General features: G+C 38.6%; 1 protein-coding gene and 1 long non-coding RNA gene across 2 annotated transcripts; both read right to left on the reverse strand.

The window, feature by feature from the left end:
- Positions 1–34,260: 34,260 nt before the first annotated feature.
- Positions 34,261–49,936, reverse strand: tmem161b (transmembrane protein 161B). Its single transcript, XM_087794660.1, has 12 exons — positions 49,750–49,936; positions 44,796–44,899; positions 43,217–43,297; positions 41,516–41,613; positions 41,278–41,434; positions 39,992–40,143; positions 39,856–39,916; positions 39,638–39,778; positions 38,395–38,508; positions 37,443–37,617; positions 36,185–36,281; positions 34,261–36,123 (listed from the first exon to the last, which is right to left on the reverse strand). The coding sequence occupies exons 1-12, from the start codon at positions 49,750–49,752 to the stop codon at positions 35,840–35,842; spliced, it is 1,467 nt and encodes a 488-aa protein (XP_087650786.1). The 5' UTR covers positions 49,753–49,936; the 3' UTR covers positions 34,261–35,839.
- A 20,242-nt stretch (positions 49,937–70,178) lies between these two features.
- On the reverse strand, positions 70,179–108,532 carry LOC148088110 (uncharacterized). Its single transcript, XR_015711596.1, has 5 exons — positions 108,261–108,532; positions 97,649–97,738; positions 86,253–86,357; positions 74,001–74,068; positions 70,179–70,942 (listed from the first exon to the last, which is right to left on the reverse strand). It is a non-coding gene; the product is annotated as an uncharacterized LOC148088110 (long non-coding RNA).
- Positions 108,533–110,194: the final 1,662 nt, after the last annotated feature.

Raw genomic sequence — 110,194 nt, forward strand, 5'->3', positions numbered from 1 at the left:
TTTTTTTTTTTCATAGGAGTGTCCCAGGTTTGTCCCTGCATGCACCTCTCACTCACTGTATGTCGCAGGAAGGGAAGGCAGGAGGACGAGTGGAGGAAGGGGTTGAGGAGTCATAGCTGGGCAGGACGGTTGGCTGCAGATGAAAGTTGGCAAACTGGGGAGAAGGGGGCCTGTGGTTTAATCTTTGGCTCTGGCTAAAAAAGAGTTCGGATCTAAGCTGGTACCTGCCAGGAAACACTCAGAGGTAAATCTGGACTCAGCGTCAAGTCAACAGCAGGCAGGTGGAGGAATCAAAGCTTCTTAATTAAAGTGTCACAGTCAGGCAGCTAAATTAATAAAGTTTAGTATTTCTCATACATTATATTTGCAATATGAACATATTCAAGATGTATTACATGTTTCAACACCTTATCTTCCAATTCTCTTCTGTTTTTTTCCCTTTCAAGTTTAGCCAAATTGTCACTAACCACTGGCCAATTGACCCATTTGACTCCCGTTATCCATCAACCATTGGGACTTGTCGCCTGATTTATTCTTCCACTGATCTAAAGGGCTCCCTTTTCGAAGGGCCCCGTGCCTTGTTGACCTCATTTAACCCTTGACTTTCACTGCTGACCGATGGGGCTTCTTAATCCGCTATATCCCCGACGCTCTTCAAACATGCAGGAACATTTATTACGATGAAAACATTACAATTTAAAAGGGCACTGACAGAAATATACATTTATGTACTGATAATGTACCATTGTTTTGTTGCTGTGCTTGTTTTAATATTAGTCCAAATTAATATAAAATTAATTCATGCTCTCATATGCAAGTCGTATGATTACATATTTATATTATTTTCTCAAGTATTTTGGCATTTAATATATTTAACATTATACATTTTTATTATAGTAGTATGAATGGTTATAGTTAGTGTATATAGTATAGTTAGTGTATATCACTTTCCTACTTATTATTATTATTATTATTAATATTATTATTATCAGGAACCTGTCATCTATGTGATGTTAAAAGCACAATAAATTACTAAAATTGGTTTGTTTCCAAAGTAAACTAATAAAACATATTACGATTTCATATGTTTTTTTAGTTAGTAAGTTAATTGTCAACTGGTGTTGCTTTCATGCTAAAGTCAAAGACCAGAATGGTCGGCACTCGCCATCGCTCTCCACCTTTGGGCTTTCAATGCTGGCTGAAAGGTGTTATTTGTGAGAGCGATCCTCATGTAAAGTGCTCATAAATGATCTCAAGCAGATTTATGATCATGGAGGTTACAAGGAGACGCGGGACAATGCAGCTTTAGAACTCACATAAACAGGTTTGAAGGTGCCTGTAAGCCTGTGATGGTGTCGCTGATGATGTTGTGAAGAGATGAAGGGCTGGAGGGAAGATTGTAGGTCTTAACAAGACGACTGGTGGTTACAGTTCACTTGGACGGATCAACTTTATTGGGGCAGATTCAAACTAGAGATAGGCTTCATTTATCAGTGGCCTATTTTTTAGAGCTCAGTCGGTGGCGCTTTTATTTTAAAATGGTCAGCCAAGTGGTCCAAAGGCAAGTCAACTGGACTGTTTCGAGTTCTAGGAAGACGTTCTCATCTCATTTCAACTGAGCTGGGGTTTAGTAGCCAGTATATGGGAATGAGAAACTTTACGGCACTTTAGAAATAACCATTCCTTACTTACTTACAGATGAAAATGGTCAGGTTTCAATTAAATAGTCTTTCAAAGCAGTTTGTCATAGAGCAATCTGGTGGACTCTGATATGAAGGACACTGCTTCATGAATCTTTATGAACTTATCACAAATTAAAGCCAAAAAAGGTTCTAAATACCAAGTATATGATTTCCTCCCTAATACATAATAATTCCATGTTGCTTTCCGACACACTGTAGTAGGTTTTACTCCCTCACTGAATGTAGCCGAATTGAATGATTGAGAAAGTTGATTTGTATACAAAGCTGTTAATAGTAATTTAACATGAGCGACGACAAGTATGGTAAATAAATGTGTGTTTGATTCAACTGCAAAACTCAAAAGAGGTTTCAAACCTTTAATTATTGCCCCTTTTCCACCGGCTTTCCACCAATACTCTACTCGACTCCTCTGGTTTGTGATGTACGTCGAAACAGATACAATTTTTAGCACCTGCTCCGCTGTGGATCCAAGTGAGCCGAGCCAAAGTCAACAGTGTAAATCCTAACACAACAAAGCTGCCATTTTAAATATACAGTACCAGATTGAGTAAGTTATGGCGATCTGAAAAGTGGTTGCCTGGTCTGTAGTTCAATACTTTTTTTGTGTCTGTTGCCTCAGAGTTTCGTGGCGCTATATTATAAAGGCCCTGTCCACCTTGAGCTGGGAGCAGGGCCATTGTAAACAAGACATAACAGACTGTCCAGCCAGGTAAGGCCAGAACTGTTCTGTGGAAAAGCGTGAATTTAGGCCAAATTCTAGCAAAAAGAAAGCTTTACTTGAAATATGGTTTGAACAGGCCTAATTTTGAATTCAGTAAACCAACACACTTTATTCAGACTCTCCCATGAAAGCACTCCAGAGATGAGTAGCTTATAACTCATCCACATGCCTGACAATATTTAATATTATAATAATATAATGCATGGAGTCCTGCCATTGTAAGAAAAGTTGATAGCTAAGAAGAGGGGAGGGAAAAGGAACATATGGCAGTTGAGTCACCATATCACAATGCAATCAAGAGTCTGTTCAAAACTTTTTTAATGTAGTTTCTAGAGCTTTTAATCAATGTGATTGGGAAAAACTACTACACCTTTAAAAGTACTACTTATAAGAACAGCTTTAGATCATAAACATATCAACCTCCTCCGTTAGACTTCAACTCGGATGCAAGATTTTCAAGATCAGATTGATCAGGTAGCAGCTCCTCACGCGTCCACAGCAATTTCACCCCACACTATTCCAGCCCTGAGCCGTTAATGATGTCCGCTAACCAGCGCAAGGAGTCCATCAGCGAGCACCCCTGGGAATGAGGTCACATTGTGTGGTGCACGACCCCTGACCCCCGGTGACCACAGTGGTCTGACCTGAACAAGTGCCGTTGTAGCTTCGGTGGTCGTTGTCTGTGGGCCTTGAGCAAACAGATTAGGGCCATTGTTTGTAAATAGGATGACCAGCTGCCTGACTGCCCATGACCACAATTACTGGACTGGAGGACAGAACCGACACAATGGGCATTTTATTAAGTGTTAATTGTGGGCACTCATTTATTGCGCAAGAACAAAAGTATGTCTTAGGTAACTCAAGCTTATATAGTTTGACATTTTTAAAGGTTAATTACAAAACTAAGTGGTGTGCCTTCTTGCATTTTTAATCAGGTATGCAAATCTTTAATCAATCGGGATGTCTTGAGGTTAAGTTTCTTACACCAGTCGTCACCCGTTTTTTAAATGGTTCCCAACAATGCCCCTCTCAATAATCGCCCACTAACTGCGTCCATCAAACCCCTGACCCCTCACTTAACATGTTCTTGTTTGACCCTTGTGCGGACAGAGACACTCGGGGTGAAGGGGGGGTGCATGGGGGGTTCAAAGGTTAAATGACCAGGACTGTTTACAAGGTGGTGAGGAGGCTCTTGACCAGTCTTTTGTCTACGGTCATTAAGGGAGTCCATTAAACACTTCTTTATCCCAAAACATTTATGGTAGTGTAAATCTGAATATTGTTTTTTAATCCATCGCGTTAGAGGTAGTTGGATTTCTACACCTTTGATTCTCACCGACACCCAGGTTATGAATCTAATTAACACGCAGTATGCTTTTGTTTGGACACCCTGTGTTTACATAAAGCGGCCCGGTGGGACCAGGTTTGGGGGTCAGGGGGTCTAACCTCACTTGTCAGAGAGCCTGGTGACATTTCTTTCCCACGTTTCCAGCCTCCTATTGTCCACAGTGAGGAGCCCCCGTTAACGTTTGGCCCTAGGAGATGGTGTGGCGTGAGAGGGAGGCCTTGGGGCATTGGACCCACAGCGGGTCCCTGGGAAACAGGCGTAACCAGGCGGGGCAGAAGGGAGCAGGGACAGCATGGGGTCATTTTCCGGCTTGCTGCCCCTCTAAAGGGCTTTGGAGCAGAGTATTGGCCCCTGGAGGAGTGCCGGTGTGAAAGATGATACAAAGGGCTTTGTCTATGGCTTTGTGAGTGTGTGTGTGTGTGTGTGTGTGTGTTTGTGTGGGTGAGTGAGTGAGTGAGAGAGAGCTGGAGGGAGAGTGAGGGAGATATTTATGAAGACACCTGAAAGTTTTACTCAGAGATTTCAAAAATTGACTCATTTTGTGGTTTTCAGCTAGCCATAAGCTAGCATAGCAACAGTAAATCCATAACTTGTTGATGCAACATGAATCCGATTTAACGATATTGATGCGAGTCTTACATATTACTCAAGCATTTTCTCACACTAGCTGTTTAAAAAAAAAAGTCACTGTAACCATCCTTCTTCCCTTAACTAATACATAATAGATGATTATAATTCCATTAAATTGACAAAATCACTTACCCTCAATACTGACATCCAAGAGAATCATTTAACATCCTGTAAAAACAGCTTTAATTCTCCTTTTTTTTTTCCCCGTGCATGACATCATTTAATACAGATGTTTATTTATAAGCCGGTGTGATCTGCAGTATCAACATGCATGTTCCGCTTTCCCCTCACTAAGTACACCTACATTTACATTTTGCCAATCCGAGTCCTCAGATGTCATTTGAAGCTAACATGCCGAGCTATTGAATAATAAATACACATCAGCAAAAAAAATGAATAAATAAAACATATCGAGCCGCCATTATCACCCCTTTCTCTGTCTACACGCCAGAAAAAATATAACCCATATTCCTACTTATAATAAGGTCATCCTTTTTTAATGCGGGCCCGCTCGTATCTTCTGGCTCTCTGACAGCTTTCCAGGGTTCTGGTTTGGTAGAATCGGCATGTACAGTAATGTGCGACTGCAGCCCCGTTGATCAGGGAGGATGCATGCTAGCTAGCTTGAGGGATGGAGGTAGACGGAATATATTCTCTTGGAATGAGTCGCATACTTTTTTTTACTTTCATTTCACACACTTGACCAGCCAGAAAATGTAGCTACTGTGTGGTACTGGTAAACCAAAATGTGCCTTTTTTGGTTTAATTTACAATTAAATGTAACATATATATCCTTGTAGTTACGATGCTTTTACAATAAAATTCAGGTTTAAACACAATGTTAGTATTAACTATTGTGTTATCTCATAAATACATATGGAGTGTTGGAGGTTCATCTTGACCCAGAGACAACACAAGGGATACCTCAAACACATTTGTTTTTGAGCCTTTGGGTCACATTGACCCTGAGATAACAAGGGTTAAGAAAAGAAAAATAAGATGTGTAGTGAATAACAAAGATGGATGCTCACAGGATGTCATAAATGGTAAAAATAAGTATGCATATATATATATATATATATATATATATATATATATATGACGGAGTAAAGGATCTCATAAATAACCATGTTAACTGAAAAAAATATATATATAAATAAATAAACAAAAATAAAAAAAATAAAGTAAAATAGTATAGGGTTGTGTTAAGCAGTCACAATAATTCAAAATAAGTATACCAGTGAGAGTGCAATGTTTGTTTTGCCTGACTTTCTTAGACTTGCTTTATTACTTGTCCAATTGAGCCTACTTTATCTTAAATAGTAAAAAAAAAAGGTATCTACTTATGAATATAAAACCAATATAGGGCAAAATAATTTAATATAAATTGCAACATTCGATGTTTCCTGAAAGTTGTTTTGTTAAGCCTGATCTTGGTGTGTCCCATTACTATACAGTACTTTGAAATAGCCAAGATCTAATATTTACATTTCGAACCTCGAATTATGATCTGAATACGATAATAGTTTAGGTTTTTATTCTCACATTATATACCCATAATGTGGTTATAAGCACAATTGTATTTTGGTATTTGTTTAGATAACACCGGATCTGCTTTGAAGTGCCTTTATGCGAGACTGATATCAGACCGGACATTGAAAGCAATGTGTAAAGTGGTCATTTATGAGGGAGTCCTGCTACCCTGCATAGAAAAGATCTGCTGCTTTCAGTCAAAAAAATGGTCTGTAAAAACTACCAAAAAAATCTAAAAAAAAAACATTTAGTTCTCAAGTGTATCAAGGGTTAGCTTTAGCTTTAGACATCCCATAGTACCGTGGAAATAGAAGTGAACCGTCAGTTCCTTTACCAGTTAAAATAAGCATTAGAAAATTAAAAGGGTAAATAAATTATACATTTCCAAAATGTATGTGTTTTTAAACAAATTGATTTGCAGAAAAAACACTGGGAGTACCTACAAATGTATAATATGTCTATTTATTTCAAGCACTAAATTATGTCTAAGTAATAATCACTGTCTCTTATGTTGATCTAAATCTTAGCTCTCAACATTGCGGATATATTTCGAGAAATACCTAGTAAAACATGAATTCAAGAGCAGTATAAATTTAAGTAATAATTGTGAAGAATGTATTTTAGTTTACAATACATGTTGTTGAGGGCATTTCGCCATCATCAAATGTTTTATTATCTTTGTAATTAATCATTTTCTTTTCCACTTTAAGCACATTTTATCATTTTGTAAACTTTTTTACATATAAAAAAAATGAAATCTTCACTGTGCAAAGTTATTTTTTTTAACATTTGTGACACTAACCAGACTACAATGTAAAACTTTGGGTATGAAATCAGGTTTGGGGAAAGCATAAAATTGAGCAGTATATGCTTTTGTTTGTGTCCAATAGAGCAGTGCAGATTCTGCTTGCAATGTAGAGAAAACTTTCAATGAAAAGTCTATTCAATTCATTCCAAGTTTACCTGAGCTGAACATATTACCAGTAGCATATGGGCCCCAAGAACTAGCCTGATGGAATCTATCCACTCTTCCAAATCGCAGACCAAACATTGCAATCTAGCGGCTGATTGCTGCTATTTTCTAGCTTCTCTCTTTAGCGGAATTGTTTCCTGGCCCTCCTGAATTGAGTTTATCAGGTGTTGAACAGCGGAATAGGGCCGGTTTATCAGCTGTTAAACAACAGAATAGAATATTGCGGGGAAAAAAGGTCGCAACTCTTTTTTTTTTTTGGGCTCCAGGAAACTTTGCTTCAATTTCATTGTTGGATGAGGGCACGGAACCTTTCGTTGCGGGGTTGGAAGATGGTTTTTGAATGCGTCGCGGTATCTCCGCGCATTCCCTGGCGCAAGTCAAAATTGATGTGTAGGTGGATGCCATTTTCGTTTTCAGATGTATTTATTCATGGATGTGACATTTTAAGACACCTCCGTGTATGCGCGGAACAACAAAGACGGCTAATTTTCCCATCATATTCCACAAGTTTGGAGGCTCTATCGCATTCTCCTCGTAGGCCGTTTGGATCTGAGGAATATTCACTCCTGCAACCCGCAGAGCCTGAACCTGAACTTTAGGAGGCTGGGATTTATATGCATGCCCCTCCTTTGATGACTGGGTAAATATTCACACAGAGAGCCAAGGTGCCCCCGTCATTACCCGTGTTTGCCCACCAGTTAAATTCTTAGGGGGGATTGTTTGGCGAGATGAAGGCGGCCAAAGTGCTGAAGGACGTGCCGAAGTACTGCAAACACAACTTCCCCTGATTGGCTCGGCAGCAACTCGGTCCAGTGGGCACAACGTTTTCTTTTTTTTTTTTTCTGCAGCGAGGAGGTGAGACGGAAAAAGCGGGTGAAGGGGAGGAGCAGGATTTTTTGCCTGTCAATTAAAGCGACGGTGAATACCTGGGAGGAGGTAGAGAGCGCCGAGCTGTACTCGCCATCACTCCCGTCCTATTGGATCTATGGAGATAGCTTCACCTCAGATAGGAAAACCCCCCCCCCCCGTCAATATTCATCTATTTAATAACCTGAATGTGCTGCTCACACTGCCTTTTGAAGACTGTGGGGTCTGCGTTTCCCTTTGATGTCCCGTCATTGTCACACTCTCTATCTGAAATCTTCCAAGATGGAATTGGTGACATTTACTCTATTTTTTTTTCATTCATTCCGATCCAACCTCAAAGGTTTCTGGCAGTATTTCTCTACTCACAGATGCTTTGTTGTATAGAGGGAGGTTATTCAAGTTGGCTGTGGTTCCACACTATGATTTCTATCACCGGGAAATGGAACACCGGGAGATTTAGGAGAGGATGTTCCTGACAAGATATATATTTCTTCATGTTGCCTGCCAACTTTGGTGAGCAGATTGCTCCAATTTACTTCTTATTCCGGGGGAGCGGGAACACAAAGACGTGTCGTCTCACATTTGCAAACACGGACGTGAGCATGTTCTTTTGATTTCAAATCGCAAAGTGATTGTTGGAAGTTGACGCAGCAATTGGATTAGGATTGTGATGCAATTGTAGATTTACTTTGCTGGATTTGTTCTGAAATATCAACGTTTGCGGTCAATTCTTAGGTGATCCTTTGCTGACAAAAACTGGTACAGTTGAGGAAAGTATTTGATCTGTCGCCGTTTTTGTAATTTTGACCAAGAAATACAAGTTAAACGATAGGTCTGTTTGATCAGTAAGATACATGAAATGTAAACGAAAGAGATAAAAATTATATTGACGTTTTTATGTTATGTATTATTTTGTATTTGACCAGGTGAAAAAATAACTTGATCCCCTATCAAAACATTACTTAGTACTTGGTGGAGAAATCCTTGTTGGCAAGATTAATTAAAAACAGTAAAGCAATAAAATAGAGGAGAATTTAAAAAAAAGATATAAGATAAAAAAGTGTCACCATACTAATAGCTATTAAAAGACATCCTAAAAAAGTAGGTCCTGGTCAGAGATAAGACGCATCTCTACAGGGAGTTTATTCCAGAGCCTCGGAGTAACAACAGCAAAAAGGCTCGATCGCCCCAGTGTTTATATCTTGACCAGGGCACGTCCAGCAACAGTTGGTTGTTTGACCTCAGAGCTCTTCACGGATCACAAACAGTTAAAAGCACAGATGACTATGATGGGGCAAGATGGTGAAGAACTTTAAAAGCAAACATCACAAGTCTAAATTCTACTCTAAAAGAGACTGGAAGCCCATGAAGAGTGAGGAACAGGGATGATTGACCCTTTTCTACATGTGTCAGTTAAAAGACAAAGCGTTTTGCACAAGTTGAAGGTGAGGGAAGTCTGGGAGATGCCAACCCAAAGTGCATTGCAGTAGTCTAGTCTAGAGCTGATTAGCGCATGGATGGCTTTAAGGTCATGGTGGCTGAAAAACGTTTTGAATTTCGCAAGCAAAAAACTGGAAAAAACTAGTACTAACATTGTTTATATGATTGTCAAACCTCAGATGTCTATCAAAGATTCACACTCCCAGATTTTTGATGTTTTGAATTTTAAAGACAAGATACTAAAGCCATCAGTATCCCAGAACACCATGCATTCAGTTTTCTCATCGTTTAAGACAATTCTGGGCCAACCACTGCTTAATGTCAACAAGGCAACTAAACAAGGGCCATTGTGTGCAGTTGCTGTTACACTGCCTGGTAGATTTGTAAATCATGTGCATAGAAATGAAAAGAATAGGCTGTGTCTGGCTATAGTTGACCCAAGTGGCAACATATACAAGTCAAGCCAAATATCTTCTTAGCTTTTCTTTGCAATCTTTGTGAGCTAGAAGACAGATAACTTATCTTAACGCAATGATTTTGATCAGAGAAGCAGCTATTTATTTTAGATGAAATAACTTAACTAGGACAAGGAGATCTTTGTTGTTGTGCTGATTGTACAAGGTCATCAAGAGTGTAAGAAAACTAAAACAACTGTTCATTAAAAACGTGAGTTTGTAGCATAAAGAATAAGCACAGAACTCTTGTTGCTTTCAAGTTATTACATTTTTCTTTTTATTAATTCACCAAAAAGTTTACCTCCTTGGCAGAGGTAATCACAATGTCTATTGCAGGAGATGTTTAGCAAAATAAAACAAACAAAATGTGTCCCAAAGTATACAACAAAAACAACATTATCATGATGATTAAATGAGAGAGAAAAAAAGAAAGATAAAGGGATGTGTCATAAGTTATGATACAAAAGAGAGAGTTAGAGCAAAAGATTAACATGGGGAACTAGGTCTAAGTTTTAAGAAAGAAACTCGCAGTAAAAAAAGAACAGCTAACAATAATACAAATTTAAGCTGGATTTACGGCATATTGAATTGTAAAAGAATCTTAGCAGAAGATAACTTTACTACGCCACAAGATGTTTGTGCAGTTTGTTGTTATCCTTCACTTAAATAAGAGTATTTCTCCGCAAGGAAACCAAACTGACCAAGCTAACGGGAGAGCATTCACCTCTTCCAGGTAATGAACCACAGTTCCACTATTTTTTATTCATCCCTGTTTTCTCACGTCCAGTATTTGGTTTCCACTCATTCCAACCTTTGACTCCGTGCATCAATGTCCCGCCGTTCTCGCCGGCAAATCTAATATATTTATGTCATACCAACGCAAGTAGAGTCGCGGTGAAATGAAGAGCGTGGACTTGGCCTCAGTGTAAAGTATCTTTCAAGGTCTGTCTGGAGGAGAACATAATAGAGCCGGCTCTCCAGAGCGCACAGCTGTAATGTCTAACAACTTCCTCCATTCCTCCCTCTCATATTCAGCTAATTTGAGTCTTCCCGCTTCTCTGTGCTTGCCGTGTGCTCCATACATCTTCACCCGCCATTCCCTCACATTTTCACTCTCACTCTGGAGGACCTATACAGTGGCAGATAAGAGGAAATGAAGTCTCGTCGGCACAATTTGAAACGTCGCTTTGAAGCTGAATATGAAATAGCAGCGCGGCTCCTCTCCGGCTGGTAAAATAAGGGCCCTTTCGTTAAAAGCACTTTACCTGTGCTCCCTCTACGGATCATTGCACTCATTAAACAGATTTGGGGTTACATTCAAATTACAATTACTCCCAGCTCCAACTGTTAATGGGCACAAGGGTTGAAAGAGTAAGAGAAACGCTTCTGACATTCCGTTTTATATCTCTCTCTCCGAGCCAGAATGAGAATGCATGGGAAAGTGAAAAGGGGAAGCATAAACCAACCTAAATCTGTATAGGGGTGGATTTCAAAGAACATATCGAGCGGTATGAGATCACACGGCCATCTTTTCAAGGATTGATTCTAAAGTTATACGCTCCGGGAGAAGTTGTTCAAATAATAATTATAATATTATAGCTAAAGCAGGGTTAGTCACATAATCTGGTCTCTTAGATCACTTGTGTCAAACTAGTCATTTTATTTTGGTCTGTATGGTTGACTCAAAATGAAAGAAGAGTCATGTTAAAGTGATAGTTCTCTCAAAATACTATTTTCTACAGGTAAGGGTTGAGATTATTTTCAGAGTAATCCGTTTTAGACTAAATTATTTTTTAGTTTTAATGTAGCAACTGATGGTTCAATGGTCTTCATCAAAAAAGATTTTCAAATACCTCAATACTGATTGTCTGTAATGTCCCTCTTGTATTTAGGCCTCAACATGAGGAATTTTCACAGAAAATTGAAGTCTGTATTTTAAGCTTGTATTTAATAATAATAATAATAATAATAATATATTAGTTTTCTATAGCAGTTTAAGCTACGGCAGGACGCTTTACATGTGGAACCCAAACACAAGTGAGGAGAAAGATCTCAAGTAGACAAAGGAACAGAAGAATATAATGAATTTATTACTAATCAGTCCAACACAAAATATTCAAAGTACACAATCCAATAAATAATAAACAACAAGTCCACCGCACAGGAAAGAAATAACATGGAATACACTTGAAACTCTTCTATCTGACACACTGGTCAGTGGCCATGTACCATTAGGCAGGTTCATGTGGGAGGAAAGGGAGAAAACAGGATGTAACTATACAAATTAAAAGCACACTAAAAGAAGCATGGCATAGACAGTAGACAAGATGGACTTTACAGACGAGCAGTATAGATATATTTGGATGTTTTTAAGTGTCTTTTTGAACAAAGATGAAGACAAAGACAATTGAGATGCAGTCGCTACATTCAAATGAACATAATTATTTTTCTATAACTCTAGAAAGGAACGGATTACTCTGAAAATAATGCCAACCCTTAGTCGACATGAGTAGAAAATGAGTTTGATTTTTGGGTGAACTAGTACTTTAAGGTGGTTGACCTATAACTATGCTAGTGTTTAAGATATATAACATAGATTATCAATTTAAACCAAAGTACAGAGTTCCAATCAGCTGATGTTGAAGTAAAGGTAGTTCATTAAAATAGAAAGAAAATAAGGAACTTTTCATAAAAAGACAACAACACCTAAGACCACCATCACTGCAACATCATCTGCATTTTCTTGTGGTTTTGATGCTTTTTTTTCACTTTATTGCGAGATTTCTGGCTTGAAGGACGAGCTTCTAAGTGACGTGCTCATGAAGCTTCATGAAAAAGGTTAATATTCTATGACACTTAACAACAGAACTAAATTAACTACAATTGCTTTTGTACCCAATATGAATGAAATATGAGAAAAGGCATATTCATAAATAAAAAAAACATCACTTCAAAAATGATTTTGCCAAAAAATAGACGCTCAAGATTAAGGACGAATGAACAAAATAGTTGGCTATCAGACGCTTGTCTGGTTAAACGTTCTTGACCTCTTGAGGGCCGCGGGACTACAGTCAAAGGGGCCCAGGTTCTAGTCTAGATCTATAGTGGGACAGAATTTGAATGCAAACATCGTGGCAATTTTCTTTTTCGTAATGTTCTCAAAAAGTACATTTTGAGACCCTCCTTAAGAATCCTGCCATTCCATTTGGAGCCCTGATCAAGTTCTTAAAACTGGTACGTGTGAAGCTTCTGTCACCACAGATTAAGGACCAACTGACCGAGAAGCATGCGTGACACCTGAATGCGTGTTTGGAAGCAACTGAGAACCGACTCAGGTCGTCTCAGCATCTGTCGAGCTGCTAAAATTTAGTAACCTGTTGTGTTGCCGTGTGTGGACCTAAATCCAACATACAGTCAGGTGATATCTGTATATTTTATTCTCCCCCTTCCACCTTTTTTTGCACTGCAACCGTTAGTGTGGGTGGGTCTTTATATGTGTGTGTGTGTGCGGCCTTTCCCGGTGTCTGCCCGAGGCGAAAACACTGGATGTAATCCCATGTATGCCTGCAGTCTCTTAGCTGCCTGCGCAGATGAGGAGGAACGTTTTAGCCCCTGCAGTGTGCTGTAGGGCACATGTGCTCTCCCTAACAGACGCCAGTCGCTGCTCCACACTCCGTTTGTCTTCCCCTCTGCTGTTCCCTCTCTGGGTGGCACAGTTCAATCCTCGGCAATGAGAGACGTCTTAAGGAAGGGATTTGACTTTTTGACAGTCATTACCTTAAAATAAGCACACTCGTTCAAATTGGCATCCGTGTCGGAAGGGGTGGAGGGAAGTCGACTACTTTTCCCTGAACCGGTGGCACCAACCGAGCGATTATTGGGGTGTGATCACTTTAATAGAAGGATTTCTTAAACATTTTTTTATGACTATGTGAACTTGAGGTGATGTTAGTGCTGCAGTGATGCATTATGTTTAACCTTGTCGTTGAACCAAAGCAGCTTCATACTGGATCTACAGATCTTAGAGAAAAAGGAAAATGGTGGTGGTTTGAACGAACTAAAATACACAAACCTGCACTAAAAACTATACAGCGGGGCCAATAAATCAAATGTAAAGATGATTTAGTTTGTTTCTGTAACAGCTGCAGACAAGTTGACTGTGTTTTCTAATGATAATGTGATCACATTCTTTTATCTGTTAGAGAAGACTGTTGCCTGTTATCATAAATCTAAATGAAAACTATCAACTGACCATTTTAAATACTGTATATTTTTCAGTAAATCATTTCCCCATTTCATTTTATTTATTTTCATGTTGAACAATATATAAATGTCATTATTTTATCAAGTACTGCTGGACAGGACGCCAGTCTGTCGCAGGGGAAACAAAGACACAGTCATTCACAGATACATTCATACCTATAGACAATTTCCCCAAGTTCTCAATCAACCTCTGTATGTTTTTGCACTGTGGGAGAAAACCAGAGTGCCCGGAGTAAACACACAATATAGGGAGAACATACAAACTCCACACAGCAACCTGTGGCAATCGCTCCAAGTACTGCTCTACTATGCGCCCGTAAAAAATAGTATTAAAAGAACAGAGATATATTTTGTTGTTATATGCATTTTTTGTGTGGTTTCACTGTGAATTTGCGCCGTTTCTTTCTTTAAATCTAAAGGGTTATTTTACTCTAGAAATGTTTTCTATCTACTATGTCAACATCATATACTGTAAATGATAACATTTGATGTGATGATCTTTATTCTTTTACCATCTGACATTAAATAAAGTTTGAGTCCCCTGTTCTGCCTGCACACATGAAAAAATGTAGACAATAAATGGTGGGCCGTATAATGTCCAGTCACAGGCTGAAATGACCCACGGGCCACAAGTTCGAGACCTCTTAATCAAGACCGATATATCCTATGAAGCAAAGTTTCATCTTTTGCTTAAAATGAAAGTTTTCACATATTTAGTTGAGAATCTTTAAATATAATGAATATAAAATGAGGTAATGTATTTAAAAAACATTTCTAATGTCTTTCGACTTACTTTCCCCCCGTCGTACGGCAGACCATGTATATCCCCCTTAGAATATTCTATTGCCCGACCCTGCTCAAAAGTACCTCTAGTCTAGCAATAAACATCAAAATAACCAAACTTGTCCGTCGATTTGAAAGGTCACAGCTTTATTGTAAAAAATAACAATCGTTGATTTAATTCTTCTACACTTTTAAATGGGTGATTTAACATTTTCCAGGATTCCTGACTTCTTTCCTTAGCAATGAATCTAGTTTGATCAATACTATTTTTTAGTAGGCAGCAATAATAATATTAAATCTAGAGATCAGCTCGTCCTTCCTACTAAAATGTTTCTATATAGCATACTTTTGTAATGATATTACTTCTGCAACTAAGACAGATGGGTATTTTTTTTTAAGTATACACATGTCGAAATAAATTTTCAACAGTCAAGTGTTGATTTCACCATAAAAATCAAAGAAATATATATCGATAACTGTGTGATTGATACATCTTTCACCCGTTATTTGAAGTAGAACAACTGAATCACTGTGATCCGGTCATGATTGCGTCTGCTCTGGTCTCGGCCCCTCCTGTGTCGTTTTGTGGGGAGCTCAGTTCATCAGGACCGGCTCGATGATAACTATCTCATGTCTGATGCTCGACGTGGCGGCAGAACACAGCGGAGGGCGGATCAATACGTGTCATAATCAATAGGTCAGGTGGGGAAATCAATGAAAGGTCAGCCAAGATCGATTCCCACATTATTGCACTTCAACCTCCACCGCTACGTGTCGCCCGCTAACTAGCAGAACCTGCTGGACTCCGGCGCCCCCGCCTGCTTATCGTAACGTCCCCTAATCCTAATTATTAGCTCTGCTCAGGCTGGAGGAGCTGATGAGAACATTCCCTTCGTCTGTGTCTGATGATTTATATTACATTATCTGCCGGCCCCCCGACACCTCTGACCCCTCTCGGTGTGTCCGCTCCTTGTTAAGAGAAAGCTAGTGTACCCCCCGCTGCAGAGAGCCGCCATCACACAACCATCATTACGGAGTGACAGTGGTCGATACAGCTGCCTCGCCGTGAGGGTCTTGAAGCTGCATTTGTGAGCTCTGGGTGGTTCTGCAGAAACTGTATGAGGTCCAAGTCACAGATGGTACCGACGCCACGCTCGGGTCGCCTGACGCGAGGTGTTCTTCTGAGGAGATCTTCATGGAAAGTTTCTTAGAAGGACCTTTATTTCTCTCTCAAACTTGAGAATAATACTTCAACTATCGACAATAATAATAATCCTGAAGTAGTATTAGTGTTGGTAATGAAAGAAGAAGATTAACAAATAAAACAAAAAAACTATAAAAGCACTGAGACATTGTGTGCGTCTGCCAAGGAGGCGCATACAACTAATTAAATAAAAACAACTTCCAGGATCGAAGAAACATGTCATTCACGTCTTTAACTGATGACTAAGAAATGCATAAATATAAATAAATAAAACACATTTACAGAAATTAACTAAAATTAAAGATTGTGTTTAAGTGACTAATAATGAAAATATATCTTGTATAAGAATCTCTTAAAATTACTTACGTATAAATGAATGTTAAATAAACATTTTTAAACAAAACTTAATTTGAAAACATTAATATTTATGAAAATCCATTCTTAACCTTTTTAGTTAAACTGTCTTAACTTAATTTATACGTAATCCTGAAGTAGTACTCATGTTGTTAATAAAGGAAATAGCTTAACAAATAAAAAATAAAAAACTAGAAAGGAACTAAGATATCGCATGCATCTGCCAAGGAGAAGCTTTTCAAGTCAACCAATTCAATAAATATCAATAAAACAACTTCCACGATGAATGTGTCAGTCCAAGAAACTTCTCAATGAAAAAAAGTTTCCGATTCCTGCAGATTTCACTTCTTTCCACTCTCAACTCTTGAAGTAAAACGAACAAATGTCACTCCTTGGCAGAGGTATTAAGATATACTGTAATTAATCTGGAGGTAGTAGTAGTGTAGTAAATGAGGGATAACGGAAACAACAAACTACTAAAAACCGGAAAATGCAGGTGTTTTAGTGGTTAACCATATGCTTTCACAAAAAGAGGGTTGGAGGTTCACTTCCCGCCTGCATGGGTTTATGCCAGGCACCTTAAATAAAGAAACGAGTGTTGGAATGAAATAATTATTTAAGAAAACAACGAATATCCGTAGTTTTAACTGGTGCACAACAGGCTTAAATAACACGATAAGATGTTACTTTTAACAAAAAGGAGAATTCCCCGTGAATTCTCCTCTCAGGCTAGTGGGTAAGCGCAGCTATACGGCTGTAATAAAATCAAGTGAAAACTTCAAATATAATGACACACATGCAGAGGCGTAGGAATCTATCAGACCTCTTAACATTGCCGAGCTGCTACATGCTTCTCTTTGACCCTCCAAACTGGTTTTGTCCGGCAGTGCTTCCCTGAAACGGCATTAGCATAAATCTCCAGCCCATCGAGGTAATGATGGCATGAAATTATAGCCGAGGCTGGCGCCCCTCTCTGCTCTGCCTCCCTCTGGGTCCAAGGCCTCAGCCTTCAACAGAGAGTGTCTGCCATGCCTTCTTTCTCTCCATCCTCACCCTCTCGTCTCTGCCTCCTTGTTCCATTCAAAGGGAATGTGTAACTGAATTTGAAATTGAGTGCCCTTCTTTCAAGGACCGCAACTAATGAGACATTTTTCCTTGAAATCCTGGCTGAATGCGGGAAGACCCTGATGGGCGAGGCCTGGAGATGATAGCCATCCCCGTGCACCAGGTGTAGGGCTGTCTGCCTCTGCTGCGAAAGCCGAAAGGTGGGCCCTCTTTAGCAGGGAGGAATAAGGATTTTTAACTACCTGCCTTCCCTTTGGTCACCTTCGGCTTCCATCCCGAATCCAAACTTAAATTGGACGCCCCTGTGATCTGAATCCATGTACAGAGAGGAGACCAGCGAGACCCTCTGCTTTTGCATACATGTTTCACCCAGAGAGATTTTTCGGAATACGATGTAGTAATAAGATGTAGAAGAAAGGCGACTCAGATAGAGAAGCTAATCTTGGTTGGTGGTTCAAGCATTACCAGAAAAGGTGCTACACAGGTGCAGTGATGAAAGGAATGGATAGATTTGTATCCTGGGGGGTTCACGCTCTTCAATCACGGGACCCGGAGTAGAGACCCTCAGAGCTGATGGGCCCCTGGCTGCTGCTAGTCACTGTCATGCTAATAAAAGAGGCTCAAGGGTGTGAAGAGCGGAGCTAGCTTATTACCAGTCTGCTAATTAAAGGGAACATTTACTCATTTTCCATTCACCCTCATGGCGACTAAAGGTGGGGATTATTTTCAGAGTAATCCGTTCCTTTTTAGAGTTATAGACGAAAATGTATGTTCATTTTAATGTAGCGACTGCAGGTGTCGTCTTCATTTTCGTCCAAAAAGACACTTAAATACTTCCAAACCTCCATACTGCTAATCTGTGATGTCCATGGATTGTATTGAAGCATTGTGATTCTGAAGGTTTATACATTTTTTTTTTAAAGTCTAGATTTTTTTTAACTTTTTTAGCAGGAAACCCAACAGCGTAAATCTTGCACACTTGCAATGTGTTTTAATGAGAAAAGACTTTGAGCAGGAGCTGAGAGACTAAGATCTTTCGCTACAAATCAACTTAAAATATATAGATTTGTTTACGTTTTTCGGAAAAATGTCTCATGTCGAGGCTTCAATACAAGATGGACGTTACATAGACAAGCAGTATGGAGGTATTTCGATGTTTTTAAGTTTATTTTCGGAAGAAGATATCGAAGATGACAACTAAGCTCCAGTCGCTACATTAAAATGAAAAGACATTTGTTTATAACAGATTACTCTGAAAATAATCCAACCCTTAGCCAACATGAGGTGTGTAGAAAACTAGTGGAATTTGCGTGAACTATCACTTTAATGCATGAAGGGGGCGCTAGTTATGATCGCTTTCATATGTGAGGAGAAGGGTGGATTGTCTTTGACACACACACACACACCTAGTCACACACCTACGTGACCACATAAGTAGAGAAACTAGGATCATAGCTAAAGCTAAATTGGCTTCTGAAAACATGTTGAAGAATGAGGTTCTGTAAACTCTAAAGCTCCCAAGTCATCACGAGAGGATCTCTGCAGAAGATGGAGTGTCTGCCATTTGGATGTTTTTTTTAGGCGAACCAATAGCTGCTTAAATGACAGCCCGATACATTTAGCCTGTCAACAACAGCCAAATCGCTCAATACAAATCAATAATAAGGACGTGGTTAGCATTTGTTTCCAACATTTTTATGTAAAGTGAAGGAACAGTGACTGATACTGAATATTTATCCGGCTTTTTTTTTCTCTCTTTGTGTTGACTTCAAGTTGTGAATAAACATACAGCCGTCATTTATCTCCCGAGAATGACTGGTTAACCTACATTAAGGACAGAAGAAGAGAGGCTTTCAGTTCTAAAGTGTCGTGGATCTTTATTTATCGGTTCATTCAAACAAAGGTGTGCCTCATGAGTTTGTGATATTTTATGGGTGCTCAGAAATGTAAAAATGTGTTGAAAAAATGTGAGTTAAAGTGTTTCAATATTAATTTAAATCTACTTGAAAATAAATACACTTGAAAAACATTATTTTTACATCATTTCCTAACTTCCTACGACATACTGTGATGCCCTTGATGCAATATTACAAGTTTTTTTAGAAGATGTATTATTTTTATTTTTAATTTTGTATTCCCATCCCACAGTTTAAGACACCACGTAACTCTTTCATGTTCTAGCTATGACAAAGACACTGATTCTTTAAGCGACATCACAAAGAAGAAACCCTGAGGGATCCAAGGTCTCAAGCAGGGAAGTTCCCACATGATATGCTGTCTTTTTCAACTCTATATTTGAAATGTATTTTGAGTCTGATCATCTTTATATTAACACATATTGCTTGAATCTGTTTCATAATGACTTTTTCAAACTAATGATAGTAAACTGTCCTGGAAGACTTTCTGAAGATTTTCCTCTTGGGGGATCACTCTACGAAACAGGCTCCATTTATGAGCTTTTAGGAATGTGTCAAATCTACTTAAAATGAGCAAAATTGTTAAAAGAAGTGTTGCATTTTTTATGGTTAAATGACTCAACAAAAGGGGAATATTTGGACACTGATTTATTCAACACACATTCAAACACTTATCTGCTTTCCTGTCTTACATTCATATATGTAACCTAATGAATTGTTAATCACTATTAACACCCAGTAACACCAAACAGATAAACAGCTTATTTTTCAACTGTAATGTTAAATCAAGGACGGTTTAAACTTATGGTAAAACTGCTGATAAAAGTTCCATTCATGTCTGAGTTGAAAGAATATTTTTTTTAACAATATATTTGCGACAATGTATCTTAAAACTTGTTTTGTTACAGTAATGATGGGTCTTCTCATCTCGATCGTCTACTCTTGTCTCGAGTCTCAAACCATAAGAAAGTCTATCTCAAGACATCAGTGTTAGGAATGTGTTTGAAGCAGAGCAATTGTCAAGTCTGTCTCTTTGTCGTTGATCATAATAATAAATATATATCTTTTCACCATAATAAACATTGTTTCGGTTTGCATAAATCTAGCCAATCACGGAAGACCTGACAATATTGACCAATCAGAAGCAACAAAGCGAGGTCTATCCATCATTACGGCACCACTTGTTTAACGGCATCGCTTGGGATTCTTCACCCTTGAGCCAAACTTAAATCTTCTAAAGAGTTCTGGCTTAACTTTACTGTAAATTACCCAAACGCCAATTAATAGGAAGAAATATATGCTCGGCTTTAAAATTAAGAGCATTGAATCAGTTCCTTGTAATCCTGAACCATCACGGTCATACTGTTTAAATCAACGTTTGCTAATCCTTTTTTAATTATTTATTAGTTCCTTCATCCTTTTCTATATCCATTGATTGTTTAAAACTAATTTAGATTTTCAGCCAATTGAAAGGCCTTAGATCATTAAATATGGCAGGTTAAAGATGTTGAATACATAACTCTAAATAATTGATAACTAAAACATAATATTTCAGCTATGACTCTTATGATAACGTCAAAGATGACAGGTTTCTGAAGCTATAAATCAATATTCATCCACAATCGATGACTGCCATAGATCTAGAGGATGTAGACTAATATCCCACAACATATCACAACAATTCAATATAGACTTGTTGAGAAATTACTTATTAAATTATACATTTTATAAACTTCATATGTGTGTGAAAGGTGCTGATGAGATATGAAATAACCAGTAGCCAATTAAATAAGCTTCCCTTTTGGGTTTATATGCTTGTAAATCTGACGCTAAAGGAGTCAATGCCTCACCAACCATGAACCTCAGCCCACGTCAGTGATCTCAAGTTTGTCCAAAGCGCCACAAACAGTGATTTTTTTGGTACTCTGGATTCACAACTGCAAGGGCAAGATCCAGGCTCTTTAAGATTTAATAGGAACTGGAAATGTATTAACCTTCACAGTTTTGACAAGCTAATATTCTGTTAACAAACACCTGCTCATATACACAAGCTCATTTTGTCATCAACGACCTGGAGTACCTTCGGCGTTCGAGACACAATTGTGTCTGATTTACTTTCTCACCCATTAACTCCGCTGTCTACCAGAACTCTTGTCTCGGACCAACAGGCCAGACTACGGCAAACAAATCACACACAAAAAAAAGGTCCTCCGTCCAGACAACCTTCTCCGTCTGCATCCTGTTCCCACGGAGAGATGAATGAGGGTCTCGTGGCCGGCTTTTTGCCGCGACATATGGCCTCAAAGTCGCTGCTATTGTTGGAGCTGTTTGACTTAGACGGAGACTGAACTGCATTATTGCACGTGTCATCCAGACAAAACACAAGAGGGTGGGTTTAGGGGGGTGTTGGGGGGGGCGTGTGTCAGAGCAAAAGACGGAACCGTCCGGGTCGGATCTCTTAATTCCTCCCGCAACACAAACGTCTGAGTCAGCCACGTTCTGCAATTTCTGAACTCTCCTAACCTCATTGGTGCCGACAAGAGGCATGTTTGTGACAATTCGATGTGACTGAAGAAGAAGAGGATTCACAGGAAGACGTGTGCGCCACTGACACGCCGCAAAACTGCAGCACAGGCTGTGATAAATTAGGTTAAATGCTCTGAGGTTATGGGCTGCGAGAGAATTACTGCGGCGCCTGAAAACGTGAAATTGTCATCTTTGAAGAATTAAAATTATCAACATGGATCCCTCCAGAGGATGTGACCTAGTACAGACGTGATGCACTAATGAAATGTGCTCCACTTTTCCTCCATCCATCATCTCACACACTACGTTGAGGAGTCACTACAGACGCCGTTTCAGACCATATATTATCAAAGGAAAGCAGCAACACAAATACCGTCTTGTTTACTTGGGCCCCCGAGTTGATTTATACCACGACAGGTGCAAATATATCAGCGCTCGCTTTCATTAAAAATATACCTGCTTTTATTGGACTTAGCAGAAGAGCTGCAGTTCACAGAGTGTCCACTTGAGGCTGGCTGCAGAAAGACTGGAAGAAACCTCAGAAAAAAAGACTTTTATGGCCTTAAAAACGTATTTGCGGTCAGGATCGACTCCTGCGTCTTAAATGCTACTCTCACTGATTTTGATTAAACTATTTACCTAAGATTTGAACTATTATTTAATTTAAAGAAATTTCTGGTTGAATGACAAGAAAAAGGGGCATAACGTAGGGACAGATTTGTATTATCTGCTTTCCTGTCTTACATTAAACTACCTTCTTTCTGTTCTTGCCCTTGTTCACATTTATATATATTTTTTCTGGTTAAAAACAGCCTAAAGTACTGATTTGACTTGGGGTGGGAAAATGTCTTGAAGGCCAACCACAGATGTGAAGCACCTTGTAAACCATGTAAAATTATTTTAATCAAAGGGTTTAAAACGGCTCTCCAGTCGCACAAGGGACTTCATCTTTAAGTTCAACTAATGTGTTGATTTAGGTGTTTCTTAAATAGATCTTGGACTTTATTTTACTCATCAGTACGTGTCTGTTTGTACAAAACTCTCTTTTCATTGAAATATTTACATTAGAATATGATTACATAGTAAAGATAGAAAATATATTATTTAAAACATAAAAAGGAAAAATCAAAAAGACGTTTCTTCGTGTGAACTTGGGGGGAAAAAGAAGCAGAGCTGAAGGAGATGATAAGAGAGAATTAAAAAGCAGGATTATTTACAGGGGATTAACACGCACTTCAATCCAACGTAGTGAATTTGTCAAATATATGCATGCCATTAATGGACTTCATGGGGGCTCAACACATTAAGGGTCTGTGCATTTTGTTTCACCAGAGGTCTCACATTCCCAGCCTAGCCCCCCCACCGCCCCCCCAACCATGTTCGCCCTTTAAAGTGCCATTATAAAAATGTCGAGGGGTCCCTCTCTGCTGTCCTGCCTGTCAAAGTCATGTGCCATTATGCAAATCACCGTGTGAACACACTATGCCAGATTTACACTCGGGCTGTGGACGCCACGGGCAGATGTGGACTTGCATGATTACAGGATTAATCCTATAGATATATATATGTATCACCTATGAGCACATTTATTAAAATTAGAGCAAAGCTTCGCATTCATCCCGCAGGTTGAAACAGGATTATTATGCATGTATGACGCTCGGCGTGGACTTTTGTTTTCATCTGCATTCATTCGTGTACTGACGAGGTTCTCGGGGCGTTAAAAAAAAAAAGAAAAAAAAAGGCAACGTTGTAATTCTTTTACGAGTCATATTAATCCAGAATAGATGAGTACTAGATAGAAACTATCATTAACCTTTGAAGTTTCAGTCAAACGTTTGTAAGTACAAGTCGGTTAGACTCACAGGTTTGGATCTAATTTAAGAGAGCGTCTCCTTGATAATTTAAATGTATCAGAAGACGCTTTGATTTCAATAGTGTCGTTGGAAAGACTGAAAACGTAGACTTGGAATGAGGTTATTTTCATTCAGCCATTTTGTGTTTTAGAACCTCAGATTTAGTTAATGACTGCTCGTTCTTATTATTTCTATTTTTTATACTAATTCTTTTTTAGGGTAGATTATATTGATGTCTTAAAATAAACATGGCAAATTGTACCTACGAGATTACATTTTTTTTTAGGAATGTCAATTTCTATTATTCTATAAATACTGTATATGAAATAGTAGGTTTATGTTGGTGTGTTTTTCTCTTTTCTTGATATCCTATAGAAGCCCATGTTTATTTCCATTTAGACCAAGTGATAGATTTTGGGATGGTGGGTGGCAACTTTGTTAGGTCTAGGAAAGGGGCGCAAGAGGTGCATTCACCCCCTGTTTAAAATGTAAATAAGTCCAATTTTAATTTAATTTCACCATATGTATAATATACCAAGTAAGACATATTTACAGAATTTAAGATCACTTTTTGTTCAATGTGAGGGGGCAGGAGACCCCCATGAAAATTCAAATAGGTCCAATTGTCGATGACATTCATAGCTTATTTAGTTTATATTAAATAAAGATGATTTCTATAACTTCAGCTTCTTTGGGAAAGTGAAGATTACATAATGAAACCTAAAATATTCTCTTTGCTCCTTCTGTTCTATCTTCCGTGTTTCAGGGGCTATTTGCTTTTTTAAAATTTGTTTTTAAATATCTTTTATCTATTTAACCCTATGTTATCTCAGAGTACAGGTGACCCGAACGACTTACCTGGCTTCCATAAATACATATGCAGTGGTGAAGGTCGTTCAACTTGACCCAGAGACAACACAAGGGATACAAAAAAAACATTTGCTTTCAGGCCTTTGGGTCACTTAGTTAACACAAGGGTTAAATAAATTCTATTTTTCCTCTTAGTAATAAAAAGACCTGACTTAACTGGGCCGGGTGTTTTGTTTTTAATGACAATGGAAATAAAGTGTGTCAAAAGAACGGACATAATGTTAGAGAAATATCATGATATGAGATGTGTCACCTGTCCAACCGTTTGACGAGTCAACTTGAAAAACTATTACATCTGCGTGCAACACTCTTTTGTTAGCGATGGTATCTATCGAGTTTCTCAAAGAAAAAAACTGTCTTACTAATAAAGATTGAAATGGAGGCAATTTATACTCAAACATTGTCATCTGATCTCATGATGACTTTCATTGATTAAAATACTTCTTGCATGCATATGTAATTGTAGCCACTTATATATTATTAAGTGCTCGCTTTAGTTGCCAACGCCGTGTTCGATTTAAAGACGGCGTGACGCACATAAGGGGGCGATTTATGACTTTCTTTTCAGCGTAAATGTACCTATAGTGGAGGTCAACCCTGTAATGTAGCCATTTGAAGAGACGGCCATTAAAGACATTTACTAGCTCGTGCTTCTTAAGTAGCGACACCAGTCCTTCCATCAAAGAGCCGAATCGCCGTATGATGTAGGACGTTGGATTACGAGCGATCAAGAGCGGACAGACAAGTTTCACCCCGTGACACATCGTGGTATCCATTAGCCTCAAAAACACTGCCGGATAGAAGGGAAAAAAAAAAAAGATTGGGTCTTTTGTTTTGACAGCCTTGAACCGGAATATTGCTTCATTGTTTGTTTCCCAGAGCAGAGGAGAAGTCATGGATGGGGTTTGAGTGGCAGCGAGGCCGATGTACGCTGACACGTCGAGCTGCTACACATTTCCTCTAATTGCTCCGCCGTGCCTGAGCTATGCCGACATATAGAGGTTGTTTTCTTCCCCTGGAAACATAAGTTGCTATGATTTGGCATACAAAAGAGGACAATTAGAGGAGGGAAGAGCAGCGGATGTGGATGGAGAAGTGCTGCAGCAAAACTTTATTCAACTTTTACTTGAAAAATCCTCAGTAAAATTAGCTCGAATTTAAACATTCGCTATCGTGGAGCGACCAGGAAGTGCTGCCTTTCCTTTGGGTCACCTTGACCCGGAGATAACACAAGGCTTAACATAAGGGCCCTTTGTTGATTTGATGCATCTACAAAAGCAATTCCAGAATTGTCTTAATTTGGATCTTAACTCTCCTTATGTGGTTCTGCTACTTTGTTAGGGGATTCTGAATTAAGAACAACTAACAACTGAAACATGACAGAATAAGATGTTTTCTGGCCCTCAAAAATATGCATTAATTAAATCTCTAAGGTTTATTTTTCGTAGGGTTGTTGAAGTCTAACTCAAAGGCCGATCATGTTAAACACAATCCGAGGTGGGGTCCAAACAAACGGATGTATTGAAGAGTTCATAAGAGGACTTACATTTCAGTCACCACTTTAAATGACTGGAGGTTTTTTTTTTTTAAGTATAATCGTAAGTAAGTAAGTCATTTTAACTTAAATAGAATTTTTTTTTAAATGTTTGTGTTATCTCAGGGTCAAGGTGACCCGGAGGCCCGAAAACAAATGTGTTTTAGGTACCCCTTGTGTTGTCTCTTGGTCAAGGTTGGTCAAGATGGACCCGAGAAACACCAAACTTTTGTCAAATTAGCCATTCAGTAGATTCATGTTCATGTTGATATGGTGACCTATATAGAGGGAAGTGTATAAGATAAGGGACGGGGCTAGGAATAGGAATAAAACTGATGTAAAGGGAAAGGTATTGGAGGGTTTGGTGAAGGTGTAACAAACAGAGGTAATTACGGTAAATTGAGTCTAAAATAATTAAAATATTATATCACAATCAGCCTCATACTTCCTGTTAGATAAATACACAACAAAAATACATTTTGCATATAGATTTTTACGGACCTTCGACTGCTTAAGGTTTTCTGTCCTATTTATTGTGTGTGTCGAGTTTGAAACCCGTTTTTCAGTTCATGATGTCATAGCAAAGATTTAGGTTCACTTCAACTGGTAACTGGTGTGACGTCCGATCACACCAGCTCTAATGTGACAAATGGTAAGAGTTGGATTTTGCCCCAGGGCCTTGAAAATATATAAGAAAGGGTTAGCATGGATAAGAAAGAAAATAAAATCATATGGTTTAGGCTATTTCATCATTCACTTTCCTTCCTTGTTTTCTTGTACTGGGTCACGATTCCTCTAGGGGACACTCTGGAAGGGACACATGCAGACAGACAACCACAGACACACAATGATGATGATTGGCTGTATCCACTAAAACATGTAAATCATCATCATTTTTCCACAAATCATTTCGCTTTAACTACCTTTCAAAGCGTAAAAATGTGACAGAAAAAGAAACAGAAATTATCTGTATCCATATGTGGAACAGAAATTAACTATTTTAATGGAAAAATATGTTTAAATGTGACATTGAAGTTTAATTAAAGAGACCCAATCAGGTGTAAGTGTTTAAACGCACAAACAAAAGCAGACGCACAACAGGCTGACAGACGTAGTTTGGATTCGTGGTGAGAAGATCAGAGATTGGAGGAAATCCTTTCAAGGGAGGGAGGGAGGAAAAAAAAAAAAAAAAAAGCTTCCATCGTTGCTGATGCTATTTTAATTAAATAGTTGCTAGGTTACATGGTGCAGAACGACAGGGGTGGGTGGAGTGGCACCGGCGCCCAGGCAGAATGTGTGTGTGTGTGTGTGTGTGTGTGAGAAAGAAAAAGAGATGTTCCTGAACAATAAAACTACATGTTCCAAAATCTTGATCACCAGCTGGACTTGAGCCACTACAGCACGAGCGGCTTTTTTAAAAATCGGTAACTTGACTCGTACAAACTGAACGCTCTTGGACGGCAGAGGATGCCACAGGCCCCGGCGTGGCCCCGGCAACTCTACACCTTTAAAAAAGTCTGACCACAAAGTCGGATCATTGATGGAAGAGCAGAGAGTAAATCTTTTCTACTCCGCAATCACTTCCTGTGGCTCCAGGCGAATGTATATATTTGTTCTTCCATACAGAGATAATGTCATCATTTAAAGCAGCTATGCATTGTGGAAGATGAATGATAGTTTTTTTTTTTTTTGCTTCACACGCATATAATGGTCTTTTTATAGGGAGAATAAAAGGAATACTTTTTTTTTTTTTAAAGGAATTGAGGCTTTTTATTTGCGACATTCTCACGCTAATGTGCTAAAAATGATGTATAATTCTGTCACGCCAAGTAAAATTGATAATGATGAAAGTCTAGAGATGATCCGCTTTTGTATTCCTGGGTGAAATATTGCACGGCGTATAGAAAAGATAAGTGTGCGTTCTAAACAGAGTGCTAGTTTAATAACGCACACAGTTTTCGGGAAAAAGATGAAAAAAAGTCTCATAAAACTTTTTAATGCTTCCACAGAAAAAAGTGGGATCAGACTGATGGCACGTGCAGAGAGCAGCTGGGACCCCGATGTCCAATGACCCGGCACCCCCCCCTCCTCCCCTCGGGACCGCTATAAGTGACCGTGGCCGCCTTCCTCTGAGGTCGACGTGTGCTCCCGCCTGTTGCAGCGAGGGGTCAGAGGTCACAGAGAGCAACAGGATGTCAATCGTTGACCTCGGACAAAAGATTTTTTATGACCGTTCAGGGAATTCCGAGGCCAATTGAATGTGTTGAAAGTGTCAGAGTTTATAAAAAATGGATTCATCAGAAGAGAAAATATATATATATTGATGGATATAGCATGAAAATATGAATTTTAAATTGTTAAATTAAGAGTTAAATTGTCTTAAAAATCTTGAAACTGTGGCATCATTATTGGTAGTATTGGTAATAAATAGTACCATTTGTTGCATAAAACCACTTAAAATTCTGTGTAAATATTCAACCAAGTCCCTTAAAATCAAAGTACTTTAAAATAAGGCTCAATAATTATATGACTTTTCCATCTGTGCTGCTGCCACACAAAAAAATAAAAGGCTAAATAACCTTAATTAAGCATGAAGTCATCTTGCTTGTCTTCACTGAGAGTCTTTTAAAGATCACACAGCGAGATCGCTTCACCTTTCTGCTCATGAGAATAATCTGGAGTCAAATAATAGTCTGGATTTCACTTGAAAATGCACTATTTACAGGAGCAATTATTACAAAAGTAGCATATTTGTCATTCAAAAAATGCACATTTCTCATTGTTATTATTGACCATTGGTGTGAAACTGAATAATTGCAACACAATGTCAAATACAAATCTCAAACTACATTCAAAAGCAGCAACAAAAGCAGCAGAAAAGATGTTTGATTTCTCGCTTCGACTCGTAAATGCAGCTCTGATTGTTCCGATTACGTCTCAATCAGGTTGTATTCTATGAAAAACAACAGAGTATCGTCGACTTGATTAAGAACAACAGACCGAGCCGCGATGTTGCCAACGTCGTGTGTGTGTGTGTCGACGCCAAAACCAAAACCCAGATTATTCCACTCGCTGGACCCGGAGTCAGGACCATATGCCCCGAGAACATCTGACCGAGGCCCGGCTGTCGATGATATGAAACATGGATGAAGATAATCATGAAGCGGGATTTTCCTAATGAATGAATGAATGAGTGAACACTGCCCCCCCCGCCTCCATCCATCCATCCTCCCCTCGTGGACCCGGTTCTTGTCTCGGGCCCCGGCCTACCCCTCTCATCATCACCATCATCATTTGGACATGAAAGGAGAGAAACAAGTGCGGAGGAAAAAACCTTGATCTCAGCGCATTTGCATTCGCCGCCATGTTCCACTTCGCACATTACCCCGCTTCTCTCTGATTGGACGCTGCTAAAAAGCTGGCATCCTGCAAAAAAAAAAAGAAGGGTCCCCCTCCCCCCACCCCGGCACACTCCACATCACATGGCGACACTAGGGGGCAGTAAACTCTGCTCTCTGTGACGGATGAAGAGGAGTCTATGGTGTCAAAGCAATTAAATGTTTGAGGTATAAAGCTATAATTCGACATCACAAAAGCAAAAGGTGAACAACAATGATTGAAAATGACTTGAAATGATAATAACATGTTTTTCAAATAATATTACATGACATATTATTAACCTGTGGATCGATTTACTTCTACAATCTTTAGTGGAAAATACACTTTAATCCCATTTAAACACATTTTTAACATATTGTTTGTGTTGCCTTTTCTGCAAACGAATAACCATCATTATAAACATAATAATCTGTCATATTTTCATTGAATAACAGATTTGTGAAACATTTTTATTTATTCTACCTTTTTTTTAATTTTTGTCCAGATTGTAATCTTTATACTAAAGAAACATTATAAAAAATAAATCGTATTCAAGTTCAAGTTTTTCCATGTTTGTTTTTTTTGTTTGTGTTTTTACATAATTCAGTTACTTACATTTGGTTGAATTAAACAGATCTTTCTCTTTCAATATTTTTTTTCTTTAATCAATGTTTTTATCTGTTTTCCTTTTTATTTAAAAGGAACTATTTAATATTTTGTGGGAAGTCTATAATAACTAAATCCTTTTTTATTATCAAGTTATTTTGTGTTTTTAATACATTTTATCTACATTAGCATTTCATTTTTTTTGTATTAAATAAAAATGTATTTGTCTAACAAAAGTTGTTGCACAATCGGATGTAAATAATTAAAACACACCATCATAAACTGATGCTTATTAACCAATGTTGTTGTGATTCATTTGTACCGCCTCATATTGTCACATGATTATATCGTTTAATACGTTCACATCAGTCAATTAAACTTGCCCAAAAACAAAAATCCATTCATTGACCGTGCTTTAATTTACCTCATGTATTTTGAAAAAACACACACACACATTGACACACACACACTCACACACTCACACAGAGCAAGCGGCCATGTTGTAAGAGTGTGTCTGTGGTGGTTGCGGCGTCTATCACGGCTCGGGTAATTAACGGTCCACAACAATGAGGCACAGGAAACCCTCACAGGAACAATGTTCATCTGGAAAAATAAATCAACGTGCCGGCGATCACCACGGAAGTCGACTCTTTCATATTTCAGGGCCACGGCGCCAGTTTTCTAACGATTTTTATGTTGACGGGGCATTCGAAAAAAAAAAAAAATCTATTAATTAATTGAAGAAAGACCGTGTTTCCTCGTGTTGTGGCGACGATGTATCCCTGATTAAAACGTCTGAATACATTTTGAGTCAAAATGAAAGAAATAAAAGAGGATAGGTGTGAGTGTGTTTCAAGATGCTTTACCTCCAACTGCACCACAAGCTAGTTATTATTATCGCCTCCTGTTATCAGCGCGAGATATTCGTTAGCTAATTCTAGCCGTCGTCTCTCCGAGGTAGGCCCGCTATCTTTACCTTAAGAACGTGTTTTCACGCTACCTTCTCTGCAGTTGTCATGGTTATGAAAAGATAATTGCCTGTATTGCATTTTGAGGGTGATTACAACATGCTGATCTCAATCAGCCATTGTGTAATTGGCACTCAATTCAGCGGGGGACCTTTTCTACTTTTCCCGTCGTAATTTAGCGTATCATTGTCAGGAAGGAAGGTGGAGGGGGATATAAAAAAAGGAATATGCGCAAAAACAGGTCAGAAGAGTTTGGTTGGGTAAAGTGCTCTCTTTTTTTACGCCATTCAGCGCCCCAAGGTCAGGTCAATCATGAAATCAGGCTGTGGTTTCCCCCCCCACAATCGAGGGTGGGATCGACGTTGTGTCGCAGACAGAAAGACTGCTATTATAGCATCGGCCCCTTCTGGAAGGTCCTCAGTTCTTCAGCCGGGGGTAGGGTGGGGGTCGCGGCACCCTTTTGCTAAAGCGGCGGTCCATTGCCGCCCCGACGGTAAAGGGACGCCCGATGAATGGGAGCCACTCGAGAGGAATAAAAGATCCTCTCCATCGGTTTGTTTTGGAAGCTGTCTTATTGATCTGTCTACCTAGGAATGAATGCAGTGGCCTTATTTTTTCCCGCTCGTGCGGACAAAGGCACTCAAGGCCCGCATTAACAGGACTACGTCGTTACCCGGAGTTTGGAAGTATTCACCTCTCTGACAAGTCGCGACACCGAACACATTTTAATCAATGCTAGTCCACACAAGGACATGATTCATAGCGATAATGACGCAGAGTTTCTTTTTTTTTTTAAACGCTCATCGGAAAAACCTTGAAAAGTACCAACTCCAAAGTTCCGCTTTAAAGTAGAAATATGGACTCAATACATTTCCCCAATCAGAGCTCCACCAACTAACAAGTACATCGACTTCAAGTCACATGATCGGACGTATTATTTTCACCGAAGTCTATTACGAGGACCCAGGTATCGTGCATTTATGAGTAAATAAATTACATTCTCTATAGAAACTGAGGTAATCAGTGCGAAGTCATTAAGTTTAGCGACTCGTGCGTCGCCTCATTGCTTCCCCCGCCATCAGAGATACCCTATAAAGGATTTGTCATTTATGTAAACTGTTTTTTTTTTTTGGGGCAAAGCTTTTCATGCTCAACTGTGTTTTCTCATCTCATTGTTGGTCTAGATTCGTGACCTTCACACCCTAATATGGCGGCGTGGACGCCCCTCATCACGCAAGCCTTCGCCAGCTTTGCATTCTTATACGTATACGGCGTCGCTATAATGGCTGCCTCGACAGCACGACGAGCCATTCGAGAGTCCAGACCGTGTGTTTAGAGAAAGTGAAGTTGCGAACAACAGTGGGATAAAACTGCCATTGCACAACAACTTGCTATCGTTACAGGATTTTTTAAGCATATCTGGGAACCATTTGAATGGACTTGAATCAAGTGCTTGCAGTTAAAATACTAAGAGTGGATCTGTAGATGGTGAGAGATGGACTCTCCTGAGAGGGACCGGATAAATATAGAGGGCACGCTTAAAGAAAGTGTCGGTTCTTCATGACAGTCTGTAGAGTGGAGTTGGATCCTTGGCATTTAGAAAACAAATCTTATACGTCTGTGTCACAGAGTAAACGCTCACACATGGAGAGTATTTTTTGCTTTTCTGTCGTCTGGTTTCCTTTGACCATTTGTTTGTGCATGTATTGTTTTAAACAATTAGACAGGTACTCACCACGCCCTGGTTTGGGGAAGACAACCAGAGGGACTGAACCACACAGTTAAAATAGGGGTGTTTTGGGGTGTGGTGAGTGGCACCTTCCATTTGGATGGGGGTCTTTTATGAGTGATCTTTATTTTGTCGTTCTTTCTTCACATTAGGTGTTTTGCTTGTATTTTCTATGGCATGATACGTTTTTTTAAAATTTATTTACGTTTGTCATTTGTGTTAAAAAAAAGGTGATTTTTGGTTAATTTATTATGAAATGGATTTTTCCAACGGGCGGGGCTACAGTCTGCATTAGGCCGACCTATGGTAGTCCCGTAGGAAGAGTTGCACTGTTAACAAGTCTCAAAGTCTTGTGAGGATTTTATTGAAATATAGCCTAGCGGCTTTTTTTTCTCTTTTTTTTAATGAATGGAGAAAACTGTTTTTAATAAAATGAAAATTAACAGGATTCTTTTTTTTTTTTTTTTAACTCTCTTTGGCCTCAACTGTCGACTCCACCGCTGAATATCTTGTCACAGTCTGACTTCTTTAAAAAGAAAAACAGGTTCAGGTTCTTCAGGTGAAGTCCAATTTTCTTAATAGCGTTGCAAAAATATTGATTTTTTTTAACCTTACAATTACAAAACTCCTATGCGCAAAATCAGCAACCACAATACATATTGAATCAAAATGCCCTCTGTAGGTCATTTTGTAGACCAAGGACTGGCTAATCTTGGCATGCATTCTCCGATAAAATGAGAACCATTCGATCCAGGAGGGGGTGAGGCAATGGTTCGTCTGCTCCTCGTGGCCTTTTTTTCAGGTTGGATAAGGTTGCAAAGGATTTGTCTTTTTTTTCTAAAAGCCATACAACTCTGCCAGGGTCGAGAGAATTCACCGGTTAGTTTAACGCTCATACAGATCCTGAAGAAGGTTAGTTCTCTATTTAGTTGGGCTCAGTCTAAAATGAAAAGGTCTCAGATCCAAGGACGCCTGAGTAGACTGGTTCAGAAGGCCTAGTGGATGAAAAGAGTTAACCGATCACCACTTCAACTGGGAGTAAAGGGTTGGATCAAAATGACCCTTTCAACTGGACTTGTGAAGACGGAATGGGCCACATTTATGTCCAGGTGAAGAGCTAAGGCTGCACGTTTGTTGGTTCCTTCTCGAGGAACATCTCAGAACCTGGTTCTAAAACCACTGTGGGTCCAATCAAGCGCTCTTGTAGGTCTTCAAAGGCAGTTGAGAGGCACCAGCAGAGCTCTGATTGTGGAGCAGAAGGCAAGGCTGGTTGAAGACTCTACAATTATTGACCAGAAGAATAGTCTGGAGGTGAAAGAAATACATCCACAACCTTTATAGTCGCGGCCAACATCAATGAAGATGGGTTTTATCTTGGTTTAATCCAGTTGTTGAGAAAAAATGACTCAGTTTTGAAGATTAAATAAAAAAAAAGGGATTCTATTTGAAGTAATTGCAAACATCCGTCCCTTTTAAAACCTAAAATTGCTTCAAAGAATTAGTCCAACACCAGTGAGTGGTTTTTACATCCTTCAAAAAGGTCCAAAGAAAGAACATAATTTATTCAAGACAAAAGTGGAAAAAGCAGAAATAAATACACACAGGAGTCATGTTCCATAATCTTTGTGATTCATTCAACAACAGAAACGCTTTCAGAGGTAACAAACTGAAATGATTGACAGGTGGGCTTTTTTTTTCAAAAGAATGCTCAAGTCACTTCTGTACTGACCACTTACGCTCACACACAAACCCTCTCGATAGGAAATGATTAAAAACATTTTTTAATAAACCAATTTTAGTCACCGTGCGCTCCGACAGTATTATAAAAAGATATTGAAAAGACTTTTTAATAAATAGAAAACAAATCAATAACAAACAAATGCCATTAGGACAAAATTACTTTGTGTTTGACCTCAGAGTAGTACAGACAGATTGTAGCGTACACGGAAGTGAGGGAGTGCAGGAGTTAAATCAACTGTAGAAATCAACCTTTTAATGGAAACAATCGAAAACATTAGGCAGGATTGTTACATTCATCATGTGCATATTTCCCCGTTAAACTAAGACTATGATGTGATATGATGCAGCTCAGGTGGTCTGAAGAGAAATGAAAAAAAAAAAACACATTGAAAGACACAGTTCAGGGTGTAGTGCTTGATTTGAAATGCTTAAGAACCTCGAGTGTGTCGTACAATCCTGTACATTCCAAGTGCTTCAACAGCTACGCACCAATCAGGGTTTCTTTCACGAAAACCTTAAGGCCCCTTTTGCCGCAGTGGAGTTCACTTATCTACAGCCAGTGGGACACACTTTATGGCACAACTTCACAAAAAAAAAAATCAAATTAATTTATTAGAATTTAAAATAAAACGGTTAAATTTAAGATTTTGAATGGGTTTGGAGAAATGAGAGGATTAAAAAAAAAAAAAGGCATTAGCTTATAACAAACTTGATCTTGACGCCCTCAGAAAGTAGACAAACAAGCAAACCTCAGTCAAAGCAATGGCTCAGTAGGTTCAGATTCTCAAGTCTATATAGTCAAAATTGTTACGTACGATTTGTATTTCAGCTCCATCATATTGCCATTGCACACATTTGGTCAATTTCTCCCGATTGTAGAACCCTTTAAAACTTGTGTTTTGATCTCGGGCCGAGAAAGTCACTAAGAAGCGAGCGGCAGTCAATTCAACATTAAAAATGTAGCTTCTTCTGGCTTTGACTCCACAAAACTGGGTCATGTGACTCTTTATGGCACAGGTCACCTATTTTCCCAAGCACCCTCTGATACCAGAAGGCAAAGATCTGTCACCGCTTGAGGGTCGCCATGAATAATAAAAAAACAACATTAAATCAAGATGGAGTAGTAACTGGCTTCATGAGGTCACATCCTTCAGTTTTTTTAGTCCACGATTATTTCAAGAGTTTTATTAATCTTGCTTTCTCAAAATAAAAAATAAGGTAGTAATAATATTAAAAACTATGGCAAAAGTTCACAGTTAATCTGTGGAGGAAGCACTGAAACCAGGAGATTACGGGAGATTGCGTCGCTCCTTCACGTGGTCAGGCGGAACATTCTGTCGGATCTCCGTGGCGGAGGTCGGACGTCCGGGCGAGATGACATCATGCCGCCATGAGATACTGGTGGTAGAAGAGGCCGAAGAGGGAGGTGGAGAAGAGGCAGGCGGCGATCCACCACGTGAAGAACGAAAACAGGCCGCGGAACAGCAGCGGGCTGAACACAGTCCGAAGGCCCCCGAGGGCCACCGACAGCTGGGCCACGGACGCCCGGGCTCCCGTTTCTACTGCTGGTATATGGCCGGGCGTCGGCGCGTCCACCGCCGCAGAGTTTATGTCGTGGGTGCAGGGGAGGTCTTCTTCAAAAGAGAAGCCCCAGGAGTGTCCGCCTGGAGAGAGAGACTGGTTAGTCGTACCCGGGATTCAGAGAGAAGGACTCGAAAGACTTACCTAAAGTTTTCAGCAAGAATGTCGTGTGTAGCAACATCACGAGAGGAGCCACGTACTGCAGCGCGATGACACACAAGTAGTAAAAGACACGAGCAACCTGGTGGAAGAAGATAAGGAAAAACACTCTTCAGAACAGACTTGTTTTTAGGAGGTTTTTAAATCTCAAAATCCAAACCTTTACAAAACTACTTATAATATATATTGTTTTAAGGTTTCTTTTCACCCTGTAATATAAGGTGAGTCTACTGCCTCCTTTAAGAAACATCTTAAGACGTTTCTATTTGTTCAGGCTTTTCCTTGATTTTCTGGAACTCCTGTGTTGTTCTCAGTATTATCTTGATCTTTAAAATATATACTCTATTGAATATTGTTTTGATTGTTTAAGCGCTTTGTGACCCTGGTCTGGAAAAGCGCTATACAAATAAAAATTATTTACTTACTTACTTCAGTCAGATCTAGTTGATTCAGAACCAAGTTCAGTTTCAGATGGATTATAGGCCTTAAAATTGCCCAAAATATGGAAACAACCCTTATTAAAAATGTATTAAATATGGCATCAATTTAATTGACATTAATTTTGACCATTTAAATTTTGAGGGGGGTTTTCTTCCCGCCTCTCCGTCCCCCCTTAGAATTAACAAAATAGGATGAAATTCATAGATATATTTAAAATCTCATTTGGACAAGTTTTAGTTTAAAGGGAGTCTTACCGCCCAATTTCAATTAATTGCCCATTTTAACACCCAAATTCTTGTATCTTACGTGGTATGATATATAACACATTAAAAAGGGGATGAATTCTGTTAATCTCCCTGAAGTAGTATGTAATAAATATGGTTTAAATTTCATCGAAATTGGAGACGTTTTCTCATCTTCTTACTCCATTACTGGCCCCTTAAAATTAACAAAAGAGGCTGAAATTTAGCAGTAATATGTAATAAATAAGATTTAAATTCACTTGACATTGGACTCATTTGAATTTAAGGGGGGGTCTTCTGCCCCCCTACTTACAATTAACAAAGGGGGATGACATTCTAGAAAATCTCCAGTACCTAAGCAATACATATGATTCAAATTACATTTCATGTTTGAATATTCAGGGGGGTCTTCTGACCCACTTGCGCCCCCTTTCCCTTGACCTGTTTGAGTTCCGAAAACCTCCACTAAGAGGTCAGAAAGGATCATCTTCACACGGTTTGAGAGTCGATAAGACACACTATCCAATTATACAGATTATACACTCATCCTCATTAATTACCATTTTCTGCAGATCAACTGTACTGATCCGTCCAGCTTCCTTCTTCATCTGGTCCATTCCTTTCTGGGCCAGGTTGAGGTAGGCTTGCAAGTGATGCCTCATCATCGCGAGCCGGAGCACACACATCAGTATGATGGTCCACAACCGCAACGTGTCGTACGTCTGCTCAGCCATTCTGATTTTTAATAAATACTTGAGGTGAGTAAGGAGGCGAGGGGGGGGGGGGTGATGGGATGACAGTTTTTGCTACTTCATCATTTGAGACTGTGAGGAAAAGAAGAAGAAAAAGACGGTGCGGGGTGATGGTGCAGATGAAAAGGAAGGGGTGGAATCTAATATCGTAAACGTGTAAAGTGGACGCTTGTTAATGTGTCAATAGGGTTTGTCGATAATAGCGTCGGTGACATCATCTTCTACAGATGCTATGTTTAAAGGAAGAAGGCATGTGATCACTGTCATCAAAAGGCATTCATTTTGAGTGTGACTAAATGTGTTTACAAGCTGGATTTTCAGCCCACACTACACACTGTCACAACAAAATCAAAACAGTTGAATAAGTCAGTCATCTAACAAGGAGCGCCATTATTCAATTTCCACGACTGCTGTTGCCTTGTTTACGTTCATTTTCCAGCAAGAAGCAATAATTACATTTATTTCCACAGCTCGGCGGCCGCGTCTCATCTGCTCGTTGCACTTGTTAATTGGTTGGATTGATATCAAAGAAGAGGACAAGTGTCTTTGTCGAGGAAGGACGTATGAAGGGGCAAACTGAAGCAGATTCGTCAGTGGAATTTGAGAAGGAAAAAGAAAGCCTTTTGAAGATGAAGACATTTTGATAAGCATGTGTAAGTTAATGCCAAGATGTTTATGTTGAAGACGTCAACTGAAGCCGCGTCGTTGACGGAGTTTGTGGCGCAAATGGACAAAACAAAGCTGATTAGGTTGTACTTACAAAGGCACACCATCTTTTCCTAGCGTGGGATTCATGAAGTAGTCCTTGGTTATGGGCTTCACCCACAGCAGGAGCATGATGAGCGGGGAAAGGAAGTTGATATGAAGTAAAGTCCTGGAAAATGCAAGAGGAGTTCATTAGAAACTGACCAACCCAGCCCAGCCCATGAAAAAAAAAGAAATTTGAATCTGAACCAATAAGACCAATATCATTTGCCCTATTCTTCATGTTTTTATTAACATCCCAAAAAGCATTTATTCATTTTCATTGTTGTAAATTATGTTTATATAAAATGACACTGTGGATGTTTATCTAAACACCTTGGTGTGACTGCATGACCAACAACAGTTGTAACACTGATCCTCCGCCTTAAAAATCGTATCTATATTTGTAATATTATCATTTATCTTGTTAAACACGTCTGTGGTTTAAATGACAAATATGAACAAATGCTATTATAGTTAAAAAAAAAGAAGAAAAAAGTAGCGATCAGATCCAAAAGAAACAGACCATTTACATAAGCACCTCCTTATGCGTCAATAATTCCTAAGACAGAAACTTACAAATATGAGGTACATCTCTGCTAATATTTTAAACGTTAATTAGAAAAAGAACGTAATTTTTGCATTACCGTTTCAACCATTTTTAAAAAATTTTTTTACACCAACTGATCTCATAGAAGTAGTAGTAGTAGTCTAAAGATGAATAAATATCACGAGCAAAATTGTTTTTTTTTGGTTAAAACAGTTACACATACCGTATAATGGCAAAATTAAGAATACCTTTTAAATATTTATCAACATTTAATTTATGTGTTGACAAACACGGATGATGATGTTTGTTGATGTTATAGTGATTGGCAAGTTAGGAGAAGCTGGAGGGAAGAGGACTAAAAGTCAGCAGAAGCAAAAGAACACATGAGTAACAGAGAGAGAAGAGGTGAAACAGTAAAGAAGGAGATGAAGTGGTGAAAACAGATGAGTTTGGTATTTTGACAGCAGTCTAAAATACTAAAGAGGTAAAGAATAGAGTGCAGGCGAGGTGGAACTAGCAGAGGCGACTCAAGGTAGAAAGTTATGAAGGTTGTTAGAAATGAAAAAACTGCGTAGGTTCATGAAAAGGGTAAAGAAAAAAGTGACAAGTATCGGTGTGACTACGATGAAGAGTTGGGTTTAGGTCTGTGTGGATGACTTTTCGTAGCAAACAACAAGACAAAAGAGTAGAAGACTCAAACACGACTCACTGTGTAAATTTGCCCGTCGTCAGATTGAGAGCATCCAAATGCATCTGGGCCAGACGCAGACCAGGGAAGGTTAAAAATGCCCCGATGAGGGAACAAAGAAGAGCAAGAATGAACTTGAAAGTAAGTTTAGATATGGGACCCCTATCAGAGAGAAAACAGTTTATTAAATAAACGCATTTGATCCAAACACTGGCTGTTGCAAACAACAATGTACTTACTGTGACTCCAAACCCTGATGCTCCAGAAACTGAAGAGCACTGTCAGAAAAGTTAGCAAAGCCTACGAATGAAGAAGAGTTTAACAAGTATTAAAAAAAAAAATCGGGTTGTAGATTTTAACGACCACGACACTCACCGCTCTCAAGACCAAACTCAAGGTAGTTCTCCGTGACGATGAGAATGGCCATGGCTTTGACGAAGAAGAAGAAACCAAAGGTAATACAGAGAGAGCGCTCGCCTCCCTCTTCCAGCTTGAAGTAGTGGTACGTTAGAGAGAAAAGGGTTTTACTGAAGAGACGGGAGTCAAGGAAAAGAATCTGTCCCACCAAATCTCCAGCGACACAATTGCTAAAGGAAGACAGTGCAAGTCGTTCGTAGAATAACTACTTGTCACAGGGGTTACTTCATACGGTCTACATCACACAAACAAAATGGTTGGACGTAATGATAACCCACTGACCCTCGCTTACACCCGGTCAGTGCAATTTCCACCATCAAATTACAATCAGATGCCTCATGAGCGACTGAAAGTCCCTGAGAACAGCTCACAAAATGCCTTAAAAAAAAAAGGAAATCTGTTTTTTGTATACTGGTGTTGAGAGGTATTTGAATCGCACACGCTTAAGTGTAAACATCCCTCAGAGCCTCTTGACAGGAAATCACATCTGTGCGTCAGGAGGAGCAGGAAGACTTGTAAACAAAGTCTTCAATTTTACAGCTTTTTAAATTATTATTTACACTCCAAACTATTATTTTACAGGTTTCTATAAACGGTATGGAAGGCGAAGGGTATTCTGCTCGGGCTTTAACAGGGGAAGGTTAACAGAGCCATAACGCTGAGCTCCAGGGCAGCCCTTTCACATGTCATCAAAGGCGAAATAGGAAAAGTGAAATCAAGTGCCCCATTAACACATATATGGAACCAACATATTCCCTCTGCTTCGTGGTCCTATTTCACACGCCCGCCACTCTGTCCCCTTTCCCTGTAGCCCATCACTTGGTTGGGCGGTGAAAATTGGGCTTCTAATCTTGGACGTAGGTAGGAAATGACACATCATCCGACCACAGTAGGCTTGGGTTGACCAAGAGCTCTGGAAAGATTGATTCCGGCGCTCGGTGCCGAGGATAATGCATATTATTTAACCATCATTCAGCATAGCGGAATAGCGGGTGGACGTGGAGGTGGCGGCGGCGCCGAAGGCACCGGCGGCTTCGAGGAGTCATTTTAAAGGCTCCTGCATCCACCGCAATCCAGATGAAATGATGTCGTCCCCTTATAGACACATTAATGTACACCTATAACCTCTGCCGGCCGGGAAATAATAGAAGCGCTGATGCAGTTCAAGACAAATTTAAGAACAAACCACATTGAAGAAGTCAAATTAAAGGGGGCAAAATTCAGGAAGCGGTATGAAAGGATACATAACAAAGGCGAGCACCAGCAAGCACCAGACCACGCTGATGTTCATCTCTCCCGAGGGCTGAGCCACGCAGTAGTAGAGCTCGGTCATCAGATAGACCACAGTTGCTGCTAATGTGAAATCAACGAGCCACTGGAACTCTGGGAAATAATGCAATGCTGGGGGTAAAAAAAAAAAAAAAAGACACAATTTTAAAACAAATCTGTCATTGATTTTTCACATTGTTTTTGCAGTGATACCTAAAGTGTCTACTTCTGTGATGCATTTGGTCTCCAGCTGCAGGTCGATGTCCTTAGGAACCGTGAGCGGCTTGTTTTCAATGTGACCGTTGTACTTCCTGCGGTGAAAAAAGTGACGTTTTATATTAAGTGTTTCCTCACTTAAGTCAGGAACACCAAAGCTCTTTGTCATTGTTCACACTTTTACAAACGGCAATTTATTTGAACAGCAGGTAAACTTAAATACAATCACATTTAGTAGGGCGCACCAATTACTGCACCCACATTACTTGTGAACTCCCATGATGCTTTTCCTCACATTGCTCTATTTATATAAATACCAACAAATAATGATATATTGTAAATAGAGGGTGTGTACTGGCAAGAATCTGGCGATATGATATGTACCACTATACAGAGAAAATGGTATGATATACTGTAATACTGTAGTAACAAGCATATATTTTAGAATTTAGAATTGAGTAGTTTCCTCTGATGTTTTAGAATTTACAAACACATGAATCTTGACAAAGTCATAACTGCTTTCATTTGTTGTGAAATCAAAATATGTCCAAAAACCAGCTTCAAAAGCTGCTGGAGTGGACAGTATCCTCTCGTTCTCAGTTTTCGCCTGGATATCGGTGGATTTCAATGTTACTTTAGCTGAAGAGGACTTAAAGGTTGTCGCCATCTAGAGCTAGCTCTATAGTAACACAAAATATGATTTGCCAGCCAAAAAAAATGTACGTTTACTAGCACACCTATTTGTAAATATACTATGTTGTATGATTATTTTGACTCCAATACTCTATACTTTACTATGACATTTTGATTTATGACTGGTAATTTTTGTACAAATGATGCTAAAGTATCCAATTATTGCTAAAAATGGGCTGGTGTTGAGAAATAAGTGCAGCTTTCTGTTTCTGTGGCTCCACTTTTAATGTTCTAAACCACCTGCAGTGCAACTGTACTTATTGACCCTGACTTTCAGGGGGTGAATTAGGGATAAATTGGTCAAAAACGCCTGCGGTTTGGGTCCGTTTTAAGTCGCTAACAGCAGGTGAATTGAGAGCTATTCTTAAGCCTTGAAGAACTGTCGGCTTGGCCTCCTCCGTTGTGGGATTTGTTTGTTCAGCCCTGTGTGTCGTCTGGGTACAGAGGACAATACCCCTGAAAGAATGTTGGACTAAACATGCCCTGTGCAGATTTTATCTCTGAGGCACCTGACAAAAAAAGGGGTCTCAGCTTCACCCCTGACTGGGGGAGCCAAAGCAATGACAAAAAGATGGGAGCCACATGGCACGAGCTGGCAAAAGGACAGTAACCCATCTTTTTCTTTGACGGATTACTGAACATGTGGTGTTTGAGAACACCGAACAGCCTCACACCGGGTCGAAGAAAAGGACCATTCTATGGCACTGTAGACCAGTTGGGACCTGGACACGGTGTGGGACGGTGAGGATTAACACTCAGCAGTGACATCAATTTAAAAAGAGCACAAAGAAAACACTATATTCATGTGTTTGGCATATGGTTTTCAACAAGGTCCAAATAATCCACCTTCGTCAAAGCTTGACACAAATTGAAAGCGTTACACTTTGATCACACCGCTGGTGCAGGATGAAAAGAACACCATATGTTCACTGCCGAATTTAAGGAAAGTTAATATTTTCTTTTTTATCTGTGAACAATTTTAATAAACTAACAAAACATACATACCTGTCTTTCTTCTTCGGCCCTTTTTGTCTTCCAACTAAAGTCCTCAACTCATCTTCCGTTGGGTGCTGATACCAGCGAAGACTGGACACAGTAGAAACAGATTCAAGAAACTTATTTTACCTCAGTGAACAAAAAGTTGGATATAACAAAAATAAAATGTCATACACAGCAGAAGCAGAAACATTTCAACAGGTTGTTTCTGCTCTGATCCGAGGGACTCTCTTGAGAAAATCATTGATTTTTACACAATGAAAATTCTCAGCGGAGTCAACGACCACTCTGCCCTTTGAATAAGTATTTGCTGCAGTCCTTTTTGTTTGTTTGCTTTTCCTCCAAGTACCGTAAATTCCGCACTATGAGCCTGTACTTTCTTCACTTGCTACGAACCCTGCGGCTTATACAAGGTTGGGCTTATCTACAGATCTTTACGGGTTAACGGCCTCCAGGAGGCGCTCTAGGAGGAAGCAGGTGATAAAGATGGGTCTAGGAAGACCATATTTAGATTTTTAAACTAATCATTTGCAATATGGATCTGGCCTTTGAAGATTAATTTACTTACTCTCTCTTTGCGCTTGATGGAGTCTACTGACTCCTTCAAGAAACATCTTAAGACGTTTTTATTTGTTCAGGCTTTTCCTTGATTTTCTGGAACTCCTGTTGTGTTATCGGTTTTATCTTGACCTTTAAAGTATATACTTTATTGAATATTGTTTTGATTGTTTAAGCGCTTTGTGACCCTGGTCTGGAAAAGCACTATATAAATAAAAATTACTTAATTACTGAATTTATATGATAGAAACATTAAGATAATCTTTCTGTGTACTCTGTGTCGGTATATATTGACACTAGCGGCTTAGACATGTGCAGCTAATATATTTCTTACATTTCTTTGGTGTGCTTTATATCTAGAAATGATGGTATAAAAACAATTTGATGGGTATGGAAGCGGCTATGAAACCAATTACGAGGGCTGTTAAAATGGGGTTTAAAACTGTACTTAGGGAAATAGTTTAAAGCAAGATGCATATACGCGTATATACATAGATGTTTCCCTGTGTGTCATTGAAATTGCCTTGAATATAACACAGATCTGCAAAGTGAAAAGGATCAGCTTGTGTCTGCTCTTGTGTTATAATATTTAATTATGGAGCTTAACACAAAATACACGCCAGGCCTTAGAGTTTTGGGCAAAAGTTCTCAAGAAGTAGTTCAACGATGCCTTGAAAACAAGAATGAATTATTGAACGTGTTCCGAGAAGCTGTTTACCAACACACCATACGTGTCGGTAATTAGAGGGAATGAGGCGGGCACTTTATTTCCATCCTGCGCTCTCTGAGGTCAACCAAGTATTTTGATGTCCTTTTTGAATGCGCCGTACGGTTTAGGGATTCTGTTTCGTATCCTTTCCCGAGCACTTTGAACATACGAGCAAACATTTTGATCTGCATTGTTTTTTCTCCCCCCCCCCCATCCCTTTGAAAGAAAATATAAAAAGGGAAAATAAACTGATGGATTAAAAGCATCACACTTTGAAAAAGGAAATGTGTATGAAAGAGCTTGTTCAGAAGTCCAAATTACCTGCCACTGCAGAGTAGCCATCTTGCAAACGAATAATGAGGTATGATTTTTTGAATTACACTGGCCATTACCATGGTAACCACCAGCTGCACGCCAATCACACCCTGTGAAGAAGAAAGGACATTTAAAAATCAAATTTAAGCGGTAAACAAGGTCATAAGTAGAAATATACATAGCCTTTATTCATCATTCATTTCCTTTAAATGTACAGTTAAAATAAAAGAAGGTGAACAATTCCACCTTTAATAACAACAGCACCATATAAAGAATGAAAACGTGACTTGAATTACATTCAAAAACATCTAATCATAATCACAATTTAGTGCTTCAATTTGCACGAACCATCAATTGTAACCCATAGTTGATATCATTTTGTTCATTAACCTTAACCATGTTTTAGTAAAAAACCTCTACTGGACTAAGCTATGAAAATAAAACGCCTGATGAGAAAATAACTTTTAAGATGTTTTTTTGATACTCGGTTTTTCTGCTACTAATAGTCCGATACTGACAAAGTCGTCAATGGAAAGTAGAAAATACAGGCCTACAGGAATTCTTGTTAATCTCAAATTTATCTTCCCTTAATTCACTATATTTTATCCAGCATTATGTTTAAAACATCCAGGTTTCTTCAATGTTGCACCTGCTCTCTCTCTGTACTGAACTCTACTTGGATCTCTTGTGCACTTTTTGTAATAATATTGTGAACGTCAAGACATTTGGAATGTTTCAAATCTCAAAGTGCAAGAACAGAATGACCTCTTCTTGTTGGTTGGTGACATAAAATAAGCTGTTTGAGAGTTGATAATGACAAGGTTTTTACTCTGTATGTGGACACACAACTTAAGATGGATTAAAACTAAATATATAGTCTAGCGATTCATTCCTTTGATTCTTTATATTAGTGCTTCTCAACTCAAAAAAGCTGTAAAACCAGCAAATACCCCCTGGTTGTTATTCAAATTGTGTTTGCAAGATCTGCAACAATTTCTTTTTAAACAGTTTTCATTGCTGCCTGTGAAGATACCAAAAGGTTTAACACCAGAAGGGGCTCAATTTAAACCCAGATCAATATTCACTTCGACTTAAGACCTTAAAATCAATTCCATCATGCTCTACTTTGGCCTTTTTTTTTCCTTTGAAAAGACAGAATTTTTCTGCATGCATTTGCGTCACTACAACCTGATTTTAATTATAAAATTATGTCAACATTAATGCAGAAAGCACAAAATAAACCAGGAGATCTATAAGAGGATGATGTCGTTTATGTCTTGATTGATCCAAACTGTACATTAGACACGGAAGACGAATCTCATGTGTGAATCCTTGGTGGCCCAGCGTGTCGCCAGCTCCTGAATCTAAAATCAATATCTCTTCTCCAGTCGCAGTGGGGAGGGAGGGTTCTATTAATTTAGGAGTTATCCTTGCTCAGACATGACACCACACTCCCCTCTTGAGACTCCAGACGTTTAGAAAACCTGTGTTGGGCTTGAGCTATATAGGTCAAAAAGGTATATTTGCTTGCTTCGGCGTTTTGACCAGTTTCACTGTGGGAGACCCTGGACAAGGGAAATTGAACCAGCATGAACTCCCACTATCTCACCCGTTCTGCTTGACCCCCTGTCACCCTAATGACTAAATGTAATTTGTATGATCCGGGAAAGTAAGTCAATGATAACCGTCTTGTTCTTACTACAGCTGCAGTCCACTGATTTCAAATAAGTCTATAAGGTAAACTGATTAACAATACGTTTGTTAACTTTGTACTAAGATATGATTTAAAGGTTTAATATGATATTTCAACAATTATTTAAAAAGAAATAATTTACAGATTATACCAGCCATTGTTTCCTAATGTGTACAAGGGGTGAGAGAAAATACTGATTAACCGATATATCGTGATGTTTATTTTCACAATACAGTTTCAATATTAACACCGCTATAAACATCTTTGTTAGGCCTTCAAATCACATTTTGTTCCTTCATGGTTTTTATTTAAATAAGGGTCTTTAAAATTAAATAATTAGAGTTTGTTTTATTATTTATTTGCAAATAACATGCAAATATTTACAGCGTTTGTTCATTTTTCCATTGCATTTAAACTTCTTTCTGTAGATGGCAGCAGTCATTATGTCCTTCCCTAAAGGAACATTTAAATCCTGCTAGATCCCGGCGATGACTGAGGACGGGAGGATACAGTCGGCTCCAGTAGCTCCGTTTGATGTTCGGCCATAGTTTTGTTTCAAAACAAATGAACGCAGTTGAAATCTCATCAACAGGTCTGTGGCATAGCAGAGTCCAGTACCCAAGCAATACTACAAATATACAGGTGTTCCTACAGTATCGCCATTTTCGGTATCTTTACCCCTGTATCGTGATGAATAAAGTATCTACAGATTATTGCCAATACACACCCTTACTATGTACTGTACATTATTGTACTGTGAGGTTTTCAACTTGCTTATGCTTTGTTCACTGCTCAGGACCACGGTACATCCAGGACTTAGATTAGTTGAACCTCATACCCACGTCTCGCACCAACTAAACTTTCCACTCTGAATCATCTCAATCACGGCTGTTGCCAACAACAGTCTTCACATCTTTTCGCCGAAAACTACAAACACTGCTTTCCAGACATCACTTGGACTTTACAATTAGGAGTTGCAGGTGGAGTGGTTCTGGTAACAACGGTTTTTACTCGGGGGGGCTTCAGGTAAATACTGCAGTTACTTGGAGCACTCTATTGTTTGGCTCTCCAGAGGTTAAGAGCTTAGTTTGGTTCTTGTTGTCCCGAGTTTGATGCTCCAGAATCATTTAATGCACTTATTGTTTGGATAAAAGCATTTGCTGACATTTAAAGAAATTGCAGGACAATGCTAATGCTCAACGCAACTACACGGACGAAGACTCTGGTAATTATGGAAAAGTTGAGTGTAATGAACTCATATTTTACTTCGATAGTACGTGGGGGTCCATAAGAGGTGATGATTGAAAAGCCTTCGGTATGACAACTCATTTATTATTATCATTTAAAATCTGTATTATGATTATAATAAAAATGTAAATTGGAATTATAACTTTACACTATACGATCTACTGATCAATAAATAAGATAAATACAGATAAATCAATCACTAAAAGCATTGTTGGCTCTATAATTATTATTGAAATGAAAATGGGATTTCTTTGTTTGCATCACAGCTACACTAGACTAACAGTTGGCTTAAATGTACCATACACGACACAAACTTTAACTTGTTTATCTATTCTAAAGAGGAAAAAAGCAGTACGCTAGCCGTTTAAGCTAGCCTGGATAATCACAAAGGAAATTTAGATTAGAAACTTCAAGAACTTGGTCCAAAACCATCAGTGAATGTGCGAGAAATCATCTACCATGGATAGTAATTTATCCCATAGAAAGGCTGAGAAGCTGTATCTACTTTCTGTCATAGGTCCGAAGTCCTTCAACTTCTGCCAGACAATGCTTCAGATCAGTACTGAGTCATTTGCTTTCAAATAAAGATAAAAAATGTAGAGCCTCATGTACGTTTACTCTATCATCAGTAACTTTACTACAGAAGCCGTCGACCACAAACTGTGTTTTTACCATATTTCTGTGTTCAATGTTGGCATGTTCTGAAGTTTGAATAGTTGACTCAGAAAACAGAGTTTTAAAAAGGTTAAAGGTAACATTTTATTTGGTCTTATGGCACTTGCACAAAACAATTGGCTGTGGTTTTAATAAGAAGTGGCAAAATTCAAGTAATAGTTCACCCAAAATTGAAACTTCAATATTTTAGTGGGGCAGTTGGGCATAAATCTTTCTATAAATCATCTCTGTAAGAATTCAATCATGTCTTCCCTGGTTCAAAACTCTGCCATAGACTAGACATGGTCTCAAATGACATTTAAGTCCTGCACTGTTCCAGTGTGTGTAGTCAACAATGCTATTCACCAGTGAGATAAGAACCCAACGCATAACAAATAAGGCCCCTTTTCCAAACAAAACAGTGATATTAAATGATATGAAGACAAACAAAAATATAGTTTGTATGTTACAAATATAAAGACTATTAATTTAAAGCCCAGACACCCATGAGGAAAAATCAACTTCCTGTTGGACAAAATCATGCAAAAGTTCAATACAGAACTGGGCGAAGTGCAGCCAATTCACTGGTTTCATGTGATCATGTAGAAACTTAAAATGCATTTTGTATTTATTCGTATTATTCAATATTAGACACTAAATGTGACTTTTGTTTTAGGTCTTTTGTCCTTTTGCTTTTGACGTTTTTTCTGAGTACGTATTGCTCCTCAAAAAGATTAAAGTGAATATAAAAATAAAGGTTATATCTTGTATATAAATCAGACTTATTTAAGAAAGATCTAGAAATAAGAAGTGCATTATACCTTAAAGCCAAGCAACCCATAAGAGAACATCTTGTCCATTTCTCTCTAAAAATATTGTTGTTTATTTATTTTCCTCCATCTAAAGCTTGTGTTAGTTATATACATTTATAAGTATAAGAATGTTATAGTGGGGTTCAGATGGGTCTGAGGTCAAACATGTGCAAGTTTGGGAGCATCCTTGGCCTCACTGAGCTGTCAGGTGGATGACAGCCTTTTGCACCTTACTTTTATTGAAAATTAAATGATGTGTGATGGTGTCGTAAGAAGCAACTGTTTATATACATTATAGTGAATATATAAATGAAATAAATCGCAAAAAAACGTCACTTTGCGTGTGATGAGCGAGGTTTGCTAGGACCACCGGCTAGCTAAGCACCTGCAGTGGAAGAAGCTAACAGACACCCGTGTCAGAAATAAGACACTTTTAAAGTATGGAACACAACGATTACAATGTCATGAAGATGAAAACAACACCATTGTGATTTACCGAGTCATATTATTATTATAGAATACAAGAGAATGATGAGAGAACCGTCTCACTCACCATGTTGATGCAGTGCAGCTAGAACACACTCAACGCCGACGACACTGAGCTCCCCGAGTCCGAAAGCCCGCGACGAGGAGAACATAAGCCCTTCTGGTTAATGGTTAAAACACAAAATAACGAGTGTTCTCATTCAAACTGTTGCCATCTTCTCTCAGAGATGGGTCACATCATCGTCGCTGTGAGTGTTTTCACTAGCAGTAGAGGTCATGCCAGAACCCTGTTCAAGTAGCTGCCTGGTAAGGTGCCTGCTTAGAATCCCGATGTAAATTAACAAACATAACCCCAATTTAAATGATTGTATCATTTTTTTACTTGAAACATAATAAACGTACAATTTATTAAGCATAACGTTAAAATTTAAACCGAGATTTTTGACATATGTTTCAAAATTTCGCTCAGGCTATTTCAAAGCGCCAAAATTGAGCTCTAGGACCAGTGAGCGGAAGCAGATTCAGCCTCCAGGACGATCGAAGGCTGAGCGATAACAAACATATAAACAGAGCCAGAGCCGTTTTGATAAGTTTTTAAACGTTGATATCTAGGAGTCATACTAACTAACAATGTCGCGTCTATTATTTTATATTACCTACAATTATAACTGTTTTAGTTTTGAAACATTGATTGTTTGAATTAACTCCTATTCAAATATCATTAATGTAGTGTTTTATCCCATGACTAAAGTGAATTCCCTTTCAGATTTCATGTTAGAGATATTGGATGGAGTTTATCTGCTTGTATATGTGGGATGAATGTCACACGTTTTCCTTATCAGGCTTTTAAAATATTCTGGTCACATGTTTGTGGTATTCATTTGATAGCAGTAACAAAAACTGCTATCTTGCTATGTGACAGAACTATACAACATCTTCCTAAATAAATACATTTTCATTTACTTTCCTTCTGGTGCCTGTAAGTTTAAAGTTAAAAGGCAAAGAATTAAATGGTTTAAATCGACTTCCTGTTGAGAGTCATGGCCTGTAAAGGAAATATCCTGAAAACAATAACTAACTTAATGAAAAAATAGTTATGACTCATTTATTGTTATTGAATAGAAATATAAAAGTGTTATTTTGTGAGATGTATGCCTAAAAAGGTACTTTTATCATCTAGAATGCAGCTTCCTGCTAATGTTTATTACCCGGTCAACAGGGTAATAATGAAACCCAATAATACAAGGGGGCAACATCCTTTAATGATTAATTTTGCCAAACTGTCAACACTAAGTATTAGTCTGATAGCTAAACTGTTTTAAATTCTTGAAAGCTCATATCTTAGTTATGTATGTGTTTGTCCTCCTCTATCAAACACTCCACAAGCAAATTCCTTTTCTTCAACCTCATTTTGACTGATATTGAAAGCCTGTTGACATCAAAGAGCTATGTTCCTTATCTTATATTAATCACTGGCATCTTTATAGGTCATGATATCACACAAACCTTAATTTACTTTGATTTGAGCAAACCATTCGACGGGACACATAAAATATGAGTTAGTGGACTGGATTTCGCGCCAAAGCCATGAGTTTGACACATCTGGACTAAGTTAATAGGGATGAAAAAAGCAGTACATTACAGTATACTTATTACCATCATGTACTTCTGTGTAACAACTCTAATCCACTGCAGTTTTATGACTAGAGACCATTTCAGGTTATTAAACTTGACTTGAGAAGATTACAACTGGTGACATTTCTGCTTTAATATGGCTGGGATGGAAATGGGTTTATTGAGCAGGCACACTCAGCTGAGTTTCTGAGTCAGGTTCTAGCAACAAAAAACAAAATGTTAAAGAAAAATAACGTTTCACTAATGCTACAAGTCCAGGGCCAACTTCATACTCAAGATAAAATAGACCATCACATTAATCCGTATGGAGAAAAAACAACCTGGTCCTATAAGAATGAAGTCTTGGGATAACTTTCATTTTTTAATGCTAATTTATATTAGAGCGGTCAAGTTTGTGACTTAGTCTTATAAAATCAATTTATCCATCCATTTTCTGGGTGGTGGGGGTGGGGGGTCTTCAGGCAGGGGCAGTGGACACTCTGGACAGACGTCAGTCTGTCACAGGACTTACAAAAACGTACAAGCATTCACACAAAAATTCATATCTACTGACAATTACCAATCAACCTCTGTAGGTTTTTGGACTGTGGGAGGAAACCGGGGTGTCTGGAGTAAACCCACGCAACACGGGGAGAACATACAAAAACTTCCTTTCAACAAAATTACGCAAAAGTTTAAAAGCAAAGTGTGGCCCTCAACTTTATTAATGTGGCCCTCATGAGATCAAAGATCATGTAGAAACGTACAATTATATATGGTATTTATTTTTTGTTTTAGGACTTTTATCATCTGCCTTTGTAATTTCCTGTGATTATTTATTGCACATCAATATGAATATATATATATTTTTAAGTGCTTTTATATCACATACAAAACGTTTTTAAAAATACAGTAAAATAATACTTTTAGCATATTAAGCCTGTTATTATTACTTGATTTTTTTTACTTTTGAGCTCATTTATTTTTGCTTTTTACCCCTCACAACACCCGTTGTATAAAATGTGGCCCCTGACGACATGTTATTGTCCACAACTGGTGTAGTTACTACTTTTGATAGATCCTCTTCGATCCCAGATGGAAAAATTAAATCACCAAAGTCTCAGGTTCAAGAGATACAGTCAATTATTTCTTAATGGTAATTAAATTAAACAGTCATGCTGGGGTTTTAACCTTTGACATTACTTTGACATTGACATGTGTTGACTGACCTTTAATCTTTAAAAAATCTCGTGGACCCTTTTTTTTTCACACATTCAGTGATGATTTGGCTCCATTTATTATTTCATGCATTAATGTGTGATGCAACTGTAGACATAATTAAACATTTGATTGCCGATTACAAATCAATTATAACCTTTAAAAATGTGTCCGCAAATTGTGACACTATAAAAATGTCTTTAGAAAGACACTTTTTTTTTTGTATCTAGGTTATTTCCATACAAATGCAGATGTACTTTTTCATTTATAATTGAAAGAAGTTTCATACTGTACATTCTCCTCCCTGCGTTTCATATCACACGCAGCACTATCACTTCCACTGTTTGAATGAAATCCTCCACGGAGTTGGTGTTATTTTTTCTACTTCTTCTTCCATCCTTCGCTGTCTGTTCTTTTAAGTCAGGCTTGTTATTTTTAGATGAAACATAATAGCCAGGATCTTCACTGTGCTGTTAGACTTTCAAACCCTTTCCGAATGTTTAATCCATATGACATCTCCTCAGTGCCTACCAGTTATTGCGAGTATCAACTCACATGCCTTACAGTATAAATAAAGATGATGAGAATATTACAGTGCGGAGGAGAGGAAAAAAAAAAAGAAAAGAAATCTCAACCCAGTCAATCACACAGACTCATCGTTGGATTTCGTGATTCATTTTTAATGGCGGTGCTTTTTGTGGCTGAGCATTATACAATGTTTCCTTTTTTTTTTATTAATCACACAAGAGTTTGAAATGTGTGTCAGTGATCGCAGCAGCAGCACCTCGAAGCAGAGGAGGGAAAGTGGAACAAAAAAAAAAGAAAGTGCCAACCCTCACCACCAAGAGAGAAAATGGGTGAGAAAAGTAGAACTATTTGGTGCGACGCCTTCACCGACATTCTCTGTAATTTAAAAGAATGTCTATTGTCAGTGTAATGCAATCCTTCAATAATTAACGTGTGAGGCTTCCGTGAATAGACGACCTCGGCAAAAACATGAACACAAATGTGTTTGATAATGTTGTGACGTTATGTAGTTTCATTAAAAGAGCATAATGCTCGCTCACTGATTTTCAAGAAGAATTGTTGATGGCTGAAGTTCACTGCTCTGCTAGTATTTTCCTTATGTATATTCATCATCTTTTTGCACTGTGGACAGTTTATTTCATATAAAAACTGTGTCCAGTAGTTTACAGGTTTATCTTTTGAGTAAAATTGACTGAAACAATCGTCTTGACGTGTCAATAGTCACAGGTTAATGTTACTTTAGAGAAAAAACACACCTCTAGGACAGTAATAATCAATAAATTAAATAAATTATTTTCCTTCTGTGCGTCTCAGTAACAAATGCAGACCGGTAGGTTGGGAAACCACTGAAATGCCTTCAATTAATTTACAATGGCTTTGTTTGTTTGAAGTAAAAATAATAAAGCAAACAATGAACAATGTCAACAAATCCTGCAGATGGAAGATATCGACCCAAATTCTATTTTTATTCACAGATCATTCAGATACACAAAGCAATATCACCTTAATTTAAATCTCTTTTAAAAAATATATTTTCCTCTTTTTTATGTCTGAATTTAAGAGAATAAATGTGTACAAGATCAAAGTTACAAATTATAACCTGATGATTAAATCCTGACTAGAACGTCATAAACTAAACTTGATATTTGAGTTTGAAGGAGAATTTAAAACAGGCCTGTATGGTGCAATAAAGAAACAGTACTGAATGATAAGAATGTGTTGCTTAAACTAGTCAGGCACAGAAAGAGTCTTAAGAATACATTTATGTTTAATCAGTGAATAAACTGTTGTTTGCAATTTAAAAGAGAAAAATATTACTGTTTATGCTGCCTCTTAATTCTTATAAAAAATTATTTGATAGATTTACGGTACTATTTTCTGTTAAGTGTCAAAATACATTAACAAGATGTGGTTAATTCTTTCAAAATTGTGTTTACTCGTCTGTAGTCTTTGGTGTTCATTTTTTAAAGTATGATCTCCTCCTACTCTTTAGTAGATGTCATTTCAATTATTGGCCAAAGTTGGCCTTCAATCTGAGGCAAGTATACACATTTAAAGCACAGAAGGCCTCAGAAAACGTAAGAGCCAAACAGTGAAACTTTCACAACCTCACGACTTAAAGTTGGGTCCATTGAGCAAGTACTACTGCAGGTGATAGTTCCAGGTCTTATTCTCACTTAAGCCCGAGTATTGAACGTCATTATTTTTTTCATAATTAAATCGGATGATATTGCCGTGAGCAGCGCGAGGATGTCATTTTTTAAAAACCTCTGGTAGAATTCCATCAAATCACACCTATTTCAATTCATCACGTTCATATGCACTTGAACACATACATGAACGGGGGGGAAGAAGAAGAAAAAAAATGCCGTTCCTCGTCTAATATATGGCTGTGTTCAGTCGTCTCCCTCAGTGGTTTTTCCATCAGGGATTGTAATTAAGCAACAGCATTCATGAGTGGGCATGCTCATTTAGCCCGTGTCTGAGCTTAGACGGCTTTAGAGGGATGGAAGAACAAATCCTGGTGGAACAACGAACGCTATATAGCCGAGGTGAAACGCTACAGACAGAATAACAACTAGTCCAAAAACTTTCTTTCCTTTTTTTTTTTTAGTGGGGGGGCGACGTTGTAATGAGTGTAACAGAGACTCCATGTCCTGATGATATGAAGAGGATCTATTAGTACCATCTTATTTCATTATTTTCACGATAAAAAGATGATAAAATCGTCCTTTAAAGAAAAAGATTGTCATCTTTTTTCTTCTTCTGATGTCATGATAAAATTTATTATTGCAGAATCTTTAAGGAATATTATTTTAAATCAACATAACATATACTCTATTTGTGTTTTATTCTTTATAAGGATTAAAATAAGTTGGTGGTTATTGTAAAATATTAAAAAAAACAACCCATCAAATTCATATTTAAGAAATTCATTTTCAATTTAGGTTATTTGGTTTCTATTGTCTGTATGAATCCATAATTGTTGCGAATTTCTACTGTAATGGCCGTGTGTTTTGTGCGCTCGTAAACAGCCGTCACACACAAAGCGACGATAGCCAAACTAAGGGAGGAGAGAAAGCCGCGCTCATTATAATCAGGCAATTATGCTGGCAGAATTAGAAGCCTGGTGTTTTCTCGTGTGGCAGCGTCGGTGTGCAGACGCACGCTTTTTTTTTTATAAAATGGCTGCAAGAGAATCCATTGAAATGACCTGATGTGGAATCGAGGAAAAACCCCGGCAAGATCAGAAAAATCTGGGAAAATATTTTAAGGATTTTATTTGTTTTTTCTCCAAGGATGGGATGTCACACAAGACTGCAGGTTTTGCTTTTAATTGGCATCTTTTTTTCTTTTTTTTTTTTTGGGGAGAGATGCTTCTCAGCGTTTGTGAGTGAGGGATGAGGACAGCGGCCTAACAAAGGGGTACACAGTAGACGGTTATTTTTTAATGTTCGTGTGTGTGTGTCACGACATCGTGAGATATGAACGTGAAGTCCATTCATCTGTAATCTTGAATAATTGTGTTAATGACCTTTAATAGTGAGCGGCTGATCATTTGTATCAGGGGGAAAGAATGACAAAAGGTGACGTCAAGAACCGTCGTCAGTGATGGAAGTTTAGACCTTAGCCTGTGGGCGTACCCCCTGGTGTACCCCCCCTTTGGTCGAGTCAAAATCTTGACAGGGATTTAAAGCTCGACGTCACTAGTTTTTATCAGTCAATACGCTTCTTTATAAAGGGAGCTAGCTTATTAACAAGCTTGTTCGACATTCCACCGTCGATCCCTCATGTTTCTCAGCGCGTCGTAAACACAACCTTCAAATGTGGTAAATTGATAAATTATCAATTTTGTGTTGGCGACAGTTAAAAGTCATCATTTCCACCTCAAGTCAGATTAATCCCGACCTGTGTCATTGTCCCTCCGGAGACTTTGACCCCGAGTGAAGAGTGTTTGACCTCCCTTTGACCCTTTGAAACGTACCTTATAAAACGTCAGCGCCATGTGTGTCCGCTAGAATTTTCTCTTGACCTTGATTTGGGCAACCTTTTTGACGATTCTTTTAAATACAAAAAAAAGGCAATCATATCAAACCTTGTAGGTTTATCCAGAGGGACAGTATAAAGTGTGCGTTTTTGTGTGTACATGTGGAAAAAAAAGGGGGTGTTTGCGATTCCAACAGAACGAGGAATTCCCTGAAAGTTCTCAGGGAGATGCTTGAGCCCGGGCCGTGGAGCGGGCAGCTGATCTGGGAGAGGGTGTTAGCATAACAAAGGGCCCGAGCCTGTGAACTTGGGGCACCTTTCGACCTCGGCGCTGTCGGGATGAATGGACTCTGGGGGCTACCCACAGTCCCCCCTCGCCTACACCCCCCATGACTGGTCTTGATCGTGGCCAAATTGTTAATCTGGGTAATTTAATATAGTTTTCAATATGCCTCATCTCTCATCGGGAACGCATTCATACTGTCTCCACAGCCGAAAAACAGACCCCCCCCCCTTTATTCAGCTGGACCAGACGGGCAGCTGCAGGTCCATCCAGATTCTTCAACATCAGTCGTTCTGTGTGTGCACAGATATGTGTCGTGCATGTGTGTGTGTGTGTGTTTACCGCTTTTTCTCTCTCATCCTTGAACATATTCCATTTTTTAAAATTATATGTTTGTTTCTATTCATCCAAAAGTCTATTTAAAATAGGGCTGGGCAAGTAAATGCCGTTATTTATCCATTTAAACTATTAACACCAAAATGTATTTTTTTGTGAATTAATGCACGTTGGTTTAATTCACTTAAGAATATCGAAGGAGTTCAAGGTCTACACTCTACATCAGTACTTTTTGTAGAAGAGAAATTCATTGTTTTCATAACATTCATGCCAAGGCCTTGGCGATAAGCTTAAATCTTTTAATATTATCTTTTTTTTTCTTTTTAATTAATTTTTAATTTTAATTTTTCAAGTAGAGTTAAGATTAATTCAACTACTTATTAAACTGAACATACTGGCAAGAGCTGGTCATAAAACACAACACATTTTATGGCACTTCATATTGAAATAGAAGTTAACTACGTTTGAATTCATTATTGTATTTTGCTTATACAATGCGATTAATTGTGATTAATCAGGGAAATTGTACAGTTCATTTTTGTACAATTCATTTTTTATTTTTTTTAAAAGGTTGCTAATTCAAATTGATAAAAGATTTATATATTAAAAAAGTGGTGTTTAAACCACTGAATAATTTAAAACGAAATACACATACAGTATATATATATATATATATATATATATATATATTTGATTTTAAAAATATACATTCAAATTAAGAGAGACAGACCAATTTAACTGACGACGAAGTAGTAAATAAAAGCATAAAAACATTGACATTTTGTATGACTTTAGTCTATTGAATATCCATTAACTCTAATGTTCGCTTTAGCTTAGCGTGTGACAATGAACATCATTTTATACAGACGGTTGATTCTCATAATTGTCTTCAAACACGTCATTTACCGTAGCTTTCGCCGAAGCCGCAGAGGTTAAATCTTCGCTCGCAGTGATGTCACTCCCAACAGTAACTCAGTCGGGACAGATGACGTCGGCTCTCTTGAGTCCTGAGAGGTGAGTCATCAGGTCTTCAGTTGTTTTTTTTCAAGCACCTCTCAACCACCTTTCTGCCCATCTCACCGAGGGCCCCGGGTCCCAACTTTGCCGTCTATAAATACGTACCGTAATCGAGGGGTGAGTCAGACCTTTCACGATTGGCAAAAGAACAAAAAGCTTGTGAGAAGAACGAAGAGTGAGTTAAAAAGTTGTTGTTTTCTTGTTTTAACAGATCATGAAAATTGTTTAATATTCAGTATATACTTCCCTTTTTTTTCATATTTTGAACTACCAACATGACCCTAAATGACGCTACAACTGTATTCTTCTGTACTCATCTCATGTTTGTCGTTTTTAAAGGATTATTATGCGTATTAAACGGATGGAATTTGAATTCAACTGTTAATCCTCTTCATGACTGTTGCTTTGATGAAATGAAAATTAAAAAATAAATCCCAATCTTATTTTGAAAATGAATTGTCAGCATCATTTATTGTCTTTATTTATAAAATCTGGGAGATTTCTGCTTAAACAATACATGCAACATACTCTTCCATTATTAAGGGAAAAAAATAATTTCATTTTTTAGGTAAAATGATCCCCCTTTTTCCCCCTGACGTCTGCAGATACATCAGCGGTCCATTCAGACGTGTGCAAACACTTGCTCATTAGCATCGCGGCACACCATCAGGGGCCCGCTGAATAGAAGTCCCCGGCTCTTGTGTACTCTCGACTGAGGCCGCTCGCTAATTTATGTCGTGTGACAAGGTGATAATTCATGCTGGAATCACCAGACTGCTCCCCTCAGACCATAAATCCAGACATGTGCGCCCCGAGTGTGGGAACCCGTCGTAGGTAAAATTCCAGACACAATCACACGCCTCCGAATTAAAAAAAAGAAGAAGTTTCGACGCCGAGACGAGCAGGTGCTCCGTGATGGAAACTATGTCACTATTTTAGTAAGAGATAGTGAAAAATAAAAAGATAATTTTGCGAAAACATTCTTGAGTCTTGTCATGACATGACTGGCTTGTCCAGTTTCTTTTTGTAACTTGCTTATCCCTGTTTTTCAAACAAAAATCTTGTAATGGGAAATTTTTTTTATCAAAAATAAATTAAAAAGACAAAGCTACTTAATCAATAAGTTAACTTATCTGGTGAAAGTGTCATTACTTGTTACACAGTCGATGAACCAGACAGTGATTGTGAGAAAGGATAAAAAAGTTGACAAAATGACATCTTTCTTAGAGACAAAAACTTTGGCTCAATGGCATGCCGTCAGCGCGAACTCCGAACGACCGCTTTTGTTGCGCGACACGTCCGACAGGAAGCAGAATTCATCAACATGCAAAACAAAGTGTTATAGGCCCCGCTGGGTACAAGGTCACACAGAGGTCACCAGGGCGGGGAGTTGTCTAGACGGCCAGACGTCTTTTGTGGTTGCCGAGGTTCTCTTTTGCCCTTTCAGCGTAGAAACTCTGTGGCTGAAGAGGAGCCCGTCGGTGAGACAGTTGATACAACATTGTGTGGAAGATATGACAATAATACGGGTTTAGACTCATCTGTCCTTTACACGGTCATGTGACGAGTAACAGTGATACTGAAGAAATAAATAGTACAATGTCCATTGACGTGTCTCACACGCTAAATATAAAGCAGATTATTAGCGACCTTACATATCCACGGCTCTGTCTATATGTTACCTACGGTGTATCATTGGTGTCTCACGACCTCTTATGAAGCTAGAATAAGCAAAGTTCAACTCGTAAAAAAGGACTATTTTACAGATAATTAATGGTTCAATTCCATTCAGAGTTCGCCAATGTAGGGCATTGGATCTCAACGATGGTGTTGTAAGTTTGCATCATGGTAAGTAGTGTCAAAATCAATCACTCACGGGTCCAAAATCATTTAGCTTAGTTTCAGGCTGAATAAAATGTATACTTACCAAGCTGTCCGTAACATTAAGTAGAAGTCTGTTGCTGTGTCTCAAATCGCATACTTCTCTTAGTATACTAGAAGTTAGTATGCATCAGGATAGCGTGCATACTAGCTAGTACGCAAATTCTCCACAGATAGTATTTCTCAAATCAAACACTGCCGCTACGCTCTAACTGGAATTGAAGTGACAGCTTCTTCTTCTACTTCTATTTAACGATGGTTGCAACCAGCTGTAGGAACACTATCGACACCTGCTGGCAGCACGTTTTGCAAGTTTGGAAAAAGAAATAAAGAAAAAATATGAGAATCGAAATATTCGCGAGATATTTAAGCTGGTATCAGCACCAAAGACGTGTCATCCTCCTACTGCTGCTGAAAATACACCTGTAAGTATATGAATAAATATGCATATATATATATATATATGACGTAACTTCCGTTTACAACGTCACTAAGATGGCAGCTGTTTAGGGTAGATAGTGTCCATCGAACCATACTCAGTTTTGTGGGTGTTTTAGTATAAACGAAAGAATTGAGACGAACTTACGCACTAAAAATACTTACTTTGATTACGCAAGTATGCGATTTGAGACACAGCATGTGACTTAATTCAATTTATACTTAAAGTGATAGTTCACCCAAAATTCAAACTTCAGTTGGTCCTGATATTTACCCGCAGTACTTTCGAGTACTTCCGGTGTGAACCTTTCAACGTCTGCCACAAAAGGGTGTTAAATTGACACACGTTTAATTTTTTCAAGAACAATTCTTCTCATCTTATACATCTCATCTATCATATTCTTCAATAAAGGATGGTGGACTGTCGGGCTAAACATTACCACTTTAGTCGACGGGCGTCGCTCGACTTAAAATCGCATAGAGCTGCTTTAACTCTAAAAAGGGACAGATTACTCTAATTTCAACCCTTAGTCTACATCAGGGTGAGTAGAAAATGAGTGAAACTTGACTTTTGCGTGAACTATCAGTAACTGTTTAAGGAAAAGTCCTTTCCTTTGACAATTTTTACTTTAATTGGAACCCAAATCAACATATCTATTCATCAATCCGATGGGCCACATTAAATGCCTTGGCAGGCCGGCTTTAGCCCCTTGTCCATTAGTTTGAAATGCTCCGCAATAACAACAAATTGTCTACTGTTACTTTAAGACATTGTTTTTACAACCCCGGAGATGCGAGTTTGACTCCCTGAAGGGAACACCGTTTTCCTGATACAAGTCTTGGATCATGGAGTTTCTTTCATCAGATTTATTGCAGTTTTTATCTGAATTCTTTCAATACAGTGGAACAATAAAAAAGGTCAGTTAATATTAAATGGAAAGACATTAAGAATAGAGCTACAACTCTATAGCAGTGGGTAATAACACAAACAGACACAAAAAAAAGAGTCACCAATGAACCAAAGTGTCGAATGTTAACCACAAGTTTGTAAACGTTTCCAGTGCAAAACTAGTGACTCACACTCACTAACACACATTTTTCTTCTCTTGGAATGTCTCCCATTATTCTTCTTCTCTGCGCCACTGATAATTTCAAGTCATGAGGATTTAACCGCCGACAATTCCAATATGCAAGAACAGCACCACACCCATTACCCACCAAATTCAAATCCATCCTCCCACTGACTTTGCTCCCGTCCTGATGTGTGTAGTGTCACGGAGTGTGCTGCTGCGGGGCATGGTATAATTGAAAGGCTGAAGAAGAATCCTGCTTGTTTAAACCAACCAGCAGGCAGCGAGGGCATGATGGGAAAACAAAGCCAGAGCCCCAGGAGTGGGTGACATGACATCACTAATGGCGGAGCAGAGATGAACGCCGCCTCTGTTTTGTTACCCTTCGTCCTCTTGACAGCCATCAGGTTGAAGACACTACATAGTGATGTAAAAATAAAAAAATAAAAAGTCTAGTTTGCTCAGTGGAACCGAGATGCTTCCTTTGGTCGTTGATACCTTGTTCACTCTCGGGTCTTTGATACGAATAAATGTATATTATAAGCAACACATGATCTGTGAATACAATACATTACAGATAAACCTTGTTGATCCCTCTGGACATAGAGTTATTTGCTGACTGCAGCACTTACTTGACTTTTAGAGGATGACAACTTGGACTGAGTTCACTTTGGACCACACCCAAGAAATGTTATCAGATTTTAAAAAAAGACAAAAAAATAAAAAAGACAAAAATAAAAGACGGGCTTTTTTTTATTCATTAGGATAAACACAAAAAAAACGAGTTTAATTTAATCCATTTTTTTTTTGCAACCAATTGTTCTAGGTTAGTTGGAAAAAAAAAGCGAAGATATCATTTTTAATATATTTTTATCCTTTATCTTGAAGCACAAACATAAGCTATTCATCGAATTCCATTTCATATACATCAATAAGATAATAAAACACTGTCACTTTAAATTAATATTCTTTAGCGGGTACTTGGTTCAATTTATCATGGATATAATTTTCCACAAACACAGGAAATACACGGAATTGTTGGACCAGATTTCACAATTTTCACAGATTTTGCTGCTAATTTAAGACCAGATTATTACGCCAAAGTAGATTGAAATCGAATTGAAATAAATCATGCAAACATTTATGATATTTAATGTAGTTAAAAAAAAATAAAAAAATAAAAAATATTTATATATCTATATATATATATATATGTATATATATTGTTTACAAAAATAACCATGATTTACAGAGGAATATTAACGCATTACTTTAATATTAGTCTTTAGATGATTTCAATTCCAAATTGACCATGCCAGGACTCGGGGCAGGAAACCCAAATGCAGAGGCAGGAAACAGGAATAATGAACAAACTACTTTATTGACAAAAAGGCTTACAAGAAGAGCAGGAACTGGCACAGAACATTGGCGAACTGAACAGTACATATACCTGTACTATACTGGAGCAAAATGCAAACCACATACCACGGCAGTTTGACGTCACGACAGAGACTGACAAACAAAGTTATGTATTAAACACACAACAATCAAGGGGAACAGGGATCAGGTGAGACGAAGACACAGGTGACCCGGATCAGATCAGGAGAGGGAGAGGAAGCTGACAAGACAAGGATCAGGACTTCACAATAAAACCAGGAAGTGATACTAAAGGGAATTTAAATGACAAGACAGGACAGACTTCTTTTTAAGGCAGAAGCCTCAGGAGAACCAGACTGGATATGAATCCTAATAATTATTATTATTATTATTATTATTATTATAGGAGAGACTAAAGTATACAAAGTTAAGGATAAACTTTTTTTATAGAAACTATATATACTATACTGTTTATATATATATATTTTTTTTTTTAACATGCGACACATACATAAGATAAGAACATTTAAAACTTTTTTAGTTACAATACACTTACAATCACAAATAAGTTATGATTTTTTATTTTTTTTTATTTATATAAAGATTCCTGCTTCATTACTCTATTTTATTATTTTAACATTATCATCAGCATGATGCCCTGAAGTTCATGGTGAAGTAGAAAGAACTTTCCATAAATGCTTTTTGCCTTTGAAGGACTTTTATTAGCAGATTATTACTTTTAGGAAATTGTTTTTCATTACATCTGTACAGTAATATTTTATGCATCATCATTATTGTAGGACATATTGGAGGTACTTTCAGAACATTCAAACTCAACTTGAGAATTGTTGATTTGTCTGTCCATGTCTCTCATAACGTTTAATAAATGAAAAGTGAAATATGGATTTCCTGTTTGAGGGAAACATTTCCAGTTAACTAAACGTCAGATAGATCAGGACCTACACATGAAATATGAGTCTTTCGATTTCAGGACTCCATTCATTCAACTCCGACTATATACCTTATATACGGTTAGAGATGTGAGAGAGGAGTATGAATAAGTGTTTCCATTTAAGCAATATTGAAAAACTGTGATGTTCCTTGAGACCCTTCAATTTCAACGTTGATTTTTTTTTCTTTGCTCTATATGGACATTGAGATGGACTGTATCTCAGAAGTATAACCTACAGCTTCCGCGAATTCCCTCAAAGCAAATTACCAAGCAGGACTCTCTCTTATTGACCCACATAAGGAATCTCCACCCACCAGCTTGCAAGACAGCAGCTCATTTTGGCCAGCAATAAATATCAATGTTACATATCAATAAACCCACCAGGGAGGACGGCCGAAATAGCGGGGAGGATAAGGGCTATATTGAAAAGGGGATTGATGTTGGGAATGAGGGAGGGCAGAGGTAGAAGAGCACTGAGATGAAGAAAGGAAAGGCTGCTTGTCTGTTTCGGCCCTGTGGTCTCGTGCCTCGGGGGTGGAGTGTGTGTGTGTGTGTGTGTGTGTGTGTGTGTTGGGGGGGCGACGACGAACATTCTGTCAAGATTCTTCACTTCAAAATCAATCATTCCTGACTGAGCACAGAGAGACCGACAAGCACATTTTGAACTCAAGTTCACATGCAAACAAACATGTTGCAGGCGTCGACTCTTGTTGTCCGGGAAAAGGCCAACCATCTCTTTCCATAGTGATAACAGGTACAGGTGTACGCGTCTTAACCACAGACATCGGAGGACATTCTAAGCAGTTTGGTGTCTGACTTTTAAAGCCAATACAAATCTCAGAGGATTTACGACCACAAACCTTTAAATCAGAGGGTTCAACAAACATTGTTTGTCAAGAGGGAAACAAAATAATATTCTCTATACAATCCTACAGTTACTGAACCGGTGTATGTTTCGAGTAAAGGAGCAAGTACATTATTTTGTGGATCAAAGATGTTTCCAGTTCACAGGAAAAAAAAATCCTGACTCAGTGTGAAAGAAGATCAGAACAACAAAGTTGAAACAAAGTTGTAATGCCGAAGATAAATCTGATTTACTGCATCCTAACAGATATGTTTCATTTTTCTTAACAAATCTATTGTAAATTATAGATGTCTTCATTATTTGATTTGACGGACATTTAATAATTTGACCAAAACACCTGATATTTGGTCATGGCTGGAACCATTTGACATAGAAACAAAACAGCAATAAAAATGTTTTGCATTATTTTCTCTTAATTTATATGAATTGTATAGTTGGTAATTTGCTGAAATGTCATAACTCAATATTTTTACCATGTGTAAATGTCATTTTCTTTTTGTTAAAATCGATAAAAACTGGTACCGTATTGTTTCAGGAACCGGAGAAAATTCAGAAATCGGAGTGAAGTTATCGGTATCCGTGCCGGTATCAGAAATTTTGGATCGATAGCCAGCAACCATGCTGTATATGTTTATACTTTCATTTAAGGCCCGCCATTTAAGTTTTACTGTCTCCTCCCTTGGTTCATTATAGGACAGATTACAGATCAGGATACCTTTACTATTTTTGTCAGAAATACATTGACAAACCAAATTTTCCTTTTTGACCACACCTGATGTTTCTCAACCGACTTCTCAAAGATCAAATCAAAGGTCTGTATGGTGTCTTCGCTTCCATTGCTATAAGCTGAGGCCAATAAAGTCTTTTTGTCTTTTCGTGGATCAGTTTTAATCTGAGGTGATAAGGTCAGGAGTAGGAATAAGCGTATTAAAGTCATTGGCCAACGTTAGGGGAACCAAGAATGCCTGAGAGAAGTCAATGGTTCCTTTCATCTGGATTCAGCCAGAGATAATTGGATGTGAGATATATCTCAGAATCAGAGTTAATTCCTTTTTTTTATTTAGCGTGATCATACTTTGACAGACAAGTGTAGCCACTGTTAATTGGACAGTTTTTGTTAAGTTTAATCAATACTTGGGTGACTTAGGCCAGTCATTTAAACTAAGCCTAAGAAACCCGAGTGATGTATTTGACAAAGACATGTCTCTAGTACAAACTCACCAAAAAATGTTTTTTTCAACTGAGTAAAATACCCATACTCAGGAAAATGCTGTCACAACATAATTTGGATCTTATAATCCATGTCTTTGGGTCTTCTGTTTTAGAATATTGTAACAGTTTATTTTCGTGTCTAAACAAGTAGGTGTCTCGCCTACAGTTAATACCTTCTCTAGTAGAAGAACTCACATTTCCCCGATCCTTAATTCTCTTCACTGGCTGCCAGTTTCTTCAACCTTCAGAACTATTCATGGTCAGGCTCCTCCTTACATCAGTGATCTGATCCAGCCTTACACCCCGGCTCGGGCTCTGAGGTCTGTGGATCAGAATCTACTGATGGTTCCTCGCACACGGTTCAGGACCCGAGGAGAGAAATCCTTCCAGGCTGTTGCTCCTAAGCTTTAGAACGATCTTCCTCTCTCTTTGCACTTGATGGATCTACTGACTCCTTCAAGAAACATTTTAAAACATTTTTATTTGTGCTGGTTTCCCCTCATTTTCTTGGGGCTACTATGTTCGTCACTGTGTTGTCTTCACCTTTCAAAATATGTATTTTTAACTATGTAATGTTTTGAATTTTTAAGCGCTTTGTGACCCTGGTCTTTGAAAGGCGGTTTACAAATAATAATTACTAACTTACCTACATGTCAGATGCTGTATAAGGTCAAGGGTTGGAGTTGTCTTGGACTTCCATACACACAAGAAGCAACCATGGGGGTAAACAAGGACATGGTAGCTCTATTCATGTTGGAACTTTTCAGATCCCTGGGGCAAAGTTGGCATGGTCTGACATGTTTAAAATACATTAAAAACACTTTAGCATACAGTGCCACCACCTCAGAGCAAGAAGGATGCTGGTTAATTTCCATCTTGTGTCCTTTATGTGTGCAGTTTGTATCTTCTCCCTGTTTTTGCTCCATGATTTTTAGTTTTTTTTTACTGACCTTAATTGAACCACACTCATTTAATAAAAAGAGTTGTAAACTTAAACCTATTTTCTTGTTAAACATTGTATGGAACAAGAACTCCACCGCACTTCTGTGGTTTCCAGATCTTTAAAGGATTAACCAGACAACCCGGTGCTTTCAGTAAGACCTCATTTTTCTCTCTGTGAAGTTTGCAGACTTGGAGTTCTGTATCTCGAGGTCTGTTGGGATCATGAGGTGGATAGCGTTTGAAAATCTTTTTCCCAACAAAATAAGATAACACAAAGTCCTGCTATCCGCAGATAAAAGAGAAAAATACCGTGTTGTCTACGGGAGAAAAGAAAAAGAGGGGGCTCCAAGCAAAAGAAATGGGCAAAGAAGTTCTATCACATGAAAGAGTTTAGGTGTATATTTATTCGTTTAAAAACCATTCAAGGTCATGATCTAGAGCCAAAGAGATTTAACAATAAAAAACAAAAACGGGTGCCTTTAAACGTTGATTATCAATGGGTGGAATTCAGCCCTTACTTGTTGGAGAGTTCAAGCCTGCCGTGGTCGTCTGATGTATTTGGTTTCATTTATTTCTTCTTAAAGTTAGGAAGTCTAACAAGAGGACAGCAGGAATCATTTCCATACCATAGAAAGCCAGACCATTTTGATCAATTGGTACGATTGTGCACCTTAGCACAATTGTAACCAAAGAAAGCTTTTTGATGTATTTTGTTTGTTTGAATTTAAACATATTATATATTTTTTGGGAATAAAATAAAAGTTAATGGGCACCTAATTTAGCAATTATGTCAGCTATGGCAGCAAGACATTTAAATTTGAACATGCCCATTTTTTACAAGTAATTGCTTATTTTTTCTTGCTTTTTTTATAAACCGAACTGTGTGTTAAAGTACTAAACTTTATATTTAATTTTAAAGGGCAATTAATGTGAAAACCCAACTCTCCTGACTCACATGCTTAAATGTTGAAGTCTTTTTCTACAATATGCAGTAAGTCCCTCAACATGACCATGTTTGGAAGTTTTTACTTTATAAAGAAATCTCGGAAAACATAAGGTTATGAGAGCAGAGTCCATTATGTCATAATATTGGTTTATACAACGAGTCCCTTGGAGGTGGAGACTTTTGGGCTTGATGACACGCAGTGACAAACCTCGATGTTTGACCAATCACAGCAGAATGGGTGAGGTTATGCTAAACAAGAATTTTACTATTACTAAGTTTTGTGGGCGGGGCTTAAGTACATTTTCTAAAGTAAATATTTCAAAGAAAAGAGAGCTTTGTACAAAAAGACATGTACTGATGAGTACAAAAGAGGTTCAAGATCAAATTAAGAGACACTTAATTCAACACATTAGTTAATGTTAACAGTGTATTCATTTTGATATCTAGAAAAATTAGAAATATTGGTAACACTTATTCTAAAGGTCTCGTGTACGATGCTAGTAACACGTTCAAAGAAATTACAATGCAGTCATTAGGTTTTTTAGTAAATTGTACGATGGTTCATAATGATGCATTACAAATTGTAATGAGCTTCTTTAAGTCGTACAGGTGGGGAGATTTAAGTAAGTGGAAAACCTGTCTTATCAGATTTCATTCTGAACGGATGTTCTGATTGTGTATCAACAAGTTTTTTTTTCATACTTCATACAGTTAAAATCCTCTATCGGCTTTTTTTTTCTTCTCGAAACTAAACAATATTTGTGTGTCTGAGCAGTTCTTTGGGTGTTCAAATTAGATAAGTTCTAATATATCAATATATTGATATATTTAAGATGTATTTTTCGCACCTATGAGCGGTCACAGACACTATTATTCACGTGTGAAAATAAGCCGTGTTCATCATGCAAACTAATAATGAACCAGGGAAACCTGATTTTGGTAAACTGCTCCACGTTGTACGTCTGGTAAGACGAGCCCGTGGCTCCGAGCGAGCGGTCACACACTGGATATCCAGTCTCGGATTTCAAACTTACATCCTTCAAGTCGGTGAAGTTGCTATTTCCGCTCTCGAGAGACCCTTTTTTTGCTCGACGACTCCTTTATTGTGCCAGTTTCCTGTGGGCGTAACAGGCCGTTGGCTCCGGGGCGTCCTTTTGTCCGGGGCCACAAAAGCCACCAGCAGTTGATACAAACATCATCGGACACTCCTGGAATATAAACCATCTCACCTGTCGGACTCCCACAATTACATCGACAACTTTTGTGCAAAACATCAAGTGTACGAATGTACAGAGGCATCAGCTAGGATTCCTGTGTGTGTGTGTGTGTGTGTGTGTGTGTGTGTGTGTGTGTGTGTGTGTGTGTGTGTGTGTGTGTGTGTGTGTGTGTGTGATTGTGTGCACTGCCTGTCTGTGGGGAAACAGGTGGAGGCCATCTTTCATCTCTCTCTGTGATCGGGTTTTCTCCATGATATGATAAGATGATCCAGGCCCAATTAAAGAATGGGGCTGTGTGAAAAATGTGATGACAGGGCAAGTGGAAGACTAGACTGTGATCTGACATCTGAGCAGGAGAGAAAGTGGGTACAAAATAATGGGTGAGAATGGGGGGGGGGGGGGGGGGCAAGTGTAAGAGAGAGGGGACTGGGAGACACTTCCAGAGGAGCTGGTGGAAGAAATGAAGTGGGATATGTAGTGAGAATAAAGGTTGAGCAAAAAAAAAAGACATGGAGAAATTAATACGATGAGGAGCCAGAAAAGAAATGAAGCTGCGATGAAGATGAATGGAAGGGGAAAGTAGAAAATGATTCTTTTTTCTCACAAGAATCTATTTGTCAGAGCAAGATATGGATCCTACTTTTGATCATTCACATAGATTGAATAAGAGTTTCTAATTCTCCTTTCCCTATACATAATTCAATTTGAAGTGTATTCAAGAGGATACAATATCTACTGCTTTTTTTTCGGTGTCACGCTGTGGAAAAATAACATCCTTAAAAATCATTTTTTATTCAAAATCCACAGCTACATATTGCACTTCCAGGTAAGTGAGCGAGGAGACGTCGCTCCGCAAACAATAGGGAATAGATCTCATGCAGAGAACCCAGATATATCTGAAATGTTTCCTTATATTTTGCCCAAGTACATTCTGGGGTGAACTGAAACTGTGTCAGGTGTATCCTACTTCAGGTGCTGCTTTGATCACCATTCCAGCTTTTATCAGCCTGTTCTCTTTTCATACCAAAATAAGACCCAATTATGTCAAGCTCATTGTTTTCAGCCAGGAAGAAAGGGCAGGCACAAAAAAGAAAAAAAAAGACTCACCGCAATCTGACTTTCAATAAAAAGAAAAGATGCTTTTATTCAGCTGTCGAAAAATATGCACGCTTTACACATTTAACAACATGACAGAAATGTTTGATGTGATTTTGGACTTTTTTTTGTGGCAAATATAAAGGGAAAGATGTTCAAAAAGATGTCCATTTAGGGTTACGGAATAATAAGCTTGTTTTTTTCTTTTCTGTCAGCGCTTTATACATTAGAAAGTCTAATGCAAGTCCGCTTTCTTAAGAAGAGGAAAAAAGTGAAAAGAAAAGTGGTCTTGAGACACCCACGTTCTTAAATGATACCATTGCGTGTAAAAAACTTTAATTTATAGATTTGTGTATGTTATTTAAAGCTTAAGGGTATTTTTTTATTGTGATAAAACAGTGTTATCTGGACACATACAAGCAAATTACACCGTGGAGATTGATCAAAAGCCACTGAAATCCCACTCTAGAAGTAGCCATTTTATTTTAATCTTTCTAACTTACATAAAACACAAATAGTTATACTGATTTTCTTTTATACTTCAACATTAACAGGTTTTCTCTGTGTAAACACCATTTTGTTACGATTTGCATAGCTTAAACAAGACTTTTCTCGCTTCAAGACTGGACTTTTATTCCTTCCATCTCTTGAGGTCCAAAACAATTTAAGAAATCATGTGTTTTTGTCTCCATTTCAGATTCATGTCTGAAGATCCGTGAAGAGCCTCTCGGCGTACGCCCAAGGACCTCGTCTTCATTACTTTCTGACTCCTCCTTTGTCCATCTAAAAAAAAAGAAAAAAAGACATTTATTAAAAAAAGTTCCGTTGAAGATGATGTTGTTCTTTAACAGTCATGTTATGAATGTATTTTTTGCTAGTAGTTACTTTGAGTGACACATGTTACAACCACAATTATGTCAAGTTTGTTATTGCAGATGAGGGGCAGCAGTTGTGGTCTTAACCTTAAAGCCAGAACCTTTTAGTGAGAAGAGTCTTGTGGGTTGTGAGTTTGACGTGTACTTCAGGGCAACAAAGGCCTCAACAATAGTAGCTGACATTAGTCCCCCACATATCACGCTGCACTTTCTGCCCATTGTCCAACATGCACTTCTCACATGTATTGTCTTACATGATATCCTTAGAACCCGATAAGACGGTTACTGGCGTTTCTTTTTTCCTTCTTCATTTTTTTTTTTTTTTTGTACTTGAGGACACAGACCGGGAGAGTCTCAACATTACAGCTGCTTATTATTCTCTCATAGACCAGGTCTGGGGAACGCCTTGAAAACGCTCCAACTGCCTCTGTTTCCTGAAATTTCAACCTTTTACGTAACTCCCGCCCGACCGAATGGATGTTCCGTCACTGCAATAACATTCCCGATATTTGATATCCATCTTTAAATAATAAAAAGAAACGCAACCAGATTCAAAACCAGTTTCTCCCCCTTGTCAGTTAAATGCATCATGTGTAATCACATTTTGCTTATTTATTCATATTTTAACTATTAGCTTCTTTCATTTCTATTCTTATCTTATTTATTGATTTTGCATTTATTATATTATCGCATTTATTTTAATTTTATTCTATCATTTAAATCTATTGAACCCGTTTTTCGGTACAGTTTTTAATTTCATGGTTCATCACTGTTTAGTCGTTTTGACGATAAATTGATTCTGATTCTTGAGCCCATGGTTCTGCTGACTCAGCATAATTGTGAGATGTAGTTTTCAAGCACTTAACATTCTTTTTTTGTGCTATTTTATTTTTGCTGTCATTATCTAATGGTCAGTTCTTCAAAACGATGTCTGTGTTGTTGCGGAGCATAAAAAATGTTGGGGGGGCCCTAGCTTTAAAAGAAAGTACTCAACACACACCTTCATTAGAAATTAATAAGCACCTCAAAGTGTTTTGTTTCATCCCAGAATACAGATAGAAAGTGTGAGAACTCTCCTCTCTACAGCTGCAACACATCCATCTGATGTTTGGCTGACAGTATAGTACAGTTCGGGGGTTGGCAGAAGGTCCCTGGGCCATCGACAGTCAAACCCAGCGATGCCGTAAAGATGAAGGGAGGTGAACTCAGACAAGTCAAGAACACCAACCCTGCATGTTCTTGGCTCCTCAAGGGCACATGCTGCTTACTCGCCCGGCCTGTCTGTCTGTGGCATGACTCAAAGTCTCTTTGAATCACTCTTCTGCTCTCTGCTGAGGCTGCAGTTTCAGGCCTTCATACGAGCATGATGCACCGTTCGTATGTCAGTCTGAAAACTTGATGATGGTAAGCAGTGGCAAAGTCAAACCACGGTTGTTTGGAAGTCAAACTGCCTTTTCCAATCATCTAAAATCAACTCAAATATACAGTATACTTTGATTTTTTTTCTCTTGCATTTCCGCATAAACACACAAAATCTTGTGCATCTCCTTAGCTTGAAATAAACTGGGTCAATAAATGCCATCATCAAAAGGCAAGCGCAACAAATGTTCAGACTCTTTTACTAATAATTAATAATAACAGGATCAGAAAGTTGTCAAAGAAAGCCGATGTCTACTGCATTATAGCGGGCTGTGGACATAGTTTTGACTTGAATTAAGATGTTTGGACACATGTCTTTAGCTGAACATCCTGCAACTCTTCGTGGCATTTCTTCCAAGAATAAAAGATTATATCCCTCAAATTATCCTTGGTCTGTTCTTTAGTCAGGTAAGTATATCACCAACGCGTCTATGCTAACTTCCTTGATTAACAAATATATATAAATGATTTTTGGATGAGGAAATTTGGATAGTGTAGCATAACTACATGTCATGGTCAAGCCTAGGCATTTTACTGAAGCCTTTCTTTTTATTTTATTGAATAACATTGATAATAATAAAAATCACAATTCACTGTATTTATTGAGCCCTTTTAAGGAAACACAAAGATACTTTAAAAACAAAGGACAGGTACAAGAAGACAATTACAGGTCTAAGGCTTTGACCACGTTTAAAATATTTATTTATTTTATTTAAATAGTAATCCATTACTGTCTGTACATGCATGAACTAGTATGAACTTTGTTCATACTAATAGAAAATATATTTGAACGTTCAATCAAATATGAATCATTTTCAATGTTGTGTTGAAATGGCTTTTGTTTAAAACAAATATCTTAGTTAGTATTTTTCAAATTTTTTAAAGGCATCCTGATGTTAATTGAACTTTGGATATGACATTTACAGTCATCTTATCAGAAGACGCTGACAAGTTTGCCCTGGATATGAGTGACAGGTGGAAACATAACAGATCTCTCCAACATCCTATTCTCTTTCTCCAACTATCACTGCCTGGGCTTCTGAACCTTTGGGAAACATATTCTTTTTCATCTGTCAGTGAGGATGGAAACAGACATGTTCGAAAGAAGAAAAAAACACAACAATGGCCTTGCCTGCACTGAGGACTCTCAATGTTTTGTATGCTTGAAGCAATGCATTATCTCCTAAGTGTCTAGCAAGCCCAGTATAGTAAATAATGGATGCTCCCTCTTCCTTCTGAAAACCCCTTTTTTTTCCACTCGGGGGACCAGTCGTGGTTTACCTGTATAAATGCCCTTTCTGTGTCTTTGGAGAAACAAATAGCACTAAAGGATGTAGGTCAGAGGATTTCATTAGCGCAGCATTTCTCTCCGTGTCTTCTTCAATCAGCCGTGTGACAGTTGTAACGTCGCTCAAATGTCTTCCGAATCCAATTCGTTGATAAAAAGGATGCACGGACGAGTGATTCGTGACAGGAGATTCGTAGGAAAATATGGCCAATACAGACGACGGCTGAAACAAGATGCTGATAAAGCGAGAAACATTCACCTGTGTGGTATCTTTTTTCCCAGAAGCTTCGCTCCAGTTCCATGAGTCCTGTGGAGTCCTCTCGTACCCTGAAGACACAATCAAGAGAAAACATTTAATTTTACTTACTACTTTTAATGTGTCCAAAGTACTGTTAACAATCCACATCCGTGACTCTCGAGTCTCCCTCCCCCCCATTTACGTTGAGGTTACAACAAAAGAGTTTCAGCGATTGTGAATTATTTACTTGATTCACCATTCGGCCCTTTAACCCTTCAGCAAATGCACGGGCTCCTGGAGTTAAAAATACACTCCCATAGGATCCCTTTGACTCAACATTAGTGTGTGTGTGTGTGTGTGTGTGTGAGTCAGAGAATCCTGATTCGAAAACATCATGACATGTGGCACACGGGCCATCAACTCGTTCAATCAGTCTCAAGAGAGCTATTGGAAAGTCTTTGGAGCACCATTATAGAAGGACTTCAAGAATCATGGTCATCCCAGATGGGATTATTAGAACTTGATCAACACAAAACCCACAACGCTAAGTGTGTGCCCTGGATGTGAGTGTGAGGGTTGATACTCTTCAGCGACTGTGTTGGGCTCTTCTTTAACTACAGGACTCTGTAGCGAAACAACATGTGGTTCATATAGTTATACACACAATTCCACATAGATAATATCTAGAAATAATGTGTATTACCAACAGCACAACCCAATTGATATAAGTAAAGCAATTAAAACAGGGGCCACCTTTTTGGAAAAGAGCCACATTAGATGAATTGAAAATGAGCAGGGGCCAGACGTGAACAGTGAAAATATAGCATTGAGTTTTATTATTTACAACCTAAGGCAGAATTAAGAACTTCTTCAGAGACAGACAAAAAACCTTGTTTTTATTATTAAAGAGTCTCAGTTCTATATTCAATTTGTAGTTTTCATCATTTAACTCTTGAGGTCTTGTTGTATATTTGTTTTAACCCTTTATCTTTGAAACCTTTATCTCAGGGTCAAGGTGACCCATGGCCTAAAAACAAATTTGTATGTGGTATTTATTGTGTTGTCTCTGGGTCAAGGGATACCTCAAACGTTTGCTTTCGGACTTTGGGTCCGATAACACAGGGGGTTAATAATATGTATATTTTAAATATGTACTTTACATTCTCTATTTCAATAATACAATTTTTAAACAGAGACAGCGTGCCATCTTAAGTATCTTAAGGGCCATGAATGACTTGATGATTCACAGTAGTAATGTTTGTGGCCCACAGGTTAAAAAATGACAGGTGACATACTTATTTTATTTCTTCTATATGTCTTGACGCCATAAAGCACTATAACAACCAAACCTTTTTTAACTGGGAATGTAGAATCTGATTTTCTGGATTATTATTTGGCAGTATCATACATTTTAAAAAAGGTTGTAGCTATAGTACAAAGAAGTGAGCAACTGTAAAATTCATATTTACCACTGACATTTGAGGTAAAGAACTGCTGTTGCAGAAAAAGGTATAAGTGATGTTTTTCTTGGTAATTATTAAGCACTCAAGCCTCCGATGCAAGAAGCAAATTCAAGTGGCATCGACCGATGTGAAGAGATGTTAAAGCTGATGATTCATCGTTCATTTTTTACAAAGCCAACATCGCGTAAACTTAATTTCTATCACTTCAAGAGTAAGTAAATGTATTTATTTCTTTATACATTTCCAAATGCATTGACTTAGAAAGGTTTTATTCATCTTTCTTAAACCGTGCCAACCATTGTTATAACTGTCACTTTAAAAGAGTTAAATCTTTAAAGCCCATTTTTATTCACTCGCTGTCAGAACATTTAATAGAAGTCGATCCAGTTTGGAACCATAATTGTTAACAATCTGTGATTGAATTTGACACTCAAGATTTACAGGGAACTGAATAGCTGCTGGCGTCCAACCCCCCTACAAAATTATGGATTACTTTAATCATCTTTACATTTTCTCTTGGAAAATTTTCTGGAATGTGTTCGGTTAATTTGTGGATTTAGCCATTGAGACACATTTTATAAGTCGTAATGTCATTGTAACAATTAAAAGAATTGAATTAAAACCATGTTTTTTTCACTTGAAGTTCAAGATGCTTTTGATTCCTTTTTAAAAACAAACTTCCATGTATTTCAAAATTACATTTATTTCCAGATAAAACCCTACAAATAAGAATAATAAAAAAGCTGAACAAACATGTCTCAATCCTGTGTTAGACTTCATAGCGCTGCATTTTTCTACCCATGAGTCACAGCGTAGATTCGTGCTGCTGAGAGACAGGGGGGACCTCCAAGTCGGACCGGATGAATATTAATGTCATTCAGATGTCTCTGTGTTAATGGATCTGCACACACATCCATACTATTTCACCACATTGCTGTGGTATATCCCCGGCGTGCAGCAGTGTTGTCATGGATACCCCAGACACATCCACCAGCCTATGAACAGGGGGATGCTGAGCTCTTCAGAAGGGGCTGGCGCCGATGCACCCCCCCAACCCTTCTCTCCCATCCCCATTCTCTACCCCTTCCCCCCATATCTGTGTCCCTATTTCCCCCAAATCCTCTGCCTTAGCAATACTTTCTATTCGTGCATGTCTATGTTGAGAGTACAAATCAGAATTATAGGGGATTTTCCAAACATTATCAGGTCGTACAAGAAGGTTAAGATGCCACAGTTATCTTTAGTTAAAATAGTGGTTAACTCGCCTTCTGGGTGGATGTTGTGGGGCACAAATGAATGACTGTATGAGTGTGTGTGTGTGTGTGTGTGTGTGGTTTGATGCCGGTGGTTCTCGTGGTGAAGGGGAGCGTATTGGCCTCAGGGCTATGGTTAAGCCTGTAGTTCATCCTGAACTGATCCTTTTCATTAGCCACTATCAATAATTCAACATTGCACTTGCTTTAATGGTTTAATGTGGGCAAACCTTCAAATCCGTGCACACCCACACTGACACGCGCGCTTTACTTAAGAGCACTCAATTTATTGGCCCAGACCCAACACCTATGAAGTGAGTATATATATATATATATATATATATAAAAAAATACATAGATGTGTTAAACTGGGCACACAACCCTGTTGAAGCAACACAAGCTCACCAAAGAGGGCAGTCATTCATGAATATCATCTTGCTGGGCCTAAACCTACACACCAAATAAAAGTACTTCCTAAATAACTCCAGTGATATTTGCAATATAACATAACGTAGATCAAATCCTCAATGGAAGGGTTAGGCACTGAACAAACAATAACCATCTTAAACAGTCGTATAAACGCATTAAAAAAAATTGAATTATCTGGACCACAACATGCAATTACTTATGTGAGAAAAATACATTCATATATTTATACTGTAATGTTCATGCCCGCCAAACATTTTTGGTTTAGCTCTCAGAACTGTGTTCTTTACTCTTTCTTCTGCGATTGTTTTTCTTGGACTGTCTTTTTGTGCTGAAGCTGTTGAGGCTCCAATTGTGTTGTGCTGTTGTACAATGACAATAAAAGCATTCAATTAAATTCAGTTCAATTACCCAAGCTATGAGTTAAATAATTGATCTGCAGAGCCAAATAACCACAACCGCTGGGCCTGGTACCAATTCTGTGAGAGGAAATCATTTAATTATTAATTAATTATGTTGTTTATTAATATAACTGACTGAAAGTTATTTTGAAGCATTAGCCTGTGATCCTTGTTTCAGTATAGTTTATTCAGATAATTAGCCTGAAAATTAGAAGAACACAAACTATATAGAACTATATAGGGGCCAGCTCAGGCAAAGAATCCAGCCCAAAGACTGTGTTGATTCAGTCTTGTTGAGATTTATTTTTCTAAAGAGCAACTAAAGTGAAAAACCAACTCTCCTTATTTACTCACATGTTGATATATTGAAGACTTCCTCCCCAAGATGCAGTGAGTTCCTTATCATGAAAACGTTTTGAATTTATTACTTTACAAAGTTTTCCCCTGTCTGTAATCTCGGCGAACAAGAGTTAACAAGAGCGGAGTCTATTATGACGTAATAATGGCTTCAATTCTTCGTCCAGCCAGCTCTAATCACCCCCGCTTTGTTTATACAACAAGTTCCTTGACCAATCTCGACGTTTGACCAATCACAGCATAGTGGTGGTGGTTATGGTAAACAGTATTTAATCTCAAGAAAAACTTGTTTCTGTAGGCGGGGCTTAAGCACATTTTCTAATGTAAATATTTCAATGAAAAGAGAGTTTTGTAAAAACAGACAAATACTGATGAGTACAATAGAGGTCCAAGATATATTTAACAGTCACTCAGATAAACAGTTGCCCTATAAATGTTATTTTTTTGCCGTACATGCCATTTTAATTTTGATGTTTTTATCTGAAAGTCAGTCCTTGAAAATGATGTCGACAGTAAACTGCAACGCGGTGCGAAAAAGGGTGGGAGATTCTTGCATTAACTGCCTTTTATAGGGCGTCTAATTTATAGTTTGAACGTTAACGTTGTCTTATGCAAATGAGGGTAAACCCAGTCATGTATTGGATGAACAGATGGGTACTTGTATTTATGCTGTAAGATCTCCTCAAGCCAGTCTATCCTCCCCCCATCTAATTATTCACCATGAGCTCTGTTGGCACCTGACGTGCCGAAGCGTCATATCTTAAATAACCTCGCCAGCCTCACCCAAATATAGGCCCATTTTGCCTGTCAGTTTGTTTCCAGCTATTTTCGCAATACAATGCTTTATAGTTCCTGGTAATTGTGGTACTTCTACATTCCTTTCTTATTCCCTCAAGTACTCTTTATCTTCATGCGTCCTTAGTAAAGCAAGAGGAAAAAAAAGTTGCATACCGACTGAATTCAAATGTAATTTATTGCTTTAAAAGACAGAAACTGAAAGGCGAGCTAAGGATTCTTCTAATGTATTCGGTTGCCTCACTTTCTCAGCTGATGCAGTGGTTCTACTCAAAGGAGGAAAAAAAAAAAGTCCTTTCAGGTCCAAAACAGGATCAAACAATCTGCTGTAGAGTCCAGTTACACAATAACAATGGCTTACATTCACTCACTGGCTGAAAAGACAAGCTTTCACCTCAAAGGGCGTAGATGGAAAGAGCAAGTCTGGTTTTGAAAGTTGGTGTGTGTGGATACGGAGGGGAGTTCAGCGATATCTAAGACGATAATGGTGTTCCCAGATTAGATGGAATCAGTCTACCACGTTTGTTTTGAACAGCCGGCTTATGCCATCCAGGTTTATGCTGATAGCACAGAGAAAATACACCGCGATTCTTTGAAATATCTGACAACGTTTTGACAGGAAAAAAGGTTTTCATCTGAGAATGGGAAACTTCCTAAAGAATAAAATAAGACATAAGACATCGTGGCATTATCACCAAAAGGATGTCGTAAAGTGTGCGTTGTCTCTTCGTTGTCGATCTCCAAATTGTGACTACACAATATGGATCCTATAGGTATCGTAGATTAACTAATATGCTGTGATAAAGCAGATTCAAAGTGTAAAAAGCTCTTCATAATCAGAATCATAAACGAAAGTAAATCTGTAATAAACATGGAATATTATTTGGCTGTAATCGACTTCTTAGGGACTTTTCATTTTGAAATTTAGAATGGAAATAAAAGTATAAAATAGTAACACAATTGAAATCACAATCCAATATACAGTCAATCCAGAGACTTAAAGTTGCAAGATTTAATTTTTATAAACAATATATAATCATTATGTTTCTGTCAGTAAAACTAAGTGCAACCATCTATAGTTACTTGAACTTTTAATACTTGATCAAATAGAATCGATTAGTTAGGGGATTGAGTTTAAAAAGTTTCTTCATTCACTTGTAAGCGATTAACCATTGCTGCTCATGCGCCCTGCTCCCATAAGAATCATTCTTAATCTTCAATCTTCGAGACACTGGAAACCTTGTCTTTGAATACAACACAACATGCACCATTAAAATGAATCAAATTCAATGTGACTGTGTTGAGAAAACATGTTGATATTGTATATGAATGTTTCACTTCTATCATTTGTTAACAGGTGAGATGTTAAGATTTTTGTTGTGAGCCAAAACATATTTTTGAATTTAAAAAAAGTGTTGTATTGATGTATATCTATTCCATATTTTTAACAAAGTTATGTTTCTAGTTCTTTTGATTTTTTGCCAAAAAGTTGCATAGTCTCACTACAACCATGGGAAACTATGCCATTGGTTAAATAAAGAGATCTGATTTGCATTATTAAACATTGATTCAGTGAGATAATCTAAGCCAGAATTCCAGATTCCATTCTTGTTTGGCGATGGTTCTCTTTTTATTTTCCAAGAATTAGTATGCAGTCGAGCATGGGCGAGCTTGTCAAGATCAGGGGAAGAATCTTTTACCACCCACTCGGTGGATCTACATTCATGAACAAAGTTGACAAGGAAGCCGACCAGAGAAAGCAAATAAAATGGCAGCAAACACTCAGCATCTTCCTTTTTATGTGGGAGAAGAGAACACCTTCTCAGACTCTTCTATCTGTCTAGTAAGACTGTTCACCTGTCAGTAAAAAAAAACTCTTTTTCCCTTAAGAGCCTTTTCTTTTAGTTTCCAGGAACTATGCTTCGTGCACTCAAAAAGAAAATTCATACAACTGTGCCTTTTTGGGGGGAATTCTGCTTGACTATAGAACTCCTAAACATCTATGTCAAGAGAAAGCGATCTAGGGCCCTTCTCTTGCCGAGCCTGAGCTCCCCTGGGAATTGCACTGCTCATACAATGGATAGAGGAGGCCTTTTGTTAAGTCTCTGGGAGCTGCAGGGCTAGCTCTGGATCAAAAGTGTATGTGTGTGCTTGTGCGCACTCGCTCACGCACGCACACACACAAAGATGGCACAGACAAGTGCACGATTTTGCAGATGCACACACTTTTTTCCGTAAACTTTGTTGGACCAAGTAAACTTCTTCACCTTATCGCTGTAGTTTTTCCGAAGGGCAGATGGTTAAATCGGAAAAAATCCAACGGAAAAAAGACAAAGAGGGAAATGTTCGTCCGGTTTAGTGTCCCTCTAAATAGGGCTTGTTGTTGCACTTTTTACAAATCGCGGCTCAAAGCCCCTGGCTGGGCTTCCTCCTGGGAGTCAAGCCAGGGGGATTCCCGCCACGGCCTGTGTGACTTGAAGGTTCCGCTGTGTGTGGCGCGAGTATTCATCGCCAGTGTAATTGTAAGATCAACTGACAAGTTAAGTTTAACGCGTATGAATGAAAATGTATATTTTGGCAAGAGATCACATTCGACCATCCATCTGTTCCCGTAATGTCATTGTTGTGGTCTTGCCACCAATGTTCACCGCATCATTTATTTTATATTTTATAGCACTGTTTCTTATCAATGTTCTCGGGAATCTTGGCCGGTTCCCAACACATTTCTCAAAGACAGACAGTATTTCTTCCGAATTGGCAAAGAGAGGGTCAATTTATTTGAGGAGTTTATCTATAAAAATGGTTGAATTTGGATTAGGCTAAGGCAGAGGCTAAGGGTAAGGGTAAGGTTAAGGGTAAGGGTAAGGGTAAGGGTAAGGACTAAGGGCAAGGGCAAGGGTAAAGGTAGGGCTAAGGGTAAGGGTAAGGCTAAGGGCAAGGGTAAAGGTAGGGCTAAGGGTAAAGGTAGAGCTAAAGGCAAGGGTAAAGGTAGGGCTAAGGGTAAGGCTAAGGCTAAGGGCAAGGGTAAAGGTAGGGCTAAGGGTAAAGGTAGGGCTAAGGGTAAGGGCTAAGGACAAGGGTAAAGGTAGGGCTAAGGGTAAGGGCAAAGGCAAGGGTAAAGTTAGGGCTAAGGGTAAGGGTAAGAGTAAGGGTAATTTTTTTTATTACTCATGTTTTAGCTTTTCCAAGCTCTTGGTTTCGCCTGCACTCTCCCTCCCTCTGTTCATGGTCTGCTCTCTGCAGCCTCCAGTATGTCTCCCTACCTAACCACCAGCCCCCTCCCCTCTCAAGTCTCTGCCTTGCTTTCAGCTCCAATTTTGGGCACAATGAAGTTGTTCTGGCTGACAGTTTGGCCAGTAGAATAAGTGTTGTTTGAGCCCGCTGTGTGGCCTCTAGTGGGTCCATTCTTCCCCCTCGCCAGCTCACTTACCAAGAGTTGGTTGGTGAGACTGGAAAGCCAGCCTTCCCCACGCTCCCACCCTCAACCCAAACAATTAGCCAAATCCTCAACGCTAAGCAACACGTAGCTTTATTCCTCTGAATGGAATTGATGTCTAATTTTCGCCACATGTGTCCCATGGCCGTAACAGTCAAGTTGGCCTGATTTACTCAGTTACTCCAATGCTGTGTCTCAAATCGTATACTTCTCTTAGTCCACTGGCGGTTAAGTATGCATCAGGATAGTGTTTGTACTAACTAGTATGCAAATTCTCGACAGATAGCTTGTCTCAAATTAAACACTGCAAAATGACGCAACAGTTTCTTCTTCTATTACTATTTAACGATGATTGCCACCAGCTGTAGGCACACTATCGCCGACAACCTTCATGTTTCAATATTCACAAGATATTTATGCCGGTATCAGCACAGAGACAAGTGTCGTCCTCCTACTGCTGGCTGAAAATGCACCTTTAAGTCTATGCATATATAAATATAAATGACGTAATTTCCGTTCACAACGTCAACGTCACTAAGATGGCGGTAGTTTAGGGTAGAAAGTGTCCATACTGAGTTTTGTATGCGTTTTAGTACGCCAATTTAGTGTGCATGGTTCAATACATTTCGCATACTAAGAATTGAGACACACTAATGCACTTAACATACTAAGTTTAAGTATGCAAGTATGCGATTCGAGACACAGCTCCGGTCTTGTTGGACGTGTCGGAAAGGATTCCGTATTGGGGTCAGCTGGAAAGACAAAGCCCAAAGCCCTCTCTCCTCTGTCGCTTTCTGTAAGCATCAAACAAGCTCTCTTTCTTTCTCTCCCCCTCTTCCTAGCCTCCGCCTCCCGTCACTCCCTCTGTTTTCTCCCTTCATCTGTTCCAATGAGTTATCAAAAAAGAAAAAAAGTAGCACCTCACACGATAACTATTCCTCGTGTGTGTTGCGACACACAAAGCACACATACATACAAAATAAGCCAGAACATGAGAAAGTGGCTTGGGGAGGCCCCCCCGATGGGGTGGGGGGGAGCCATATGTCCAGGCGTTGAATATCAGTGGGCTTGCCCCCAGCGATCCGCCAGACCACCATAACTTAGTTTGTCTTCAGCACAAAGTTTGGTCCAAGCTTGGCTGGCTTCATTAGGACGCTATTCTCTGGAGCCAATGAAGCTCGACAGACCTCCAACAAAGGAGCTAATCACACTCAATGCTGCTCTCCCTCGCTCTTCTTCACCTTCACCCTGTTTATATGAAGGAACAAAAAGATATTCCAATGGGAACACACTCTGCTTCAAATCAATAATCAAAGCTTCAACACTGGGGAAAGGTAAAAATGCGAGCGAAAATTAACAATTGAAGAAAGAACATTTAAAAAAAAAAGAAAAGATAACGTTTGTAATTTCCTGCGTTTTACTTTGTCTGTCTTCCTCCAAACACTGAATGTGTAAACTTAATAGGGATGCAGAGAAAGTTACTCTTTTGTGCATGCCTTATTTTTGTGTTTTTGGTGTTTGTGCGACTGAGGATGTAGCGCTCTGACAATAGAGAGCCCCAGGCGGCTGAATACTTGAAATGACCTTGAACCCCGGTGTTGTCCATTCCCATGGCTGCAGGGGCGGTGAGCATGTCTTAGTTTCTTCGTGTGTGTGTGTGTGTGTTTTGTGTTTACGAGTACGAGACCCCCCTGTCTATTGTCTGTACATATAACAAGATCTAGTCATGTAAACTGCAACAGTTACAATACCTGGCCATTAGATCTTAATTGGGTTATTGCGATTTATTCAAGATTTCTCACTATATTTGCTTAATTTTCGTATAGTTGAGGGTGTTTTAGTATCGATTGGAGCCTAAGAGTATCAATACAATATGACTTTGCTAATCAGTGTGTATAAGATATATCTACACTAAAATATGTGTTAGATAGTTTATCTTTTTTTTAATTTCACATCTGGAAGATTGACAGTATCTGTTCTTTTTAACGTTAGAAGAAAAGTCAATATTTTTGGAGAACTACTGACGCTTCAACTGGAGTTCTGGTAAATATCGAGAGCAAACTTTTATCTGGTTTAATCAAAAAATATTCACTCACACATATTGTTTATAGTAAGATATGCTTTGTGCAGCTAGGAAAATAGCTAATGCTAGTTCAAAGCATCTTGTGATGTCAATAACTTGTTTTCTTATATCATTAAATCTAATACTTATGTTATTAAGACGTAAGAAAAATATGACTGTGTGAAACAACCGAGTTCATAAAATCCAAGGAAAGATGCCCAAACTCTTAATACACAAACATGATTATTTTGCTGAATATAATTTTATCAAATCATTTTTGGTGAACAATTTACTTACAAAGCTGACCCAGACAAATTACCCAGTCTTATGTTAGTCGTGGTATTGACTGGATTATCTAACGATTTAAATCCAGCTAAAATATATTGTGATGCACTTTAAATTAAAAAAAGCCCAGTTCAGTTTGCTTTCATACAGAGGCTGCTTCTTTTCCCCAAACAATATTCTCCATTTTACTGTGTATCCTACTGTGAACAAACTGAGGTCAGGTGGGAGCAGAGGTCGCCTGGACTTACAGACACGTCCTCTCGGTGTCAAAATAGAAAGACACACATGGACAGCATCAAAACACAGCGGAGCAAAAAAGGGAGCCCGTGGGTTAGGAAGAACAGTAGGGGGGTAGAGACGGTGGAGGGAGATCCAGCAAGGGGTGGAAAAGGCCACAGCAACCATCCCTGCTAGGAAACAAATGTCAGCGGCTTACTCCCTCAACTTGGGGAGTGGTTAAGCAGAAAACAGAATATCTTTAAATAATGGAAGAAAACAGGAAGTAGTTGAATTTGAAACTAGTTTGGTGGTAGTGTGACATAACGTAACTGACTTTTTGATAAGTTTTAACATCATAAATGCCCGTTAAAAAGAGACAAAAAGGCAATACATGAAATACTAATGAAATACCATGAGTCAGACTTGATCACTAAATAAATGTAGACACTCCTGTGGCCCAAGACAAGATCATTTGTATACAAAGCAATGACTAAACCTGTATTTCCACTTAACCACTTGGTTTGCAAACTCCCCCCAAAACAGAAATTCCTTATCTTATCTAGTGTTTGTTGCTCCATTATATTTGTTTTTACCTATACATTAAAGGTCCAAGCGTTGAATCAGTAAATATTTAGACCCGATCTTTATCTTCAACGCCAAAGGAACTAAGATTAGTGACATATTCACACTGGCTGAGATACCTGGTGTTACCCTGGTAAGTACATACCGTAGATTTAGAAAGTGTCGAAAGAAAAGACAGTTATTTGAGGAAAATGTCTTAAATAGAAAGAGAGAAACATAAAGATGACTAATGATGATATAAAAATAAATTTGAGATTGAAATAACCCAATAATACAATAAATACATATTAACACTTGCATAGTTGTAATTCGCCCGTTTCCCTTGAGTTCAATATTCATATTAAATCAAACTTCCAATAGAAAAACACTCTCCATGACTTCTACTAGAATGTTGAACCTGCTCTCTTCGCCCTGAACTCAACATTGAGCCGTATCAAGGAGAAGAAAAAAAAAAGAAACACCTACACAACACTGTGCCATTTCTTTTTCTATACCCCGAGCGTTTTCCTTCAACCACCGTTTCTTTCTCAATGTTCCTTCTCCTAACACAAATTGCGAAAAGTTTCTCGACGAAAGAAGCCCGAAAGTGTGTGTTCTCGTCTTCGTCAACACTTTTACACATTCTTCAGTCAGTGATTTTGCCTCTGTGTTAAGGCTGAACTATCCTGTGCCTCTTTTCACAATATAGATTGCTGCTATTATCCGCAGCTATTCCTCTAGATGGCACAAGACATGGGAGGGAAAAACGGATGAAGGAATTTCAGGCAAGTAGAGTAGAAATTGCTGAGTGACAATTTCCTATGCAATTGTCAAAGTCAGTCAGTTGTCATGTCCGATTTCCCCATTCCAGGTAGCTGAGCTTTATGTCCGAGAGCATTGTCTGATGGTGGTCTGAGTGCGGAGTGCTATTTTATAACATTAAAAAGTTCACTTCATGTTGGATATACGTGCAACATTGCAAGGACATTTATGCCCTTCGAAGTCCTTCACTCACCATTGTCCTTGCCAATCTTGCTGCCACGTTACGGTGTCCTTCAGGGTCCAAAAATTGCTTTAGTAGCAGGACGACTCAAACAACCCATTAGACAGCTCAACCAAGCTGAAAGTACACACAAAAGAATAATAAACGTCACAACACTTGCAATCATACGGATATCTTCTTAACATTGTCATGTTCTTTTCAGCAGTTGTATCCTATCAGTAAAATTATGTATCGTATTCCTGAGGTTTAAAAGGTGTTTTATATCTGAACTGACATAGTGTGACTCTTGACGTACCAAGATGCTTGTTAGACTCATGTTTACTAATAAAAAAGACTGTAAACTAGCACAAATAAGTAAGACACTCTATGTAGGACCAGCTTTTTGCAGAGAAGCCAGATGAACTCCTGCTGATTCAGCGTTAGATTCAAGGTGTTTACTGTCATGTGCACAGTAGGAGTTAGATCCCTGTGGACTAACAATAGAACATACAATGGTATCTATAAAAAGAAACTACAGCTAAATTCAACATATAAACTATAACAAAAGGAAACCATAGTGCCAGCCTATGGTGAGATGTCGCTTTCATGAACAAAACCTTGTTTGTTTTTTTCCACTTGTTCTTCTTTAATACTGCTGTATTTATCTGAAAGTCGTCATGGAAAATGGTTCTAAAAAAGGTTGGGAAAACCAGATCCACATCTTATTATTCAAATATTTTTGACGGCAAATTAGGTTTTTTATTGTAAAAGTACAGCAGTTGGTTGGTCGGGATTTTTTACACATTGTTAATATGGTAAGGTTTGCGTCTCAAACAATACTTTGTGTATCAAAACACATTAATCACAGTTGACTAAAAAGTATTCTCTGCGCTAATGATTACACTACCAAGTCGTGTACTCCCTGAAAGTGAATTAGGACTTCATCTCTTGTGTTGGACCTTCTGTGCTGAATTGGAATCTATAAATCAAATGTAGATAAATCTCTCAAACAATTTGTTACCTCAAAAAATACCTTAAATGTTCCCCACTGACAAACTCTAATAGCAGAGATGAGTAGGGGTGTGTTTTGTCAAGAATCTGACAATACAATATGTATAACGATACATGGGCAACAAGAACACGGGGAGAACATACAAACTCCACACAGAAAGGTCATAAGTTGGCTCCCTCCCGACCTGGAAGCGAACCAGAAAACTGTCTGCTTTGAGGCAATAGCGCTAAAAATTGCACCACTATGCGCATTTCATTTATTTTGAAACCAAAAAATATTTTCAAACATCAGCTTTAAAAGCTGCTGGAGTCGACTGTATCCTCTCGTCCTAAGTCATCGCCTGGATCTCGAAGGATTTCATTGTCCATGTAGCTGCGGAGAACGTATGGACTGCTGCCATCCAGCAACCAGAAGTTTAATTTTAACATGAAAATGAACAAACGCCGCAAATATGCATGTTAATTGTAAATTATTATTTTTTTAAACACACTTTATTGAACTGTAAACCATTAAGGGACTATGGTAACAAGTTGAAAATGTTTTAAAGCCCAAAAATATAGTGCCGAAAAATATCGATATAGTATGGTGGTCAAAAACATCCCTAATGATTAATAAACAATTGTATTCGAAAACTTTTAGAAGACCACAGTAACTGAAGGAATTGAAAACTTCTGTCTTAATTCCCCGCAAACTCATTACCGCCCGAGTTCCCCATAATAACTGTGCTTGGACTTCATGTTCTGTATACACGGATATTTGAGAGCTTGTCGACTTGTTTTTATCACAGCTACTCCGGAATGAATGTGGCGGAAAGAAATACACATTGTACGCGAGCCCTTTCACTTTGGGCCTAAAATCAAGTCTTTTGTGGCCGCTCGGCATTGAAGGTGGGAATACTGTGAGGCTAAAGGGGGTCTCTCTCGGTTCGGTCTTTTCGCCACAGATGAGCTTCATGCCCACGTGGTGGAGGCAGCGTGCCAATCGTGCGCGCTCGGGTAATTGATTGCAGCTACTAACAAGGGCATAATGTATTCTATTGTGGCCCGTGTTCATTACGGCAGGAAGCAGTCTGATCTTTTTCCTTTTTGTTCGGCTTCTGCTTCTCACCCTCCCCTTCCCTCGCATCTCCTCTTCCCTTCCTCTCTCTTTCTCCTCGGCGCTGGAAAAGGGAAAGAGGCGATGCAAAAGTGCCATGACAGCCAATGCATCCCTCTCTATCCCCGCATGCAGACACGACGTGGAACAAAGGACGGATGGAGAGAGTGGCGAAGGCTGTATGGAGAGTGATGATGCTTTCGCAAGCCTCCGCACGAGTCCCCGAACAGCCATGAAAACTAATGAAATATGTCCACTCGATTAGACCTTATGCAGATAGAAAATAAATAGATTACGGTGCTTTGGACCAAAATAGAAATTCATAAACTCTCTGCGATTGTTTTAATTACAAAAAATATATTTCAAATAAAGGCATATTGACGACTCGGGTGACAGACCAGACTAGACAAAGTGAGGTCGGTTCATCACAGAACATTAGTATTTAATAGACACGAGTATAAGGTTTTGTTTAACCCATGTGTTATCTCAGGGTCAAGGTGACCCGAAGGCCCATAAACAATGTGTTTGTGGTATACCTCAAACACATTTGTTTTCTTGGCGAAAACACAAGGGTAAAGACTTTTGTAGTTCTTTTTTGTCATTTTTTTGAGTAGTAAGTGCTTGTCAAAAAATATTTAAGTGAACATTATATTATCAATAAAATATATTATAATAAAAAAATGGTTTTAGACATTTTTTAACTGGCTTGTTCACTGTTTTGTAGTTTTCTTATTTTGTAGTACTACTCCTGTCTTTTTCATTGTTGCTTTTAAACTTCACATACAGTGTCCTTGTATGTTTTGAAAGGCGTCTTCTAAAATAAATACCATTAATTATTATTATTTAGCTTTATTTGATTTTATTTTTCATGTCTTATTGTTTTTTTTCCAAGATATTCCCATTATATTTAAGCTTGCAATATCGAATCATTAGCCATTGGGTTCTGCTGTAATTCATGTATAAATACTGACGAGGAAGAAAGACGTACAAGAGAATAAACGATGCGTCTAGTGATGTGACTTAAGTGTGTTTGTGGGAAAACAACGCGACAAAAGGGTTGAATGTTCCAACTTCCATCTAAAGGTCCATTCATTCCAACATCCTCTGATGTGTCTCTTAATGAGATGGTGAGACAAGGACGGTATTGTTGTCCATCCAAGAGATCCCGGCAATGAATCAATCAGTGAAAGAGCAACAAAAAAAAAACGTTTTTCATCTGATTAAATTTCTTATGAATCCCTACTGAGCCAACAGTTCTTTGTTTTAATGTCTCAATGTGTACGAAGACCCAACAAGTGTTGAGCTCCTCCATAACAAGTCAACAGAGACAGATGATAGAGGGAAAGAAAGAAAAAAAAGCTACAAGAGACATAAAGCCGATGGGAAGGTTTGTCCACCCAAGTGGATCCAAGTGGATAACTAGTGAGCTCAGGAAAGCCCCTCAAAGGGCCGGTCTGAGATCTGTGCTGATGTGGATGAAATGTCGTGTTGAAAAAAAAAGAAAAGGAAAGAGCTCTCACTTACAATCTGTACTTCTCCACTCACGAGACTCAATCACTATCTCCTTCCATGAAAGTCTGTTTTTTTTCCTGCATCTATTGGACCGTTTACTTTCTCAATGGATAAACAAAACTCTCTTGATATATGTTAACGTTAGCAAAATACAGGCTCATTTAATTGATGAATTCATTGTCAATCTACATCCCATATGGTTAGTTTTTGGTTGATTTTTGCATTTAGACTATTATTTTTAAACTATAAATGAATTCATGTTAAAGGATAATGTTGCTGTTATTAAGCTTTTCACGGGAATCGTTGTCAATCAAAAAATATTTGTAGTGTTACACATTTAAAAAAAAGTATAATAAAGAATTGATTCTAAGTTAAGCTACAATTCTATTAACATTTGAGCTCCAACAGATCCTTTCTTTTACATCCCCAAGACTAAATATGTCTGGCCAAGACATTTTATATGACTTTTTAATAATATTTAATATACATCACATACACATACTTCAAAGTGCACCAAAAACTAGTCGCCTCCAGTATGAATTATACATGACAATAATGATGTCAAAACAATAGTGATGCATGTAATGTGTGTCAGTAGTGAAACATGTTCATGCTTGTAGTGAAACTGAGTTAATGTTTCAATTTGCTTCTGATAATAACTGATGACACAACGTGTTCAGACTCTGGTTGTGTCTCTAAATTGGCTATATTTGGCTTTTTTGCCAGATTGAGTTTAAAAATCCTCCTCTAATGTACAATAATACACAACACACAGCTTGTATAGTGCAATGATTAGTGTTCTGTATGTTCTATATGAATTTTGTTTCCCCTGAAAAAAACCTACGTACATTTTGCCTCACAATGACATTCATTAAATGTACTTAATTTTAAAAAGAAATGTAGCTTCATTAATTCATTAGTATGTATTCATCTATGTTTCTACAACTGAAATCGCCCAAATGGATATTATATTTAACTAGTTGTTTTTCAAACACTTGGATTCCTCCATTACTGATGAAAAAACATGCTCAAGTCACTCAGAAATTCAGAGACGATGTGTTATTGCCGAGACATTGTGCATCACCAGTGCAACAGAGAGGCGCCTCTCTCTCTCTCTCTCTCTCTTTCTCCCCCCTTTTTCTCCCTCCCTCATCCCTCCTGCTCTGCACTATGCAAAACAGCGTCATGAATATGCTCAATTAGGTGGGACCGGTGTAATTTTTCTAGCTTATGGGATGTGACATTTGTGGAGCGCCAGCATACATCAGCGTAAATGTGACTGACAAATGTGTAATCCCTCCGTGCAATCAGCTTTTTTTTTTCTTCTTTTTTTTCTACACACAGCACAACATATACACCTGCTTTGATAGACTAAACGGCTACATATATAATACTGTTACATTGGATTGAAACATTTGAGAAATACAAAATATGTGGGGGTTTTTCTTACTTCAGGTGTGTTTCAGTTGAGAAAAGAAGATGTTAAGGCGGATGATGATGATGGTGATTTGTTTCTGACAAATAAATCCTTGTATATAATGTCATTTTTTTCATCACGGTTCAACAACTCGTATCGTAATTGTATTTTCATTTTATTTTTATGAATTATTCATTATTTATATGCCATTTTATATCTCTAATTTTATTTTTAATTTATTATATTTTATTGTATTATATGAATCTCTTTTTTTTATTTCATTCGTATTATTTAAATTTACCACAAATTAATTGCTGTGTTGTGTTTACAAAATTGTCAATAAAAGATTTTTTATTCCGGTTCTGTGTTGTTGTTTTTTTAAGTTGAATCGTCTTTAAAAATAATATTATACGCTTTATATTCTTATCTTTTTTTTACTTTATGGTGCACATAGATGAACATATTCTGTAGAATAATTATCCACTGAATAGCTGTATTTTCTATTTCACGCACCTTTAAGGATGCATTAGCTGCCTTTAGCCCATCTTTACTTCCTCCTCTACACTTCCTCCACGATGCCGCCGAACTCCTGTTTTATCTTTCTAGATCGTGAACAAAAAAACACGTGACGGCGTTTCAAAAACCAATTTCCGATAATTATATCTTATTCCGACACACACACTCATCACCGGAACACATTCAACACACTTTTTTCCCGCGCTCTTCAGAGGGAGCCAATTTACAGATGCAGTACTGAACCTGCCCTCCGCACCTCTCGCCTCTCTCTTTGCCTTCGCCTCGGCCCTTTCCCATTCACCCATGCAGACCTGCACACACACACACACACACACACATCAGCACACGTCACGTACAGCACCCTGCCTCTATCTAACTCGCTGCCACACATACCGAAAAAGGGAGGACGCATCCCTCATAGCACCCAGGAAATTAACTTGACATTTGATGCAGACAGAAAATATATTTCTGTGGGGTGAGGGAGGAGGAGGAAAAAAAAAACAAAAAAAAGTGTACCAAGGCAGAGACAGCATAAACCCATCCCTTGTTCATCCTTCCTCACCCCACCCCCTTTAAGCCCAGGGACGCATTCGAGGGGGATTTCAGCGATCTGCAATGCAGACGCCACTGGGTGCCCACGGAAAAGAAAAAAAAAATGAGCTTCATCTTTCGCCTGTCCTTCTCTCTCTGTTCGCATTCTGTCCCTCTTTGTTTCCACCTTTTATGAATCCCGAGATCCATTTTCATATCCCCTCCTGCTTGTCACTCTTTTTTTTCTATTTATCCACGGAGCTTCATTTGAAAAACACACCGACTTGTGAAAGTAAAAATGAAATTAGTGTTGCTGTTAATATGCTCTCTGTTGGAAGTCCACCCCCCCCACCCCCCTGAACCCCCTTTTTTTTCTTAATATTTTATTCCCGGCAATAAAAGAAGCTGCTTTTTGCTCCAGAAATGACTCCATAGCCGAAAATGTATTATGAGCGACTGGAGAGGATCCATCATTCGTGGTCTAGCATACGCTTGATAAGATTAACGACGGAGCCCGGCGGCCTTGTAGTAACCTCGGCGTGGAGCCCAAACACCGTGAGCGAGGGAAGGACCACAATTAATACATCATTATGCACTGCTACAGTTTAAGCCCGTGAACGATCACAACACGGAGCGAGACCACCAGCCAGCCGAGCCAGCCGGGGTCTGTCTCAATATCCCCTCCTTTTTGCATTAGACATGCAGGAATGTTAACATCATTATGTCTGTCTGTGCCCACCTCCTCCATTTCTATGCCAATATATTGAGTCGGTGTGTGTGTGTGTGTGTAGGTGTGTATGCTGCTATATTTAAATGTGATTTTCTTTCTCTCTCTCTCTCTCCAAGACTGTCCAGGGGGTTCATTTCGGAGCATACATATCATTTTGACACTGATATTAATACCAGATTGACTCAATATGTCTTTGTGTGGTACCAACTATTCGGGAAATGCTTTTTTTTCTCCTCCATTTATTGGCTATTTATTTAGCACTTAAAAAAACAGCATTTGACACAAAGTTAAATCACTAAGATTGTACAATAAAAGCAGATGAAACTAGTAAAAGGCACTTAAAATAGCTAAAGACTTAAATGCCAGGGAATTAAAGTGGGTCATTTATTTTTATATTTACCCACCGTTTATTAATTTTTAACCACAATCAGTCCACAAACATATATTTTTGTTTCATTATGTGAACAATAATGCATTTAAATGTGTGTAGAATAATTCAATGTGTCTTTGCATGGTACATAGTATTCAGGAAATGCATTTATGAACCCATTTATTGGCTGATTTCAGATTAATATAATGATGAGTAATGGGTGAACCAATTCATTTAATCGTGAATCCAAGTTACTATCTTGATTTTATGTTGAATTCTTAGCTACATTTCATCGCTCACTCAACTCAACTAGCAGTTGAAAACAACAGCAGTTGACACAAAGTTCTGTATAAAAACATATGACACAAAAAACAGTTAAAAACACAAGGATAATACAATAAAAAGCAAGTAAAAGTCTCTAAAAAAGTTAAAATCCAGGGAATAAAAGTGTGTTTTAAGACGAGTCATTTGTCTCTTATTTTTAATTAATGTATTGTTCATTCATTCATTTTCTACCGCTTTATCCGTTATGAGGGTCACGGGGAAAATGGAGCCTATCCCAGTTTCATTGGGTGAGAGGCAGGGGACACCCTGGACAGAACCAGTCTGTCGCAGGGCACACAAAGACGGACAACCATTCACACACACACACACTCATACCTATTATATTTTATTTAATGAACCTCTTTTGAATTCCATTCATATTATTTCATTTGTATATTTTATAATCTGTGATGCCACCGCAACAAATGCCTCTCTTGTGTTCATAATACTATCAATAAAGGTTTTCAAACTATTGTTATATTTACCCACAACATATTTATTTTTGATCACTATCATTCCACAAACAGATGTTTTTTTTGCTTCATTAAGTGAAGTAGTGCATGTAAAAAGTGTCTACAATCATTTATTTAATGATTTAAGACCAGGTCAATGGATTGTTATCTTTCTTTTCTAATAAAGAAACTTGTGTTGTAAACACAGATTATAGGATTGTTTTGTGGTGTCAGCACAGAATGAAAGACTGAAATAAGATAACACACAAAAACCGAACCAAGCAACAAGGCGGCTATTGTGTAGGGCCATCGGTGTGTGATCGATATTGTCATTACTTTATTTGAAGTACACAGTGAGCGACTTTCCATGTTTACAACTAATATAATACTGTTTTTTTTCTCCATTCATGAATTTATTTAAGTGATCACAATAAAAGACGAGTTGCTTGGCTTTTTAATGCTCAATTTTCCAACAACGGGATTCATATATTTTCCTGTTTTGTTTCCTTATTTAATATTAATTACCTTCCCCTAGATCAGCCGAACCATATTTCAGTTTCCAACACGCGTCATCATTTGTCACAGAATGTCCGGAGAATGTATGCGTGTACAGTCCGAAGGATCCTTATCTTCTTCCTCTGCTTATTCCGACTCCCTCCCCCTCGCTCTGCTCGCTGTCAGCCATTTGCATTTATTTGCATGATTTTTACAACAAGCGTATCCTTTGTTCTGTTGACGCTGTGCTGGAAACCCTCCCATTGCAGAGCTATTATGCAGCTTCACCTTCAGTTTTAATTCAAAATTACATGCAAGAAATTCCCACAAATCTTCGTGTGACGCCGGATCCTAATATAGAACAAACACACGTGTGTGTTCTCGCTCATCTCTGTAGCTTCCTGCTATTGCTAAGAGGCAATATATTTCAGGGGGGAAAGGATTGCATCCAAGCATGAAATATGGCCGGCAGAATAAAGACAGGAAATATTATAGATGGGAAATAAATAATTGACTCTAAAATTCCTTCCTCGCATCAATAATGTATCATTCCAGTTGGAATTACCGGCTGAAACCTAAACCTGAGAATTCAGATTTATCGACTCATTTATGTGCGATTAAGGTTCGTCATTTACTGCCAAGTCATCGCTTTGTCTGGTTTGTTGACTTACTTTCGCCCCGGAGAAACCATGTCTATTAATTGCGGCGATGGAACTCTGATTATGCAAAAAAGAAGAAAAACCTCGCGAGACAAACAGTTTGCGTGCTCGACTTCAAACTAGATGCAAATGCTTATCATGGAAGTGTAAGTGCTTTTGTTTTGCCGGTAATGAGAAAAATGCTAATGCTCAAGAAAAAAAAAAGATAAGTACACTGAATGGATAATCACGGTCGTCATCGCAGATAGTCGAACGTCGTGGCAGTCCAGGAGGAAGAGCTCGGAATCTGGATTAAATCTCTTGATTATACTCATCTTCATTCATAATACAGTCGCGCATGCATATATACATCCAGCTCCTTTTGACCTCCGACACACTTGCAATCCTCGACTCTTAGCTGACGTGGAGGACGTCAAGTTATATTCATGCGATGAAAAGACCCTTTTGAAGCGTCTTTATTAAAGAGACACAAAGTTCTCAATTAAAGCTTCAAAATTGGAACATGGAAATGAAAATAACTTAGATTTGTAGGCTAGGAATTATTAATAAATATTGTTAATTCAATGTTAAGGGATTCGTTCTGAAATATAACCAAACATTGGCAGGTGTGGCCTCTAACAGTCCGTGAGATATTTAAAACACGTATAGAAATCACTTATATAATCTCTATTGTATTTATTATTACTGTTTAAAAAGGTGTTTTATTCTGAAAGAACATCTTAATTCTGGAGAAAATACAATAGCCTGTGGCTCTTGACACAGAAGGTTGCTAATTTCAGTGACGTTTACTTAAAATATATGTCTGTGAACTGGCGAAAATTAGTAATTTGTTACAGAGAACCCAACCCAATTGCTATTTTATTTTAATGGATGAACATATCGCTGATATTAAACCAATCTTTGGTGCAAAAAAAAGGCTCCTTAGAAGTAACTTTAGGGCTATTAAAGGTGCTTGTATTTTTAAAAGAAGATATTGAAACGCCATTGGAAAATAAATTAACTAATAATGTTAACCACTTTCACCCACATGTACAGCTTCCCTGAATAAACAAGACCATTCATGAACCAGATTAATATTCAGGTTGATGCTTTGGCAACAAAAAAAAACATCATGTGTGTTAAGATTGTCACTGAAGCGAACACTTGTTCTGCCCAATGTACTGACATAAAGAATTGAAAAATCAATTTCTGTTCTAGGTTTTCTTGTATATATTTGCTGAATTTAAAGGAAATGTAATAAAAAAAAATATTTTATGTCCAAGTTGTTTAATACAAATTTACTTTTTTAAAAGCTATATCTTTTGTTGGACTATATGCGTGATTACACACGTTATATTTTCTTAAACCTAAATATTAATAAAAGATAATTAAGGTCGACGAGCGCTTAAAACAATCCACCTAAACTGATTTGTTTATTCTTGTAATAAGCTTTCCAGGAGTTTTAAAATTGGTGATGAGTCAAAGTGCAGCGTTTGTTTCTATACTGTGTGAAAGCGTGGCACCCACTGATAATCATCTCAATTATTAAAAATGCACACATACAGTCAATCTCTGACTGGGTAAATAAAGAAAAAAACTTCAGATGATTGTCGATAATAAATGTCGGAAATGGGCTTATTAACTCCTTTCGCTCTGAGGGAGACAAAATGTCACGGATCACCGTGATTTGAGGTTTAATTGAAAGTGGAGTTTGTCTCACACACTCGAAATAGCGATAAGGGCAAAAGGCTAATTACAGTTATCATATAGATTTTCACGGCGGGATAATGAAGATGTTAGAATCCCGCTCGTGGCTGTTGTGTGTGTTTCTGTGATAATGAAGAGAAGCTTTTTTTTTTTTTTTTTCTCTCGACTTATGTGCGGAACCACAGGGCAGAGACCGGGGTCAGCAGACCTCATAGCGTCCCCCATCACGTCACCTGAGCTCCTTCAAACCCAGTGACTCTCCTCTGGACCGCTGCTAGAAATCTCTTCATCCAACACACATATAACACATTAGATCTGCTACTTTAACTAAGATAACGTTTTATAATTTACATTATTTTAAGGTTAAATGTCCATCTCTAGTGTGACATTGTGGGTAACAACTTGGGAAAAAAAACCTTTTTAACTTTGGTTCATCAAAGATTTTAAAAGATCCGGATAAGTTGAGTTATCTTGAGGGAAAAATGGACTATAAGATGGATAAATTGGTTAAGAAAAAGCTGAGCCAAAAGGCAAAGCTCTGTATTCAAATACAATTCCAATTCTTGACGATCAACCCAATAATATTAAGTGATATTCTTATTTTGTTCTTGTGTTGTTCTTGTATCTTACCTCACGTCGGCGCGTCAGAGATCGGAATCCTCCAAACTTGTCGCCGTCCTTCATCGTCCAGTGATCCATCATGATGCCGGATGTCCATCTCTACAGCGAGAGAAGAGAAGCGGCTTTTAATGACCTTCAACTACCCTTGAAGAATTGAATTTTGATGACCGGCTTTGGTGTAACTTAGGACAAAATCATGGCAGCATGGTCTCAGAAAACAAGTATAATAAAGACACACTTTTTATACACAGAAGGCGATTCATTTGAGTTTTCTCTCTCATTTAATCTAAGGTTTAGTGTTTATTATAACCAAGAGTCTCATCTTAACCAACCCTTCATTGGTTTACAACATGATTGATGTTCAAGAAGCTAACGCTAGGTCGCCACGTTGTTCTTAAACCTCATCTTAACCCTGACCTGTAGCGGCTGCTGCAGAAAAAAAAAGTGAAAAGGTCAAAGGTCATGTCTCTTGGCAGGTTTGAAATGATGGTCACCAGAAGTAACTGATCCATGTAAAAGACGAACAGCCACGAGGGTATTGGGTTTATTGTAAAAAAAAAAAAATGCTGTTGGAAGAAAAAAAAAACAGAAGCAATTTGGTGCTATTTTTATATACGGCAGTTTTAAGAGGCACAAATAAACCACACACTCCATCTTTGATCGTTTCAGCTTTATTTTCATGATAGGCATCAATTACAAATCTCAACAGTCAGTACTTTAAGATTTTTACAGTCTTCTGTGTGTATGTAGTATATGGCGTCCTGCATCACCCACTCAATTCATCCTGTGTGGTGGGGGGCGAGTCCATGTGTGTGTGTGTGTGGGTAGGGGGGGTACAGGGGGTCTCCACCACCACTTTCTGTGCCAACCAATCGCCGCCCTCGCAATCCAATCATTTACACGTGGTCAGAGCTAAATCCTTACATTAAAAAGTGCAAGTCATAAAAACACGCTTTCTTGGTTTATACTTCAGTGTCTTGTAGTGTTTCATTATTCAAATCGGAGGTCTACCCTGCCACCCGCACCCCACCACCACCACCACCACCACCGCCGACCCCTCACTGCTGCCGCTCTCATTTCCTCCTGGTAACAATCCATTAGCGGACCGCGGGCTCCAACACACGGCCGTTTAATTATTCTCCCTTTCTTTTCTTTTTTCTTTTTTTTGGCAGCACGCCTGCAACACTCATCACAGCGGCCACGACTGATACATTGTATACATGCTCCATATACGACAAAACAAGACCACGCGGCGAGAACACACACACACACACGGTTATATTTCACACACTTGTATGATGGGAATGCTTTGAAATGCATTTGAACATCCTTGTTCTCTAATTGCAACAGCATTCAAACGCTTTTCTAAACTAGTGGAGCGTGTGTGGCCCTAAAAAAAAAAAAGGAAAAAAAAGAAAGGATGATCATGAGGCATGTGTGTGTGTGTGTGTGTGTGTGTGTGTGTCTGATTCCTCTTGAATAATTTCCTGCATATTCTTCTTCATTCTTTGCCTCTGGAGCAATACAGGATGAAAGAGAATGCTAATGCTGTGGCTGTATCTCACTATGCAATGTGTGTGTGTGTGTGTGTGTGTGTGTGTGAGTGTGTGTGTGCGCGCCACCTAGCTAAGCACATTTATGATAATTAACAGATAGAGGCGGTTAGCAAGTAAACGTGCGCAGCCGAGAGAGTGAGTAAGAAGGAAGATGAAAAGCGATACGGAGAACAGTATATAAGTGCTGATCTGATCGACATAAATTGGATTCTTCCTCTTGTGTTTCGAGCTCAAATTAATAACTCGCTGAGCCGCAATTAAAACCTTTCGAATCGTCGGCTTTACATTTTGTGAATGGCGAACGGCGGCGGGATCATAATTATAATTGAAAGATGGGAGTCGACTATTAAATGTTAAATCACCAGCCGATCGCCATTTTGGGTCAAAAGTGACATAACAAAAATGAAAAAATGAAACTATATATTAACATTTAATTAATATCGTGCTTTACACATTGGTGGGAAGTTCCTTTAAGGTTCATTTTGTACATAATAAAAAAAAGGTCATATCACGTTCCTGTCGTAATTGTATTCACGTCAAAATCAGGGCAACGTGTTTGATTGGGAAAGAAAAAATGGCCGAACGAAAGAGTATTTAGTCCGTGCCGGCTTTAATACGCTGTAGCGCCTTAATAAACGGCGTGTATTGCGAAGCCAAACACGGGGCCCGATCTCACCGGCGACAGTAATCGAGGGCATTAATGCATGCAGATGAAATGCTCAGCATGCGTAGCCCCGGCGACGACAGTAATTGAATAATTGACTTCGGTCCCGTCGATGCCACCGCGTCTGCGAGCGCGTGCGCCGCGTTAATGTGTACGCGATGCCAGCGGACATTTTAGGTCTACCCTCCTTACACTCTCACGACTGCCAAACGCCTTAAGATGGTGGCACCTTGAGGCAGAGAGAGACTCATCGAGGAGCCAATGGTTCCCCCCCCCTCCAGCCCCCACACACACTCTCACCCCTTTTCCATTCCACCTCAGGTCCTCACGACAACACAGGACAGGCTCCCCTTCTTACCCTTAACCCCCCTTCTTTGGTGATAAATATTTAATTTTCCACTCTGTAATAAGGATATTAGGCAAGTACACCCCAGCACTGGAGTCTATGTACAGTCCTCTCTCATCAAATTTACATAAAAGGGCCAGATGCTAATGCGGGCGACCACTCCTCGCTATTCTATATACGCATCCTCCAGTCACAGAAACCCCCCCACGGATGATTTAATTGGTGACCCCCCTTATAGATTCGCCGCATGCAAATTTTAGGCCGCGATTCGCCCTGGTTTTGAAAAAATAACGCGGCCACTTTAATTTGAACAGCCTGTATCTTTAATTAAAACGGCTTGAAATTCCTTCTTCTTTTTTTTTAATGAAGATTTTCAGAGAGATTAATTTGGAATTAAGCGTTAATCCTTAATTCGACTCATTTTAATGGAATTAAATTCAGATGGTAACAAAGGATTTTACGTTTTCCATGCCTGTATATAAGATGGTTTCGGTTGTTTATCAAGCGTCCAACGAGGTCCTGATATATTTATAAATCAAACCCTCATTTACATTAACATCAATGTGTTTCTTTTTAATAACCCTGGTTACTTAAATCAAAAATTATTAAAGTAGGGGTAACAATTACATTATATAGTTGAAAAAAATGACCTAAAAAAAAGATAATCAACCAAATATGAATGAATGAATGAGATGATGCGAGAGAAATAAAGCTATAGTGTGTGTGTGTGTGTGTGTGTGTGTGTGTGTGTGTGTGTGTGTGTGTGTGTGTGTGTGTGTCATCACTCTTACTGTAATAGCAGAGTAACGACACAAACAGGACGTGGAAAACACATGAAGTAAACACCCATACGTGCCTCCTATGTCTGCAATTAACAAAGCATGAATAATGCAGCGGCAAAAAAAGAAAAAGAATGTATTATTTACACCCTTTCATCTCGGAGGGCGATTCAAAGAATATTTCAGACGCAATTATACTAATTTATTTATACGGAATATTATTTACATAATATGAAGTCAGCAGAGCAAGAGACGTGGCCGAAGACAGTCGACGTTGTCAAACAGTTTGATGGTTATGTTGAAGCTTCAGATGTCATGATGGTATGTATAGAGGTATGAACTACTTCAATGCATGGAAGGGTTGTGTAGACGTGTTGAACTACGTTTTACTTTATTTGCTATTATGTAAGAACTTGTTTTGTGTAATAATGTGCTTTTTTTTTAGCTCCATATATCATTAGATGGGCTTCTACTATAACATAAGTGACATTTGTCAAATGTGTTTAAGTTAAAAGCAATAATCTACAGGACAGGAAGGAAAAAAGTACTTTCTTATTCAAAAGTTTTGCTTCTTTTAAACGTTTTCTCGGACTGGTCATGTGACTAAGTCATATTGTGCGGAAAAAAATTGCCGCAAAATAAAGCGATATTTCCGTCAAAACGTGTATCTTACGCCACAAGAAGAAAAAAATATGCCATTTAATTTGGCAGTCAAGTACAATGCTAAAAAAAGGTTAGCACGGGTCTTCCAAGTATGGTCATGTGACCAAGTCCGCTTTGACGTGCAAATGTCGGCAAAACGAAAGTGATATTTGTAAAGGTTTTCAGCTTTAATTGTTATCATGAAACGATATTTTCTCGCGCTAAACGAAACAAAGCAGTGATCAAGTATGATGCTAGTTTAGCTTTTGTTAACGCCTATCACAAAATAAAAACAAATGAGTAAAAGAAAAGAAAACCCTCTAATAAAAGAAACGTTTTGCTTTTGCTAACATGTAGCTTGAAAGTTTTCCTAGACTTATTAAGTGACTATGTCCTTCTTTGGCAGTTTATAATGGAAATAATCGTTTTTTTCAAAGATTATATGTGATATTTGAAATAAATTTTAGGCTTTAAGACTTTATGTTAAGTCACTTTTTAAGCCATTTTTTCGGACTCGCCATGTGAGTCGTGTACGTCCTCTTTTACTCTGTTATAGAAGAAAATAAATGCTTGCAGTTTTTGTTGTAAGTTGTGGGAAAAGGAATCCGATTCCACTGTCGTCAAAAGTACGATGCTAAGAAAGGTTAGCATAGGTAGACAATCTATGGCAAAACAATTAAATTGAACTGAACTTAAGTGTCAAAACCTTTAACGATATATGAGAAACTGGTGTTTCTAATCTGTTATTACTTTGTTAATACCAACTGGATGTCAATTCAAAGGCTATTGGAAAGTTATGTCTGAACACGAGAAGTCCTGGGACTTGTTTCCTCCAATAAAGGACTGCTCGGGTATTTTGGTTCTGTTGGAACCATTACCACAGCACCGAGCGTGATCTCAACTACGCGACTTGTGGAACGAACGTGTTAGGGGGGGAAGCACAAAGACAGAGGGTATCATGTGGGAAACACGTCAAAGCCGAAGGGGAGTGAGCGTACAGCGTGGCGGAGCACAGCATGCCCGCTGATCCCTACAAGTCGCTCAAGTGGCCATGCATGATGTCATTAAAAAGGGCCTAACCAGCGCATTCCTCTGTGGATTAATTCAGCAGGTTTGTTTTGGGGTGTGTGGGGGTGTGGATCTGTTTTGGGGTGAAAGTTGGTGGTATCGTTTACCCCTTGAGGACGTCGAACAATCCTCGAAAATGAACCGAGATATGAATATGTAAAGCGGGACGAACCAGGAAGCCGTCCTGCGCTAGCTTGCTGTGATCTCACCTACCGTTGCCGTGGCGACACCAACTATAGGGAAAAGCCTCATCGCCTGTGCGCATGCGTGTGTGTGTGTGTGTGTGATGGTGACAGAAGCTGTGGGAAGAGAGAGAGAGAGAGAGAGGGAGAGAGAGAGAGGGGAAGGCCTGCAGAAATTCACTTAAGGTTTATGCCCCATTCTCATCCCCTTTTTATCAGGGTTGAAAATAAGAAACAGCCCTTTCAATTATCCAGATAGTCAAATCAAGCGGCTGCAGCTATTACATTTGTTCGCGCTCCAGTCGGCCAAGACACGCCGGAGAACGGGGTTCACGATTCGCACCGACTAGAGGTAAAACAAATGTTCCGTTGTGTAAAGAAAGACACACAAGGTTCTTAAAAAGAAACTCCCTCCCGTGGACCAAATAAACTAGTACCAGCTGGTTATGTTGAATTATATTAGCGACGAAGAGCTAACTCTAGACTAAAAAAAAGGGGGTCATCTGCTCATCAAGGGGGCGGCGGCGGTGGCCTAGGCATCGCACCGAAGCCATGAATGCACTGAATTCATTACCCCTGGTGCACAGATGGCGTCTGGCCGCCTCTGTCTCAAGTTCAAGTTCACGTCCAGGAGACGCACACATACTGCCGGGGAAGAAGGCAACCTGGGAGACGTGGGCCCAAGCCAGACGGGCAGACGTTTGTTGGGCTGAGACAAAGCTATTGTTCCCTTTCATCAGCGTGATGTTATGGCCTGGCTGGCTAGTTAATCACAGAGACGACGGGGCGATGATGCAAACCCACATGGACACCTCGAGACCGACGCGCTTGTTGTTTGTGCTAGTGGGCGCTAACCGTTGTAGCATAGTTGACGAAAAAACCTTGATCAACCTCTGGCACTTTTGGTCTTCATCTATCAAGATGTTCTGATGTAAAAATAACACGAAAGATTGTGTACAATCAATGCAAAGCTTTCAATTTATGGGAAAAAAAAGTTGCTAATGTAGCTTCCCGCTAATGTTCAAATTTTGAAAAAGGATCACTCGATTAACTTGTCAATATTAAAGGACCAACTTCAATCACTTAAAACAAGGGAGTCGAAACCAATCACGAATCATACACAGTGCCAAACATAATACATAACTCTATGTCCGTCTTCTTAAACTATAAGCGGCTAATTTTAGCATCTCAGATGGTTTATCACCATCTTCTGGGTCATGATACTTAAAGCTTAAGCTTAAAGCAGAAAAACATGTTTTACTTTAACTTTCCTGTATGTCTCTAAATTGTTTTTAGGCCTTATTTAATGAATTGGCTGGCCCAATTTGGCCCCAGGGCCTTGAGTTTGTTCCGTGTGTTTTAGGATATTGATCATGTTATTGCTTCTTTTTGATTTAAGGTTTTTTTTTAAGCTCTAAACATACTTTTCTTGCTTATGTATAAAATAATGTCGACTATCATCCAAAATAGGTACATATGGAGATTGCATGGGATCAGATACAGGGGCTCTACTCTGTCAATCAAAATGCCAAACGCATACATGTCACACAGACAAGTCCAACGTGCCCTTTGCAGCCGAGACTGATATGAAGTCCACTCATATAAAAACATGCTGATTGCCTATTCGATGAATACAAAAACACCTTCCACGGTCGCCATGGTTTTCTTTCCCCGACACAATCACGTGACCAAAAAATGGCCACAGCGGTAGAGCTGCATGTGTGAAGGAGGAGAGAGTCTTGAAAGAGCAGCTGGATTGGCAACACCCCTTTTTTGCATGCATAGGCAAATGACATGCTGATATTTACATTAATATGGAGATGGGGAAACAAACAGCAGGTCTTCTTAGGTAGCATTCAACGCTTGAATCGAGCGATTTATGAAAAAAGACTAGCAAAGCATTTCCAGCATTATAGGGGAAAAGGTCACATCTTTTTTTTGCGTTTATACAACTACCCTTTCTTTATAAAAGTGAAGCATTATGATGCATGAATAAATTACACTCATGCTATAAATATATATTATTTATAAATTAAAAAAGATAAAAATCTAAATGTTGTTGTTTATATTGTGTTGCTACTCAGAAGCAAATGTCACAGTAGAATTAAGCTGCAATATTTGAAGTGACTAGTGTAGATTTTAGCATTAAACCATAGAATATTTCTTTATAAATCGATATATTCTTTAAAAAAAAAAAGCTAGCAAACTAAGCATCATCTTTTAAAATAAAATATTAAAACAATGTTTTTTTTATAATCTTGTAAAAAACAACAACATTTAAATCAATATAAATTAAATGTGTTCCATTTTCATACAAGTCTAAAACCAAGATTAAAAAAATAAGAATGAAGTTGATTAAAAATAATGCGTTATATTATCTTCTTATTGTCATGAAATCGAGCGTCACTCTCACAGCCCAAGTTCAAAACCCAAGCTGTCAGCCATTCAAATGAGCCAGACTCCCTTAAGCTCCCACTATCTGCTAATTCTCGCCAGAGTGGGGCCACGCAGGATTACACAGCCACGCAGCACATCCCCTTTTCACGTTCATAAAGCCCACTCTGTTTTAAGATAATGACCCCACCTTCTCATTATCTGCCAAAGCCACGGCCACGACATTACGCATTCAGGACCGTTAGTTTTTTTTGGGGAGCGCGGCGTCGGCTGAAAGCTGGGAAAACGTCGCCTCTTTCTTTGGGGATGCAGATGAGTCTGGGTGCACTTGACGTCTTTTCATGACCCCTGTCGCCCCCTTTCCTCCCCCCCCCTTATGTCCCCCCCCCCACCTCTCTCTCCTCCTAGCCCTTCCAGGTCCTCACGGCGCTGTCTGTCATATTAGGGCCTGGGCATGGCATTGCCACTTGCCCCACCGAGCGTGGGAATGGGATCGTCCACTCGTTCACATCTCCTGCACTGCGGTTAACGGAATCAATTAAGCGACCCCCCCTTTTTACACCCCCAATGTCCCAATCCCCTCTCTCCCCTCCTCTGGGCTCCCTCTTCTGCCACCACCCTCCCTCGAATAACCCCTCTCTCCCTAACACACACACACACACACACACTTTTTTTGTCACTTCACTATACATCCTAATTATTGCCTTTTTCCACATAATATATAGAATTAAATAAACAATACAAAATAAATAAAAAGAATAGCTTTTGACCATTAAAAAAAAGTTAATAAATATGAATTTAAATATGAATTATATTGCTCCACGATGAGTTTGGAAGTAGTTTTTACTTTCGGTTATCTAGCTTTATGACGAGCAGAACACTCATACAGCTAGATAACCAAAGATAACAACCAACTCCTTCTTCTTCTTCTTCTTCTTCTTCTTTTCCTCCTGGAGTTAATCCACACAAGCTTCAGGTTTCCAAGTCCCCCATCATTTAAAAAAAAAACTTTAAAAGCAATACTTTATTCTCCTCAATCAAACCGTATAATTCCACATCTTTATGCGCGTATTAAAAAAAAAATAACGCCGTCATCCTCAAAAAAAAGAAAAAAAAAGCGGAGCACATATATAATCCCATATTCACTTGACATTAACGCACATGAGTGGAAGCAGTTTTCGTTGAAAATCGCGGGTAAAAAAAAAAAGAAAAGTGCAGCCATCCTTGCACACGGGGCCCTCATCTGCGATGCAAATAGATTCAATCCCCACAAAAGGCTCTTGCGCGTCTATGGAGTCGTGGTGGTAGCGGCGGCGCTCGAGATCCTGCGTGGCCAGCGGAGGAGAAGAAACTGTGGAAGAAGGGAAATCCGGTTTCCCGTTGCAAAGAAAAAAAAAGAAGAAGGACGCAGGGGGGAATAACGACGCGATTGTTTTTTTTCTTTTTCTTTTTTTTGGAGTCAAGTTGTTCGATCACATCCCATAAAAGAGTGAAGGTGCGCATCCTGGTCCTTCCTGGAGAAACAGCGAGGTGGAATGAAAGGGGGGGTGGAGGGAGGGTGGCCGAAATATGGACCAACCCCGGTGGGGTCAAAGGCCTCTGACCACGACGATGTAACGGAGGTGATGTCATGAAAAAAAAAAAAAATCGCGAATGCATCCCCCTCTCTCCTCCTCATCCTCCTTCTTCTTCTTCCTCCCTTCCTCATCCACGCACATCTCCATCCACAGCGATGCTGCTCCGCTATGTCGCCTCCACACACACACACACACACACACACACACACGACAATAGACGAAAAAAGCACCAGCGATTATTAAAGCTAAAAAAAGAAACGCGATCTCAAAAAAGATGGGGACGCAGGATCGGCAGCATCAGCATCCACGTTTAAAGCCGCGCTTTACCGTCGGAAAAAAAAAAAATCCTGTCCCTGGATTCTGAAGTGTGTGTTTGTCGCATCCAGGTGTCGGCTCTATCTATGGCGGTTTCCATCACCCGTGTGTTCACCCACTCGTGTTTTTTTTGTTTTTTTATCGACTGGAATGTTAAGAGTTAGATGCTCGGGACATGTGGGTCAACGTCTTTGTAAGTGCGCCAGGCGGTCACATGTGATGGATCATGCGCAGGAGCGTGCACATGCAGGTCATACTTCTTCTTTTTTTTTTTACTATAAGCAACGTCACTAAAAAGAGAATATTTTTTTAAAAAAGAAGTGTTTATGTGGGATAGATTTAAAGCAAATATTCCGCGCTTGCATCACGTGAGATGTTTTTTTTTAATTCTTCTGAGGTGTCCCATTTAAGTTTACGCTGGTTCCGGTGGTGGGCGGAGCCAAAGAAATGGGGCTTAATTGGGCAAACCGAGGCCTCAATTAGACTCCAAAGATCACTCTTTTTTTTTTTTTAAATAAGTGAAATACTTTTTGGATTTAAAAATGGAAACCAAAATTGACTTCCTTAAGCAATAATCCAAGACATTTATCTCATATTTAAAGAGACAATCTCTTAAATCGAATGAACAAAAAAGTACATTTAATCCAAGTTTAGGTGTCGTTTTTTGAAGATGATGAATGACTGAATGAAGTCAGTTTTTGTGATGGAGGTGGTGGAACAATGAGACCAGCCTGATGAGATCATTATGACGCTAATTAAAGTGAAGGAGGCTTCAGGGAGGGCCTCTCATCGCAGGCCACATGCGTTGGGTGAGTTCGCTCCCAAGCAAAAAGGCAAAAAAAAAGTCAAAGGAAAATATGACTTTTTTTGCTCAAGAACTTAACTTAAAGATGCAACATTGCTTTATAAATATAAAGAGCAAATAGTTCTTATTCATTACTATTAAAAATGATCTTAATCTTGAATACATTTCACTTTTAAATATACATGTTAAGTCAAAAAGTCATGAGTCAGGGGACATATAATCATATAAATCAACTTTTACATCACACACTCGACTTTTACGAAACAAAAATCCAGCTCCAAAGTTCGACTTACTTCACACAAACTGGTGCGTCTCGACCGACCGGAGGAGCGTCCCAAACCCCCGCAGAAAGCAGCGTTGTCCTCCGTGCGCACGGTGAGGAGGACGAGAGTACGATTCCCTCAAATATCCCAGCCGTGTGCTCTAAGGTGGGTGGTGGGTGGTGGTGGACGGATGGATGGTGGTGGTGAGGGGCGGGAGTCGCTGCCACACTGACTGAAGCCCCTCGCAGTATCCCAGCGATGGACGGAGAGGAGAGAACAACTTTCCCATCGGCACAACACTAGAAAAGTGGACGCACTGTTGAGTTCTCGGCAAGTTTTTTTTCCTCCTCCACGTTGGACGAGGAGGAGAGGAGGGGTGACGATGGTGATGATGGGGAGGAGGAGGAGGAGGGAGAGGAGAGGAGGGGGGTGAGGTGTTGGGTGAGGAGGAGGGAGGGAGGTTGGATTTAAAGTCCATCCTTCTGTGCGAGGAGAGGACGTGCTCGGAAATTCAAAGTTCCATTGGGGTTCTTTTGTTGCGAGCACGGACTGAGGCAGCATTGTTTTGTGGCGTGGACCTTCTCTCCCCCCTTCTCTCTCCCCCCTCAGTACACCCTCCCTCCCAAGCCCTCTTTGACCAGGTTACGAAGTGAGTTGGGCGGTAATGAATTTGCTGCAGGCGCATCGCTAACACACTTTGACAAACGGAACGCGTTTACAGCTTCCAGACAGAAGGAAAGAGGATCACTTGAAACATGCGATCGCCCAAACAAAAAAGTCCAGAATGAGGTCACTCATGAGAAAAGACACAAATCCTCCTAAGCGCCACACACTCCCACAGTAACACAACTTTTCATAACACGTATATATAAAGCCTGGGTGTTAAGAAAAAAAGGGTGTTCGTTACCCCCAGCAACTGTTCATTAAATGTATATAAATAAAAGTGATCCTTTAACACTTTCTTCTCTACAAATTATTTAATTTTGGAATATATGTCATAGTTATGAATGAACAAAAGGTGCAATTTTAATTTAATAGCAAGACACTCACATTTTTCTATACATGTTAAGTTTATATTGGGGGAAAAAAGTGTTTTAAATGGCCATAGATAAGGTCTTAAAAGCTTCTGATGTTTGACCCACGCTCAAAAAAATACATTTTCATCAACAAAAAACATTATTAAATAATGTGAACATTTAGAATATATATAAGAATCCATTTCTTATTCCGTCCAATATCGCAAAAAAACTTGCCAAATGGTATAGATATAGGAGCAGTGTTCCAAAGTGAGATTTTCTCCTCGAATAAGAACATTTTCTTCTCATAAATCGACTACGTTTGATGCTCCAATTCAACGTGTAATAGCTTCTGGCATCTTTTAAAAAAAAAAATAACACGCATTATTACCTACCATTTGATTCAGAGCTAGAAGGAGTATAAAGCAGCAAAAACTATATTTTAAACAACAAACTGTCAGATTTCCAAGTGTGTTATTATACGTATTTCAAAGTAATAATTTACTGAACGCCAAATAAGAAAACACAATGGTTAAAAAAAAAAACATCACTAAAGATGCTTCACCTCCACCCTCCTCCCTCTCTTCTGCCTAATTGCAGGCGTTCCCATTAGACCGAACGTGATTCATTTTTAAGCGGCGGCGCGTTCACGTTCTGTGACGTAACCCAGCATATCAGCTACGTGCAGCCATATTTAAATACATCAAGGCAATTAGTGCATCCAAATATGCAAATCCCGCTTATTACATAGTCCTGCCCGGCTGCAGTCGGACTAATTCCCTCTTCTCCAACCCAGGCTGTGACATTGCCTCTTTCGTTTTTCCCCCTGAATCTGTTTTTTTTTTTTTTTTTTTGGTTAAAGCGTTTTTGGTGAATATGCAACAGAACCGAAGGAAGGACGAGGACCAGGAGCTGTTTTTTTTGTTGCCGTTTTTAAATCAGGGAGTC

Source organism: Callionymus lyra, chromosome 1 (genome assembly GCF_982586985.1).
Source record: "Callionymus lyra chromosome 1, fCalLyr1.hap1.1, whole genome shotgun sequence".
Classification (NCBI taxonomy): domain Eukaryota; kingdom Metazoa; phylum Chordata; class Actinopteri; order Syngnathiformes; family Callionymidae; genus Callionymus; species Callionymus lyra.

Coding starts and splice junctions, on each gene's coding strand:
- tmem161b (XM_087794660.1), bottom strand. Junction 43,298..44,795: donor TGGCTACTCTGCAGTGGCAG/GTAATTTGGACT, acceptor TACTGTGTCCAG/TCTTCGCTGGTATCAGCACC. Junction 38,509..39,637: donor ACGACGGGCAAATTTACACA/GTGAGTCGTGTT, acceptor TGCATTTTCCAG/GACTTTACTTCATATCAACT.